Source organism: Cervus elaphus, chromosome 9 (assembly GCF_910594005.1).
Source record: "Cervus elaphus chromosome 9, mCerEla1.1, whole genome shotgun sequence".
In the NCBI taxonomy this organism is placed as follows: domain Eukaryota; kingdom Metazoa; phylum Chordata; class Mammalia; order Artiodactyla; family Cervidae; genus Cervus; species Cervus elaphus.
Window position 1 is genome coordinate 70,017,319 of NC_057823.1, and position 144,179 is coordinate 70,161,497.

The following is a 144,179-nucleotide window of genomic DNA, read 5'->3' on the forward strand; positions in this document are numbered from 1 at the left end:
CTTTGCACTACTTCTGTTTTCTTTCTGAACACTCACCAGAATTGCCTTTAACATCACATTTCTACCAACAGCCCCTTCAAGGCAATCTAGGTTGTTGTAGCATGGACCTCAAAGCTTATCCAGCTTTTACCTATTACCCAGTTTCAAAGTCATCTCTACAATTTTAGGCATTTGTTTTTGCATGACCCCACTTCTTGGTACCAAAATCTGTATTAGTCTTCGGAGCTTTGCACAATTGAATACCACTGACTGGGGGTGGTTTAAACAACAGAAATTAATTTCCTCAGTTTTGGAGGCTCAAAGTCCAAGATCAAGGTGTTGACAGGATTGTTTTCTGGTGAGACTTCTTTTCCTGGCTTCTAGACAGTTGTCTTATTGCTGTATTTTCACATGGCCTCTTCTCTGTGTGAGTATGCAGAGAGAGAAGCTCTGATCTTCCTCTTATGAAGACACTAATCCTATCCAATCAGGTATAGCCTCATTTAACCTTACTACGTCATTATAGGCCCTGTCTCCAAATAGAGTCACATTGGGGGTTAGGGCTTCATCATATGAATGGGGGTGGGGAGGATACAATTTAGTCCGAAACAGGGGCTCTAGCCCTAGAAACATGAGACTAGAATTCTAGACCCAGCTCTCTCCAACCAACTCTGTGACTCTGGGTAAGTCTTCTAGATACTTCTCCTTTCTGGGCCTGAGTTTCTGACCAATAGCCCAATAGTAATGGTCACCCCAGTCCATCTCACTCAGGACCTAGAAGTTATTGAGATAATGGTGGTGAAAGTGCTGTACGAGGTAAAAAATGCTAAAGTATCAAGTCTAACTCATTCTAGGGACAGTCTACTTGCAAAAGGCATCCAAGCTCCATACCTGAAATGTGCTCCCATTTCCTGACCCTCAGTTGATCAATATTTAATCAGCTGAGGTACCTGAAAATTGGGAAGTAGCTCATGAGAGAAAAAGTTTGGTGGTCTCTGCACTGACCAAAAAATGAGAAATTTCCCAATTCTGTCTCTCATCTACTCCCTTCCACACTTATATACAGAAACAAACATATACACATCAACTTTTAACCCCCCCATAAGACTTTCCATTTATTTATAAAGAATGTGTTTGTTATTTATAAAGAGTACTACATCTCTACATAATCTTTAAAATATTCATGCCATTTAACCTAGTAATTACATTTCTGGGAAACTAGCCTAAAAAAATAATCTGTGATTTATGGACTAGAATGTTAATAGTAGTGTTATTTATAATAGTGAAAATATTGGAAACAACCTAAATATCCAACTGTGAAGGGACAGTTAATAAATTATAGAATATTCATATGATGGGTTACTATGTGGCCACTTAAAATAGTGTTTGCAAAGAGTTTATGCTCTGATGTTAAGTGAAAAAAAACAATGTCCAAAATTACAAATGTAAGTATGATCTCAGCTATGTAAATAAAAAACTTTTTAAAAAGACTAGAAGGAAATGTGCCAAAATGGTAGTGGCAGTTACCTCTGGATGGTGAGACTATGGAAGGATGAAGGGTTTTATGTTTGGTTTGGTTTTGTTCATCATTTTTTGTTTGTCTGTTTTGCCTCTTCTATTTTCTACAATATTTATGTACTTACTGTGTAACTTTAGCAGTAGGGGTGGGTGGATAAATGGTAAACACGGGAAAGAAACACAAAAGGAATAATGGTTCATCTTGGTGTCTTGTGAAGAGAGTTTTGCATACTTGACCTCTATACACAAGCTTGACTCTCTCCTCTGATGTTAGGGAAACTGAGGCAGAGTGAGACTCACTAGTTCCAGATTTCAGGAGTCCAGGTGAACCAGGTCACTGTTCCTTTGAGCTACAGTGAAAGTATAATATCATAGTTAGAATGTGGCCATGCTTCCATGGCTTCAATCCCTTTTCTTTTCTTTACCAGCTGTGTGACCATAGGCAAATAAACTTTTCTGTGATTTTGTTGCCTCATCTATAAAAGATGCTAACAATGATAGTTCCTAAATGATAGAATTTTTGTGAGGCTGAAATGGGTGCTTAGACTAGTACCTCTCACATAGTAAGCAGTTAACACATGCTAATTTTAATTATTCTCATTCTACTGTTAATAATGTGGGGGTAGGGACCGTATTCATAATGTTTAGCTTGTGCTTTTAGTTGTATAACGTGTGAAGAATTTAATTACATACTGATTCCTTAATTATTATCAAAGATAATTATCATATTATGCTGTATTAATAATTGTCTTTTTCTTACCCCACATCCACTACATTATGAGTCCCTTGTGAACAGGAGCTGGACTTTTTCCTTCTCTCATCCACATTTGGAAGACAGACAATAAATGTTTAAGTAAATTATAAATTAAATGTGTGTGTTAGTTGCTCAGTTGTGTCTGACTCTGCAACCCCATGGACTGTAGCCCATCAGGCTCCTCTGTCCATGGAATTCTCCAGGCAAGAATACTGGAGTGGATTGCCATTCCCTTCTCCAATAAATTAAATAACTAATAATAATTCTTTTACTCTGGTTCAGGACAAACTTCCAAGATGCTCATGGAAGAATTGTCCTCATGGGCCCTTACTGTGAAAATAATGTTGGCCCTATGATAGCTTTCCTTTGTAAACCATTTCCCAGCAACTAGCTCTTTTTTTTTTAAGTTCAGTTTATTCTAGTATAATTTAATACATCAACATTCTCCATTTTTTTGTTTTTCGTACACATGGCTATTAGCTTTGACAAATGCATATAATCTAATAACCACTTCCACAATCAAGATCACACTCCTGTCTCCTGTCAGTTCTAACCTCTGGCAATCACTGATCTGTTTTATCCCCCTATGTGCATACATGCTAAGTTGTTTCAGTCATGTCCAACTCTTTGTGACCCTATGGACAAAGTAGCTAACCAGGCTCCTCTGTCCATGGGATTCTCCAGGCAAGAATACTAGAGTGGGTTGCCATGCCATCCTCCAGGGGATCTTCATGACCCAAGAATCGAACCCCCGTCTCTTATGTCTCCTGCATTGGCAGGTGGGTTCTTTACCACTAGTGCCACCTGGGAAGCCACGTCCCTATAGTGTTGCCTTTTCTAGAATGTTATATAAATGGAACCATACAGAATGCAGCCTTTGGAGTCTGGCTTCTGTCACTGAGCATAATGCATTTGAGATTCAGCCATAATGTTACACATGTTAGTACTTCTTTTTTTTTTTTTAAAGCCTCACTGCTTGTGAGATCTTAGTTTCCCAACCAGGTATTGAACCCTGGCCCATGACAGTGAAAGCTCCAAACAAGGTTTTCATCTCTAATTTTGAGTTTTTACCCACAGAAAATGCAAATATCCCCCTAACCTGTAGGAAACCCATAAAGTTCTCAGAATCACTTACTTAACCAACAGCATTTACTATATGCCTGGCCTTTGTGAGAATCTACCAAAACAAATATTTCTAAGATAAGGTCTCCACTATAAAGATTAGGGTAGGGGGAGGTAGGGGAAAGAGAGAAGGAGGTAGGAGCTGCCAGATAAAGGGCTAGTTATACACAGTAACCAATTATCTTGATGTGTGACTTGGGTCTCTTGATTTCCTACTACCGGGTAATGTCTCCAGGATTGTGGATAATAATAATAATAATAATCACTATCATGTATTAAGTACCTCAAATGGTGCCAAGCACAGTACCTATATTATCTCATGTAGTTCTTGTAACAGTCCCATGAGAGATTTTAGGTTAAACCATATGGTATTATTGATTTTGAAGGTCATAAAGAATCAAACTTTGGAAGTATAACATGGTTCCATGTAAAGTGTGCTCTGCTGGGCTTAGTTGCTCAGTTGTATCCAACTCTTTGTGACCCCATGGACTGTAGCCTGCCAGGCCCCTCTATTCATGGAATTCTCCAGGCAAGAACACTGGAGTGGGTTGCCAAGCCCTCGTCCAGGGGATCTTCCCAACCCAGGGCTCAAACCCAGGTCTCCTGCATTGCAGGATTCTTTACCAATGGAGCTATCAGGGAAGCCCACATATGCTACTTTGGTATTACAACAAAGGAGCAGGCTGAGTGAAAAGTTGCCTGAGGTGACTGTGGGATCTTCCATGCCCAAATGTTCAGGGCATCCTAGCTTCAAATTCCTGGCCAAACTGCCCACCCCCGACTTTTTTTGCTTCGCCTCCTTGTCTCTCTGCAAATGGGACTGATTTCAGGCCATTCTCAGGAGCACTTCCATCAGGGTAGTGCCCACACAGCCAGGAAAGAGGCATTGGCAGAAACAAGAATCTAAAAGAAAAGTTTCACTAGAATGTAAAAGAAGTATATTTTTTAATTAACAAATTTTATTATTTTATAGCAGATTTAGGTTCACCACAAAGTTTAACAGAAAGTAGAGAGAATTCCTTACACTTGCCAACTCACGTACAACCTTCCCCTTCTTCATCCCTGGTGAGCTTTCCTTGCTTTCATGTCTTCTCCATCTAAAAATTAATAAAGCTCCTCCCAATTTCTTTTCTTTTGGATAGTGTTAGAATAATATCTTTTTCTCTATCCTTTTAATTTATATATATGTATATACATACACACACACATATATATAGTGGGTTTTTGTATACATCTTGTCTTTTGAAACATTCTGATTATCTCTTTCTTAAAATTGGTCATTTATACCATTGACATTCCAAGTGGTTATTGATAAAGTTGGATTATTATCTATCATATTTGCTATTGTTTTCTATTTGATGCCTTTGTTCATTGCTCCTACTTTTATCTTCTACTCTTTTTCTGCCTTTGGTGGTTTTATTTGAACATAATATATGATTCCATACATCCACACTTGTATGGATGTGAGAGTTGGACTATAAAGAAAGCTGAGTGCTGAAGAGTTGATGCTTTTTTTTTTTTAGAATTGATACTTTTGAACTGTGGTGTTGGAGAAGACCCTTGAGAGTCCCTTGGACTGCAAGGAGATCCAATCAATCCCTCCTAAAGGAAATCAGTCCTAAATATTCATTGGAAGGACTGATGCTGAAGCTGAAGCTGCAATACTTCGGCCACCTGATGCGAAGAACTGACTCATTTGAAAAGACCCTGATGCTGGGAAAGATTGCAGGTGGGAGAAGAAGGGGACAACAGAGGATGAGATGGTTGGATGGCATCACCAGCTCAATGAACATGAGTTTGAGTAAACTCTGGGAGTTGGTGATGAACAGGGAGGCCTGGCGTGCTGCAGTCCATGGGGTCACAAAGAGTCGGACACAACTGAGTGACTGAACTGAACTGATATGATTCCATTTTCTCTCTTAGCATATCAGTTATCTTTTTTTTTTAATTTTTTTAGTGGTTGCTCTAGAGTTTGCCATACACATTTACAGCTAATTCAGGTCTACTTTCAAACAACACTATACCACTTCACAGGTAGCATGAGTACATTATAATAACAAAGTAATACTAACTCTTCCCTTGTATCACTGCTTTCATTCATTTCACTTACATGTAGTGCATATATATATATATATATATATATATATATATATATATATATATATAAAATGTATGTGTATAAACACACACAGTCAGTTCAGTTGCTTAGTCATGTCTGACTCTTTGCGACCTCATGGACTGCAGCACACCAGGCCTCCCTGTCCATCACCAACTCCTAGAGTTTACTCAAACTCATGTCCATCGACTTGGTGATGCCATCCAACCATCTCATTCTCTGTCATCCCCTTCTCCCACCTTCAACCTTTCCTAGCATCAAAGGGTCTTTTCAAATGAGTTAGCGCTTCGCATCACGTGGCCAAAGTATTGGAGTTTCAGCTTCAGCATCAGTCCTTCCAATGAATAATCAGGACTGATTTCCTTTAGGATGGACTGGTTGGATCTCCCTGCAGTCCAAGGAACTCTCAAGAGTCTTCTCCAACACCACAGTTCAAAAGCATCAATTCTCTGGCACTTAGCTTTCTTTATAGTCCAACTCTCACATCCATACATGACCATTGGAAAAACCATAGCCTTGACTAGATGGACCTTTGTTGGCAAAGTAATGTCTCTGCTTTTGAATATGCTGTCTAGGTTGGTCATAACTTTTTTTCCAAGGAGTAAGCGTCTTTTAATTTCATGGCTGCAATCACCATCTGCCGTGATTTTGGAGCCCCAAAACACAAAGTCTGCCACTGTTTCCACTGTCTCCCCATCTATTTCCCATGAAGTGATGGGACCAGATGCCATGATCTTAGTTTTCTGAATGTTGAACTTTAAGCCAACTTTTTCACTCTCCTCTTTCACTTTCATCAAGAGGTTTTTTAGTTCCTCTTCGCTTTTTGCCATAAGGGTGGTGTCATCTGCATATCTGAGGTTATTGATATTTCTCGTGGCAATCTTGATTCCAGCTTGTGCTTCTTTCAGCCCAGTGTTTCTCATGATGTACTCTGCACATAAGTTAAATAAGCAGGGTGGCAGTATACAGCCTTGACATACTCCTTTCCCTATTTGGAATGTTAGGTCCATGAATCAAGACAAATTGGAAGTAGTCAAACAGGAGATGGCAAGAGTGAACATAGACATTTCAGGAATCAGTGAACTAAAATGGCCTGGAGTGGGTGAATTTAACTCAGATGACCATTATATCTACTACTGTGGGCAGGAATCCCTTAGAAGAAATGGAATGGCCATCATAGTCAACAAAATGTCCAAAATGCAGTACTTGGATGCAATCTCAAAAACGACAGAATGATCTCTGTTCATTTCCAAGGGAAACCATTCAATAACATGGTTATCCAAGTCTATGCCCCAACCAGTAATGCTGAAGAAACTGAAGTTGAATGGTTCTATGAAGACCTACAAGACCTTCTAGAACTAACACCCAAAAAAAGATGTCCTTTTCATTCTAGGGGACTGCAATGCAAAAGTAGGAAGTCAAGAAACACCTGGAGTAACAGGCAAATTAGGCCTTGGAATACAGAATGAAGCAAGATAAAGGCTATTAGAGTTTTGCCAAGAGAACATACTGGTCATAGCAAACACCCTCTTCCAACAACACAAGAGAAGACTCTATACATGGACATCACCAGATGGTCAATACTGAAATCAGATTGATTATATTCTTTGCAGCCAAAGATGGAGATGCTCTATACAGTCAGCAAAAACAAGACCAGGAGCTGAGTGTGGCTCAGATCCTGAACTCTTTATTGCCAAATTCAGACTTAAATTGAAGAAAGTAGGGAAAACCACTAGACCGTTCAGGTATGACCTAAATCAAATCTCTTATGATTATACAGTGGAAGTGAGAAGTAGATTCAAGGGATTAAATCTGATAGACAGAGTGCCTGATGAACTATGGACAGAGGTTGGTGTCATTGTACAGAAGAGAGGGATCCAGACCATCCCCAAGAAAAAGAAAGGCAAAAAGGCAAAACAGTTGTCTGAGGAGGCTTTACAAATAGCTGTGAAAAGAAGAGAATCAAAAAGCAAAGGAAAAAAGCAAAGATACACACACACCCACACCCACACCCACCCACCCACCCACCCACCCACACACACACACACACATATGCTGATGTTGTTGATGTTTTGTTCTCAGATTATATTGATGCTGAAGCACGTTTGAGAGCCACTGTATTTGGATGTCACTGAAAGGAACTGTAATTCTCCTTTTGCCTCATTTCCAATTTTTGGATAATTTTTCTCAACAGTTATCAACATTACAACACCAGAACATTAAGGGTAGGCAGAACACTCTTTGACATAAATCATACCAATAATTTTTTTTGGATGTGTCTCCTAAGGCAAAAGAAATAAAAGCAAAAATGAACAAATGGTACCTAGTTAAACTTAAAAACTTTTGTACAAGAAAGGAAACCATCAACAAATGAAAACACAACCTATACCATGAGAGAAAATATTTGCAAGTGACATGGCCAATAAGGGGTTTATATCCAAAATACAAGCACTGCTCATACAACTCAACATCAAAAATACAACCTGGGCTTCTCGCCGAACGCTGCCAACATGGTGTTCAGGCGCTTCGTAGAGGCTGGCCAGGTGGCCTACGTCTCCTTTGGGCCTCATGCCGGGAAGTTGGTTGCGATTGTAGATGTTATTGATCAGAACAGGGCTTTGGTGGATGGACCTTGCACTCAAGTAAGGAGACAAGCTATGCCTTTCAAATGCATGCAGCCCACTGACTTCATCCTCAAGTTCCCACACAGTGCCCGCCAGAAGTATGTCCGGAAAGCCTGGGAGAAGGCAGATATCAATGCAAAGTGGGCAGCCAAAAGGTGGGCCAAGAAGATTGAAGCCAGAGAAAAGAAAGCCAAGATGACAGATTTTGATCATTACAAAGTCATGAAGGCAAGGAAAATGAGGAACAGACTAATCAAAATTGAAGTTAAGAAACTTCAAAAGGCAGCTCTCCTGAAAGCCTCTCCCAAGAAAGCCCTTGCTGCTAAGGGGGCAGTTGCAGCAGCTGCTGCCGCTGCCAAGGTTCCAGCGAAAAAGATCACCACTGGGGGTAAGAAGGCTCCAGCCCAGAAGGTTCCTGCCCAGAAAGCTGCAGGCCAGAAGGCCGCACCTCCTGCTAAAACTCGGAAGGGTCAGAAAGCTCCATCCCAGAAAGCACCTGCTCCAAAGGCATCTGGCAAGAAAGCATGAGTCCATAAGAGGCTATTCAAATCAGAATAAAGATTCTTTTTGAAAAAAAAAAAAAATACAACCTGGGACTTCCATGGTAATCAAGTGGTTAAGAATCCACCTGCCAATGGAGGGGACACAGGTTCAATTCCTGGTCCAGGAAGATTCCACATGTTGTGGAGCAAGGAAGCCCGTGTGCCACAAGTACTGAGCCGGCGCTCTAGAGCCAGTGAGCTACAACTATTGAAGCCTGCTTGTCTAGAGCCTGTGCTCTGCAACAAGAGAAGCCACCGCAATGAGAAGCCTGTGCTCCGCAATGCAGAGTAGCCCCTGATCTCCACAGTGCTCAGCAAGGAAGACCCAGCACAGCCATAAATAAATAAATAAAAAGAAATCAACAAGCCTTCCCGTCACTAATTTCCAGGAAGCTGAAAGGAGAATGATCTTGCCCAACATCTATACTAAGAGAGGGAAAAAAACATATCCCTTAAGAATTCAAAACAACAAACCAGTCCTTAGATTTACAACCTAAAGTCACCAAATCTGATAGGTATGAAGGAAAAAAAAAAACCAACCACACCTGATTTATAAATGGTCAGAAGACCTGAATGGACATTTTCCCAAAGAAGCATACAGATAGCCAAGAGGTACATGAAAAGATGCTCAGCATTGTTAATCGTCAGAGAAATGCAAATCAAAATTATAATCAGCTGTCATTCACACTGGTCAGAATAGCTATTATCAAAAAGAACACAAATGACAAATATTGGTGAGGATGTGAAGGAAATGGAACCATTGTCTACTGTTGATGAGAATGTACATTGGTGAAGCCACTGTGGAAAACAGTATGGAAGTCCCTAAAAAAACTAAAAACAGAACTACCATGTAATCCAGCAATTCCACTCTTCGGTATATATCCAAAGAAAACAAAACTAATTATTCTAAAAGATATATCTACCCCAATGTTCATAGCAGCGCTATTTACAATAGCTAAGATATGGACACAACCTAAGTGTCCATCAACAGATGAATGGATAAAGAAAATGTGGTATATACACAATGGAATACTATTCAGCCATAAAAATAATGAAAATTTCCCATTGTAACAACATGGATGGACTTGGAGGGTAATATGTTCAGTGAAATAAATCAGACAAAGAAAAATCCTGTATAATATCACTTACATGTGGAATCTAAAAAATTAAACTCGTGAATATAAAAAAACAGAAATGGGCTAACCAATGTAGAGAAAAATGGGGAGAGGGAAACAGGGGAGGACAAAATAGGAGTAAGGGATTAAGAGATACAAATTACAACATATAAACTAAGCTATAAGGCTATAGTGCACAATACAGGGAATATATCCAATATTTTATAATAACTATAAATTAAATATAACCTTTAAAAATTGTGATGCCATGTTGTATGCCTGAATCTTTATTCCATTTCAGAACAAACCTCTTTATATTAAAAAAAATCACTGATACACAAAGAGATGCGCCATAAAAAAATATTTTAAAATGTGGAGAAAGTGCTTAAGACTGTCCACTGGATGCAGGAAGGGGAGTGTTCTGTTAAGTCTTTTCATACTGTATATAATATTTAAGATTAATCTTGAAGAATCAGTAGATATTTTCCAGGTAGACAAAGTAGTTGTGAGTGAAGAATGTTTCAAGAAAAGAAAGTAATATTTGTAAAAGCACAGTGGTGTGAATAAGTCTTCACTAAAAAAAAAACATTCATTCAACCAACCTTCACTGAGTTCGCACTAACTGCTAGGCTCTGGACTAATAAGGGAACTGCAGGAGTTCAGACTGGCTGTCACGTCGGCAACCACAGTGGGGTAGAAATTCCGAACATAGTCTCTGGTGTCAGACTTGAGTTCAAATCTTGGCTCCCAGCTGTACAAACCTGGGTAAGTTATTCAGTTTCTGTGTGCCTTGGCTTCCTCATCCATCAATACTTGCAGAGAGCATACACAAGAAAATGTATGCATTTTGCCCAGTGCCTGTGTGTGATCACGTGTCACCCACCAGTGTCTTTCATGTTGTTCATTTGGTATAAATGAGTACATATTACTTCTAAGGGTATACAAAACAATAAACTTTGTGTAACAACAGTCCCAAAAAATCAGGAGCCTTTTTTCTAAGTCTTTGATCCTGGCTTCCCTTCAAAAATGAGGTTGGGCAGTAATCAGCCTAAATTCTCCCCTGGTCACATCATCCATTTATTTTAAAGGCATTTGATTTCCTATCCCAGGAAAAGATGGTCGAGACATAATGCAAACTTCTGAGGACAGGCATGAGCATAGCTGGTTAATCCTCTCTGATTAATTCAGACACCAAGGCTGACTTCACGGAAGTATGACCCAGGCAGTTACACAGGACCCCAGTCTCAAATGGTCCTCATACTTGGCTTAATACCTTGCTGTTGCTATCTTGAAGTTCTTAATAATTTTTGGACAAGAGAAACTGCATTCTCATTTTGTAGAAGGACCCACAAATCATGTGGCTGATTCTGCAGCCACCCCACACTTAATCTTAACCTTCTTATCACCAGATTGCTAAGGAGGATGGAAAGGTGATTTCAAGATCAGAGATTGCAGGGGAGAGGGTTTTCAGAAACTATCTGGTTCAGCAGACAAGGTAATTATTTAATTTTATAGTGAGAGCTACCAAGGTCCAGAAGGAAGGAATTGAATTCCTCAAGGTCATGGACAAATCCTGAAAGAGGAGCCAAATTGGAAATCTAAAGTGATGAGTCTGCAAGGCAGTGAATACTAACGCTGCCAGTGAGTTTATGTATCTGAGGTACCTCTGCATACCAATGAGAAAATGCCTGTTTGTCACTTAGCTCAGTCTACTTTGGGTTGATCTGATTGAAGGAGACGGAGGTAGATAAAATGGAAGGGTGGGAGTGTGATCTTTAAATTGATCAAGAAAATGCTATAAACAGACCCAGTTTAGGATAAGGGTTGGAAGGGAGGAAAACATTATATATGAACTCCATCACTGTATTTGTTATAAAGAGCAGACATCCACCTAACCCCCAAATGAATTGCAAAGGGCGAAGGTATTCAGGAAATGCCAACATACTGCCTGATTAAAAATGGCAATCAAGATTCAAGGAGGCACTTAATTTCAGCTGACCTCACTTAACTGGAAAATAGCCCGATTACTTGTAGGTCTCATTCTGGTTTTAGGTTAATAACTGCATACACTCAGTAAGAGAGTTGAGCCTCTGCAGCTGACTGAGTGGTAAGCTAAACTAGGAGATAGGCAAATAAGTCAGCTCCAGGTGGCCTTGCACCTGTTCACATCTGCTTATGGTTGGAGTAGGGTGGAGCCTCCTCTCCTGCCCATCTACCCCTGTAGAGACAGTCAAGGAACCAAGGCCTGAGAGTAGGACTCCATCCTCAGCCCCATTGTGTTTGGCTCATTGTCGGGTATGCGACCCTAATCTGGACCAGTGAGCATCCTCCCCAAGACTCTTGACAACCCTACCAGAAATTGCTTCCTTTTCTTCTGAGATGGTGACCAAAGTAAATTTGAGGATGTGGATAGTCCTTTTGCTACCATGTCTGGAAAGAACCTGTCTGAAAATTAAGTCAAATAGTGATAAGAGGCAGAAAAGGCAAGATGGGAGGTGGGGGAGGGGTGGGGCTAGCTAATAATATTTGAATCTGTGGACCAAGCCATGTCTGAGGTGAACCTTCCCCCAGAACTTCTCAATTACATGAGCCCAAATTTTCTTTTTTGCTTAAGCTTGTTTTAGTTAGAAGTCTGAAAGTGTCTGACTAACATAAAGGCCTTCTCCATCCCAGGCACTCTGTAAGGTGCTGGGATTATAATAGTGGACAAGACACATGTCATTTCTATCTTCGTGGTACTTAGAGTCCAGTGGGAGAATGGCAATAAGCAAGCAACTACACAAATAAATAAAACATAGTTATCAGACATTGGGGTTTGTAAACAAAAGCAGCTTAAAAAGAGGATAAGAAAGGAGGACTATGTAGACAGCATGGTTGAGAAAGGCTCTCAGTTGGGTGCTTTAAAGCTGAGAGTCAGCAATATGAGTGGCTTATGCATAAGAGCAGACATCCACCTAAACTCCAAATGAATTGCAAAGGGCGAAGGTAGTATGTTGGCATTTCCTGAATACCTTCGCCCTTTGCAATTCATTTGGGGTATAGATTGATATTGCCTCATTTTGTACATTATATAAATGGAATCACACAGGATGTGGTTTGTAGCTAGGGGAGGGGAGGGAATTATTGGGATGCCCTGGCTTCTTTTGCTTAACATTGTGTTCATCAGATTCTATTATGTTGTTCATGTGTTGTAGACTGTTCATTTTGTACAATATTCCATTACGGGGATGCACCACAAGTTATTTGTCTATTCTGAAATTTATAGACATTTGGATAGTTCCCAGGCTGAGACTGTTGTGAACATTCTTTTGGTCACTGTATATCTGCATTTATTTGGGGTATATGCTTAGGAGTGACATTGCTTGGCCCTTGAATGCTGGGTCAGAGTACATGATCTACTTTAGCAAATACTGCTAAACAGCTTAGCAAAATGAGTCTAACAATGTATTACACCCTCACCAGTTTTGTAATAGAATTTGGATGTTTTCAAATCCTCAATAAAACTTGATACTTCCCCTTTTAAACAACTGTAGTCATCCGGTAGTGGTATCGATTGTTTCAATTTTCACTTCCCTAATGATTAACAAGATTGAAACTTCTTCATAAGATTATTAGCCAATGGACATCCTCTTTTCTAAAGTCTATTCAAGTCTACTCTCCATTTTTTTACTGAGTAGTTGGTCTTTATCTTATTGGCTTACAGGGGTTCTATAAACATCTTGGTGACAACCCCCTGGTCAGATATATGAATGCAAATATCAGCTTCCACTTTACAAAATGTCTTTTCACTTACTTTTGATGAAAATAAATTCTTAATATACTATTAATATATCCAAATTAATCAATCCTTTTTATGCTTAGTACCTTTTGAATCCTATTCAAGAAACTGTCCTGCCCCAGGATCAGAAAAATGTTCTCCTATGTTCTCCTCTTAAAGTTTTACTGTTTTTATTTTACATTTAGATCTACAATTTATCCGAAGTTGACTTTGTTTATAGTGTGAAGTAGAGGTCCTGGAAATTTTTTCCATTTGGCCATGGCTCTCAAACTATGTAACAAGTTACCCTTGTGAACCACAGTAAATGCACACAGGTATCATGGGGTATTTCACATTTTTGAATGAAGCATAGTGACATCCATTGGGTATCACATAAACTATTAAGTTGAAGTAGTTCATAGTTTCAATATTGAATTGTACTATATTCTCTTCAATAACATCATATTTTTGTAAAACTGGGTTTTCAAAGTTCCTGTGACATAAAGGTGACACCAGTAGTGGTTTTCAATCAGATTCTAACACCTGATAAGGTCTGCAGTAGCAAACATTATGGTTGCTTGAAAGTAAAATAAAATATAATTTATGTACATTATGGTTGCTTGAAAGTAAAATAAAATATTGTTTTTCTTTTAATTTATGTACATTATATAAATACTAAGTTGCTTGGACCTAATTACTTAATACACAGAATTGTTAGGTAGATATATTTAGGTCTAGAGCTGCCATTAAAAAAAATGACTGAGACATTAAAGGTGCTATGTATCAAGAAAGTTTTGGGGACTTTCCTGGTGGTCTAGTGGTTAGGAATCTGCTTGCCAATGCAGGGGACACGGGTTCTATTTCTGATCCAGGAAGATCCCACATGCTGCAGAGCAACTAAACCCTTGTGCCATGACCACTGAAGCCCATGCCCATACTCTGCAACAAGCGAAGCCATGGCAGTGAGAAGCCTGTGCACACAACAACCTGTAGACCCAGCTCAGCACAACCAGAGAAAGCCTGCATGCAGCAACAGATACCCAGAGCAGCTCAAAATAAACAAACAAACAAATAAATAAAACTGGGGGCGAAAAGGAAGTTTTGGACCCTCACTGAGGCAGAGTATAGAGCAGTCCCATGATTCCCACCCTGGTGCTTACGTTCTTGTGTGATTCCCCTCTTCATGAGTATACACTGGACCTGTGACTTGCTTCCAACCATAGGATATGGCAAAGGTGATAAAATATATGTGATTATGTGTCTGTGATTATGGTACTTAAAACTGTAACACTAAACTTCAAAGGAGACCCTCTCTTTTTCTCTCTCACTTGTTGGCTTTGAAGAAGCAAGCTGCCATTTTGTGAACTCCATGCAGGGAAGCATGCAGCAATGAAGTGAGGGTAGCTTCAGGCCAACAGGCAGCAAAAAAATAGGCCCGCAGTTTGCTAACCTGCAAGAAATTGAATTCTGCCAATAACCACATGAGTTAGATTGTAGATCCTTCCCCTAGTTGAGCCTCTGATGAGACTGCAGCCCTAGACAACATCTTGATTGCAACTTTGTAAGAACCTGAAGCAGAGGAACTAGTTAAGCTATGTCTTAACACAAGTATTGTCCACAAAAACTTTAAGACAGTAAGTGTGTGTTGGGAATTTCCTGACAGTCCAGTGGTTAAGACTTGGAGTTTCCACTGCAGGGGTATGGGAACTGGTTGGGGAACTACGATCCCACATGTCATGTGGCACAGTCAAAAAGAAAAAGAAGTATGTATTGTGGTAAAGTACAAGTTTGCAGTAATATTGTTACATGGCAATAGGTAACTAATACACTCACTATGTGGATATCACATTGAACAGCCTCATTTAATGAAAACATCACTCTTTGCAGTGTCACCTCTGGCATAAATCAGACACAACTTTTTAAATAATAATGAAAAGATGAAACCACCCAAATTTCTAATAGATTTTTGATGAATAGATTATGATACATTTTATCCACTCGACAGAAAAATAGATGACCAATAAAAATCATGTGGGGAAATAGCTAATTACATGGAAAATTTTCACAATATATAACTGAGTGAAAAAATGAGTTATAAAATCATATGTTCTATTATATCCTAATTGTTTTACTTTGGCTGCATTGGGTCTTAATTGCAGCATGCAGGCTCTTTGTTCTGTTGCTCAGGTTCAGTAGTTGCCACACTCAGGGTTAGGTGTTCCTCGGCATGTGGGACCTTAGTTCCCTGACCAGGGATGAAACTCGCGTCCTCTGCATAGGAAGGCAGGACCACCAGGGAAGTCCCTGTATCTGCATTATAAAAATGGTGTTAAATTGCCTCTGAGAGAGGAAGGACCACAAGTGTTTAACAACCTTTTTGTGCATTTTTAAATTTTTCTACAGAGACATTGCCAAAAAATTTCCTACAAAGAGAAAAAATATACACAAATTTGTACATACCTATTATTTAATTAAAGTCCCTGCCTTGAGGAATTTATAGGTGATAGGAGGAGACAGCTGTAGAAAAACAAGAAAATATAAAGTTAGAGACTGTACATTAATGACCATTTAGAGACACAATTTGAACCCTCTTGACATAAAAGCTCTTGGGCTGTGATTGGCTTTGCTTGGGTTATATACCATTCTTGGACCAACTGCAATATTTAGAATATGGGGTTCTAGGGCAGGATCCAGAGAAGGCAATGGCACCCCACTCCAGTACTCTTGCCTTGAAAATCCCATGGACGGAGGAGCCTGGTAGGCTGCAGTCCATGGGGTCGCTAAGAGTCGGACACGACTGAGCGACTTCACTTTCACTTTTCACTTTCATGCATTGGAGAAGGAAATGGCAACCCACTCCAGTATCCTTGCCTGGAGAATCCCAGGGACGGGGGAGCCTGGTGGGCTGCCGTCTATGGGATCGCACAGAGTCGGACATGACTGAAGCGACTTAGCAGGAGCAGCAGGGCAGGATCATGAGTCTACTCTATGGACCTTGCCTGTCATCAGCACCACATGGAGAGTTGGGGAGAGGGGATCTTCTCAAAGGAAAAAGAGTGCCATGAACAGAAGAAGAAGAGGGATAAGAAAGGAGACAGTGAAAGACCAGACAAGAAGCAATCAGTTTCACTTGGAGGAACATGGCAAAGGCACAGATGAAGTGACACTTTAGCTGAGTGTTCAAAGGTGAGGAGGTGTTTTCAGGTATCTGGCGTCAAAAGGGTATCTGAGGAGGAGGAGGGAATGAGTGATATGAATAGTGGTAAAGGGAGCCAGAGAGACAGAGAGACCAGATGATCCAGAGGTGACTTCTGTATCAGCCTAAGGTGTTGAGCCTACATCCTGAGGATAATGGGGAGCCCCCAAAGAATTGAAGGCAAGGACCAAATGTGTCTGATCACCTTTGCTTACCTTGCAAGGTACAATACCCGATGGATAAGCAAGAACAGTAATAATATTTTCTGTCTCCTAAGCTGCCTTCATGAACTCTCCAGTGGCTGTGAGGAGGATACTTAGAGGAATCTTTTATGATAGCCTCCACTAAACCTGTATGTTTCCATGTTTTTGACTATGACCTTCAGTAAGAAATACCTTATACATCACAATTCAACTGGATTTCACTGAAATGTGTTTAAAATGAGCAAAACACTCCACTGCACCATCAGCTCCACAATGGCAGTGACCAAAACCTTATGACTCTTTTGATCATCACTATAGTGTCCATATTTGGCACAATGCTTTGACCTATGGTGGGCCCATATTCCTTATTACTAACTATGTGTTTACTGAATGAATGAATACATGGAAGGATCAGTTAGTGATTCAAAAAACACTGCAAACTACAAAGAGTTACACAGATGCAAACAATTGCTGTTAGCATCCAGCTAAAAGTTGGGTTTATGAGACTGCATGTCAGATCACCAGAGCAGGCAGCGGATGCTGAAGGAAGAGTAGAATTGGGATATAATGCCAACAGTCGGTGGTGCCCCATTCACCACATTGGAATGATTCATACTATTTCTAGAACCAGGGTCCCCCTCCACAGCCCCACTTCCTCTTTAACAGGCTATGAGTAATTTCAGTGGCATATGGAGACCATGATTCAGAGACTGAAGATGAGAGCCTTTGAAGATTTTCTCTCATCAAAGGTACAAGGTAGTCTTCTTCACTGACTAGGAACCTGGGTTTTAAAAGTCACTGCTTTAGATATTTGAAAGTACATTTGGCTCAGGAGGATCACCAGGGACCACTTAAGCCCATTATATCCTCCCTGCCTCTTGAAGCTTATTGATCAGTATTATTTGCAAGGCCCTTTCCTTGTGTTCTCTGTAACCAAAGTTTTCTAAGTGAAAAGCCAAGCCAAAGAAGCAAGTCTAAAAGGAGCAGATTGCCCAAATATTAGCAATACTAATGGGAGCTGAGAATTACTTCCTCCCAGCATCAGTATTCCTGCAAGGTTTAAGGATTAGGATCCCATTTGAAGAAGGGCTGGTCAGAAGAAATGATTTTCTGTCCTTTTCAAAGAGCCAGAAACCTTCCTGATGAACAAAGTCATCATTAAAGATCGTTAGTCTCAGGATTGCACTAATGATAGTTTAATAGCTATAGATGACTATGAGAGGGCTTCCCAGGTGGTGCTAGTGGTAAAGAACCTGCCTGCCAATGCAGATGTAAGAGACACAGGTTCGATCCCTGGGTGGGGAAGATCCCCTGGTGGAGGGCACAGAAATCCACTCCAATATTCTTGCCCAGAATCCCATGGACAGAGGTGCCACACAGACTACTGTCCATAGGGTCGCAAAGAGTTGGACATGACTGAAGTGACATAGCATGCACACACACACATATGACTGTGAGAATTTCCAATGTCAATCACATAGAAACTTTTTTCATTCAAAAAGTAAGCCAAACAGTAAAATGCTTGAAAGCTAAGTAAAGTTCAAAATGAAAGGACTTTAGGAACAAGACCGAGGTTGGATTCCAGTCTCTCCCCTGTGCCCTTTAAGTAATCACTTTGCACGAGTTAAAGAACATACCTCTCTACCTCAAATTTCTCAATTATAAAATTTCAAAGAAGACAAGGGTGTCCACTTTCACCACTATTATTCAACATAGTTCTGGAAGTCCTAGCTATAGTAATCAGAGAAGAAAAAGAAATAAAAGGAGTCCAGATCAGAAAGAAGAAGTAAAGCTCTCACTGCTTGCAGATGACATGATACTGTGCATAGAAAACCCTAAAGATAGTATCAGAAAATTACTAATCAGTGAATTTAGAAAAGTTGCAGGATACAAAATCAATACACAGAAATCACTTGCATTTCTATATACTAACAATGAAAAATCAGAAAAAGAAATTAAGGAATCAATCCCATTCACCACTGCAACAAAAATAAATATCTAGGAATAAACTTACCCAAGGAGACCAAAAAAGTGTACACAAAAAATCAAAAGACCCTAATGAAAGAAACTGTGGAAAATTCTGAAAGAGATGGGAATACCAGACCACCCGACCTGCCTCTTGAGAAACCTATATGCAGGTCAGGAAGCAACAGTTAGAACTGGACATGGAACAACAGACTGGTTCCAAATAGGAAAAGGAGTACATCAAGGCTATATATTGTCACCCTGCTTATCTAACTTATGTGCAGAGTACATCATGAGAAATGCTGGGCTGGAAAAAGCACAAGCTGGAATCAAGATTGCCACGAGAAATATCAATAACCTCAGATATGCAGATGACACTACCCTTAAGGCAGAAAGTGAAGAGGAACTAAAAAGCCTCTTGATGAAAGTGAAAGAGGAGAGTGAAAAAGTTGGCTTAAAGTTCAACATTCAGAAAACTAAGATCATGGCATCTGGTCCCATCACTTCATGGGAAATAGATGGGGAGACAGTGGAAACTGTGTCAGACTTTATTTTTTGGGGCTCCAAAATCACTGCAGATGGTGATTGCAGCCATGAAATTGAAAGACGCTTACTCCTTGGAAAGAAAGTTATGACCAACCTAGATAGCATATTAAAAAGCAGAGACATTACTTTGCAACAAAGGTCCATCTAGTCAAGGCTATGGTTTTTGCAGTGGTCGTGTATGGATGTGAGAGTTGGACTGTGAGGAAAGCTGAGCACTGAAGAATTGATGCTTTTGAACTGTGGCGTTGGAAAAGACTCTTGAGAGTCCCTTGGACTGCAAGGAGATCCAACGAGTCCATCCTAGGGGAGATCAGTCCTGGGTGTTCATTGGAAGGACTGATCTGAAGCTGAAACTCCAATACTTTGGCCACCTCATGCGAAGAGTTGACTCATTGGAAAAGACCCTGATGCTGGGAGGGATTGGGGGCAGGAGGAGAAGGGGACAACACAGGATGAGATGGCTGGATGGCATCACCGACTCGATGGACATGAGTTTGAGTAAACTCCGGGAGTTGGTGATGGACAGAGAGGCCAGGCGTGCTGCGATTCATGGGGTCACAAAGAGTCAGACACATGTGAATGACTGAACTGAACTGAACTGAATGAAAGAAATCAAAGAGGACATAAACAGATGAAGAGATATTCCATTTTCCTGGGTAGGAAGAATCAATATTGTGAAAATGACTATACTACCAAACTCAGTCTACAGATTCAATGTGATCCCTATCAAATTACCAATGACATTTTTCACAGAACTACAACAAAAAATTTCTCAATTCATATGGAAACACCAAAGACCCCAAATAGCCAAAGCAGTCTTGAGAAGAAGAATGGAGCTGGAGGAATCAACCTTCCTGACTTCAGATTATACTACAAAGCTACAGTCATTAAGACAATGGTACTGGCACAGAACAGAAAGATAGACTAATGGAACAAGACAGAGAGCCCAGAAATAAAGCCATGCACCTATGAGTACCTTATTTTTGACAAAGGAGGCAAGAATATACAATGGGCAAAGACAGCCTCTTCAATAAATGGTCCTGGGAAAACTGGACAGCTGCATGTAAAAGAATGCAGTTAGAACACTTCTTAACACCATACACAAAGATAAACTCAAAATGGATTAAAGACTTAAATGTAAGACCAGAAACTATAAAACTCTTAGAGGAAAACATAGGTAGAACACTTGATGACATAAATCAAAGCAAGATCCTCCATGACCCACCTCCTGCAGAAACGGAAATAAAAACCAAAGTAAATAAGTGAGACCTGATTAAACTTAAGGGCTTTTGCACAGCAAAGGAAACTATAAGCAAGGTGAAAAGACAGCCCTCAGAATGGGAGAAAAATATTAGCAAATGAAACAACTGACAAAGTATTAATTTCCAAAATATACAAGCAGCTCATACAACTCAATGCCAGAAAAACAAACAGTCCAATCAAAAAGTGGGGAAAAGACCTAAACAGACATTTCTCCAAAGAAGATATACAGATGGCTAACAAACACATGAAAAGATGCTCAACATCGCTCATTACTAGAGAAATGCAAATCAAAACTATCATGAGATATCACCTCACACCAGTCAGAATGGCCATCATCAAAATGTCTACAAATAATAAATGCTGGAGAGGGTATGGTGAAAAGGGAATGCTCTTGCACTGTTGGTGGGAAAGTAAATTGATACAGCCACTACAGAAGATGGTATGGAGATTCCTTAAAAAACTAGGAATAAAACCACCATATGACCCAGCAATCCCACTCCTAGGCATACACCCTGAGGAAACCAAAATTGAAAAAGACACATGTATCCCATTGTTCACTGCAGCACTATTTACAATAGCTACAACATGGAAGCACCCTAATGTCTATCGACAGATGAATGGATAAAGAAGTTGTGGTACATACACACAATGGAATATTACTCAGTCATAAAAAGAAATGCCTTTGAATCAGTTCTAATAAGGTGGATGAACCTAGAATCTATTATACAGAGTGAAGTAAGTCAGAAAGAGAAATAAATATCATATTCTAACACATATATACAGAATCTAGAAAAATGGTACTGAAGAATTTACTTACAGGGCAGCAATGGAGAAACAGACACAGAGAATAGACTTGTGAACATGGGGAGAGGGGAGGAGAGGGTGAGATGTGTAGAAAGAGTAACATGAAAACTTACATTACCAAATGTAAAATAGATAGCCAACGGGAATTTGCTGTATGGCTCAGGAAACTCAAACAGGTGCTCTGTATCGACCTAGAGGGGTGGGACAGGGAGGGAGATGGGAGGAAAGTTCAAAAGGGAGGGAACATATGTATACCTAATGGAAGATTCATGTTGAGGTTTGACAGAAAACAACAAAACTCTGTAAAGCAATTATCCTTTGATTAAAAAATCAATTAATTTAAAAAAATTTGTCAATTCATATGGAAACACCAAAGACCCCGAATAGCCAAAGCAGTCTTGAGAAAGAAGAATGGATCTGGAGGAATCAACCTTCCTGACTTCAGAGTACTTCAAAGGTACTCTGAGGATTAGAAAAAAAAAAAAAAAAGTGTGGAAAATAATTTAGTGCTATATCTGGCACATCATGTGTTAGATAAATAGTTGTGGTAGTAATGATGATAATGATGATGACAGTGGTAGTGGTGATAATCTTTATCATTTTGTTCTAACACAATATAAAGAAATACAAATTCAGGTTCATATTCAGAATCCAGTTGGAAAAATGAGTTGGACTCCCAAATAACCACAGTACCAAGCTGAATTCAAGAATAAGTACACATTCCTATCTTCTTGACTTTATACAAGCTGTTTCATCTTCTGGAAAAGATGTCTTGTACCATGTTCACCTCTTCAAATATGGTCTGACTTTGTTTCAAATGCTATTATTCTGTGGTACTCTTCTTGGTCACTGAAGTCAAGCAAGCTTTCCTGCAAGCCTCCTACCCTTCATTTGTGTGAGACTCCCCCTACAGCCTTTCAATAAGCCCTGCTTTCTATCTGAACTAATTTGAGTGAGTTTTTGCTTCTTGCAACTAAAAGAGCTTTGATCCAGATACTGCCATTGTGTACGGCTTTAGACATATTGAATGTGAGGGTGTTGGAAACACAATGGAGGATGCAATCAAGCCAGGTGGAGGGTGGGATGTGGGAGTCACAAGCTGATTATCAAAGGTGGTTCGGAACCCATGAGATCTCTAGAGAGGCAAAAAGAGATAAGAGAAAAGACTGGAAACATGACTGATTTCAAGAACTTAGATAAATTCTTGTCGTACTAAATGAAATCACACTATCACTCAATGTGGTAGTGGCCGGGAACTGCCTAGTACCAGGAGAGAATGTAAAGCAAACACAGCCTCCACCCTTCCAGAAATTACAGCTACATCTTCTACTGAATACAGATGAAGTGTAAAGATGACTATCTTGTGGTTCTTTATCTTATTTACAGGATCTTAAAACATGAAATAGAACCGGATAAGATCATACCAAGTAATATATTCAAAAGTGCTTCAGAAATGGAAACAGCTTTGTATATATAATTGATACTAGTTTTCACTCCATAGTTATGACCTACTGTGCCAGACAAATCATTTATACATATATATCAGGGGCAAATAATTTCTACATATTCTTTGAAGGGAAAAAAAAGTACCCTAGCAATAAACGCTCTTATCCCACTTTACAGAAGGAAACAGAGACGCAGAGAGGCTAAGTCTTGCTCTAAGGTCATGAGGCTGGTGAGTAGCAGAACTAGAAGTAAATGCACATTTGTGTTTAACAGAGTTTTGACAGAAGGGGGAAAAATTATCTTCTCAATAAATGGTACTGGAACAACTGGATATCTGTATGAAAAAAGGGAATGTTGACCTTTACCTCACATTGTATACAAAAATTACCTTGAAATAGATTATAGAGCCAAAATTAAAAGCTAAAACTACAAATTGCTAGAAGAGTCACAGAACATATTCACAACTGAGGGAGGCAAAGATTTCATGGACAGGACACAAAAGTATAAACGGCAGGAGAAAAAACTGACAAATTAGATTTCATTAAAAAAAAAACTTCTGCATTTTGAAAGATACCATTAAAAAATATAAACAGCAAGCCACAATCTAGAAGACAATATTTGCAGCGTAAATATCAGATAAAGGGCTTGTAACCAGAATATATAAAAAGAAGTAACTCAATCTTTTTAAATGGACAGAAGATTTGGATATACTCTTTATAAAACATGACATATGAATGGATAACAAGCACAGGAAAAGATGTTCAACATGACTGGTTATCAGGGAAATGCAAATTAAGACCACTGTGAGATACCACTTTTTACTCATTTTAGATTGACTAAATTAATTTTTTTATATGACCTTCCCAAAGTCCCTAACTATCCCTTCCCTCCCACCCCCCGCCCCTGCCCCCGCCAACCATAAGTTCATTTCCTGAGTCTGTGAGTCTCTTTCTGTTTGTAAATAAGTTCATTTGTATCATTTCTTTTTAGATTCCACGTATAAGGAATGACATATGATATTTCTCCTTCTCTGTCTGACTTCACTCAGTATGAAACTCTGACTGAGAATCATAGGAAGAATGACTTTTAAAATGACTGACAATACCAAGTGTTGTTGAGGATGTGAAGCACTGGAACTTTCAGATATTCCACTTTAGAAAACAGTTTGGCAGTTTCTTATTAAGTTAAACATATATTTATTCTATGACCCAGCAATTCCACTCCTAGGTATTTGCCCAAGAGAAATGAGTGCACACACTCACAAAAGATTTTTATATGAATGTGCACAGAAACTTCATCCATAATAACCAAACAACGCTAACTCAAAGGCTAAACAGATCATGGTACATCCATAGAACAGTATATTACTCAGCAACAAACAAAGAACTATTAATATATACAACAACATTGATGAATCTCACAAACTTTACGCTGAGTGAAGGAAGTTTGGGAGCAAAATACTACATTCCCTTTGGTTCAATGTATATGAGATCCTGAAAAAGGCAAAACTAAGCTGCAGCAGCAGAAGGTTGATCAGTGGTGGCCTGAGGTGGGGGGGTGGGGATCGCTTGGAAGGGGCAGGTAAGAATTTCCTGAGGTTAGAGAAGTGTTCTAAATCTTGATTGTGTGGTGGTGGTTATCGAGTGCACTGCTGCCGCTGCTGCTTGCTCTCTCAGTCGTGTCCGACTCTTGGCAACCCCATGGACTGCACAGCCCACCAGACTCCTCTGTCCATGGGATTCCCCAGGCAAGAATACTGGAGTGAGTTGCCATTTCTTTCTCTTGGGGACCTTCTCAACCCAGGGATCAAACTGCATCTCCTGTTTGGCAGGTGGATTCTTTAACACTGAGCCATCTGGGAAGCTCATATGGGTGCACACTTTAGTCAAAATTTATTGAGCTGTACATACACTTAATATGGGCACATATTACAATATGTAAATTATACCTCCAGAAATTTTTTAAAGAAATCTTGAAACGTGGTGAATTTTTCCACAGGCACTATAGCAGGAAGGGTAGACATATTGTGGAAGACAAGGAGCTGGCAAGGGCCAGAAACTTTCAGGGACTAATTTTGTTTACAAAATCGCTCTCCACTTTGACCTTTCACACTCCGAGAAGCTGCAGTCCCTCCTCAGGTCCCATCAGACATGGGACCTGATGGCTCAGGTCCCATCAGACATGGAGTGCTGAGCTGGTAGGAGCAGGACTGCCCACAGGACAACTATTAACATATGGAGAAGGGGGTCTGTTTTTTCTCTCAGCCCACTGAACCTAGGACAGATCATCTGACTTAATTCTGAGTTCTCCATAAAAGCCCTCATGGCCTCTCCCTTTCTCTGGCCTCACATTCCCACCTCACTTCTGTAGAGGGCTGTCTCTCTGGCTCTCACTTGGCAGCCAGAGACCCCTCACAGATCCTTGGGCAGCAAAGAGACGGTAATAGCCATCAGTTCTGAACCCTTTACCTTCTCCTTCAGGGAAGCCACAGGAAACACTGGATGGAATAAATCCTACCAGTCACAAGCATTCAGACAGCCTCATAAGTACTGTTCTTTTAAAAAGCTGGAAAGTTGGGTTGAGGAGTTTGGGGCTATTTTTAGCACCACACACTATAAAAAGGAAATGCCACTGATGATCTTAGATGGCTATATTTTTATATGGGATAATTCAAGCTTACTTCTTAGAGTTTCCAGTCATAAGAAATTCTTAATAAAAATATTACCTCAGGTCATACCCTCAAACTCAGCTTAACATTGCTGAAATCCATTGGGGCTATTCCAGTCAGGACTGACTGAGAGAACTAGGACTGCATTTTTAGCCCATTTTTATGGCTACTCCCTTCCGAGTTGCTCAAGTCTGTCCTACCAGAAGAAAACAACGAATTAATCAACCTATGTACAAATATTTATTTGTAGTAACCATGTGGAAGCAGCAAGGCAAATGAGTTTGTGTGCAAGCTCTTGTCAGTCTTACCCAAGCTTGGTCCCTGTGTGGCATTAGGCAAGTGGCTCAGCTGTTCTGAGTTTTCCCAATGAAATGGGTCATTGTGAACCCTAAGAGCTAATGCTTAATGTTTGGCACTTAGTAAATGTTCAGTAAATGTTGGTTCATTATTATTATGGGTTCAGTATGCCTCTTACCACAGGGACTGCAAAGTGTGGTTTTGCCTTTAGGAATTCTGTACCTTGTTTTGATACTCAAAACATACAGACAGCAGAATAATAAAAGAACAACAGAAGTAATGAGATCTCAGGGGTAGCTCAGCTGGTAAAGAATCCGCCTGCAATGCAGGAGACCCCGGTTCAATTCCTGGGTCGGGATGATTCCCCTGGAGAAGGGATAGGCTACCTACTTCTGTATTCTTGGGCTTCCCTGGTGGCTCAGATGGTAAAGAATCTGCCTGCAATGCACGAGACCTGGGTTTGACCCCGGGTTGGGAAGATACCCTGGAGAAAGGAATGGCTACTCACTCCAGTATTCTGGCCTAGGGAATGCCATGGACAGAGGAGCCTGGTAGGCTAGAGCTCATGGGGTCGCAAAGAGTCGGACACGACTGAATGACTTTCACTTTCACATTAGTGAAGGTCCTAAAAAACTTGCATTGTAGTCTTTCAGATACTGCTGGTCCCCTGCTTTGAGCTTTATTGGAGAGCAATTTGTCAGTGTGTATCAAAAGCCTTTAAAACATGTTCGTCCTTAATAAAGCAATCTGTCCAATTGTCTGGACACACAAATGAGGAGTGATATTGGAGGACCATGCCATTCCTGTATATAGACTAGATAACTTTAAGGTCTCTTAGAACTCCAAGAGCCTGGGGCATCTTTAAGAGAAAATATTAGTCTGACTTTGCAAAATCATAGGGGTTTGGGGTACCTAACTCCATGTATTCTGTTTAGCTAGGTTGTAACAGGTCACTAATTTCACAGAACCCGAGACAGGACTTGGGATTTACGGACATAGAAAATAGTCATGGCAGTTGTGTTTCCATTATATTTGCACCCATCACCTCTCATCCCAAGAGCAAGGAATTAATCTGCAGTTGTTGCCTGAACTTCTGCAACCTGAAACAATTTGAAAACTACAGCTGTTAGAGGCATAAACCTGATTCTGGTTTTGTCCTTGGTCCATGTCTCATGTTTCATGGGACTCACTAAAAACCATGCTTCTGGGGGTTGAGTCAGAGAAGGCGACTTCTCCGAATCATCATCCTTCTAGAAAACAGAAGTGCTGAGTGCTGATTCCTAAGAGAACTTCCCAGTGTGAAGTAGAGTCTGTCCGTGCCTTGGTTCAATGGAACCAAATTCCCAAGAGGGGTGTTGACATTCCTAAAGTCCTACGAAAAGTTCAGCTACCACCCAGCTTTGCCCACTGGCTAGCAGACATGGATACTATGGCAAACACCAGCATCTGACTGCCAGCAGTCTGGCTGTCTGGGGAAAGGGGCAGTCTGGAGGGCTTTAGTGCATCTCAAGTTAACCTCACTAATCTACCCTCACTTCCACAGAGAACAGCATACTGTATTCAGGGATCTCAGCAACAGCTGTGCCTTCCAAATCAAGACACTGTTCAGAAAGATGATCCAAATGTGGGTTATGTGTTTCAGCAGGATTTGGTGGGACTTTCCTACTCAAACGGTCTTTTGTGTGCTTCTCGAAGACAGGATATTGACTTCATGCATGGCTAAAGCATGATGGATGACTTGGAGTTCTCAATTTACATTTGGCTTGTGGTCAGAACTGAACTGTCAAAATTCATGGCTATCTGATGGACAGTGCCTTGCTTGTTCAGACTTGTTTCTGATGGAGTGAGTGGATGCTAGGGCTTTTGCTCCACCCAGGTTTGATAAGCTAAACATGGCTGGAACGTTAAAGTTCCTCTCGAGGCAGCAGAATTCAGTGTCTTGAATTGGCAGTCTCTTTTATCCTTTTTGTTTATTTTCAGCATCTTTACCCAATTCCAGATCTACCCTGACACCTGTCCATTTGCTACAAGGTGTGGTCCCACCCAGCATGAGGCAGCAGGAGTAGAGAGCCTTGGCTCAAGTCCCCTCTCTTTGCTCCTTAAAGTCACCTGCTTGGTCTTCTTGCTTTCTCAGTAAGATCCTTTGCAAGTGGGAAGTGCTTCTGTCTTCATCAGGGCTCTGGACTGTCTTTTCAGGCCAAGGGGAGTCAGAAGCTGACCTTCCCTACCTTGCCTGATACAGGTTTGCAAAATTATATGACAAGAGTTCAACACTCCCAGGCTGGTAGTGGGGTGGGGGTTACCCCTCCATTCTCCTACAAACCACAGTGGACAAGGTGAAAAACTGAGCTTTTAGAGATTCTAAAATGATTCAGATGTTTCGGTTCCCAACAAAACCTGTGGGGGAGACTTAGCTTGCCTATTGCACTGAACCCTTGACTAGGCCCAATGGCAAACAAGTTACCGCGTGGGAGGAGCTAAGTTCAGTATCCGTGGTGTCACAAGAAGTTATGAACCTAACAAAGAGCCCTGGGGAATGAGCACTCCTCTGAGCTGGCAGACCCTTCTCTCCACATGCTGAGTCTTTTCACTCAGTGTGATAAAGGTGCTGGGACTGAGATGTGTGGGCATGGCCTGAGAAGAAGGGAGGCCTGGGTTGGGGTAGAGAATGACTTCATTCTCCATCATGGAGCCCTGGTTCTATGTATAGCCTCTGTACTGCTCACTGGCATGGGCAACAGTAAACCCAAGTGAGAGCCACCTCAGTAGAATGGGACTTATTCTTAGATCAAAACTTTGTGGGGTTTTTGTGCTCTGGCCTAGTCAGAGTGTAACCAAAAGTGGGGTCCAGCTGCTCGTTGCTCAAAGGCCAATAAAGAGGCAAGGTTGGTGGAGAGGAAAGTTTGCTTTATTTTGGATGCCAGCAACCAGGGGAGAGTGGGCAGACTCTTGTTCAAAGGCTGACTCCTCCCCATTCCCCTGACAATCAATGGGCTAGAGCTTTTATAGACTGAGAGAAGCAGGCTACGTGTAGAAACAGTACAGTCAGCTTGACAGTCATCTTGAAATTGGTCATTGGTGGTCTGACCAGCATCATCTTGATTATTTTAAGTATAGCTTGTCTGGCCCATTTGTTCCCATTTCCTTGAGGCCAATTCTCAGAACTGTGGCAGCTTATGTCATGGTTATGATCTGGTCATAATGTAGTTAACTTCTCCCTTGTGGTGAGGGTTTCAGTATCTATAGGACAGCTCACAGGATATGACTCAGAATATTATATAGTCCTGAAGAAGGAACTGAGGCTTCCCTGATAGCTCAGTTGGTAAAGAATCCACCTGCAATACAGGAGACCCTGGTTCAATTCTTGGGTTGGGAAGATCTGCTGGAGAAGGGATAGGCTACCCACTCCAGTATCCTTGGGCTTCCCTTGTGGCTCAGCTGGTAGAGTCTGCCTGCAATTCAGGAGACCCCAGTTTGATCCCTGGGTTGGGAAGATCCCCTGGAGAAGGGAAAGGCCACCCACTCCAGTTTTCTGGCCTGAAGAATTCCATGGACTCTATAGTCCATGGGGTTTCAAAGAGTCAGACACGACTGAGTGACTTTCACTTTCACTTAAGAAGGAACTAAATGTCCTTGATTATGCTTAATGACTAAACTATTATTATTTGGTCTCCTTTGACTGTTTTCGTTTGTTTTGATTATTTTCCTTTGTTTTTTGCATTTTCTATGGAAAAGTCATTAAAATGACTGCTATGATTAAAACTTATTCTTTGGCTAAACTTTTTCCAAGAAAGCAGGCTGAGGACATGGGGTACAAGGACCATAGGGTCCTTGAAAGGCCCTTGAAAGGACCTTCATTTTAAGAGGAACCGAGAGCCTCTTAAAATTTTAACATCATGGAAACTTTTACAAGATCATACTTTTAAAGCTCTGGCACTGAATTTACTTACAGGAAGTCTATTCTAAAGAAAATAATTTGTTGTACTCTCAGTGTTGATAATCATAATACATGTCAGAAATGATTTCAATTCCAAAAGAAAGGGATTGGTTAAAGAGATTATACCTATACAAGTAAACCATTAAAAATGTATTCTAGATTAGCACTTCCTTATAGAAATATAACCCACCACCAAGAAGTTCAAACCTGATCAAACCTTGAGATCTAATCATCAATTTATAGAAAATTCAGAAGGCAGAGAAATATGTTAAATGACAGCAAGTCAATGCAATCAGGAGAATTCAGAATGTAAGTATTCTACACAAACCTAGTCTATTCTCCAACAAGAAAAAAAAAATACCAAATGGGAACATACAGAGAAAAAGACTTAGGATATATGTGAACCAAATGCAATGGGTAGACTTTCCTTGAATCCTGAATCCTTTCCTCAGATATACAATTTTTTTTTTTTTAAAAAAAAAGGTCATTATGAGACAACTGGAGAAGGTGAACACTGTGGGCATGTGATATTAATCAATGATCGCAATTTTGTTGTTTTTTTTAAGAGTCCCAATCTTTCAGTACTGAAATGTTTATGGATAAAATATAATATTTGCAATTTGTTTTTTAAAACTCCATGGCAGAGGAGAATAAGAATTACAGAATTGGTGATTATTGAATATGAGTGATAGGTGTAGAAAATTTACTATAGTATTTATGCTCTTTTATACAGTTTGAAAATTTTCATAATATTAACTTTATAAAAATGTTGTAGAGGAAATCTAGTATCATGGAAATGTTAATGGCATATTACATAAAAGAGGGGGTTGCATCTTAAGTCCCATTATGATCTCATTTTTATAACTATGTATATGTTGGAAAAGTCTGCAAAATTATATGAACCAAAATGACTGATAAACTATGATTAATTCTGAGTGACTGAATACAGTGATTTATACTTTTTAGTATGTTCACTGCTATACATTTTTGCAATAATCATTATTCTTACAAGCATAAAATAACAATGAATATATTTAAAATTAGAAAAAAACATTTCTAATTTTATATCTCAGGGGAACCTGATGTGCTGTACTGCAGTCTATGGGGTCACTAAGAGTTGAACACGACTGAGCGATTGAACAAGAAAAAAATATATGCATAATAAATTTGCACAGAAAAGTTATAGAAAGATAGTCCTAGGATTTAGAGCCGTCTTGTGTTTTCCTAATTCACTGAAAAGAGTAAAATTTGTTATAGAAAGAAATTTAGAACAAAGAAATGTCAGCTTTATCTTAGGGCACTGATTACCACCTTCAATGTGGAGTGGGGTGGTGGTGTTGCCCACACCACCAACAGGCAGTTCTCCATGACACCAGTTGTGTATCCTACAATGTAACTCAATTCTGACACCATCTACCTGAGGTAACATCAGATCCCACAGGTGAAGGGGTCAGTCTCACAAAAGTGTTTCCACCCTACTTCAGATGCCAGTCTTAAGCCAAGGTTACCACTTGTGCTTCTGACTGACCAGCTATGGACTGAAACTTTCCAGTTACCCTCTCCTAAGGTTCAGCCAATTTGCTAGAGTGGCTCACTGAACTCAGAGAAACATTCTACTTATCAGATTACCAGGTTATTATAAAATGATACATCAGGACCATCCAGATGAAGACATGCAACAAGGCAAGGTACGGGGGAAAGAGGATAGAACTCCCACATCCTCTCAAGGCATGCTACTCTCCAAGAAGCTCCATGTATTCACCAACCTGGAAGCTCTCTGAACATCATACTTTGGGGATTTTTTATGGAGGCTTTCTCACAGAGGCATGATAGATCAATAACTCCATTTTCAGCCCTTCTCACTTCTCAAGACAATCAGGGGTGGGGCTGAAAACTCCAAGCCTCTAATCCTGGCTTGGTCTTTCTGGTTGACCAGCCCTCACCCAGGAATCATCCAGGAACCCACACAGAGTCACGTTATCAGAGCAAAGATACTCCTATCACTTAGGAAACTACAAGGGTTTCAAGGAACCCTGTATCAGGAACCAGGGTCAAAGACCAACTACTAGACCAAAAGATATTCCTAGTGCTCTGATCACTTTGGAAACTCCAAGAGTTTTATAAGTTCTGTGCCAGAGACAAAAACAAAATCTATATTTTTGTTATAAATCATAATATTACAGACATTTCAAGAAAATGCTTGAATACGTCATAACTACCAATTTATGTATTCTATCTCTGTATGAGGTTGAACCATTCCCTGGTAGACTTGATTTCTGCTCTTGAATGGAGGACCTCCTTGATGTGGGACAAGTCAATTGCTCCTCACTGAGTCTCAGTTTCTTCAGCTTTAACTTATGTTTTTCATGTGCTCAAAGGAGAGGTCCAAGTATACTGAAAGGCTTTATACAAATATGAGGAGGTGGTAAGTGGCTGGTCCCCTCCTAACAATTATATCACCACATCTTAAGGAAAAAGAAAAGCTAAACACTGAGGGCAGGAGAACACTTCAGTAAGATAAAACTAATTTCTCTCCCAGTCATTTTTTCCAAGTTGGCCTCATGACAGTAACTTGGAGGTTTTAAGATGGATGTCCCAGAGACATGATAGAATGGGGAGGGGGTGCTGTGTGCTGTTGCTAAAAACACAAGAGGGGAACATCAAGACACAACTGCTGCTAATAATACGCCCCCAGCACTGTATATGGGCTTCCCAGGTGGCACAGTGGTAAAGAATCTGCCTGCCAATGCAGGAAACATGGGTTCAATCCCTGAGTCAGGAAGATCCCCTGAAGGAGGAAATGGTAATCCACTCCAGTATTCTTGCCTGGAAAATCCCATGGACAGAGAAGCCTGATGTGCTACAGTCCATTGGGTCATAAAGAATTGGACATGACTGATTGAGCATGCACAACACTGAGTATAGTCATTAATCCTCAACAATAATCCTATGAGACAATTATTATTTTATTGTTATTATTTAAGAAACAATTATTATTTTTATTGTTCAGAAAACTGAGGTTTCAAAGAGGTGAAGTTACTTGCCCAATGTAACATAGCTCCAAAGTGACAAACCCAGGCCTCTTCCTCAATTATGCCTGATCCCAAAATGGATAGAAATTCTTAAACACTAGTCTCTATGGCATCACTAGAGGTAAAAACTGTGCAATGTCAAAAGTATTCCCTGGGTTTCAAGATGTTAGATGGCTCCTTGCATCCCACAAAGGTGCCTTTTTATATGTCCCCATGTTTGTGCAGACTAATTTGCAAAATGTAGAAACCCACTACCACAGCGGATAAAAAAAAAAAAAGCTTGAACTAGCTAACTGGCTCAAGGAGCAGTGCAGGTGTGAGGTTGTACTCTGTAGTGAAGGGAACCAAAAACTGAGTGTGGGTTCTCTCTATATCATCCTGTCTCTACTTCCCTGTTGGCATCATGTGCTTCTACAAAAGATGGGCTTTACCCACCATGGCCATGGTGGCTCCACAGCTACATTCTTAGAGAAACACTTTCTACAAAAAAAGTAAAGTTGCTTTATCATGTCCACTTAGAAAAATGCTTGCATGAATACAAAGCTGTGAATACAGGGCTGTGTTTGTTATTCTATTGGCCATCATGTATTTATTTTTCTAGTTTCTAGAATATTTGTTCTCATTGGCTCTCAAGGAACTTAGAATATAGTAGGAGATATAAATAAAGGTGTCATATAAAGCAGGAACAACTAACTTAGTCTTTGAGGATTAGAGAAATCTTTCTGGAGTGGAAGTATTCTGAATGAGCTAGAATTTGGTCCAGCAGCATGTGATATAAAACACAAAATTACAGTGGATTAAACTAGCTAAAATTTACTTTTACCTCACATAAAAGCCTTGAGGAAAGTAATTCTGTGCTGGTATGGTGTTTTTACTTCTCTCTTGTTTTTCTACCAACCTCAGCATGAGGTCTCTGTGGTCCAAAATGGCTGCTCAGATTCCAGCCATCACTTGCATATTCCTGCCAGTAGAAAGGAAAAAGGGACAAAGAAAGGGCTAACCTCTCTGAGGGTATTTTATGGAAGTTGCACATGAAAGTTCCATTGACATAGTCAAGAACCTTAGGTACTTGACACCACACCTTGCTTCAAGAGATGAAACATAGCTAAAACTACAGGGTTCTATTACTTTAAAAGAAAAGAAAAGCAGTCATTAGGAGAAAATTGACAGATATCTAAACTGAGATATGAAGAATGATTAGCAATTAAAACAGGAGACTGCAAAAATTGTCCAGAAAGAGGTACTGTTGTGTTTCCTTTGTGGGAAGGGTCATAGTGCAGCACTTTTCTTTCCATGTGCTCTGTTCAACATCCTTTGCATTGTGACCTAAAGTCCAGTCTAGGAATGAGACTGCTTGCTTTAGCCATTCAATCCTCTGATGTAAAATGACCTCTAAAATGACATAAAAACCCAACATATCATTGAAATTATGGCTGCTCAGAGTACCACTTCCGTTAGTCTGTAAGAGTGCTCACTCTGAAATCTTATCATTGAACAATTACTAGGACAAATTACTGAAACCAATTTGGAAGAGACTGCAATCCTAACCCTTTCATGTGATTATGGCATATCTGTCTGAAGGAATATTATGCAAACATGAAAGGTTATCATTTATGAAGCTATACAGTATGAAAATCAGCTCATGATAAAATATTGAGGAAATGCAAATTTGTGTCTATGCAAAATTGTGTATGTGTTGTGATTACAATTGTGTGAAAATGTGTGTATATGGGCAAATATAGAAAGACCATCATAAAATAAAAACAATTATTGGATGGATCACAGATGTTTTCTTCTCTGAAAATTCCCTTTAGCACAGTTACATTGTTTTCATGGCAAAATTTTAAATGCCTTGCAAACTTTACACGGTGTCAAAGATAAGAGTGCTTAAGAATACCTTGAAGAGCTTATTAAAAATGAATATTCCCAGGTTCTAGCCAGAGAAATTCTGATTCTATAGATACAGGGAATGGCTGCATTTTTAACAAGGATCCCAGATTATTTTGTTGGAAGCAGCGTACTGACCACATTTGTAAAACACCATCATAGCTAGTATCTCAGGGATACTTTAAAAAACGATAGAGTTAGAATATTAGGTGTGCCCAAACAGCCCATATTTGCGTTGCATTGTACTAAGGACTCTGGCGGGTGCTTCCCTGCTGGCTTAGATGGTAAAGAATCTGCATGCAATGCAGGAGACCTGGGTTCAATCCCTGGGTCGGGATGATCCCCTGGAGAAGGGAGTGGCTACTCACTCCAGTATTATTGTCTGGAGAATTTCATGGACAGAGGAGCAAAAGGTCCTTACGTTGGGCAACATTGAAGGCAGGAGGAGAAGGGAACGACAGAAGATGAGACGGTTGGATGGCATCACCGACTCAATGGACATGAGTTTGAGCAAGCTCCGGGAGACGGTGAAGGACAGGGAAGCCTGGCGTGCTGCAGTCCATGGGGTCACCAAGAGTCGTACACAACTGAGCAACTGAGCAACAACAAAAGACTCTGGCCAATATTCCACTATCATTCTTGGGGAAATGGTAAAAACTTTAAAACTCCAAATTCACAAAAATGCTTTCACTCTCTGGTTTATAAAGTGAAATATCACTAAAAGGTACAGCTTTGATCATCTCTGTCTTCCTGTAAGGTTGAAGCTGTCTGATAAAAGCACCCCAGGTACTAATAGCTATGTGTCTCCAGTTCTCTTACAGGCTATATGCATCCTGGCACTTACCCCACACCTTTCGAATAGGCCTGACACAAGTTCAGCTATAATCTGCTTTTGTGAGTGAAGTTCAGTGATTTCAAACTCTACAACTGCATAGCACAACAGGCGTTAAGTGTAGATCTACATAGATCCAGATGATCCAATATTCACTTTAATCATTAGAATGATCAGCTTATCTCAATTTGCTCAGGAATTCCCTGGTTTTAGCACTGGTCCTAGATCCTCCCCTCCCCCCCAAACTTGCCCCTCAGTTCTGAGCAAACCAGGACCGTTGGTCATCCTATACATTTCCACTGCTGTGACCCAAGTGATTATGCACAACTTAAAAGAAAAGATCCTTTCCAGGAGAGGTTATCAGCCTCCATAGACTGTGTGCAACGTAATACAGGCGAAAACATAGCTTTTGGAAGCTCTTCCTTTGAAAAAACAATACATATAAGATGCTGTTCATAATTTTTTAGAAACAAAACATTTCCTGAAGTGGTTTCAGAGGAGCCAGAGGTATAAAAGTATACCAAACAGTTCTCCTCCTACATCTCCATCTCCCCACTTTTCCTGCAAGCATTCATCATTTAGTGAAAAGTTAACTAAGATTCCTATATGTTACGCATCAGAAAGATGCAGGGTTAGGTCAGGCAGTTAGAAGGAAGAAGGTAGAGATAAAGGGTGAATCTGTCTAGAGCATGTAGAACTTCTTATCAAGTAGAACTAGAAAGTAACTTTCTTACAAGAAAAGTAGTTTTATACTTGAAGCCCTTGGAACCTAAAATCCTTAACAGTTAAGATGATTCAGAACACTGGAAAAAGATGTTCCTCAGTAGAATCTATCCTAACACAGAGGCCAGATTTTTTCAGACTAACACTGTTCACCTCAAAATTATATCTCTTTAAGATACTGCAAGTTGTGCATAGAATCCCCAGAACTTCATTTTGAAATCAAATGATAAAAGTTCCAAACTAGTACTTTCAGAAGTACTTGTATTTTTGGCTCAGAAATAATCCTTCTGACAGCTGGTTTTCACTGTGAAAAGTATACTTATATGGGAATTTAATACATTTGTCCACTTGAAGCTTTGGATGCAGTATCAACTTTCATTAAAAAGCCAGTTTAGTGGACAATCGAAATTTAAAACAACTCTAAGTTTCAGCTCTTCAACCTTTTAAGACCATCAGATACTTAATGCAGAAAACAGTTTAATGAGCCACAACCTTCTTTCAGTAAAGGACTTAAGGATTTTTCCAGTTTATGCAGAAAACCAAATTGGAAGCCAGCAATTGAAAACTGAAGCAACCAACTATAAGTAGCATTTTCTAGAGTGGATTCTGTTAGTAGACATTATGTTAAAAAAAAACAAATAGAAAAAAGTATACTCAAGCTAAGGTAGAAAAGCACAAAATAAACTGAGGTCAACAGATTTCTTCATGGCAAGATTTTTGAGAAGCAGGCAGGGGCTACTCTCTAGTTGTGATGCATGGGCTTCTCACTGCAGTGGCTTCTCTGTGGCAGAGAACGAGCTCTAGGTGTGCAGGCTTCAGTAGGTTGGTGTATGGGCTTGGTTGCTCCATGGCATGTGGGATCCTCCTGGACCAGGATCGAACCAGTGCCCCTTGCATTGCACAGTGGATTCTTAACCTCTCGAACACCAGAGAAGCCCCTCCAATTTATAATAGGAATGAACAAGGCATCGAAATCTATTAGAATGCGCTTGTGGTTTCCAGCTTAAGAGAATTTCACTCTGACAACTTGGAGAGGCAAATGAATTCATTCCAGAGGCAGCACTCCATTTAGTCTAGAGGGTCTCTAGTCAGAGCTAACAATGGTTTGAAGAGTTATAAATGAACAGCTGTGGGCATTTGTATCTAGACATGCTTAACTGCTACTGGATATTGTTTCACCTAAGAGATACCCATATTTCCCAGCCCAAATTATACTGTAGATCTATAAACCATCTGACTGACTTCTGTTCCCAGCATTAAGGAAGAGGAGGGAGAAGATTAAAAAGGGTTGCCGTGACTCAACAGTCATTAAAATGAAGATTGAGGGGTTAGAATTTGCAGTGCAGGACTAGCCTACAGACAGACAGTTTGGAAATACTGAACCACGCTCTATATTATTCCACTGCCTTACAAAGGCATTCCCTCAACCAATTTATAATAACAAGTTCTGTTGGAAATACTGTCCCACACCTCTCAGAATGGCTATCACCAAAAAGTCTACAAATAACAAATGTTAGCACAGATGTGCAGAAAAGGAAACCCTAGTCAGGTGGCGCTAGTGGTAAAGAACCCGCCTACCAATGCAGGAGACATAAGAAATGCGGGTTCGATTCCTGGGTCGGGGAGATCCCCTGGAGAAGGAAATGGCAACCTACTCCAGTATTCTTGCCTGGAGAATCCCATGGACAGAGAAACCTGGTAGGCTACAATCCATGGGGTCACAAAGAGTCAGACACGACTGAAAGCAATTTAGCACATACTACACTATTGGTAGAAATGTAAACTGGTAAAGCCACTGTGGAAAACAGTATGAAGGTTCCTCAAAAAACTAAATATAGAGGCACCATATGACCCAGCAATTCCACTCCTGGGTATGTACCCAAAGAGGATGAAAACATTAATTTGAAAAGAAACATGTACCCCAACGTTCACAGCAACATTATTTACAATAGCCAAGATACGGATGCAACCTAAGTGTCTATCAATACATGAATGGATAAGGATACACAAGCACACACAAAGTGGAATATTACTCAGCCATAAAAAAGGAATGAAATTTAGCCATTTGCAACAACATGGATGGAGTTGGAGAGTATTATGCTTTTTTTTTTTTGGCTGTGCCATGCAGCATGCAGGATCTTAGTTCCCTGATCAGGGATCAAATCCATGCCCCCTGTAGTGGAAGCCCACAGTCCTAACTACTGGAGTGTCAGGTAATTCCTTACTATGCTTAATGAAATTAGTCAAATAGAGAAAGATAAATACTGTATGTTTTCACTTACATGAGGGATCTAAAATATAAAACAAATGAATATAGCAAAACAGAAGCAGATTCATAAATATTGAGAACAAACTAGTGCTTACCAGTAAGAAGAAGGATTGGCAGAGGGGCAAAATAGGGATGGAGGTCAAGAGGTACAAACTACCATGTATAAAATAAGCTACTGGATATAGTGTACAGAACAAAGAATATACCCAGTATTTTATAATAACTTTAAATGGAGTATAATCTATAAAAACACTGAATCACTATGTTGTACATCTAATACTAATTAGTATAATATTGTAAATGAGCTATACTTCAGTAAAAAAGAGTAAGTTACTCTAAACCCAGTTAGATATCTAAGGTGTTATTAAAATGAGATGGAACAAAATGGCTCAAACTCACATACAATGGTGTAGACATCTGTCAGGTATAGACATTAAATGTGCTGTAGTTCCAACATGAAGTTACATGTTCATTCTCTACCAAGAAATTCAAGTTTTGGTCTTTAACCACATTCACATAACACTGCACAGAGTAATAATGAATATAAAATATGAAAATAAAAATTTTATTGGGAAAAGGAAATGCTATATACAATAAATCTATGGTTGATGAAATATATTACACATTAACAGCCTTTGCTTAAGGGACAAATACAGGGTTAGTAAAGGAAGAAGTCGGAAGCTTAAAACAGGTTTCCATACACAACTTCCAAGCAGTTTTAAGTAAAAAAAAAATCTCAATTTGCATAAATCATACAGATCATTGAGGGAAAGGTGTATTGGTTTGTGGTTACATCTGATCATCAATTCACTTTGTGTCTTGTATTAATATATCTTTTCTACCCTGATCCCAACTCTGGTAGTTCTGATCCAGTTCTAATATGTTTCTCTCTGTTCATAAATGGGTATTTACCAAGAGGTCACACTGCAAACAGAATTCTTTTGCTCATTGTGAATTAAACAAATCCCACATGCTCTTAAATAAACTCTATGGTTTTAAAGACAACTGCCTGAACCAAATTTGGAAGAGCTCTTCCATTGAGGGGAGTGCTTAAGTCATAGGACAATTTTTAAAGAGTCTGGAAACGGCATCAGAATATGTGCACACCATCTTCGCTGATGCAGCTTCAAGTAAGCTAATAGGATCTGTACGATTCTAGAGACTATTAAGTAAAAATAAAGATATGCATGTGGTATGGACACCATTCTCATCTGAAAAACACTCGTCTGGCTTATTTCTATCCCCTAAACAGAAAACATCCAACAAGAACAATTTTCTCTACGTTTATTTAATTATAACACAAGTAGAACAATGCACACCAAATGGAAATATATCCAAAAAAGATGATGAAAATGTTTAGGAACAGAAATGACTAATTTAGCTGAAGGAATTACTCAGGTTCCATTAAAACACATTTGCAACTTATAATTGGTTATTAGTGTAAATTAAATTTAGTAACTGAGTCCCAATTTACTACTAAAAGTTATCAAAATATTTTCAAAATGTTACACAAAAACTGAAATATCCATAAGTATTACATTAACACCAAACAAAAAAAATCATATAAAGAAAAGTAAAGGCGTCCTGAGATAAACTACAAATCACACTTATGACAGATTATACACTCCCTTTCCTCTCACATATAATTGTAAGGATTTGGTATTTTGCACATTCCAAGATAAAGTAATGATAATATATGCTGATGCAAATTTCAGCCATAAAAATAAACTACTTCATATCTTAAATATTCCTATGATGAAACATCAGACTCCAGTTTCACTAATCAAAACTTTATGAAGGCATAAATTACATTTGGTTTTGACTCCTCAAATCATGGCTGAAAACTCTCAGCAAAGCATTCTAGGCTTTTTTTTCTCACACCAAGTGACCCAGAATATATTTTAAGAAATGTTTATTTTCTGTGCATATTTGTTTTAAAATTATAAATTCCTGAGCACTTTTTCTTCTTCCTCCTCATCACTGTCAGTGACATTGACTTGCTGGATACTAGAGGGAGTTGATGTCGGAGCTGTGAAGACATTCTCCAAGGCTCCAATGTCCAGCTGAGGCATGGGATTTAAGTATTCTTCCCCACTGTGGCTATGACTGTTATAGCAAGAAGTCCCATCCATGTTCTCACAACTTCGAGAATCTTCGCTGTGAGCGCGTTCATCTGGGTAGTCTCTAAAAGGATAGTCTCTATTTAAAGCTGAAAACATAGCCTCGTGTTTTTGGTACCTGTCTTCATAATAACCAAGGCATTCTGGCATTGAACTTGGAAAATTTCCATAGCCAAAGGGAGGCCGACTGTAAGGGCACGTGCTGTAGCAGAAAGACAAAAAAGGAATTATATCATACATTGCCCACATGTTGTCTTGTGTGCAGATTAACTGAGCAAGTTTAACTACATCATCTTTGGAGCCTACAGAGCTCCCAAGGTTAACTTTTTGCAACCACTTCATGTATTCATCCACATGTTGCCTAGTCCTAACATGAAATAATTGGCAAAGTAAGCTTGTAACTATATCTCTCATCAGCCTCAGACTTCTTATCTTTTGGTAGCCTGGATAAAAGAAAAATTATTAACAGTTATCAGATCCTTTCTCTCACAATGCTTTATGCCATGTAAGGTTTTAGAAATGCAGGCACCTGTTGTGCTTGCTTAAAAACTGACACTTGGTAAGCAGTGTAACAATTGTTCTTACTACTATCTGAAACAAACCTTATGCTGGGGGAAATGCGAAACTGCTTGAAACCAAGAATTCTTGGGGGTGGAGGGAGGGCACTCAGAGGATAACAATTTAACTTTTAAATTCACATTCAGTAATGAATTATATTAAAAACACTCTTAATACTAGAATGACTTAGAACTGATATTAAACTAATTTTTCAGACTGTTTCTCAAAAAATAAAAATTTGGAGAATGGGGATATGAAGAATTGAAAAGATTATTTTGCTGTTTTACAAACCAAAGGTTATTCTTTTAAGCAAATCTAAAATTCTGCCATTCGATTTTACTTGTCAATGTTTTTTAAAAAGTATTACTCTCCACTTCAAAGGCACAAAACAGGAATCATAGGAAGATATACAGAAAAGTCTATCCAAAATTTGCCTGGACTCATGGACTCCATCTAGTGACAGATAAGCATAATTCGTGCCATAGTGTCTGACTGTGACATCATGGACTATATATATAGCCCACCAGGCTCCTCTCTCCACATATTCTCCAGGCAAGGATACCGGAGTGGGCTGCCATTTCCTCCTCCAGGAGTGACAGATAATATAAGTATAATTACCATGCTCATTAACAAAGCCCAAGACAAGCTGGGTATTTCATTTCATGCTCCCACTTCTCTTTTAAAGGTTAACTTTGTTTCCTTCCCTTTAAAAATGTAAGTACAACTAATAGACTACAATCTCAAATTCTTTGGAAATACAGGGTTTCTTCAGTGGTGGTGTTTTAACCCAAATCTTCAAGTGCTAGAGACTTTACCCAGGATCAATATTACAAATATGAAGCATAGCTTCTGAAATGTTTCACATTTCCATTCCTACTACCATATCCTCATTCAGGCATTTTAATTTAATATATATGTACTGAATGCATAGCACTGGAAGTTATTAATACTATGACTTAGCTCCTTAGTTCTTCCACCTTTATGTCTCTCCATCTGTTGGATTCCACAAATACTTCATATTCCACAAATATTCCACAAAGTTCAGTCCCTCAGTCGTGTCTGACTCTTTGCAACCCCATGGACTACAGCACGCCAGGCCTCCCTGTGAATCACTAACTCCCAGAGTTTACTCAAACTCATGTCCATTGAGACGGTGGTGCCATCCAACCATCTCATCCTTTGTTGTCCCCTTCTCCTCCCGCCTTCATTCTTTCCCAGTATCAGAGTCTTTTCAAATGAGTCAGTTCTTCGCATCAGGTAGCCAAAGTATTGGAGTTTCAGCTTCAGCATCAGTCCTTCCAATGAATAATCAGGACTGATTTCCTTTAGGATGGACTGGTTGGACCTTCTTGCTGTCTAAGAGACTCTCAAGAGTCTTCTCCAACACCACAGTTCAAAAGCATCAATTCTTTGGCACTCAGCTTTCTTTATAGTCCAAGTCTCACATACATACATGACTACTGGAAAAACTATAGCTTTGACTAGACGGACCTTTGTTGGCAAAGTAATGTCTCTGCTTTTGAATATGCTGTCTAGGTTGGTCATAACTTTTCTTCCAAGTAAGCGTCTTTTAATTTCATGGCTGCAGTTACCATCTGCAGTGATTTTGGAGCCCAAGAAAAAAAAGTCTGTCACTGTTTTCACTGCTTCCCCATCTATTTCCCATGAAGTGATGGGACCGGATGCCATGATCTTAGTTTTCTGAATGTTGAGTTTTTTTTTGTTTTTTTTTTTTGAATGTTGAGTTTTAAGCCAACTTTTTCACTCTTCTCTTTCCCTTTCATCAAGAAGCTCTTTAGTTCTTCTTTGCTTTCTGCCATAATGGTGGTATCTGCATATTTGAGGTTATTGATATTTCTCCCGGCAATCTTGATTCCAGCTTGTGCTTCATCCAGCCTAGCATTTCTCATGATGTACTCTGCATATAAGTCAAATGAGCAGGGTGACAATATACAGCCTTGACGTACTACTTTCCAGATTTGGAACCAGTTTGTTGTTCCATGTCCCGTTTTAATTGTGGCTTCTTGACCTGCATACAGATTTCTCAGAAGGCAGGTCAGGTGGTCTGGTATTCTCATCTCTTAAAGAATTTTCCACAGTTTGTTATGATCCACACTGTTAAAGGCTTTGGGGTAGTCAATAAAGCAGAAGTAGACATTTTTCTGGAACTTTCTTGCTTTTTCAATGATCCAACGATGTTGACAATTTGATCTCTGGTTCCTCTGCCTTTTCTAAATCCAACTTGAACATCTGGAAGTTCATGGTTCACGAACTGTGAAGCCTGGCTTGGAGAATTTCTAGCATTACTTTGCTAGCGTGTGAGATGAGTGCAACTGTGTGGTAGTTTGAGCATTCTTTGGCATTGTCATTCTTTGGGACTGGAATGAAAACTGACCTTTTCCAGCCCTGTGGCCATTACTGAGTTTTCCAAATTTGCTAGTATATTGAGTGTAGCACTCTCACAGCATCATCTTTTAAGATTTGAAATAGCTCAACTGCAATTCCATCACCTCTGCTAGCTTTGTTTATAGTGATGCTTCCTAAGGCCCACTTGACTTCAAATTTCAGGTGAGTGAGAGTGATCACAGCATTGTGATTATCTGGGTCATGAAAATCTTTTTTGTATAGTTCTTGTGTATTCTTGACACCTCTTCTTAATATCTTCTGCTTCTGTTAGGTCCATACCATTTCTATCCTTTATTGTCTCCATCTTTGCATGAAAAGTTCCCTTGGTATCTCTAATTTTCTTGAAGAGATCTCTAGTCTTTCCCATTCTATTGTTTTCCTTTATTTCTTTGCATTGATCACTGAGGAAGGCTTTATCTCTCCTTGCTATTCTTTGGAACTCTGCATTCAAATGGGTATATCTTTCCTTTTCTCCTTTGCTTTTCCCTTCTCTTCTTTTCATATCTATTTGTAAGGCCTCATCAGACAACCATTTTGCCTTTTTGCATTTCTTTTTCTTAAGGATGGTCTTGATGACTGCCTCCTGCACATGTCACGAACCTCTGGGCTTCCCTTGTGGCACAGACAGTAAAGAATCTTTCCACAATGCAGGATACCCAGGTTCAATCCCTGGGTCAGGAAGATCCCCTGGAGAAAGAAATGGCAACCCACTCCAGTTTCCTTGCCTGGAGAATTTCATGGACAGAGGAGTCTGACAGGCTACAGTCTATGGGGGTCTCAAAGAATCAGACACAACTGAACAACTAACAAATACTACAAGGGGGAACTCAAATCAACTTCCTCCACAAAGTCTTCTTCTCTTCAGCTAGAAACAATTCACCAACTAACTAGTCTTTCAGGACTCAGTATAGGCAAGACACCAAATCACAAGATTTAGTAATTAAAAAAAATCTAAAATCCAAGTAGTATATACTTGATATGTGCTAAAGTGTGCTGTAATGCAAACATCACATGGCTATATTGGTGTGGTAAAACAAGTTAGTATTATATCTGGAGAACAAAGACAAGAATAATCCTAAAAGGTTACATAGATGAAAATGAATAACTGCAGAAGTGTCTGCATCATGGTGTAGTGGGAAAAGCACTACCATAGTGATAACTCAGTGTTGTTTAAATTTGCAATTCCCTAATGATACATGATGTGGAGCATCTTTTCTATGCTTGTCATCTTTTTATGTTCTCTGCTGAGGTACCTGATGAGGTCTTTTGTCCATTTTTAATTGGGTTGTTCATTTTCTTATTATTGAGTTTTCAGAGTTCTTTGTATATTTAGATAACAGTCCTTTATCAGATATATCTTTCAGAAATATTTTCTCCTAGTCTGTGGCTTGTCCCCTCATCCTATTGATAACACATTTTTTGACACTAAGTATTAATAGCATTGTGGAATTTGAAGCAAAGAATTGTGAGTCCTCTATCTTTGTTTTCCTTTTTTAAGATGGTTTTTTACTATTCCAGATCCCTTAAAATTCCATATAAATTTCAGAATCAGCTTTTCCATTTCTGCAAAAAAGTAATTGGGATTTTGAAAAGGATTGTATTGATTTTGCAAATCCTTTCGGGAAGTATTGTCCTCTTAATAATAAGTCTGTCAATGCATATACATGAATACCTTCCCATTTACTTCAGTTTATTTCAGTGTTTTAAGGATTTCAGTTTACAAGTTTTGTACTTCCTTGGTGAGATTTATTCCTCTATATTTTACTCTTTTTGATGCTACTATAAAAAGTAATTGCATTCTCAATTTCTTTTCTGGTTTGCTTACTGCTAGTGTACAAAAATACAACTGAATTTTGTAAATTGATCTTACCCCCTGAAACTTTGCTGAATTCATTCATTCACTCTAATAAATTTTTGTGTATTTTTTAGGACTTTCTATTTATAAGATTATCCATATATAGGATCATGTGTGAAAAGAGGTAATTTTGAATTAATGTCTTTAATTTGAATGTTTTTTTTTTCTTGCCTAATTGTTCTGGCTGGAACTTCCAGTACCACGTTGAACAGCAGTGGTAAAAGCAGACATCCTTATCTTGTTCCCCAAATTATAGAGGAAAGCTTTGGGCCTTCATCATTGAGTATAATGTTAATTGTCGGTTTTTTGATAAATATCTTTTATCATATAGAAGAACTTCTATTCCTATTTTGCTGAGTAAGTTTTGAAATCAGGAATTAATTTTTATCATGAAAAGGTGTTGGATTTTCAGTCTAACGCTCTCCTAACTGAGCTATTCCGGCTAGCTGAAAAGGTGTTGGATTTTATCAGATGCTTTTTCAGCACCAATTGAGATGATCGGGTGGTTTTGCTCATTCATTGTTCTAATGAAGTGTATTGAATATGACACTGATTGATTTTCTGATATTAAACCACACTTAGAATTCTTGAGGGAAATCCCACTTGGTCATGGCATATAATCCTTTTAATACACTGCTGGATTTAGCTTACTAGTATTTTGTTGGTCATATGTTTATATTCAAAAGGCATTTTGACCTGCAATATTCTTTCTTGTGATGTCTTTTCCTGGCTTTGGTAACAGAGTAATGCTGGCCTTAGAATCATTCCCTTCTATATATTTTGGAGGACTATGAGCATGATTAGTGTTAATTCTTCTTTAAAACTTTAGTAGAATTCACCAGTGAAGATATCTAGTCCAGGGTTTTTCTTTGTTGGGAGGTTTTTAATTACTGATTCAATCTCTTGATATATTCAATCTCTTGATATATTTGGTCAAGACTTATTTCTTGATAAGTCTGGTTCAGATTTTCTATCTCTTCTTGAGGCAGTTTTGGTAATTCATGTGCTTGTCCATTTCATCTAGGTCATCTAACTTGGTGTACAATTATTATATAATTATTATCCTATAATCATTTTTATTTCTATGAGATCAGGATAATGTACCTGATTTCATTTCTATAGATTTTATTACTATAGATTTAGTAACTTATGTTTTCTCTCTTTTTTTCTTAGCTTAGCTATAAAAGTTTGTCAATATTGTTATCATTTCTTTGGGTATGTTCTGTTTTCATTCATCTCAATGTATTTCCTAATTTTCCTTATGATGTCTTATATGACCAATTGGCTGTTTAAGAGTGTGCTGTTTAATTTCCAATATTTGTCAATTTTCCAGTTTTTCTTTCTGTTATTGATGACTAGTTTCATTCCATCATAGCTGGAAAAGAAACTCTGTATGGTTTCAAACTTTAAAAAATTTCTGAGACTCGTTTTGTGATCTAACATATGGCATATCCTACAGAATATACCATTTTCACTTGTTAAGAATCTATAGCCTCTTGTTGGGTGCAGACCATATATATCTGTTAAATCTAGTTGATTCATAGAGTCTTCTATTTCCTTTTTGCCCTTCATCCATTTTTAGATGAATGATCTTCCATTATTATATAAAGTATTCATAGCTAACATCATACCCAATGGTTAATAGTTTAAAGTTTTTCCTCTAAAATCAGGAACAAAACATGGATGCCTACTTTTCATACTTTTTATTCAACATAGTACCAAAAGCCCTAGCCTGGGCAGTTAGGTAAGTAAAAGAAATACAAAGAATTCATATTGGAAACAAGGAAGTAAGACTGTCTCTATCTGCAAATGGCATAATAATTAATATATCAAGGAAACCCTAAAAACTCAACCAAAAAAAAAAAAAAAACAAACACCTGTTAGAATTAATTAGTGAACTCAGTAAAGCTGCAGGATACAAAATCAATATGCAAAAATCAGTGGCATTCCTATACACTAACAACAGCCCAGAAAAAGAAATTAAGAAAATCAAGCCCATTTACAATTGCAACAAAAAGAATAAAATACCTAGAAATAAATTTAACCAAGGGTGTGAAAGACGTATACACTGAAAACTATAACACGCTGATGAAAAAAATTGGAAAAAGCACAAATAAATGAAAAATTATTCTGTGCTCATGAATTAGAAAAAATAATATTGTTCAAATGTCTGTATTATCCAAAGCAATCTACAGATTCAATGAAATAACCTATTAAAATCCAGTGGCATTTTTCACAGAAATAGAACAAATCATCCCAATTTTTTTGTGGAAACACAAAAGACAGTAAATAGTCAAAACAATCTTGAGAAAGAAGAACAAAGCTAGAGGCATTACAATCTCTGATTTCAAACTGTAGTAACCGAAATAGTATGTACTGGCATAAAAATAAATGCATAAGCTCAACAGAGCAGAAAAGAGAGCTATAAATAAACCCATGCCTACATGGCTAATTAATTCATAGCTATTAATTAACAAAAGTAGACAATGGGGAAAAGACAGTAACTTCAATAAATGGTGTTGGAAAATTAAGACAGCCAAATGCAAAAGAATGAATTCTCTACCTTATATCATACACAAAACTCAAGGCCTGGAGCCTTAAAACTCCTAGAAGAAAATATAGGCAATAAGCTCCTGACATTGAATTGGCGATGCTTTTTTGGATTTAACAGCAAAGGCAACAAAAGCAAAAATTAACAAATAGACTACATCAAACTGAAAAGCTTTCATACTAAAAGGAAGCCCATCAACAAAATGAAAAGACAACCTACCAAATGAGAGAAAACATTTGCAAACCATACAAAACATCTGATACAAAATTAATATCCAAAATATATAAAGAATTTATATAACTCAATAGCAAAAAAAACCCCAAACAAACCTCATTTAAAAATGGGCAGAGGATCTAAATAGACAATTTTTTTTTTCCCACAGAGAAGTCATATAGGTAGCCAACAGGTCCAAGAAAAGGTGCTCAATATCACTATTATCAGGGAAATACAAATTAACACCACAATGCTATCAGGAAATGCTGCCATTTGCCACAAAATGGATGGACCTTGAGGACATTATGCTAAGTGAAGTAAGTCAGAGAAAGACAAAAACCATTTGGTCTCACTTATAAGAGGAATCTAAAAACAAAAACCAAACAAACAAAAAAACCCATCTCATAGATAGAGAACAGTTGGGTGGTTGCCACAGATTGGGAGTGAGAGGTGAGCAAGATGGATAAAGGTGGTTCCATTAGGCAAACTTTTTATTTAAAGAGTAAGTAAGCCCTCGGGATGTTATGTAGAGCATAGTGACTACAGTTAATAATACTGAATTGTATTTTTGAAAGTTTCCAAGTGATTAAATCTTAAAATTCTCATCACAAGGAAAAAAAAATTTACATTGTACACCTGAAACTAATATGTCAATTATATCTCAATAAAAAAATAAAATAAAGTAGTAAGTCTTGAACAATTATTACATAACTGTATTTTTCCCTTCAATCCTGTCAAATTTTGCTTCATATATTTTAGAGTACTATTATCGTATATGTATTAATTATAATTGCTATATCTTTTTAATGTTTTAAAGTAAATATATGGGAATTCCCTGGTGACCTAGCGCTTAGGTTTCCAGGTTTTCACTGCTGTGGCCTGGGTTCAATACCTGGTCAAGGAACTGAGACCTTGCATAACCAAAATAAAGAGATAAACAAAATATGTAATGACTTTGTCTCTTGTAACAATTTTTGATGTAAAGTTTATTTTGTTTAATATTATTGTAACCATCTCAGCTCTCTTTTGGTTACTATTTGCCTGGACTATCTGTTCCTGTTTTTTCACTTTCAACCTATTTGTGTCATTGGTCTAAAGTGAGTCTCTTTGTGGGAATTCCTTGGCGGTCCAGTGGTTAGGATTCCGCACATTCACTACAGGGTGCACAGGCTCAATTTCTGGTCAGGGAACTAAGATTCCACATGCCACATGGTGTGGCCAAAAACAAAAAAAGTTAAAATCTGCTCCGTGAATACCATATTTATTTAGCGTATGTGATGCCGAAGTGAGCACTACCATGTTTATTTAAATAAACAAAGTGAGTTTCTTACAGATAAGATTTTTTTCCCCAATTTCTTCTAGGCTTTTACAGTCTGTCTTCTGTTTCTCCTGTCTGTTGTCCCTTAACACAGGCAGCAATGGATAGTATACACCTTTCAATATTTTCCACAGACACAAGGCTGGGAGCCCTAAGGAAGTTCTTCAGTTCAGTTCAGTTGCTCAGTCGTGTCCAACTCTTTGCGACCCCATGAATCGCAGCACGCCAGGCCTCCTTGTCCATCACCAACTACCTGAGTTTACTCAAACTCATGCCCATCGAGTTGGTGATGCCATCCAGCCATCTCATCCTGTCATCCCCTTCTCCTCCTGCCCCCAATCCCTCCCAGCATCAGGGTCTTTCCCAATGAGTCAACTCTTCCCGTGAGGTGGCCAAAGTATTGGAGTTTAAGCTTCAGCATCAGTCCTTCCAATGAACACCCAGGACTGATCTCCCCTAGGATGGACTGGTTGGATCTCCTTGCAGTCCAAGGGACTCTCAAGAGTCTTCTCCAACACCATAGTTCAAAACCATCAATTCTTTGGTGCTCAGCTTTCTTCACAGTCCAACTCTCACATCCATACATGACCACTGGAAAAACCACAGCCTTGACTAGACGGACCTTTGTTGGCAGAGTAATGTCTCTGCTTTTTAATATGCTATCTAGGTTGGTCAAAACTTTCTTTCCAAGGAGTAAGCGTCTTTCAATTTCATGGCTACAATCACCATCTGCAGTGATTTTGGAGCCCAAAAAAATAAAGTCTGACACTGCTTCCACTGTTTTCCCATCTATTTCCCATGAGGTGATGGGACCAGATGCCATGATCTTAGTTTTCTGAATGTTGAGCTTTAAGCCAACTTTTTCACTCTCCTCTTTCACCTTCAAGAGGCTCTTTAGTTCTGCTTCACTTTCTGCCATAAGGGTGATGCCAAATTGTCATCTGCATATCTGAGCTTATTGATAGTTCTCCTGGCAATCTTGATTCCAGCTTGTGCTTCTTCCAACCCAGCGTTTCTCATGATGTACTCTGCATATAAGTTAAATAAGCAGGGTGACAATATATAGCCTTGACATACTCCTTTTCCTATTTGGAACCAGTCTGTTGGTCCATGTCCAGTTCTAACTGTTGCTTCCTGACCTGCATATAGGTTTCTCAAGAGGCAGGTCAGGTGGTCTGGTATGCCCATCTCTTTCAGAATTTTCCACAGTTTATTGCGATCCACACAGTCAAAGACTTTGGCATAGTCAATAAAGCAGAAATAGATGTTTTTCTGGAACTCTCTTGCTTTTTCGATGATCCAGTGGATGTTGGCAATTTGATCTCTGGTTCCTCTGCCTTTTCTAAAACCAGCTTGAACATCTGGAAGTTCACGGTTCACGTACTGCTGAAGCCTGGCTTGGAGAATTTTGAGCATTACTTTACAAGCACGTGAGATGAGTGCAATTGTGCAGTAGTTAGAGCATTCTTTGGGTTTGCTTTTCTTTGGGATTGGAATGAAACTAATGTTTTCCAGTCCTGTGGCCACTGCTGCGTTTTCCAAATTTGCTGGCATATTGAGTGCAGCACTTTCATAGCATCATCTTTTAGGATTTGAAATAGCTCAACTGGAATTCCATCACCTCCACTAGCTTTGTTCGCAGTGATGCTTTCTAAGGCCCACTTGACTTCACATTCCAGGATGTCTGGCTCTAGGTGAGTGATCACACCATCGTGATTATCTGGGTCATGAAGATCTTTTTTGAATAGTTCTTCTGTGTATTCTTGCCACCTCTTCTTAATATCTTCTGCTTCTGTTAGGTCCATACTATTTCTGTCCTTTATTGAGCCCATCTTTGCATGAAATGTTCCCTTGGTATCTCTAATTTTCTTGAAGAGACCTCTAGTCTTTCCCATTCTGTTGTTTTCCTCTATTTCTTTTTTTTTTTTTTTTAATTTTTTTATTAGTTGGAGGCTAATTACTTCACAACATTTCAGTGGGTTTTGTCATACATTGATATGAATCAGCCATAGATTTACACTTATTCCCTGTTTTCCTCTATTTCTTTGCATTGATCGCTGAGGACGGCTTTCTTATCTCTCCTTGCTATTCTTTGTAACTCTTAGGAGAGTTCTTAGAGGAACTCTAACGGAGTTCTTAGGAGAGTCAAATTAAGGTGCCCCCTGAGCCAGCTCTTCAGGAAGTCACCAGACAGGTCAAAAAGCACAATCACAACACTCTCTTTAAGAACAAGGTCTGTGTTGCCTCCTCTAATAGCAACAAGTCACACGAGGAACATGAGTCACCATCTCCTTGTTATCACTGAACAGGATAAACAGGGATGGTTGTGGCAAAAATGCCACAATGCTATCTTAGCAAAATTTAGCAGCTTTCTTCATTAAACACCTCTTCAGATGATTCTGACACTGTTTTTGCCAATGTAATTACTGCTTCAGTGAAGAGGTAGATTCTTAGAGATCCCCATCCTGCAACTCTGTGACATTCTACCTCAACGGTATTTCATGCTTTTCAAAGTTTTGATTTATACTGTTACATTTATTCCAAAGGTTTTTAAACTCTTCATTTTATTGTAAATGGAATTGTTTTCTCAATTTCATTTTCTGTTTATTCATTGCTACTGTATAGAAATATAATTCTTTTATATATATATATATAGAGAGAGAGAGAGAGGTCTTATGTCCTGATAACTTGCTGAATTCTTGTGTTGCTTGTAATAGCTTTTCTGTGGATTCCTCAAGATTTCTTGTATATAAGACTGTGTAATACATAAATACAATTTTACTTCTTTTACAATCTAGATACTTTCTAGATACCTTTTATACCTTTTCTTTATCATGTCTAATTGTCCTAGGCTAGTGAGAATGAAAATCACTCAGTCATGTCTGACTCTTTGCAAACCCATGGACTATACAGTCCATGGAATTCTCCAGGCCAAAATACTGGAGTGGGTAGCCTTTCCCTTCGCCAGGGGACCTTCCCAACCCAGGGATCGAACATAGGTCTCCTGCGTTGCAGGCAGATTCTTTACCATCTGAGCCACAGGGGAAGTCCAGCTGTCCAAGTCTAAACCAGTGACAAAAATGTACATCTGTGTCCTATTCTTAATAATAACTGGATCTTGCTGATCCCCAGTCTCTGCCATTAAGTATAATGTTAGGTGTTTCTTGTTGCCTGTGAAGGCTACTCCATTGCTTCTAAGGGATTCTTGCCCACAGTAGTAGATATAATGGTCATCTGAGTTAAATTCACCCATTCCAGTCCATTTTAGTTCACCAATTCCTAAAGTGTCAATGTTCACTCTTGCCACCTCCTGTGATTACTTCCAAATTGCCTTGATTCATGGACCAATGAACTCCAGGTTCCTAGGCAATATTGCTCCTTACAGCATTAGACTTTACTTCCATCACCAGTCACATCCACAACCAGGTGCTGTTTTCTCATTGGCTCCATATCTTCATTTATTCTGCAGTTATTTCTCTACTGATCTCCTGTAGCACACTGGGCACCTGCCGACCTGAGGAGTTCATCTTTCAGTGTCCTACCATTTTGCCTTTCCATGCTGTTCATGGGGTTCTCAAGGCAAGAATCAGTTCAGTTCAGTTTGGTCACTCAGTTGTGTCTAACCCTTTGCAACCCCATGGACTGCACCACGCCAGGCCTTCCTGTCCATCACCAACTCCCAGAGTTTGCTCAAACTCATTCCATTGAGGGGGTGATGCCATCCATCCACCTCATCCTCTGTCGTCTCCTTCTCCTCCCACCTTCAATCTTTCCCAGAATCAGAGTCTTTTCGAAGGAGTCAGTTTTTTGCATCAGGTGGCCAGAGTATTGGAGCTTCAGCATCAGTTCTTCCAGTGAATATTCAGGACTGATTTCCTTTAGGATGGACTGGTTGTATCTCCTTGCTGTTCAAGGGACTCTCAAGAGTCTTTGCCAACACCACAGTTCAAAACATCAATTCTTTGGCACTCAGCTTTCTTTACAGTCCAACTCTCACATCCATACAAGACTACTGGAAAAACCATAGCTTTGACTGGAGGGACCTTTGTTGGCAAAGTAATGTCTCTACTTTTTAATATGCTGTCTAGGTTGGTAATAGCTTTTCTTCCAAAGAGCAAGCAAGAAATTAGAAATTTCTTCTAATTTCATGGCTGCAGTCACCATCTGCAGTGATTATGGAGCCCAAGAATAAAAAGTCTGTCACTGTTTCCACTGTTTCCCCATCTATTTGCCATGAAGTGATGAGACTGGATACCATGATCTTAGCTTTCTGAATGTTGAGTTTTAAGCCAATTTTTTCACTCTCCTCTTTCACCTTCATCAAGAGGCTCTTTAGTTCTTCTTCGCTTTCTGCCATAAGGGTGGTGTCATCTGCATATCTGAGGTTATTGATATTTCTCCTGGCAATATTGATTCCAGCTTGTGCTTCATGCAGCCCATCGTTTCTCAAGATGTACTCTGCATATAAGTTAAATAAGCAGAGTGACAATATACAGCTTTGATGTACTCCTTACACTATTTGGAACCAGTCTGTTGTTCCATGTCAAGTTCTAACTGTTGCTTCCTGACCTGCACACAGAGTTCTCAAGAGTAAGGTAGTCTGGTATTCCCATAGCTTTAAGAATTTTCCAGTTTGCTGTGATCCACACAGTCAAAGGCTTTAGCGTAGTCAATAAAACAGAAGCAGATGTTTTTCTGGAACTCTCTTGCTTTTTCAATGCTCCAACCTATGTTGGCAATTTGATCTCCGGCCCCTCTGTGTTTTCTAAATCCAGCTTGAATATCTGGAAGTTCACGGTTCACATACTGTTGAAGCCTGGCCTGGAGAATTCTGTGCATTACTTTACTAGTGTGTGAGATGAGTGCAATTGTGTGGTAGTTAGAGCATTCTTTGGCATTGCCTCTCTTTGGGATTGGAATGAAAACTGACCTTTTCCAGTCCTGTGGCCACTGCTTCGTTTTCCAAATTTGCTGGCATATTGAGTGTAGCACTCTCACAGCATCATCTTTTAGGATTTGAAACAGCTCAACTGGAATTCCATCACCTCTGCTAGCTTTGTTCATAGTGATGCTTCCTAAGGCCCACCTTACTTCAAATTTCAGGTGAGTGAGAGTGATCACAGCATTGTGATTATCTGGGTCATGAAGATCTTTTTTGTATAGTTCTTCTGTGTATTCTTGTCACGTCTTCTTAAAATCTTCTGCTTCTGTTAGGTCCATACCATTTCTGTCTTTTATTGTCCCCACCTTTGCATGAAAAGTTCCCTTGGTATCTCTAATTTTCTTGAAGAGATCTCTAGTATTTCCCATTATATTGTTTTGCTCTGTTTCTTTGCATTGATCACTGAGGAAGGCTTTCTTATCTCTCCTTGCTATTCTTTGGAACTCTGCATTCAAATGGGTATATTTTCTATTTCTCCTTTGCCTTTCCCTTCTCTTCTTTTCATATCTATTTGTAAGGCCTCGTCAGACAACCATTTTGCTTTTTTGCTTTTCTTTTTCTTGGAGGCGGTCTTAATCCCTGTCTCCTATACAATGCCACGAACCTCTGTCCATAGTTCTTCAGGCACTCAGTCTATCAGATCTAATCCCTTGAATCTATTTCTCACTTCCACTGTGTAATTGTAAGGGATTTGATTTAGGTCATACCTGAACAGTCTAGTGGTTTTCCCTACTTTTTTCAATTTAAGTCTGAATTTGGCAATAAGGAGTTCATGATCTGAGCCACAGTCAGCTTCTAGTCTTGTTTTTGCTGACTGTATAGAGCATCTCCATCTTTGGCTGCAAAGAATATCATCAGTCTGATTTTGGTATTGACCATCTGGTGATGTCCATGTGTAGTCTTCTCGTGTTGTTGGAAGAGGGTGTTTGCTATGACCAGTGTGTTCTCTTGGCAAAACTCTATTAGCCTTTGCCTTGCTTCATTCTGTACTCCAAGGCCAAATTTCCCTGTTACTTCAAGTATTTCTTGACTTCCTACTTTTGCGTTCCAGTCGCCTAGAATGAAAAGGACATCTTTTTTTGGGTGTTAGTTCTAGAAGGTCTTCCAAGTCTTCATAGAACCATTCAACTTCACCTTCTTCAGCATTACTGGTCAAGGCATAGCCTTGGATTACTGTGATATTGAATGGATATTTGCCTTACAAATAGCTGAGATATTGGGTACTCTGGCTATCTAATGTGACAAACTGACTCCTTCAAAAAGACCCTGATGCTGGGAAAGATTGAAGGTGGGAGGAGAAGGGGGCAACAGAGGATGAGATTGTTGGATGGCATCACTGACTCAATGGACATGAGTTTGAGTAAACTCTGGGAGTTGGTGATGGACAGGGAAGCCTGGTGCACTGCAGCCCATGAGGTTGCAAAGAGTCAGACACAACTGAGTGATTGAACTGAACTAGGTGTTTTTTGGTTGTTTTTAACTAGTTGAGGAAGCTTCCCTATATTCCTAGCTTGCTGGAATATTTCATGTTCAACATGAAGTCGTGTTCATTCTTGTCAAATGCTTTTTCTGGGTCTGCCGAAGATGGTGTAGTTTTGTTCCTGATTCTAATTCATATGGTATATATGTTAATCAATTTTCAAATCTCTTGATTTTCAAACAACTCACAATCCTGGAATAAATCTAAGTTGTTTATGGTGTATAATCCTCTTGTTATTCTGCTGAATTCAGTTTGCTAGTATTTTGTTGAGGATTTTTGTCTCTCAAAGAGATACTGACCTGTAGTTTTTCCTTCTTGTGTTGTCTTTCTCTGATTTTTGCTATCATAGCAATACTGACCTCATGGACTGAGACCCTTCTATTTTTTGAAAGAGTTTGTCTATAAAGTGTTTACTGTAGATAACATGTATTAAGGTCTTGATTTTTATCCAATTATACAGTATATGCCTTTTGATTATTTAATCATTAACATTTAATGTGATTTATGTATGCCACTTTAGTTTTTGTTTTCTATGTGTCTCATATTTTCCTTTTTGCCTTCTATTCCTTCTTTACTGCATGAAGTAAATATTCACCATTGTAACTTTTTATTTCCTTTAATAACTTTTCCACTATTTCCTTAGTGGTTGCTCTAGCATTTATCATATACATCTTACCTTACAGAATCAACTTCAGATTTTTACTAACTTAATTCCAAGAAATATAGAATGTTGCTTGCATATAGCTATTCCTTCTTCTTCCTTTTTGTACTATTACTGTTATATAAATTAAAGCTATATGTGTTCTAAAACCAGCAATATATTGGTATGATTATTACTTTATATAATTTTGTGCCTATTAAATAAACTTAGAGAAAGGAAAGCAAGTATATATTCTGAAGTTTCTTTTTTTTTCACTTTTATTTATTTTCTTAAGTTTTGGCTGCATCTCACAGCATGCAGGATCTTAGTTCCCCAATCAGGAACTGAACTCAAGCCTCCTGCAGTAGAAGTATGGAGTCCTAACCATTGGATTGTCAGGGAAGTCCCTGAAGTTTGTTATATTCACCTTCTCATGCATTACTGATGGTTCTCTTAATTTGTTCCTGTGGATTCAAGTTACAATCTGCTATCATTTCCTTAGTCCAAAACAACTTTGTCTCCATCTAACTCCTTCTGTTTTTATTATCAAATATATTACATTTCTATATATTATGGTCCCCAAAATTATTATTTGCATATTGCTTTATATAATTGCTTTTAAAACCAGTCAAAAGAAGATTCATAATGCCTTTATGCTGTCTTTATAGTATTTTTATTAACTTTTATTAGAATATAGTTGATTTACAATGTTGTTTGTATATTATAGCTAGTTTCTTCTATATAGGAAAGTGAAACAGTTATACATATATGTATATATGTATATATATATATATCTACTCCATTTTAGGTTTCCAATACTATCTTTTGTAACTGTATTTTTACCTTTACTGGGGCTCTTCGGTATTTTGTTTGTTTTTATCCCAGCTACCATTAAAGATCATTTACTTTCAGCCTGAAGAACTCCCTTTAGTATTTCTCATAATGCAAATGTGCTAGCAATCTCAGTTTTGGATTATCTGATAAATGTCTTTACCTTGGCTTCATTTTTGAAAAATGGCTTCACTAAATATAAGATTTTTAGTTGACTGGGGTTTTTCTTCAGTACTTCAAATATATATTCTGGCCTCCATTGCTTTTGATGGAAAGTCAGGTGTTAATTTTATTGGGGTTTCCCTGTACATGATATGAGTGTCTATCTGCCTGTCTCTCTCACTTTCTCTTTGACTTCAAATTTCACTATGATGTGGCCCTCTGTGGATCTCTTGGCTTTTAGACAATTCATAATTCATTACATTTCTTAAATGTATAACATTTTTCATCAAATATGAGAAGTCTTCAGCTATTATATCTTCAAATACTTTCTGCTTTTCCTCTCCTTCTTTACGATACTTTTATATATACATTGGTGCACTTAATGATGACAGTTCTGATGCTCTGTTCATTTTTCTTCATTCTTTTTTCTCTCTATTCTTCAGGTTGTATAATCACTACCAGTCTACTTTCAAGGTTTCTGATTCATTCTCATGTCAGTTCAAGTTTACTTCTGAGCCCCTCTAGTGAAGTTTTCATTTTGGTTATTGTGCTTTTCAATTCCAGAACTTCCATTTGGTTCTTTTTATAATTTCTATGCCTTTAATGATAGTATTTGTGAAGAGACATCATCATCACAACTTCTTTACTTCATTAAAAATGGTTTCAATTGTTTGAATATAATTATCGTCTTGGAAGCCTATGTTAAATTTGAGATACGAGCCCTACCACTGGTAGCTTCTGTTGCTTATTTTTCTCCTCCATGTATGAATGGCGCTTTCCTTTTCTTTGCATGTCACAATTTTTGGTTGAAAACAGGACATTTTCAGTAACTTGGGAGCAATAACTTTCAGGAACTTGGGACAATAACTCTCTTTCACTTTTCCAGGTCTAGTGTTTTGGTTTTTGCTTGTTTTTTGTTGACTTGAAATTTTAGTGAAGTATATTTCCTCTGCAGTGTAAACCCTGAGTGTCACTTCTTAGAGGGCACCGATTTGGACATGAATACAGTCACCCTAGGATGATAATGGTTTTAGCAGGAATTTTTTTCTTTTTGTGTTAAGCTCTTTGACTCATTTGCCATTACATACAGCTTGAGGATTACACTCATTGCTGGCTGATTGCTCCAAGGTTTCAACATGTCTTGGGGGCAGAGATTATTCCACAGTCTGACCCAATTAAATTCAGACAGGGGTCAATTTTGAGAAGTCTCTGAGGTTTGTTCTGACTGCAGGAGGGTTCTTAGCATTTCTTTCCCTAGTTTTTTGGTGTACTAGCTGGCATACAGTTATATTCTTAGCCTTAGTTCCCAGATCAGGAATCAAACCCTTACCCCCTGCAGTGGAAGCCCAGAATCTTAAACAGTGGACCCTCAGGGAAGTCCCTAGCTTCTTAGTCTGGATTAAGTGATGCCTCTTTTATTTGCTTACCACCAGAATCTCCTTGTTTTCAAGAATGTCCTTAAGTATGAACTTCCCCACACTGTTTCAGAAAAGTCAAATTCCTTTTGGAGAGAGTTTCTGAGCTCTCTATTCTTATGGCAAAATTTCTGGTTTTCTTCTGCCAGCATAGAACATCTCTTCTAAAAGTGACCTGGATCAAGGATGCTCAGAGTCACAGCACTCTCTGTTTGTCATCCTTAAGAGTTGAGCAGTTATCCTGTTAGTAGGTGCTGAGCAAAGGAAAGGAACCCCCAACCTCTTGGTCACATTCACCATGAATTTAACCTCTTTATCTAAGAGCTGAAGAGGATGAGAAATGCTACATCTCTCTGTAAGATACTGTATCGCTTGATTAGGAGCCGAGGGGAGAGAAAGCTATCTTCTTGTCCACTCAGAGTTGGATTCCATCAAGTTAACTGAGGATGGGAGTAAGGGATAGTATTTTTCACGGCCCAAGTGTCATAGACTCTTGCTCTTCTTACCAAGTTTTAGGATGTATTCTTGAATAAATGTTTCCTTATCTGCTATATGCCCTTAGGACACTTCCCAGGGAATTTAAGTGGTTGGTCTTTAAAAATAGTTTTTACCAGTTATGTTTGTTTGCTTGGGAGTAGGTTCACAGAACTCATGCTGCCATTTCAGAAATGAAACTCCCTCTCTCTCATACTTGTAATCGTACTATTTCTATTAATATCCTCAATCTTTGCTTTGGATATAGTTAGCTACTTGAAAACAGTAACTTTGATCACTTCAAGTCTTGATTTTAAGAATTTTTAGATAAACCACAGCAACACTTAGTCTAGATCTAGCTAAAACAAGACTCTCCAAGTAGTCAATATCCCATCAAGGTTTTCTAATCTGTTTGGTGAGAAAAAGAAATATTCCCAGCCTGGTGTGCACTGCTGTCTCTGATTTGTTGGACAGTTTTTTCACCAGTCTTGGGTAATATTCCTCACAAGCATCAGCTGATCAGCATTTAGCTGAATACTCAAAAAGGAACCTATGCAGAGATCCAGAATTCTTGCACTGTGTAACCTTCTTCTCTCGTATACTCTATCCCAAGAATTCTAGCTGACTTGGTTTCACTGGACTCTCGGTTCTATCTCCTCAACTCAGCAAGTCTACAAGGATCTCCTTGTGTTTCTCCTTCCTGTTTCCATGGTTTCCATATGTTGCTCCTTCCTGTTTCCATGTCTCCTTCCATGGTTTCCAGGCCAGTAAGCAGGGGAGATTTCAAGGCTTACCTCATTTATTTTCTCTCTCTCAGGGATCTTCATATTCATTGCTGATAAACAGTGTCTTGAAAACCATATATTTTGCCTTTTTTTTTTAAATAATTTCAGATGAGGGTAGATTCAGCCCTAATCTTGGCTGGTACAGAAGTCCTCTTTAATTATTTGAAATATGGTTTTTAGTCTCTTCCTGATATTCAGTTCTGAAATCTGAAATCAGTTCTGAAATTCAGAAAGAGATGGGAATACCAGACCACCTGATCTGCCTCTTGAGAAACCTGTATGCAGATGAGGAAGCAACAGTTAGAACTGGACATGAAACAACAGAGTGGTTCCAAAGAGGAAAAGGAGTACGTCAAGGCTGTATATTGTCACCCTGCTTATTTAACTTATATGCAGAGTACATCATGAGAATCGCTAGGCTGGAGGAAGCACAAGCTGGAATCAAGATTGCTGGGAGAAATATCAATAACGTCAGATATGCAGATGACACCACCCTTATGGCAGAAAGTGAAGAACTAAAGAGCCTCTTGAAGAAAGTGAAAGAGGAGAGTTAAAAAGTTGGCTTAAAGTTCAACATTCAGAAAACTAAGATCATGGTATCTGGTCCCATCACTTCATGGCAAATAGAGGGGGAAACAGTGGCTGACTTTATTTTTCTGGGCTCCACAATCATTGCAGATGGTGACTGCAGCCATGAAATTAAAAGATGCTTACTCCTTGGAAGGAAAGTTATGACCAACCTAGATAGCATATTCAAAAGCAGAAACATTACTTTGCAAACAAAGGTCCATCTAGTCAGGCTATGTTTTTTCCAGTGGTCATGTATGGATGTGAGAGTTGGAATATAAAGAAAGCTGAGCACCGAAGAATTGATGCTTTTGAACTGTGGTGTTGGAGATTAGTGAGAGTCCCTTGGACTGCAAGGAGATCCAACCAGTCCATCCTAAAGGAGATCAGTCCTGGGTGTTCATTGGAAGGACAATGTTGAAGCTTAAACTCCAATACTTTGGCCACCTGATGTGAAGAGCTGACTCATTTGGAAAGACCCTGATGTGGGAAAGACTGAGGGCAGGGGGAGAAGGGGACGACAGAGGATAAGATGGCTGGATGGCATCACTGCCTCAATGGACATGGGTGAGTGGACTCCAGGAGTTGGTGATGGACAGGGAAGCCTGGTGTGCTGTGGTTCATGGCGTCGCAAAGAGTCGGACACGACTGAGCAACTGAACTGAACTGAACTGATATTCAGTTATTTCAGATTCTTGGGTATTAATCTTATTATTTGTAGCATGTACTGACTCTTGCTCTTAATGAATCCTTTCCTTGTGTTCTATATGCTAAAGCTCACCTTTAATAATTATTCTCTCCCTTTGGACATTCCTAAGTGGCTTGAATGATTGAGTTATCTCCTTTAGAATAGCTGTCCCAGGTAAGTCATCCCAGAACTAATTTGTGTGTTAGTTTATCAAGTGGATAGGGTGATTTTAGAGTCTCAATCAGTGTGCAGTGTAATCTGGAATTTTTAGTTCTAACAGAAGGCCTTTTTCCATATATAGCCCTGGATAAAAACAAGTTTCCTTTGTGCTTTGTCTGGATCAGTGATAAAAAATCTTCTATTCCTTTATCAAGGTTGAGAGGCCATTCTAAGGTCTTAGCTTTATGAAGGGGCATCCCTGGTGGTTCAGATGGTAAAGAATCCACCTGCAATGCGGGAGACCTGGGTTCTATCCCTGGTTTGGGAAGACCCCCTGGAGGAGGGCATGACAATCCACTCCAGTATTCTTGCCTGGAGAATCCCCATGGACAGAGGAGTCTGGTGGGCTACAGTCCATAGGGTCACACAGAGTCAGACATGACTGAAGTGACAAAGCAGCAGCAACAGCAGCTTTATGAAGAGGTTTTAGTTTCACCTCCTCACCTTGAGAAGAGTCAAGACCTCATTTCCTTTCCTTATGTAGGCGTTAAAACCCAAGTTTATAAATGCTGAGACTATTTCTGAATCTGCAAACTATCCCCGGGACCACTGTACAAGTTTTCAGCTTATTGGTCATTTTGACAAAGGAGGATTTATTTTCCTTTCTTGTGATTTCAGCTAGGTATTAAATTTTTCATATTTAAATTCAACATTTATAATAGTTATAGCAGAAGGTATTCCATATAAGCTGAATCTATCTTGTTTTGGAACTATAAATTCTATCCTCCAAAAGGATTAGGCAAAATATTGTATATGTATGTAGATGTACATTATAGTAGGAAATAGCTCCAAACCTCAATCAAATTCTTTAACAGGTCTATAAGCCAAACAAGGATGAAGGATAATTGCTTTGTAACTTTTGATCTGTCTATATTTGATCAGTATTTCTAAGTGCCTCTCTGTTTCATAAAATGATTCCTTAATTAAACTGCCTAAGCTTAAGTTTTTACTCTAGATACACAGGGCAAAATATAAAATATGTATATTTGGTATATATTTACCAAATATATATATCAAATGTCATTATAATTATGGTATTGGAATGGCTGAATAATTCCATAGGTAATTTGATTAGATTAGGGAAGAAATATCTTTTTTTTTTTTTAAGAAATACCTTTATAGAAGATTCTGTTATTAGTTGGGAGAAAAGCCAATAGAAAAATTGAGAAAGAATCAATTAATTCTGTTATTTAGCCAGACTGGATTTTACTGAAGTATATTATCTAAACAAACATAAATAAGATTACCCATATCCTTGAGGAAATTACCATCACACACATTACAGGTAGAAGTTACAAAGGAAATTAGACAATACTATAAGGCTGGTCTTGTTTTGGAAAACTATATTCAGCCTAATGTTTATAGCTGACATACTTCTTCGACATTTTTACATGAAATAAAATTCAGTATAATACTACTGACTCACTTCATTTAGTTCATCTAATAGCATTATTATTAATTAGCAATAATACCATTCAAGATGGGGATATACTTTTCCAGAGTTTCTTTTCAAAATGTTCTTTAAGTTATCAATGGTTTGTAAATTAACAGCCAAATCCTGTAAGTCTTGTCATAAGTCAGGAAGATAAATTTCCTATGATTTTATTTATTGTATAAAAAAAAATTTCCTGCCCAAAAGTCTACTTGAATACACTACTTTTCCATTCAAAAATACAGGATGCATTTTCCATGTGATTCTCTTCTAGCAACTAACAGCTACCAAGCAAGAAAAGCCATCATATTGAGAAGCCTTAGTGATACAGTGAAAAAAAAAAAAAAAAAAAAAACGCAATTAAAAATCAGACAGCAAATCTAAGTTTGACTACTGGCTCTGCCGTTTACCAGTTGTGTGACTTTAACAAAGCTATTTATCTAACAGCTGATCTGTTTCTTTATCTGAAAAAGTAAAGGGATAATTATGCCAAAAACAAAGGATTGCTGTGAGAATTATAGATAACAATACCAAGTTCTCAAAATGCTAAAAAGAAAAAACAATAACAACTAGAGTAAGACAGTGCTATACAACCTATTCTAGATGCCTCTTCTTTTCCTTCAATGTAAGTACTGTTCAAGTCTTTCTTGTACTACAAAATGAATTATGTAACAAAGATAAAATTTCACCAATTTTAGTTTGTGAACCTCAAGGTTCTAACTAAGGCTGATCTTTTCAAACCTACTCATTTATTAAATTCTAGCTATGTCCTTAGCACTTTTCTCATACTTTAAAAAAAAAAAAACACACTGTAAAATTCTCTAAAATTCCTATAAAATCTCAGACCCTAACAGATAGCAATGAGAAGAGATTATCAACCCCTAGCCTTAGGAGTCTCTTAAAGTTTGATTTCTTGAACTAAAAGACTTCTGAAAGCTGTTAAAGAAGAGCCCATTGGAAAACAAAACAAACCACAAACAGCAGTATCTCCCTTTCTCCTAATCTGATCCCCTATTTTCAGTTTTAGTTCTGTACTAAAGACTTGAAAGCAAGCAATTCCACTATGAATTGAAGCAACATAACATATACTGCAAAACTTCTTTGAGGCTTTGGTACACCCAAGTAGGGAGTAGTTTTACTTTCTAAACAAGTAACAATAAAAGATGGGTATTAAACATTCTCAACAGAAACCATCTCTGTTTATACATTTAAGAGCAACTGAAAAGTAGAGGCTAGTGCCACTCTCTCAAAATGCTTTCAAAGTTAAATTCTATCACTCCAAAATGAAAAGTTACAAATTTGTTTCCCTTAGATACATCCCTGTGAAAATAATTTCTTTTACTGGTAATTTACCTAAGAAACTTTTTGGTTTATTAACAAGGGTCCTGAGAGGATAAAATAACTTTGGACAAGTCATTTAACCTCTTAGGCCAGTGCTCTCTATATTCTTGCTATTCAAAGTATTCCACAAACCACAGAATTGACATCACTTGGGAGCTCGTTAGTAATGCAGAATATCCAGCTTACTGTAACCCTGTATAGGAACCTACTGTAACCCAGACCTACTGACTCAGAATCTGTATTTTATTAAGATCACATGTGATTTATATACATATAAAAGTTTCAGAACCACACTTACTATTCAGTAAGGGGGTGGGACTAAACGATCTTAAGGTCACTTATAACTGATGATTTTTTTCAAGAGAAAAATCAGATCTGACAACACTGGAGCCTGTATTCTCGTGTGGCAACAGTAGGCGGGAACTCGGTAGCAACTGCCCCATAAGATGGGGCATGCACTCTCCTTGGCTCCCCAAGTCCTTATCCAGCCCCTCCATGTACTCATGTCAACTGGTTGGCCCCTATCTAGCCACTGAACTAAATTAGATACCAAACAGGATTGAGGAAGTTCCTTTTTCAGTAAATAAGAGAGGCTTTCAGGGGTAAAAATTCATTAACTATGAATGAATAGTTTTAGGTGAAAGGGGAAAGGAAATAAACTGTTCATTTACCTTGATGGGAAGTAGTGAGGTCCAGGTAGAAAGTAAGGGTGATGAAAAGAGAATCGCGGTGGTGTCCCAAACAATGCAGCTGGATGGCCAAGGGGTGGGGGCTGGTAGACGTGTGAGTGTGGAATAGGAGCCTGGGAAATTGGAGTACTTCTGGGACAAGTGGAAACGCTGGGATACTCCTTGGGAGGTTGGATGGTTGAGGTTGCAAATCTGGAATGGGCAGGACTTGCACTAGTCGGAATCCTGTTGGTGCTCTCCAGAGAAACAGGAGTGGGTCTCTTCACAGAGCAATTGACTCCAGAATGCAGCCGATGAGTGTCCACTTGGGAGGGCCCAGCAAAGCGCTGGGGTGGGAGTGCTGGGCGGAGGGGCAGACTTGGAGCCTGGACAGCCACCTGGGCAGTACTGGAGACGCTGGGCTGGAAAAGCGTGATGGGGCTTGGACGCTGGACTGCAGGTGTGGGCAGCTGGATGGTCGGTGGAGAGTCACCTTCAGAAATAAAAACAGCATAGGTCAGGCATGAATTGAGTCACTTTCTATTTTTCCTTTTTTCAGCGGAACTTAATGAACTGTATAACCAGAAGCTTCCACTAATCATCTTACCTAAGAACATCACCACTCTATGTATTTCATAACATCCTGAACAAACTGAAGCCATCTTGTTCATTTATTTTACATTCTTGTCTCTCTTTCCCACCGAGATTCTAAATGCCCTTTTCTGTTTTGCTCATTACTGTATCCCCAGGGCTCAAAATTCTGCCTGGCACAGAATAGGTCCTTAAAAAAATATTTTTTGGATGAATAAACAAATGAATAAAATGTCTGAGTGAAAGACAAATACAAATGCTGGTATGTATATATAAATATTTCTAAAAGAAATAATATGAAACTATTGATAGTGGTTCCTTTTAAAAAGATGGTCATCTGGAAGAGGAGACAGGGCCATGGGAAGGCAGACTTTCATTTTATACCTATTGGGACTATTTGAATTTTCTACTCTCTAAATATGTCAATTTTATGTATTAATAGATGTTTCATCATAACAGTATGGGTCATTTTTTAAATTTTTATACTCTATGATAAACTAAATTATGAATGACATTTTTAATTGAAAAAAACTAAAGAAACCATCAGTAAAATTATTTTGCTTTATTGCATCCAATGTGAATACATAAGGAAATTCCCCAAAGAGACTATGGCTTGCCATAGGTCAGCAATTTGTGACAAATAGGAAGGAATATTATTGCAGCATGGCAAGATAGAGATAGTAGAATTTTTAGAGGCAATTAAAATAATCATGTATTTTATTTTTTTGATCCTGAAGAAGGACTGCTGAGTTACTAAGTTACTCAAAAGACACATTTAGCCTAAATTTAACTAAACGTCTCCAAAGAAATACAGAGAGAAACCAAAGTAATAGATTCATGATTGAGTTTATTTCAGTGCAGTTACGTCTCTTAATATAGAAGATGCAGTCCAAGAACAGACTCTATGGTTAGAAATGTTTCTGTCAGAGGCCAAAAGGATTGTCAATCTTCTCTCAGTCTTGGCCAGGTAACATGTTCCTCTCCTTCCTTCTCTCTAGGTAAGTCAAATAACAATCACCCTTAAACCTGGAGGTAGGGAATGAAGAGATATATCCATCTGCTTCAAGATGGCCTCTGACCCAGTGAAACAGAGGCAACACAGTGTACAGATAAAGCTGTCATGATTTTCAGTTAATGGGGTTAAATGGACTAGCCCTCCCATATGTGAGGCACAGGCTTTAGGTCTTTCTGATGCATAAAGTAATCTCCCTCTTCATGTTCCCTCAGAAACTATAAATCTATCACATATTATAAAAGTAGTGTAAATCTGCAGGTCTGCCACCCTTACCACAATCACAAAACTGGGAACTCAAGAGCAGGAATAGTTTAATTCATAGTAGTAGCCCCATTATCTGGCACAGAACCTGGTTAATAACAGTTAAGAAAGGTATGTATAACTAGATGAAAGAAAAAACAAACAAGCTTACAGCTGACAGAACCTCTATCTCTGATCTTGTACAAAAAAATCTCCTCCTCTAAATACATATTACACCAGGCTGACTTGTAAAATCTCGCAAAGTTTTATTCACTGAATTATCACTGCACTCAAGACATCTGCTCCTAAAATCTACCTCTGATGCAGATTTCTTTTCCTATGCAGTATGAAGTTAAGTAAGCAGTGTTGTCTACCACTTCTGAGACTGGCCCATAAAAAAAACTCTCATGCACAATCCTCCAAGCTCTTAGTCCTCAAAAAAGAAATATGCTCTTTTTAGGCAAAGGAAACAAAAAATTATAGGAGCTGTAGTTACTTCAGTTACTGAAGAAGAAAGGGACTCAATCTTTTAGCTGATATCAAATGTCCTTTTCTACCAAAGATATTTTTTATAAAATAAAGGGAACCAGTGAAGCATAAGGTGATAAAATCATGCACTCATTTACTTAAACATTTACCAAGCAACTAACATTTTGACCTGAAGTAAAAAATCAGATACATAGAAAGTTATATGGAAGTATAATAAAGATGTCCTAAATGTCAAAATTCAGGTTGCTATACCAGGAGGTTAATGCCTACAACACCTAATCATCACTGATAAACTCAGTGAATAGGGAAGACTTGTGGAAAGGGCAGAGATCTAATACATCACACTGTAGATAAGGTATGGAAAAGACTATCCAGTCACTTGGTTTCTCTCCTACTAGCACACAGCTAGGTTGCATTTTCCAGCCTGCCTTGCAGTTAGGAGCGGTCATGTGGTTCAAGCTAACCGATGAAGTAAGTGTTGTATACCACTTCTGAGACTGGACCATAAAAAACTCTCATGTACAATCCTCCATGTTCTTTTCCCTCTGCAAGTTCATGCACACTTGGATACTACATATCAAAGACGGAAAAGCCATAGGGTAGAAGAAACCTGTGTCTATGAATCCCTTGGAAGAAAGTCAGAGATATTTATTTTGGACTTTACATGCATAAACATGTAAACCTTGATTCTGTTTAAACCATTATGTTTAGGAGACTGTTGAAGCAGCTAGCATTATCTAATTGTAACATGAGGTAAAGAGCAGAATTTTAGATCTATAGTACACTATGATAAGAACAAAAGAAAAAAATTAGTTATTAATAGCTGTCCATAGTTTCGGCAAATCCCTCTCACCCATTCCTAAAGAAGACTCCACTACCTGTGCTGAATGTGGGATGTAACCAGGCTTTTGTTGTGTGAATGGGATGAACAGAAAGGAGTAGGGAATGGCAGAAACTGAGGACAGATCAAATTTCTCTACAAGAAAAAGCTGTATAGCAGTAGAAAGAAGGATAGGAAGACCAGCATATGGCTAAGAAGAGAGAAACAGAAAAAGGAGGAGAGAGAGAGAGAAATAGGGTAAGAGTCAGAGACATAGGGACAGAGATGGAAAACGGAGACTTGGGAAGAACAGTTAAATAACTGCTAAGGACAGTGGGGCTTTGGGGAGAGAAATGGTAAAGAGGAGCCCTAAGAAGACTTAGTATAATTTGAGCCATATGATTCCTCCTCCTTTGCTCCACAAGAAAACCCACAATAATGAGCTACATCACTTTTCAAGGATCTGCAAGCCATATCTTTGTTTCTTCTGAACATAAAACTTTGTAAGAACTGATCTTAAGACAAGGACAAGATAAGATTGTTTTTGGATTACAAAAATATTAGAATGTTGGAGGTTTTTTGTTTCATTTCTGTTAAAAAAGAAGAGATGGGTAAACCAAAATGATATTATATGTCTATGACCAAAAAATTAAAATAGTAGTAAACATTTTTAAAGTCAAAATTTAGAGAAAATGTATGAATTCAGAAGAGTAAAAGATATTAACTGAGTTTAGATGTAATAAGGAAAATTCATTTCAGGTTGCAGTAATAAAATGTAAAGAATGAAATAATCTCACCAGAAAATTCATAAATATATAAAACTAACATCTGAAAGCCAGCCTAAAATAAACATAGCTTCTACCAGATTTCTAGAAGCTTTTAAAAAATTAAACGTGATCAATTTAATAGAAGAATTATACAAGAAAGATCTTAATGACCCAGATAACCACGATGGTGTGATAACTCACCTAGAGCCAGACATCCTGGAATGCAAAGTCAAGTGGGCCTCAGGAAGCATCACTACAAACAAAGCTAGTGGAGGTGATGGAATTCCAGTTGAGATATTTCAAATCCTAAAAGATGATGCTGTGAAAGTGCTGCACTCAATATGCCAGCAAATCTGGAAAACTCAGCAGTGGCCATAGGACTGGAAAAGGTCAGTTTTCAGTCCAATTCCAAAGAATGTTCAAACTGCCGCACAAATGCACTCATATCACACGCTAGTGAAGTAATGCTCAAAATTCTCCAAGCCAGGCTTCAACAGTACACGAGCCAAGAACTTCCAGATGTTCAAGCTGGATTTAGCAAAGGCAACGGAACCAGAGATCAAATTGCCAACATCTGTTGGATTATACAAAAAGCAAGAGAGTTCCAGAAAAACATCTACTTCTGCTTTAATGACTACGCCAAAGCCTTCGACTGTGGATCACAACAAACTGTAGAAAATTCTTAAAGTGATAGGAATGCCAGACCACTTTACCTGCCCCCTGCAAAACCTGTATGCAGGTCAAGAAAAAGTCAGAACCAGACTTGTAATGGACTGGTTCCAAATTGGGAAAGAAATATGTAAAGGCTGTATATTGTCATCTTGATTATTTAACTTATATGCAGAGAACATCATGCAAAATGCCAGGCTGGATGAAGCACAAGCTGGAATCAAGATTGCTGGGAGAAATATCAATAACCTCAGATATGCAGAAAACACCACACTTATGGCAGAAAGTGAAGAGGAACTAAAAAGAGTCTCTTGATGAAAGTGAAAGAGGAGTGAAAAAGTTGGCTTAAAACTCAACTTGCAAAAAACTAAGATCAAGGCATCCGATTCCATCACTTCATGGCAAATAGATGGGGAAACTATAAAAACAGTGAGAGACTTTATTTTCTTGGGCTCCAAAATCACTGCAGATGGTGACACAGCCATGAAATTAAAAGATGCTTGCTCCTTGGAAGAAAAGTTATGACCAACCTAGACAGCATATTCAAAAGCAGAGACATTACTTTGCCAACAAAGGTCCATCTAGTCAAAGGTATGGTTTTTCCAGTAGTCATGTTATGGATATGCAAGTTGGACCATAAAGAAAGCTGAGCACCGAAGAATAGATGCTTTTGAACGTGGTGTTGGAGAAGATTCTTGAGAGTCCTTTGGACTGCAAAGAGATCAAACTAGTCAATCTGAAAGGAAATCAGTACTGAATATTCACTGGAAGGACTGATGCTGAAGCTCCAATACTTTGGCCACCTGACGCGAAGAGCTGATTCATTTGAAAAGATGCTGATGCTGGGAAAGATTGAAGGTGGGAGGAGAAGGGGACGACAGAGGACGAGATGCTTGGATGGCATTACCGACTCGATGGACATGAGTTTGAGCAAGCTCCGGGAGTTGGTGATGGGCAGGGAAGCCTGGCATGCTTCAGTCCATGGGGTCGCAAAGAGTTGGACATGACTGAGCAACTGAACCAAACTGAATTTAATATAAAATTAAAGTGCTGGCATAAATGGCATCAAAGACATTTGATAAAAGGAAGTATCTAAAAAGTATTCTGGACTATTAAGCTGTAAGTACTTTCAGAAACTGGAAACAGGAGATAAGCTCAATATGTGGGATTAAACATGAGAGACAAAATTAGATTTTTGGAACTACAAATACTGGCTAGGAAAATAAGACTGGTAGGGATAACTAAAATAAAAAGTTTATAGAAGAACGAAGGTTATTTTATATGATAATGTTAAAAACCCAGAAGGAAAAAAATGTGCCTTAAAAATCAAAAAGTTGTTACGGCTAACTGACCAAATCAAAGTGAAAGTGAAGTCGTCCAGCCATGTCTGACTCTTCGTGGCCCCATGGGCGGTAGCCTGCCAGGCTCCTTGTCCACGGGATTTTCCAGGAAAGAATACTGGAGTGGTTTGCCATTTCCTTCTCCAGGGGATCCTCCTGACCCAGAGTTTGAACCCAGGTCTCCCACATTGCAGGCAGACTCTTTACCGTCTGAGCCACCAGGGAAGCTTGACCAACTTAAAGAGTACCCACAAAAAGGAAAGATGTTTTTTTTAAATGAAGAGCTCGTCCAAATCTGTAAAAAATAAGCCAAAGTGTGTAAGTGAGATGCAAGTAAAAATTAGACAGTTTAAAAGGAAATTGAAGAAATTACATCTGTGGGACCTTAAAATCAATAGTAAGTGACTTTTTAAATACTTTTACAGAAAGAAGAGACTCAATGGAATCAATGGGAGAGTCATTATGGTATAAAAGTCAACTGAAAGAACAGAGAGACTCAAAACCCACTTCCTACTAAAGAAGACCTTAAGAAGATATCTGAACCTAATTCATTTTCGCAGCAGATAGTTTAAAAATATTATATCAAATGCAGTATAATGGCAAGTTCACATAATGTTCTAATCCAAATTGATAAAATGAATATATGAGATCTTAGGTGGCATTAACCTACGAGCTTTAAAGAAACTCAAAAGTTAGAACTGAGAAAATATTGGATGAAGTAGATACAAATGGTCTGCCAAAAATGTTAATCCAAAGCATTTTTGGAAAGTCAACATAATACCAGGTTATCAGAAGTAGTGAACTTGTTTTTGCAAGTAGTAAAGCAGACATTACTTTGCCAACAAAGGTCCATCTGGTCAAGGCTATGGTTTTTCCGGTGGTCATGAATGGATGTGAGAGTTGGACTGTGAAGAAAGCTGAGCGCGGAAAAATTGATGCTGTGGTGTTGGAGAAGACTCTTGAGAGTCCCTTGGACTGCAAGGAGATCAATCCTGGGTGTTCATTGGAAGGACTGATGCTGAAGCTGCAACTCCAGTACTTTGGCCACCTCATGTGAAGAGTTGACTCATTGGAAAAGACCCTGATGCTGGGAGGGATTGGGGGCAGGAGGAGAAGGGGACGACAGAGGATGAGATGGCTCGATGGCATCACCGACTTGATGGGCAAGAGTTTGAGTAAACTCTGGGAGTTGGTGATAGACAGGGAGGCTTGGAGTGCTGCGATTCACGGGGTCACAAAGAGTCGGACACGATGAGCGACTGAACTGAACTGATTATCATGTAACTGTATATATACCTGGGGAAAGAATTCCAAAATTTTATATGTAAAAGATAATGATCTTTTTATAATTTGAGGTACAAGAAACAAATCTTTACTGATACTACCTAAGAAGAAATAAGAGAAATTTAAAAAGAAAAAAGCCAACAAAAAAATACCTAGATTTGATTACTTTGTATATGGTTCTAAAAGGCTTCCTATTTTGCTTTTCATACTTACATAAAACTTCATGAATGTAAGAGCTCTACCACTGTTTCCCCAAACCTTTGCTCAGAATTGCATAAAGTTAATATATTGTATTAAAATGTCAGCTGCCTCAAGTTAAGAACATTGATAAATGTGTTTCTGAGAGGAGAAAACATACAGCATTTATTTAACTGTGGATAGAATGACATGGAAGAAAAGCCTTAAAAAAAGGTGTAAAGAGAAGAAACATAGATGATAAAAGCGTAAATCATAAATAACATAACATTACCCAAAGTAAGTTTTTTTTTTTAAAAAAAGCATAATTAAACCCAGTTTGAATGTAGAATTAAAAGAGATACTACAAAATAGCAAAGGTACTGGGAGAGGAACAGGGTGATAGATCAGCTTTCTTTGCCTGGAGTCTGGATACTCTTGATGTGGCCTTGTTGGTATTTATGACTATGATACACAGGAAAAAAAAAACTGAAAATGCCTAAGTTCCTAATAAGTCAATTTTAAAACTGGAAAGAACAGCAGTTTTAGGACAAGTGATAGTAAGCAGGGAATGTACAAAGCTCTGCCTAAGAGATGACTAAAATAGGCTCTGGAAGAACAAACTAATGATGGATAGCCCTATAAAAGTTCTTAAGATATTAAATTCTCAATTTGGGGTTCTTAAAAGCAAAAAACAGGAATGTTGTAAAGAACTGATAATAGAGGAGGAATTTTAGGGAAAGACAATATAATGAACCAAATAGCTGGTAGAAGATAGATTACTTACATTGCTTTTCTAGAGCAGCAAAAAAAAAAAAAGGTCTTAACAGGTCAGTCACCATTATTAAATTCCAGGACAGGATGCCTCATACCTCATCGGCAAGATATTCTTTTATGCTAACACTAAAAACACATTCCTATTTCCCACTGAATTACTTCAGTCATTTCCTGCATTATCTGCATAATCTATGGACTCATCCTGATTTGCTTAAGAGGTCTGACATGGAATATTTACTAGTCTGGCAAACCAAGGACTTTGATGTCTACTGAAATTTTTCCTTCTCTGATTTAATGTTTTCACTTTCTCACTTTTTGATTTTTTTTCTTAATATTGTTGTTTAAACTCTTAAGCTATAAGAAGCAAAATTTCAAGTTAAAATTATCACATAAGCCATTACAAAAATTATAATCTACAACAAAACCAACTCACCAACTGGATGAGTGATGGTGTTCTGTAGGCTGGGAATTACCACAGAGTAGGTAGGTGAGCGATAAGGATAAATTGTTGTTGGATTTGTAGAGATGATATTCTGTGTGGTACCAGAAAATACATTGGAAACGCTTAGAGGGAAGCGTTTTCGCTTCCCTGGACGAGGTTGATAAACCCAACCTAGAGAAGAAGATTAACCATTTTTAATTTGAACCTACAAATCCTATTTAGCCTTTAAATAGTTCTTTTCACATTAAAAGTCCAAAACACTTCTAAGTCTTAGTTGTCTAAAGTACCTTTTCCACTTCTATGATACTATTTCTGTGCATTTCAGCATATCTATCCATATGGCTCCTAGCTAGTGGCCAATGTTGTTAACTAATAATTCAAAGGAAGACCAAAAGCAAATGTCTTTTCTCCAAAGACACATAATGAATTTACAGTAAAATCAACATTAAAGGCACCGAGTCTAATTCCAAAGTTTTTCTTCTACCTATTTAAAAAAAATGCCCCAGTAAAACGCTATTTGTCTCCTCCCATTTTTTTACTTTCTGTAAGATACAATTATCTATGTTTTACAATGAAGCGGCTACTAATGACCAGTCACCATTTTTATGCCTTCTTTAGGAAAAGTCACTCTCTTAGACTTGGCAGTCTCCAAATCCACAAACCACCCAATTTCCTTCTAAACTCAGAAAAATGGAATTACGGCAGTTGTTGCCACTGTACAAGCAAGAGAATCACTGGTCCCCTGGAACCACTACTCTGACCATTCCCAGGTGAATCTCTCTGCTATTACTTTAGGAAAAAAATTATTTTCCCTCCAAGCACAATGTGTTGGTCATACCAACACATATTAAGCTTTTACCAAGCTTAATAACAATGTCCTCACTGCTGGGGAGAAAGTCAGAATTTATTTGAAACTATATCATGATGAGGATAAATTTATCAGGCAGGAGGCAGGACTAGATTCTTATAACCATATAATATTAAAATGGAGCTTGGTGCTAATGCCTGCAGTGTGTGCTGCATATTTTTTCTGTTGCTACGATCTGAAGACTTCATTTTCTAATATATTTGAAATATCATAGCATAGAACTCTGGATCTTCACCTTCATTAAATTTATATTTTTAAATTAAATCAAAACCACTGTAAAACTGTATATCCCCAGGTTTGCATTATTGGCAAATGTAAGACCAGATCAGGTTTGCATTAGTTGGCAAATATGAGACCAGATACTGTTCTACTTTGTTCCGTTTAAGAAAACTTATGTCCAGTATCAATTCAATCATTACTATAATATTAGCCATAATTTTCTCTATTGTACATATCAGACCATAAGAAAATTACATTTTGTCTTTCAATCTCATCCTAACCTATTCTTTACCTAAATAAATAAATTTAAAAGAAATTAGAAAGAGGCTTTGTTCATTTCATTTGATTACCAGGAAATTCCTCTCTGTGCTTTTCTTTAATCTTTTGTGCTTCATCATAATAGGGTTTCTTTTGTTCTTCACTAAGTTTGTTCCATTCTAACCCGAGCTGGACACTGATTTCTGCATTGTTGGCTGCTGGGTTAGCTTTGGCTAGTGCTGGCCGGTGGATCCTTGCCCAAACCATAAATGCATTCATGGGTCGCTTCACATGACCATTTCTGTCCTTACTGAAGGGAGTATCTGGTATTCCTACATGACAAAAATTAAAAGACTAAATTAATGTGCCATGCATACACACACAATTTTAAAGTGAAGTGCACCTCCAACTATATTCACTTTTTAAATATATGGAGAAAATATTCACTTCAATATAGCCAAAGAACTGCCAGTATTCCAGAATTCCTCATAACCCTTGAACTCAGCATTCTAAACTGTGGTTTAGAATGATTGTTCTTTTCATCAGAAAGAATATTATTATTGAAGACACTGTAAAATGTTGGCTTATTACTTCCTTGAATTATAGTAATGCCTCTAACAACAATTAACATTTGGCTTATTTCCTATTAAAAATATTCTATTAATGGGGAACAGGAACTATAACTTATTCATGTCTATAATTCTAGCACTAGGTGGGTGTACCCTAAAAGTTTAAAGGAATTCACTTATATGCCGCTGGAGTGACCATTCAAGCAAAAATACTTATAATATTATAGTGTTAGTTATATTTCATTATTAAAGTGAAGCACCTGCCAAGGTGGGTCATTAACACTAGTCCCATGTCCTGGGAAAAAAGAGGAAAATAATAAACGTGACTTTTTGAAAGTCACAGGGGCAACTGAAATTACAATAAAGGAAGCTGTTTAAAGTCACATTTCTTATATAATTCATCAAAAGCCACTGTATACAAATTTCATATATTGTTTCTCTTTATCTTAAGGTTACTTGACATATAAGATTTTAAAATGCACAAACGATGAAACAAGTATTATAAAGAAAGCTTTCCCTTTCTCTCCTTTAGAAAATGAAAACAAAGTTTAAAAATTACTAAAGGTGAAAAGCAAGAGGGTGGGGAGGGAAGACTCAATAAAGAAAATAAGAACAAATACAGTAAATATAAAATTAGTGAAAATATAAAGTGAAGATTAATATGAATTTCCACATTTACTGGCATAATATTCTGTCTGAACTAAATCTTAAAGTAAGAATTTTCTAGCTATGTATTTGGAAATAATGGATAAAAATAAGATACCTACTTGTAATTGTTACTACTATAATTATGGTCCTTTATTTGAAAACTTCTACTTTCATTTTCCGAATTTCTGTAAGTCCTTAGCTTTTAGAATACTGTTATAATTAATTATGTAGTCTTATCTCCTAGAAAATGCTTACTCTTCATTTTTAAAAAAGATAAATCATTTCTAAATCCATTATAAACTTCCCTATTTTTTCTTAAACATTTTTTATTAATACACGTAAAAATACTGAGCTACTATAATACATTTTAAAATGTTGATTATCTGCAATATAAACTGAGAATGTTGTATTTACCTAGAAAGACTATTTCTATTTTTGTGTATAAGCATTAGTCACACCTAAATCTCATTTAATGGGCCTTTAAAAAAATAGGTTATTTTTAATGTTTGGGAATCTTGAACGTGTTAGTGTATTTTACTGGCATATGTACAAGTCAGAAGTGATACGTGTGCAGACTTTGCCCTGAATCCATGATTTTATTTTTCTAGCTTAAGGCTTCTCAACAGCTGATATGTCAGCTATGGGGCAATAGACAAAGTCTGATAACCAGATTGATTCCCCTGCCGTCTAATACCTGCATCTGAGGGTAGCACCGTGAGCGGGACATCTTTGGTTTCAATTTTTACAGAAGGCTCCAATAAGGACTGCATTTTAATAGGCACTGGTGTCAACGGGACCTTGGTCAATCGTATCAGCTCTGAAGGTGGAGGTCCCTGAAACTGGATCCGGGCCCCGGGGGGTACGGTGTGAAGAGTCAAAGGGATCCTGAGGTCTTGCTGATGTGGCCCAAAGGCACTGGACGGCTGGGTCAGGATGACATCCTTGCTGCCATGGGCCAGACCATTGGACGCGGGCTCTGTACTGAGCCTGCAGTCCTCTCGAAGTCTCTCAGGCGCCTCCGTTTTGATGACTCCTTCTCTGAGGACTGCCAGGCTTTTGCCTTCTCCGCCTTTTGCTGCGTAGCTCACTATCTCCTCCGCCTCCAACTTGCCCTTCTCGTCCCCTCGGCGGCTGTTGAGGGGCCCGGAGCCTTCTGCCTTCACTGTCCTGGAGGTTTTCGGGCACGCCTCGACGGCCCTCCGAGGCCCAGCCAACAGATCCAAGCCGGATCCCGGCTCCTGCTTCTCCACCTTAACGTGCAACGCTCGGGGCTGCAACGGGTGCAACTCAGGCCTGCAGGGGACGCCCTCAGACGCGGGGGGCGGCGGCGGCAGCAGGAGCAGCTCGGGCCTCAGCTGCAGCAGCCGCGCCTGCGCGGGAGAGGTGGCGGCGCCTTCCTCCCGGGCCTGAGGCAGTGGGGGCCCGGGTGGCAGCAGTAACATCTGCTCCGGTTTCACCTGCAGCAGCCGTCGTGCCCCTGGCTGTACGCCTGACGCCGAGGCTTCCCCACACGACGAGGCGACGGTCGCAATGGCGGCCGCGCACGGGGTGGGCGGCGACGGACAGGGCTCCGCGGCCGCTGCCCGGAAGGAGGCGCCCTCGACGGGCAGCGGGGGCGGAGCAGGGCGCAGCGGGCGCGGCGGGGTCGCCCGCGGCAGTTGGCGCTGCTGAGGCGGCTGCTCCGGCCTGGCTCTCTCCATGGGGGGAGGGGGACGCCCCGGCCTGGTCCCAGGACGGATTGTGAGCTCAGCCGTTTGTTGGCGACCTTCCCCCTCCCCCTTTCAGTTAGGACCCTTCCAAGGTCTTTGCTACCCAGAACCCTACGCGGTTCAAAAAGCAGTCTTTAGTCTTGGCCTCGCCCAATCACAAGCGTCCTGGTATCCCGGCCCGCCAATCACAGGGGTGTTCTCCGGCCCCTCCTGCCCTCCGCGCTCCTCTCGTGCTGAGCCCTCGAATCACTCTTGATGGCCTGGGCCACGACACGTGCTGCCCATTTTCCCCGTCTGACTCTCCCTCTCTTCCGGAGTTCTCTTCCAGCCGTTGTCCTTAGTTACCCCTCCCCCGCCCAGAGCTCCCGACAATGGCGTTGCCCGGAAACAGAGCTGTTCGAAGCCACTGACCTCCAGAGGGTAAAGTCTCGTGAGTCATTTACTAGAGCTGGAGATCCCGGCCGTGTATACGCAGTTTGAGCTTCCGGGATAACCCATGGATCCAGACCCTCATGGGGGACTTGGATTTATGCCACGGGAAAGGCAAATTTTGCAACGTCTCAATAACCTTATTACTTAATCTTGCAGGGGAGAGTGTTGGACTTAACCATTAGTGCTAGACTTTACATTAATCACCACTCCTGTGGGCAAAAATACACCACTCATACTTGCAAAACACATCCCAAATTCTTCCACCTCTTTCGGTTTTTCCCATTACTCCGTTCTGATCTTACATCATCTTTTTCACCTGGATACTGCTGTAGCTGTATATGGTAAATAGTTTTCTTGCTTTTTGTTTTGGTACCACTACACTCCAGTTGCCAAGAATCTCTGAAAAATACAAATCTAGTCCTCTCATAACCTGCTCTGCCCCCACCTCCAAAAATCTTCTCAGGACTCTCCACAGGTCAGACAATAAAGGTTTAATATTCTTAGCAGAATCCATAAGGCCTCAGATGGCTTGGGCTCTAGTTGTCCTACTTAACCACTCTAGCCCCAGCTTTAGCTACTGCTACCTCTCATCATTTCTCCTACTTCAGAGATGTTTGAATATGCCCTCAGTTGTGTTTTTCCCTTGTGTCTCCTTAACGTCTCCTGGCATTTCAAATAGTTCAACTAGCACTTCTTCAAAGACATGTTCTCTAACTCGGAAAATCAGGTCAAATCCCCTTTATGGCCTCATATCTCTATCACTTCTTTTAAAGCTCTTACCACAATTTGTAATTTTGTATCTGTTTGTCGTTATTGTCCTGCCTCCCCCACTTTGCTTTACAGCAAGCCCCGTTTGTCTGTAAGTCCAGCAGAGGTACCCTAGGTACTCAACTATACATAAAACAAAAATAAAACATTTTTAATCTTATAGTAGTGTACATTGAAAAGTATGGTAGAACAGTGTAAAGATTGGCATACAGGGACTGGTATCAAGGGAATAAACAAGAAAGGTGGGAAATTGTAGAACTGCAGTATTGTCAGCAATAGGAGACAAAGGGTAAGCTGCAGTTTCACTTGTGCCTTCCGTGATTGGACATGCAAAAACACGTTTGCATCTTTTAAATTTTGCAACTTGAAGGTTGGTGTGTAGGGGACTCGTTTTCTCCTTGAGGATAGACTGTGTTTTGTTCATTTCTGAATTGCCAACGCCAGTTATGGAGCCTGGTGTATAGTAGACATTCAATAAATACTTGCTGAATGAATAAGGACTGCCATAGTCTAATAATAATTACTATCTATATTAGGGGCTTACTTTTATCTAGGCATTGGTTCAAGTTCTTTGCGTTCTTATGCCTCTCCTTTAACTAGAATTGTGTTTGTTTCCATTAAATATCACCAAGAAAAAGAAAGAAATCTTGTATTAACATTTGTTACATTTCTAAGTGATGTCCTAACTAAAAGCTATAGATTTATCTTGAAGCAGATAATTATTTTGCCACCAGGACAAGTTAGCTCTCAAAGAAGACCTGAACCCAGCTCTCTTTCTAATACCCTGTCGTCAAATGTGGCAAATAGGAGTTGTTCCAACTGGAAGGTAGGTAACAGCAGTGGTTCTCAAACTTTTATCTCAGGAATTTTTTTTTTTTTTAATCTCAGGAATCTTTTATGTCCACAAAAATGAAGATTCTAAAGAGCTTTTATTTATGTGGTTTTATTTATCAATATTTGCCATATTATAAATAAAAACTGGAGGACTTAAAAAGTTATCAATTCAAGTATCAATAATAAACCCATTACATATTAACATAACACATTTTCATGATAAAACTATGCCCCCCCCCCCCAAATTAGAAGAATGGAATTGTGACTCTAATGTCTAACTTAGGTTTTTAAAAAAAGTTGGATTCTCATGGCTGCTTCTGCATTCAGTTTGTTGTGATTCAGGTCATACAGGCTCTAGATAGCTTCATTATACACTCATGAATGTATGAAGTAAAAAAGGCAAATATTGTCTTAAGAATTATTGTGAAAGTAGTGTTAACCTAGCAGGAGCTCTGAAAGAGTCAGTCCCTGAACCACTCTTTGACCAAGCTAGTTGCACAGTCGTGTCAGGCTCTTTATAATCCCATGGACTGTTGCCTGTCCACCTCCTCTGTCCATGGGATTCTCCAGGCAAGAATACTGGAGTGGGTTGCCATTTCCTTCGATGGGGTATCTTGCCGACCCAAGGATTGAACCCACATCTCCTGCATTGCAGGCAGACTCTACCAGCTGAGCTACTAGGGCAACTTTGCACTTTGAGAACCGCTGACGAAACAAAGGCTAATGAAAGAGGCAGAGAAATAAATCATGTTAGGTTTTGTGCAAGACTAGTTCATATATCGGAGAAGGCAATGGCACCCGACTCCAGTACTCTTGCCTGGGAAATCCCATGGATGGAGGAGCCTGGTAGGCTGCCGTCCATGGGGTTGCTATGAGTCGGACACGACTGAGCGACTTCACTTTCACTTTTCAGTTTCATGCATTGGAGAAGGAAATGGCAACCCACTCCAGTGTTCTTGCCTGGAGAATCCCAGGGACGGGGGAGCCTGGTGGGCTGCCGTCTATGGGGTCGCACAGAGTCGGACACGACTGCAGTGACTTAGCAGCAGCAGCAGCAGTTCATATATTCCAGTCTGAATTAGTGATTTAAAGCAAGTGATCTGACAGTCCTCTGTGACAGCAGTGCAAACGGTATCTGCTCCCATCTTCAACCCCAGACAACCACATATATGCTTTCTGTGTCTATAATTTTGTGTTTTCTAGAAATTTTATATAAATGGAATCACATAATATGTAGGCATATATGTCTGGCTTTTTTAACATAGCATGATGTTTTTGAGGTTCATCCAAATATAATGTATCAATAGTTCTTTATTTTGTTATAGCATGGTATTCCATAGTGTGGAAATACCAAATTATACAGGGATGTTTTGTTTAGGATGTTTCCCATTCATTTTGTTTATCCATTGACTGGTTGAGGAGCATTTGGATTATTTTTAGGTTTTGGCTGCTATGAATATGATGTCCATTCATGTACAAATATTTGTGGGGACATAGATTTGCATCTCACTTGGGTAGGCACCCAGAAGCAGAATTGCTAGGTTATGTGGTAAGTTTATGCATAACATTTTACAAAACTGCCAAACTGCCTTGCAAAATGTGTCATTTTAAATTCCCACTCATACCATATGAGGGTCCCGGTTTCTTTACCTCTTCTCCAATATTTGGTATTGACAGGGTAATAGGCAGGAAGGCCAGGCGTCTCCAAACAGAGGAAATAGGCTGCAAGTGTCTCTTAAAATTCTATTTTGCTATGAAGACACCTGGTTCCACCAGAACTTAACTTTTCTCAAACCTTGAGCTAACCAATGCATTTTTCTTATGGAAATAGTTTTCTTACACTATGTTAATGTAACTATGAATCTGCTTTGGAATTTGCCTTTCTTCAAAATGGTTTCACCTAAGCCTAACTTTTTTCCTTTTCTCAAACCTTGGGCTGATAATAGCTCAACAAACCAGTGCTCTTATCAATTGTTTTATGGCTGGGGGATGACACACCTCGTGCCATCCTATCTCAAAAATGCATGTTGTGGGAGAGGGGCCTGGTGAAACTCCCTCAGCCTTGAGGTGTCTCTCTTATCTGATTAATAACTTTCTAACAGACATAAAACAGCTTGCTAAAACTAGCAGGGGTGGGGGGGCACTCTCCATCCTCCTTCTGATGTCTATGTCAGAAGCTTTCTCTGTCCCTTTTTCACTTTATACAACTCTGCTACACAAAAACTCTTGAGTGATCAAGCCTGGTCCCTGGTCCCGAAGCTGAATCTTCTTCAGAGATCACGAATCCCACACCGTTCACCATAAGCTATCAGTATCAAAAGCCTTTTAAATTTTGTCATTCTATGTAGTATATATAGAATATATTATAGTTATAAAATGTAATAGTAAATAGTTGTATTTTAAAACTGTATTTCCACACTGAATAATACTGTTGAGCATCTCTTCATATCCATCTTCATACATATTCATGTATCTTCATTACCTAGTTCTGTTAAAGTTTCTTTTGCCAGTTATTTAGTTTGTGTTGGTTTTCTTTTTTACTTTTAAGGATTCTTAATATATTCTGAATATAAGTTCTTTATTAGATTTTGCAACTATTTTCTTCCAGTCTGTAGCTTCTTTTCATTCTTAGTAATCTTTCCAAAAGCAACATTTTTACCTTTAATGTAGTCCAGTATATCAGTATGCCATTATTTGTATTTAAGAAATCTTTGCCTAGCCTAAGATTACAAAGATTTTTCTCTTGTGACTTTCTCTAGAAGGGTTTTAGTTTTAGCTCTTACATTTAGCACTGTGATCCATTTCAAGTTAATTTTTCTGTGAAGAAAGAATCTAGGTACTTACCTAACACCATACAGTTGTTTCAGTACCATTTGTGGAAAAGACTATTCTTTTCCCATTGAATTACTTTAGTACTTTTGCTGAAATTTAATTGACAGCATATGCATGGCTTCATCTCTGAACTCTGTTTTATTCCTCTGACCAATGTCTGTCTTTAGGCTAGTACTACATTCTCCTGATTACAAATCTTTATGGTAAAAAAAAAATCTTTATGGTAAATGTGGGGATTAGGTCATATAAGTTCTCAAACTCAGTTCTTTTTCAAAATCATATTGGCTAGTCTTGGTTCTTTGGGTTTTCATATAAATTTTAGAGTCAGCTTATCAATTTTTACCAAAAACAAGCATGGTGATGCATGTAGCCTGCACTGGATCTATAGGTGAATTTTGGAAAAATGGTCCATCATGGTCAACGAAAGAGTCTGATATGCAGTACTTGGATGCAATCTCAAAAACAACAGAATGATCTCTGTTCATTTCCAAGGCAAACCATTCAATATCATGGTAATCCAAGCCTATGCCCCAACCAGTAACGCTGAAGAAGCTGAAGTTGAACAGTTCTATGAACACCTAAAACACCTTTTAGAACTAACACCCAAAAAAGATGTCCTTTTCATTATAGGGGACTGCAATGCAAAAGTAGGAAGTCAAGAAATACCTGGAGTAACAGGTAAATTTGGCCTTGGAGTACAGAATGAAGCAGGGCAAAGGCTAATAGAGTTTTGACAAGACAACACACTGGTCATAGCAAACACCCTCTTCCAACAACACAAGAGAAGACTCTACACATGGACATCACCAAATGGTCAACACTGAAATCAGATTGATTACATTCTTTGCAGCCAAAGATGGAGAAGCTCTATACAGTCAGCAAAAACAAGATCAGGAACTGACTGTGGCTCAGATCATGAACTCCTTATTGCCAAATTCAGACTTATATTGAAGAAAGTAGGGAAAAATACTAGACCATTCAGGTATGACCTAAAGCAAATCCCTTATGATTATACAGTGGAAGTGAGAAATAGATTTAAGGGACAAGATCTGATAGAGTGCCTGAAGAACTATGGATGGAGGTTTGTGACATTATACAGGAGATAGGGATCAAGACCATCCCCATGGGAAAAAAAATGCAAAAAAGCAAACTGGATGTCTGAGGAGGGCTTACAGATAGCTGTGAAAAGAAGAGAAGCGGAAAGCAAAGGAGAAAAGGAAAGATTTTCCCATTTGAATGCAGAGTTCCAAAGAATAGCAAGGAGAGATAAGAAAGCCGTCCTCAGAGATCAGTGCAAAGAAATAGAGGAAAACAACAGAATGGGAAAGACTAGAGATCTCTTCAAGAAAATTAGAGATACCAAGGGAACTTTTCATGCAAAGATGGGCTCGATAAAGGACAGAAATGGTATGGACCTAACAGATGCAGAAGATATTAAGAAGAGGTGGCAAGAATACACAGAAGAACTGTACAAAAAAGATTTTCATGACATGACCCAGATAATCATGATGGTGTGATCACTCACCTAGAGCCAGACATCCTAGAATGTGAAGTCAAGTGGGCCTTAGAAAGCATCACTAAGAACAAAGCTAGTGGATGTGATGGAATTCCAGTTGAACTATTTCAAATGCTGAAAGATGATACTGTTAAAGTGCTACAGTCAATATGCCAGCAAATTTGGAAAATGCAGCAGTGGCCACAGGACTGGAAAAGGTCAGTTTTCATTCCAATTCCAAAGAAAGGCAAACCCAAAGAATGTTCAAACTACTGCACAATTGCACTTATCTCACATGCTAATAAAGTAATGCTTAAAATTCTCCAAGCCAGGCTTCGGCAATCTGTGAACCATGAACTTCCAGATGTTCAAGCTGAATTTAGAAAAGGCAGAGGAACCAGAGATCAAATTGCCAACATCCACTGGATCATCGAAAAAGCAAGAGAGTTCCAGAAAAAACATCTATTTCTGCTTTATTGACTAAGCCAAAGCCTTTGACTGTGTGGATCACAATAAACTGTGGAAAATTCTGAAAGAGATGGGAATACCAGACCGCCTGACCTGCCTCTTGAGAAACCTATATGCAGGTCAGGAAGCAACAGTTAGAACTGGACATGGACCAACAGACTGGTTCCAAATAGGAAAAGGAGTACGTCAAGGCTGTATATTGTCACCCTGCTTACTTATATGCAGAGTGCATCATGAGAAACGCTGGGTTGGAAGAAGCACAAGCTGGAATCAAGATTGCCGGGAGAAATATCAATAACCTCAGATATGCAGATGACACCACACTTAAAGCAGAAAGTGAAGAGGAACGAAAGCCTCTTGATGAAAGTGAAAGAGGAGAGTGAAAAAGTTGGCTTAAAGCTCAACATTCAGAAAACTAAGATCATGGCATCTGGTCCCATCACTTCTTGGCAAATAGATGGGGAAACAGTGGAAACAGTGTCAGACTTTATTTTGGGGGGCTCCAAAATCACTGCAGATGGTGATTGCAGCCATGAAATTGAAAGACACTTACTCCTTGGAAGGAAAGTTTTGACCAACCTAGATAGCATATTAAAAAGCAGAGACATTACTTTGCCAGCAAAGGTCCGTCTAGTCAAGTCTATGGTTTCTCCAGTGGTCATGTATGGATGTGAGAGTTGGACTGTGAAGAAAGATGAGTGCCGAAGAATTGATGCTTTTGAACTATGGTGTTGGAGAAGACTCTTGAGAGTCCTTTGGACTGCAAGGAGATCCAACCAGTCCATCCTAGGGGAGATCAGTCCTGGGTGTTCATTGGAAGGACTGATGCTGAATCTGAAACTACAATACTTTGGCCACCTCATGGGAAGAGTTGACTCATTGGAAAAGACCCCGATGCTGGGAGGGATTGGGGGCAGGAGGAGAAGGGGATGACAGAGGATGAGATGGCTGCATGGCATCACCAACTTGATGGGCATGAGTTTGAGTAAACTCCGGGAGTTGGTGATGGACAGGGAGGCCTGGTGTGCTGCAATTCATGGGGTCGCAAAGAGTCGGACATGACTGAGTGACTGAACTGAACTGTACTGAAGCAATATAGGGAGATAGTGAAGGTCAGGGAATCCTGGCATGCAGTCGCAGAGAGTTGGACATGACTTGGTGACTGAACAAACAACAAAGCAATATTGAGTCTTCAATTTGCAGACATGGGATATATGTCCGTTTGTTTCAGTCTTTAATTTTTCTTGACAGTGTTGTATAATATTTGTGTACAGCTCTGCCCTATTTTGTTAAATTCGTTCTTCAGTTCAGTTCAGTTTAGTTCAGTCACTGAGTTGTGTCTGACCCTTTGCAACCCCATGGACTGCAGCACGCCAGGCCTCTCTGTCCATCACCAACTCCCGGAGCCCACTCAAACTCATGTCCTTCACATTGGTGATGCCATCCAACCATCTCATCCTCTGTCGTCCTCTTCTCCTCCCACCTTCAATCTTTCCCAGCATCAGGGACTTTTCCAATGAGTCAAGTCTTTGCATTAGGTGGCCAAATTATTAAATACTTTAATTTTGATGCTGGTATGAATGTAATTGTTTTCTTAATTTCGTTTCTAGTTGGTTATATACTGATTGTATATTCGTTGCATTATTGCACTGGCTAGATGCTCTGGTGCAGCTTGGAATATAAGTGGACTTCCTTGCTTTGTACCCAGTGTCAGGGGGAAAGCAGTGTCTTTTATCTTTAAGCATGATGTTAGTTGTAGATTTTATCTAGCTGTTATCAAATTTAAGAAGTTTCTTTCTCTCCCTAGTTTATTGAGAGCTTTTTCATGAAGATTTTCTGCATTTTATCAAATGCTTTTTCTTTTTATAATCACATCTAAGAATGGTTTGACTTCTCGTGTATTATAAATATTGATATTTTATCAACAGCTTTTCCTACACCTTTTGAGATTATCCTATTCCCCTTTAATCCAAGTCAGCAACATTTTCCAGAAAAGCCTATATAGTAAATATTTTTGGTTTTGTGAGCAATATATCTTTGTTGCAGCCAATCAACTCTGCTCTTGTAGAATGAAAGCAATTATAGACCACGTGTAGATGAGCCGGCATGATTGTTTTCCAACAAAACTTTATTAACAAAAACAAAAGCCATGCCAGATTTGGGCTTTGAGCTGTGGTATGCAGACTTGTGCTTTATTCTGTTACTACTATATGTGTTACATTAGTTGATATTAAGATGTTAAACTAGCCTGCATTCAGTTCAGCTCAGTTCAGTCACTCAGTCGTGTCCGACTCTTTGCGACCCCATGAACCGCGGCACACCAGGCCTCCCTGTCCATCACCAACTCCCGGAGTTTACTCAAACTCATGTCCATCGAATCAGTGATACCATGCAGCCATCTCATCCTCTGTCGTCCGCTTCTCCTCCTGCCCCCAATCCCTCCCAGCATCGGGGTCTTTTCCAATGAGTCAACTCTTCCTGTGAGGTAGCCAAAGTATTGTAGTTTCAGATTCAGCATCAGTCCTTCCAATGAACACCCAGGACTGATCTCCCCTAGGATGGACTGGTTGGATCTCCTTGCAGTCCAAAGGACTCTCAAGAGTCTTCTCCAACACCATAGTTCAAAAGCATCAATTCTTCGGCACTCATCTTTCTTCACAGTCCAACTCTCACATCCATACATGACCACTGGAAAAACCATAGCCTTGACTAGACAGACCTTTGCTGGCAAAGTAATGTCTCTGCTTTTTAATATGCTATCTAGGTTGGTCAAAACTTTCCTTCCAAGGAGTAAGTGTCTTTCAATTTCATGGCTGCAATCACCATCTGCAGTGATTTTAGAGCCCCCCAAAATAAAGTCTGACACTGTTTCCACTGTTTCCCCATCTATTTGCCAAGAAGTGATGGGACCAGATGCCATGATCTTAGTTTTCTGAATGTTGAGCTTTAAGCCAACTTTTTCACTCTCCTCTTTCACTTTTATCAAGAGGCTTTTTAGTTCCTCTTCACTTTCTGCCTTAAGGGTGGTGTCATCTGCATATCTGAGGTTATTGGTATTTCTCCCGGCAATCTTGATTCCAGCTTGTGCTTCTTCCTGCATTACTGATACCCTTACTTGGCCATAATGTATAATCTTTTTTTTATATACATTATTGGATACAATTGCTATTCTTCATTACTTTGCCAACAAAGGTCCCTCTAGTCAATGCTATGGTTTTTCCAGTAGTCATGTAAGGATGTGAGAGTTGAACTATAAAGAAAGTGAAGTGAAGTGAAGCTTGCTCAGTCATGTCCGACTCTTTGCAACTCCATGGACCATATAGTCCATGGAATTCTCCAGGCCAGAATGCTAGTGTGGGTAGCCTTTCCCTTCTCCAGGGGATCTTCCCAGCCCAGGGTTCAAACCCAGGTCTCCCACATTGCATGTGGATTCTTTACCAATTGAGCCACCAGGGAAGCCCAAGTGCCAAGAAAGCTGAGTGCCAAAGAATTGATGCTCAGAGGTTAAAGTATCTGCCTGCAGTGTGGGAGACCCAGGTTCGATCCCTGGGTCGGGAAGATCCCCTGGAGAAAGAAATGGCAACCCACTCCAGTATTCTCGCCTGGAGAATCCCATGGATGAAGCAGCCTGGTAGGCTATAGTCCACGGGGTCTCAAAGAGTCGGACATGACTGAGCGACTTCACTTCACTTTCACAATTGATTCTTTTGAACTGTGGTGTTGGAGAAGACTCTTGAGAGTCCCTCGGACTGCAAGGAGATCCAACCAGTCCATCCTAAAGGATATCAGTCCTGGGTGTTTATTGGAAGGACTGATGTTGAAGCTGAAACTCCAATACTTTGGCCACCTGATGCAAAGAGCTGACTCATTGGAAAAGACCCTGATGCTGGGAGGGATTCAGGGCAGGAGGAGAAGGGGACGACAGAGGATGAGATGGTTGGATGGTATCACCGACTCAATGGACATGAGTTTGAGGAAACTCCGGGAGTTGGTGATGGACAGGGAGGCCTGTCGTGCTGCAGTCCGTGTGGTTGCAAAGAGTCAGACATGACTTGAGCAACTGAACAGAACTGATCTAAGAATTTTAGCATTTATATTCATAATGTATTGGTTTGTAATTTTCTTGTTATAACTTTGAAGTTTTGGTATCTGGGTAAAATGAGCTGGAAAATGTTCCATTCACTTCTAGTTTTGAAAGAGGTTGTGTTGGATTGGTATTATCAATCCCTTCAATGTTGATAGAATTCATCAGTGAAGCCATTTGGGCCTGGGTTTTTCTTTGTAGGAAGATATTTTAGTAACCCAATTAAATAATTTAATGTCTTTTCTTGACTTAGGTCTTTTCATATTTTATATTTTTTCTTGAGTCAATTTGATAATCTTTGTCTGTGAATTTGTCCATTTCAGCTCAATTGTCAAATCATTGGCATAATATTTCTTTATAATATTTTAAATTTCTGTAGGATTCAGGATGTTTCCATTTTCATTCCTAATTTTGATAACCTGTATATCTTTCCTCTTTTTTATTGGTCATTTTACTAAAATTTTGTCAATTCCATATATCTTTTTGAAGAACTAACCATCAGTTTGACTGATTTTTCTCTATTGTTTTGCTGAGTTTTTTTTTTTTTTTCCTTTTAATTTCTGCTATAGTCTCTATTACTTCACTCAATTTACTTTGGGTCTTATTTGCTCTTATTTTTCTAATTTCTTAACATGAAAGCTTAGCTAATTCATTTATTAAAGTTGTTGTTTTAAATCTTATTTCCTTTTTAATAGAAGCATTTAAAGCTATGTTTCCCTCTATGCGCTGCTCTACCTGCTTTCCAGGTAATGATATTTTCTAATATGATTTCTTGTTTGCCCTATGATTGATTTAGAAGCATAATGTTTAATTTCCAAATATTGGGAGATGTTCCAAATTTCCTTCTGCTTTTTATTTCTAATTAATTCTGCTGTGGTCAAAGGACATTCTTTATATGGTTTCAATTCTTAAATTATGATTTCAATCTTTATATTGTGACTTGTTCTATCACCTTGCATATGATCTATTATATAGAATGTTTCATGTGTGCTTAAGAAGAATGTATATTCTACTGTTGTTAAGTGGAGCATTCTAGCTGTTTAATAGTATTCATGTATTCTATATGCTTTCTGGTTTGCTTCTTGTCATACCTATTAGTATTATCAATTATTGAGAGAGAAATACTGAAGTATTCAACTTTAGTTACTGAATGGTCTTTTTCTCCTTTAATTTTGTCAAATTTTGCTTCACATATTTTGGGGCTCTCTTGTTAGTTTCCAGTATATTTGTAATTGTATCTTTTTTATGAATTGACACTTTTGTCATTATGAAATGTCCCTCTCTGTCTCTAGTAGATATTTTTGAAATTAAAATCCATTTTAGTATAAACTCTCCAGCTTTCTGTTTGCTTGGTATACCTTTTCCCATCCTATTACATTTGATATATTGTATTTTAAGCAAAGTATTTCTCCTGTAAACAGAATATGCTTTTTAATCCCATCTGATTGTTCTGCCTATTAATTAGAGTTTTTAGTCCAGTACAATTTAATGTAATTATTGATATGCTTAGAGTTGTGTTTATCATTTTGGAATTTGTTTTTTATGTACTTTTCTTATTTGGTTTCTCCTATACTGCTTTCCTTTGGTTGTACAAATATGTTTTAGTTTACCATTTTAACAACTCTGAGGTTTAGTGTGTTTCTATGAGAGTATATGTGTGCATACACACATGCATCCTCTTTGGATTACAGTGTTCACCTTTAACCTATCACAGTCTTCTAGAGTCTTCCTATATGGACCTAATTCTGATAAAAATACCACATTTCACTAGTAGAGCTCCATCCCCTCCTTCCTTTATGATATTACTAATATATATAAATATTAAGGCTATATATGTTATAAACCAAATGATAGAGTAATATATTTATTGCCTTAAACAAGCTTGTATTTTTCAAAGAAAATGAGAGAAGAGAAAAATTATGTAGTATTTTATATTTACCCACACATTTACTATTTCCCATGTTCTTCTTTCCTTCCCACAGGTTCAAGTTATTCTCAAGCATCCTTTCCTTTAGTATTTTTTGGAAGACAGATCTGCTCACAAAAACTTCTATCACTTTTGTTTATCTGCAAATGTCTTTATTTCACCTTTATCTTTGCAGGCTAGTTTAACTGGGTGTAGAACTCATGGCTGACTTTTCTTTTTTCTTTCATCACTTTGAGTATGTCATTCCACTACCCTTTTGTTTCTGAGAAGTCAGCCAGTAATTAAACTTTTGTTTTCTCTTTACATAATGAGTCATTTTTCTTTTGTAGCTGTCACAATTTTCCCTTTGTTTTTGGATTTCAGGAGTTTCACTATAATAAACATAGATGTGCTTCTCTTTATTTTTATCCTCGGAATTTGTTAAGTTTCTTGGATCATCTGTTTTGTTTTCTCTTAAATCAAATTTGGAAAAGTTTTAGTCATTATTTCTTCATGTATATTTTTCTACCCATTCACTTTCTCTTCTCCTTTGGGGACTCCGATTAACACATGTTGGGACCCTTATCATTATCTTGTCTCTGATACTCTGTTCACTTTTCTTCAGTACTTTTTATCTGTAATCTTTGGATTGGATCATTTCTGTTGATCCAGTCTAATCTTCAAGCTTGCTGATTCTTTCTTTGACATCTCAATTCTACTATTGAGCTATCTAGTGAAATTTTCATTTTAATTGAAGTACATTTTAATTCTAGAATTTCACATTTTAATAACTTATGTTTATTAAAATTTCCTACTTGTTTGTTATCATATGTTCTTTAATTCTTTGAACATATTCTTAATAGCTTCTTTGCACTTTTTCCTGCTAAATCCAATATCTAAACCCATTTACAGTTTCTATTCACAGAAAGCTATCTTTTGATTTGCTAATGGGTCCAATAGACTCTTGTTCTCTTCTCTCATCTCTCATGCAAGGGTATCAATAATAATTGTCAAATAACATAAGATATTAATTTCATTAGTTTGTTCCTTGACAGTTTATATAAGGCACAGTAGAAAGTGTTGTTTACTTATTTAGGTAATGATGTAAATCTGCCAGTAGTAATTTCCATCAGATTCCTTGAGGTGTGCAGAACTTCACAGTGTGACCTTATTTGGAAACAGGGTCTTTGGAGATGTAATTACGTAAGAAATGAGATGAAATCATACTGAATTTGTCCAATGACTAGTGTCATTAGAAGAGGAGAGGATACAGAGAAGATGATATAAAGATTGAGGCAGAGATTGAAGGGACGCATTTACAAGCCAAGAAATGCTAAGGATTGTTGAGAGCCATCAGTAGCTAGGAAGAGGCATTGAACAGATTTCCCTTCAGAGCTTCCAGAAGGAATCAGTCCTGATTTTAAAGTGCTAGTCTCCAGAACTGTGAAAGAATAAATATCTGTTGTTTTTAAGCCACTTAGTTTGTGATACTGTGTTACAACAGTCCTTGGAGACTAATTCATACCCTTTTCTTAGTAGAGGATTTGTAACAGGGAGTTCTGGGATTATTTCTTTTCTATGACTGCTAACATCCATTGATTAAGGCCCAGAGGAGAAATTCAGTTCACTGATTGATTTATTCATTCAACAAATATTTGCTGAACCCCCTAGAATCTGCTTAGTTCTGTGCTAGGCACTAGGAATATAACAGAGAATAAGGCAAGCGATTCCTCTTTCCATACACAATTTACCTTTTTAAAAGAAATTTTAAATTCACACCAAAGCTGTCCAACATCACAAAAGTGTACCCAAAGAAGGTTACTTAAAATGAAACCAATAAAACAATGTTATGGACTGAATGTCTGAGGCTTCCCAAACTTCTCTACTGAAGTCCTACCCCGCAGTGTGCCTGTGTTTAAGGTGGGATCTCTAAGGAAGTAATTAAGGTTTAATGATGTCATAATCGTGGGTTCCTAAACTGATAAGATCAGTATCTTTATGAGAAGAGGTATGGAGAGCTCTCTCCATTCCCCTGCTCACCTCAAGAACACACTGAGGAACACACTATGTCTTATGTGGACATAGTGAGATGACCATCTGCAAGGCAGGAAGAGAGCTCTCACCAGGAACCAGCTCTAGTGGATCTTAATCTGGGACTTTCAGCCTCCATAACTGTGAGAAAATAAATGTCTGTTGTTTAAGCAGCCCAGCTTGTGGTGTTTTGTTAGCACAGCCCAAGCAGATTAGTACAAACAGGAATCAAATATCCATGGTAATTAGTGGAATGAGGTATTTTTATCCTTAAAAAATTATGAAATGAGTTTGATTAAACTTATCTTTTAGAAATCTTAAATTATAGGTGCCACTACATGCTAATTGTTAGAACAAAGAGAATGAACTGAGTGCTAACTGTTTATGGGGGAAAATAGACTTTTGGGGGGTGGAGGCTTTCATTCAGTGCAGAAAATTGAGTTAATTATTTTCCACAGATCCAGCAGATTATTATTTTTGGTTTGTGCGAGACCCTATATTAGTTTCCTATTGCTGTTGCAGCAAGTCAATCACCATTATCTTACTCCAGAATATTTTCATCATCTCAAAAGTAAACCTCAAACCCATTAGTAGTTACTCCCCATTCTCTTTTTCCCAGGCCCTAAAAACCACCGATCTACTTTCTGACCTTATGAAGTACAATTTTAAAAAGATCTTACCCTTGTCATTATAGGTAAGTCTAGTCTGGTTCTGAACTCTTGAGTTCTGCATACTGTGAATCAAGCACGTTTTAACTTCTCCATTCCTCTAATGATGGACTCCTAGGATGCCTCTACTGAGCTCCCTCCACAAGCAGCTTTGTTGTGGATATGCCCCCATAAACCTGTACAGCAGAGGCTCTGCAGATATACCCAGAAGTGGCATTGCTGTATTCTAGGGATGCACATACAACTCTTCACTAACTATTGCTTTCCAAGGTGGCCATTTCATTCCACTTCAGACTCCCGACAGCAGTACATGAGGATTTCCTTTTTACAACTTCCTTACCAACACTTGGTTTTGTTCAATAAATTTTGCCCATCTTATCCGTGTATAGAAACATCCAACTGTTCTTTTAATTTGCACTTCTCTGATCCTTAGATAGGTTGAGCATCTCTTCATAAACTTTTTAGTCTTTCAACTTTGCCCATTAAAGACGTTCAGTTAAAACCCTCTGCCACTTTATTATTGTATTTTACACTTTTTCCTTGTTGATTTGCAGGAGTTCCTTATTTATTACAGATATTCAAATACTGCAAATACCTTGTTCTTATCTGTGACTCATCTCATCTCTTCATTTGTCTCTGACATCCTCTGTTGAACAGAAATCCTTAATTTAACACAGTTGCATCCATTATTTTTTACCTTATATTTTATGCGTTTAGGTCTTGTTTAAGAAATACTTTTCCAGCTCAAATGTCTCAAAGAAATTCTCTTATATTTTCTTCCAGTAGTTGTATAATTTTACCTTTTATATTTAAGCCTATAATCTTTATGGCATTTTATGTGATATAAAAATAGGTATCCAAGTTAATTTCATATAGTAATCTAGTTATACTGACACCATCTATTGGTTCATGTTTTCTCTCCCTGTATCAAGTAGCCCTATGAAGAGATCACATGGAGAGGGCTAAAGCTTCTTGCCAACAGTCATGTAAGTGAATCATAGTTGAAGTAGATTCTCTAGCCCCAAACAATCCTTCAGATGACTAGACACCCTGCTCACATCTTAATTACAACCTCATGAAAGACTGTGAGCTGAAAGAACCCAGCGAATCTACTGAATTCCTGACTTACAGAAACTATTTGAGATAATAAATATATATTATAGTTTTAGGCCACTAAGTTTTGGGATAGTTTGTAACACAGCAAAGAATAACTAATACAGTTTTAATACTGAATAAAGAGTAAGTAGAGCTCTTTGGTCTCTATCATATGGTGCCCTGCAGTTTTTGTTTCATCGCTATCAGAAGAATCAAAGTAGGTGATGACTTTTCAGTTTCAATGTTCCTAAAATAAAAATGTAAGATAGTTAATAAATGAAAAAGATGGAAAAAGAGAGAAAGAAGCTGAGGAAGGAACAAATATTTAAGACCCCTTACAGTGCCTACTATGTCCTTTATTATCTTATTTTAATCAAAAGAGCATTTAGTCAGCTGGCAAAAATGTGGTTGTTGCATTTATATTCAACCTCCTACCACATAAACTGGCTGTTGGCCAAAATGAGGAGATAAGAACACTGTTGGCTTTGGCTTGGCTGAAGCCATAGATCACAAAAAGGAATGAAGCAGATTTGGAAAATACTGTGAGGGAAATGCACGTGTTGACAGAAATGGAAGTAAAAATAATATTTATTAAACACTTGCAATATGTTTTACTTTTTTGTTGAAGGAACACTAAAATTTCCTTTTCCTTTCCTTTTTTATTTTAGGAACATCAAAACTGAAAATCCATCACTTACTTTGATTCTTCTGATAGCAATGAAACAGAAATTGCAGGGCAACATATGATAGAGACCCTAACCCTAAATTGTTAGGGTAAGGACTTTGTCTTAATCAGTTCCTAGCACCTTCTATAATTTATGATTTAGAATAGTTGCTTAAGAAGTATGCAGTGAACAAATAATAAATAAATGAATGGATAAATCTATAAATCAACGTGATGATGTTATTAGGAGATAGTGTAGAAAATGGTTAAGAGCATAATGTCAGGTATTACATTTCTGGCTTCCAATCCTAGCTATACCACTTATTAGCTATGTGACCTTGGGCAAGTCACTTTATCTCTTTAAGGCTGTTTCCTCAGCTATGAAATGTGTATAATAACAGTATATACCTAAAAGAACTGTTGTGTGGATATTAAATATTCTGTAAAAAGAGCTCAATATATAATTTCACAGCTAACAAATACTAAGGTATTAGCTATTATTATTAGAGAAAAATAGGAAAGAGCCAGCAATGATTCCAAATTTTTAAGCCTGGTTAACTGGGAAAATAAAGATAAGTTGAGCCAAAATTCACTGTGAAAATGAAAAAGATGATGCTCATCTTCAGACATGGGTAAAACAAAGCCTAAATATAGTTAGAGAGTAAAGGTATTTTGGATATAGAGAGAGTTACTCTGTTTAGACTCTGATTTAATTGCAGTTACTCATCCTGAAATTCTATAATCACAGAATTGTACTTTTAAATATAGTAATTTAAAGAGGATATCTACCAGATTGCATCTATAATGAGTCAAATCTAAGGAGGTAATAGTTTCTGAGATTCTGCCTGAAAATGTGTCCTCAAGTATTATCTTCAAAAACAAAATATTACAGAGAGAAAAGATTTCCTTAAATGGTGTAAATTCATGCAGTGTCAGTATGTGATGTGGTTCAGTCTCTAAAATCCCTTGAATCTTCTTCCCAAGTTGATTATTTCTTCACAGAAACAGAAGAAAACTATGCTGGAAATATTTAGAGGGAAAATTATGTGTATTAGTGTTCAACCACTTTTGTTCCCCAACTAGTCAGAACCAGTAATGAAAGTTAAGCATGTGGGTGGTGTATGGCTAAGAGCAAAGTAGGAAGACCCTGAGCTCGCCTCCTGCTATGGGCACACTAAAGTTACAATTATCTATGAGAGCAAATATCTATGAGAATGACATGAAGGCTAGCAGAAAATGTTTGCCACAACTAAAAATATGAAGAAGGAACCAAAATGAGATGGGTAGGAGGGGTGGAGTTGCAGTAGAGTGAAGACCCATAACCGTGGGATGGGTGATCCACAAATGGGAGGAAATAACTATTACAAGATTCTCCCCAAGGAGCAAGGAATCTGAGGCCCACATCAGTCTCTCCAACACAGGGTTTCTGCACCAGGAAGATGAGAACCCAGAGTGTCTCACTTTGAAGGCCAGTAGGGCTTGCATATTAAAGCATGTTAAAAAGCAGAGGCATTCCTTTGCCAACAAAGGTCTGTCTAGTCAAAGCTATGTTTTTTTCAGTAGTCATGTAAGGATGTGAGAGTTGGACTGTGAAGAAAGCTGAGTGCTGAAGAATTGATGCTTTTGAACTGTGGTGTTGGAGAAGACTCTTGAGGGTCCCTTGGACAGTTAGGAGATCCAACCAGTCCATCCTAAAGGAAATCAGTCCTGAATATTCATTGGAAGGACTGATGCTGAAGCTGAAACTCCAATACTTTGGCCACCTGATGCAAAGAACTGACTCATTAACCTGAGTTAATGAAAAGACCCTGATGCTGGTAAAGATTGAAGGCTGGAGGAGAAGGGGATGACAGAGGATGAGATGGGTGGATGGAATTACTGACTCAATGGACATGAGTTTGAGTAAACTCCAGGAGCTGGTGGTGGACAGGGAGGCCTGGCGTGCTGCCGCCCATGGAATCACAAAGAGTTGGACACAACTGAGCAATTGAACTGAACTGAACTGAAGGGCTTGCATACAGGAGAGCCAGAGGGCTGTAGGAAATAGATGTTCTGCTCTTAAAGAGTGCACACAAAATTTCTCATGCTCAGAATCCCATTACAGGGACAGCAGTTTTAAAAGGAAACGTGGTCAGACCCACTTGCTGATCTTGGCAAATCTCGCAAAGGGGCAAGAGGCAGCTAAGACTCCCCCTACAGACAGTTACTGGTGGCAACCAATTTTGGGAATTTGTTCTGCCACAAGGACACTGGTGCTGGAAAGCACCATTTTGGAACTTCATGCTAGTCTATTAGCACCAGGAATTACCTGCCCACAAGCAGGCCAGCACCAGCTCGGTGCCCCAGGGTCCCGCAGCTGACCACTTTGGGGCCTGACCCTGCCCACCAATAAATCAGCAGCCACCTCATGAAGCAGGACCTGAGAGCCAGCCAGGATCGGGGCCACTCCCACTACAAAAAGGACCCATGCAGCCCACGTAGGGGCACCCCCAGAGCATATAGCTCTGCTGATCAGAGGGGAATGTACTGTTGGGCCCTCCAGGACATCTATTACATAGGGTCACTTTTCCAAGATCAGGAAACATAACCAGCTTACCTAATACATGGAAATAAACAGAGAATTGGGCAAAATCAGTATACCCTTAATGAATTAAGACATCTAGAAACCTAATTTCATAAATAAAAAAAGAACTTATTGGCTTAATCTCTCAACAGATAGTTATTGATTGCTTCCCATGTGCCAGATACTGTTCTAGGCAAGGGGGATACAGCTTTGAAAAATATTAAACAAGGTTGATGATTTTCTGGAACTTAAAAGAGTCTAGGAGTATCACTATCTCCAGGCATGGTGCTCAACGTCATCAGACATTTTTTCTTCATCTCTTGGATTTTTTCACTTTGTGTTGGCTAATTTGGAGGGAGGAGGGACTCTTCCTACTTGAAGCTACATGGCCACCAGTGCAGCAACTCTAATAGGAAGAGAGTCTCATTTTCACAGTCATTCTAACACAGTGCCAGTCTGTCTCATTGACCTGACTTGGTCAAGGCACATATCTGTGAGCCTGATTAGCCAGATCTCAGTTATTAGTGAGGCCACCACAAGCGTTTGTGCTTGTTGTTATTCATTGCAAAGAAAACAAGCAGAAGCTGAGGTTGTAGGGCATACTTAACACAGTTTTGCCTGATACACAGCTATATCTCCTGGAAAAGAGCGCATTTTTCTAATTCACACCGTGACACTACAGTGGTTTTAGTCAAGTGCTCACCCAGGAGCAAAAGTGGAATAGGGTTATCCCCATGCAAGCCAAATGGTCTGAGGGTGGGGAAAGGAAAGTTGGGGTGCCTTTGCCAAAAGAGAGTAAAAGGGATGCTGAGTATGCAAAAACAGCAGCAATCCACTTCATTCCTTTAAAACATAGAAAGGCAGGGTGGTAGAGTGGAGAAGACCTGGGCTTGGCATCAAAAGGACTGGGTTCTAATTCTGGCTTTGGAAGTCATGGGATATTAGGCATATCACTTAACCAATTCCCATAGAGTTTGTTTCCTTTCTTATGAAATGGTGAAGTGAAGTGAAAGTCACTCAGTCATGTCCAGCTGTTTGGGATCCCATGAACTATACAGTCCATGGAATTCTCCAGGCCAGAATACTGGAATGGGTAGCCTTTCCCTTCTCCAGGGGATCTTCCCAACCCAGGGATCGAACCTAGGTCTCCCGCATTGCAGGCGGATTCTTTACCAGCTGAGCCACCAGGGAAACCCAGGCCGGAATACTGGAGTGGGTAGCCTATCCATTCCCCAGCAGATCTTTCCAACCCAGGAATCAAACCAGGGTTTCTGTGTTGCAAGTGGATTCTTTACCAACTGAGCTACCAGGGAAGCCCTTATGAAATGGAGAGGATTATTTTTCTTCCTCCCCCTCAGACTCATTAAAAGGAAAAATGAGATAATAAATGAGAGTATGGTTTGGGAATTCTAAGTTTTTTACACCTGGGAGGTATTATTATTTTTTCTATTTTCCCAGTCAGTACCTTGTGCAGTGCCCTTACACATTGAAGGTTCCCATTAAGTATTTATTAATTGGCTGATTGATGATATTGAAACTCACATCACTCCACGTACTTTTCTAAAACTTTATACAGGCAGAATGTTTTGGTGAACCATTCATTCAACAACTCTAGAAACATACAGAGCAAGCAGTCTTTTGATCTCATTTTTCAGACCTCAGTTTAAGTGCTACTTCCTCAGGGAAAATGTCATGGTTCATCCCCAGTCCCCCAATCAGGGCAGGGCCCCCAACCTGTTTTCACAATGCTTAATACAATTCTAGTTTAACAGTTACTCGTGAAACTCATGTTTAATATCTGTCTCCATCATTGGCCGTGAACTCCATCATGCGGGTTGTTGTTGTGTTGTTTAGTCACTAAGTCGTGTCTGACTATTTTGCAACTCCAAGGACTGTAGCCTGCCAGGCTCCTTTGTCCATGGGATTACCCAGGCAAGAATAGTGGAGTGGGTTGCCATTTCCTTCTCCAGGGGATCTTCCCAACCCAGGGATCAAACCCATGTCTCTTGCATTGGCAGGCAGAGTGTTTACCACTGAGCTAACCAGGGAAGCCTCCATTGTGCAGGTAACATGGCTATATTGTTCACTGTTGCATCCTATTGTGCATGGTACATAGCAGGAAATTAAGAAATATTTGTTCAATGAATGAGTAAATTTGTGAGAGTGGAACAAGATCAAGTGGACTATGAAACATACATTTAACTTCCCCTTTCTGTTCTAATATTTTTTTCAAGCCCTCCAGTGACCACATTGTGGAACCTCTACTAAGAAGAGAAAGAATGAGTAGTTGACTAAACCTATCTCTTTAAGGACACACAGTCAATGACTATTCAGAAATGAAATCCATTCATTCTGACTTATGCAAGCTACATCTCAAAAACTCAGAATAAATGTATTACAGCAATTATAAGGCCTGTAATCATTAATTTACTCTGGAGTAATATTCTAAATCTTACGCTGTGTATGTCCTGATATGTCCTAATGCTTCTCTCTGCCTCCAAACTATGTCAGAACCAAGCAGTTCATTCCTGGAAGAATATACGTAACTCCCAGCCAGAAATTTGATTAGAGTGGTTCAGAGCAGGGAAGGAGACTTAAGAGCCAAATTATTCCTCCTTAGCCAGCTCCACCCTAAATTTCATTTACATAATGCAGCTCTTAGTACAAATGAAATAAGTCAGCATCAGGAAAGACAAACTGAAATATGGCTTCCACACCAAAGACAACTTTTCTTCTGTCAGTCTTATTGAGTAAGTGATCTTCTAAGTAATAGAATGTCTTAAAAAATAGACATCAGTGTCCAGTTAGCTCATAAATCTCTGTTGTGTGCAGAATTTAACTTCTAATTTTGTAAAATACACATAAACAAAAAATTTACCATTTCAACCATTTGTAAGTGTACAGTTCAGTAGTGCTAAGTACATTCACATTGTTGTGCACCCAGTCCCCAGAACTCTTCATCTCACAAAACAAAAATTCTATCCCCAGTAAACAACTCCCTTCCCCCAACCGCCCCTGCCCCCTAGCAGCCATCATTCTGTGTTCTGTCTCTATGAACTTGCCTTCTCTAAGTACTTCATTAAATTTCCAGAATCATACAGTATTTGTCTTTTTGTGAGAAGTGTCCCCTTCCTCAAAGCCCCAAAGCAGGCCAGGTCTCTTAGTTGAAAGGGCTTGGAGTGGGAGGCCCAAGGCCTGCTCTTTCACTCTGCTTGCTCTCCAACAACCTGAAGTCGAGGTGGGAGACACAGTCTGGCTCTGAGATGCTCTGCATCACTCCCCTGTTTTCAAGGTTTGATTCCCATCGAGGGCTGGATTGGGGTATGGACACAGCAGGTGCATTCTGTGTAACTGGCCTGGTGATGGAAAGTCCTCTCTTCCTGGGTTGGCTGAAATGGTGCCTGGGGCCATTTTAGCACCAGCCAGATCCTCCAAGGATTCCTTGAAGAGGAGCAGCCATAGCTCCTTTTGGCCCTTCTCCCTCTATCTCCAAGTCTTCTCCAGGAGGGGTGACTTTACTTGCCCAGGAGCCTCAGAGGCAACTACTGGCTCCTGCCTCCCACCAACCTCTGACAGCCTTCTCCTGGGACTGAAAATGAATGATCTTTTCCAGGCCCCAAAGGCTGAAGGGGACCATAGTGAGGCATCCCCATCCTTTCCTCAGGTACCCCACATTACCGCTCCTTCTCGTCTTGCTGCTCCAGAAACCTCCAAGTGGTTTGATATTTCAGATCCACTTGTTTATCACTAAAGTGAAATTGTTTAAATCCACTTGTTTATGGCAAAGACAAAAAACAAAGTTTATTTTTTTAAAGATATAAAGCAGTTTTTCTATAAGAATGAAGTAAAGTTGTGTCAGGATGTCATTATCTCATCTGTTGTGATCAAGAAACAGTCAATAGCTCAGCTGCTGAGGGGCCCCACTTGGGACTTATTAATAAAAATAGACTAAAAAGCAACTATTGTGAGGAAAAATACAGACAGTAAGTACCTAGAGTTTGTGAGGATTGTCCAAGAGTTTCCACCTGGGCATGGTGAATCTTCACTGACCTAAACAATTCTCTGAAGACCCTGGGGCATTATGTTCCTGCTGGGGTAAAAGTGACTCTAACCACAGTGGTGAAAGTTGTGCAGCAACCTCACAAGACCACTTTGCCCCTCACACTGGGCTTCATTCCCTCACAACATACTCTATCATCAGGGCACTTCTTACTTTCCTTTAGCTACCAGCTAGACATCAGCCTGTGGTTGGCTAAGCCAACTCTTGAGAACCAACCTCATAGGAAAGATGCACTTCAACTGAATTTGGACTTTATTTCTCCTATCTCCCCTTGCCTGGAACAACAGTGTAATCAATCTATCATTTACAGTAGGTTATTTCTTTATTGGCTTATTAAGAGACACATCCTGTATGCTATTGGCTTGTGAAATTATAATTCTCAGTAAACCTATAGTAGATAAAAATTAGCAACAATTTCAGTCTCGAGCATAATGTGCCTCAAAGACATCTCTATCTCTGTGTCCATCTTTCTCTCAATATCTCTTCCTGAATGGGTACACAAGAAATTGGTAACAGTAATTGCTTAAAGTATGGAGTTAGGGGTCAGTGAGAGATTTACTTTTCACTATTTATCTTTTTATATTGTTTGAATAGTATTTTCTTAGGGTATATATATGCAATGAATTCCAAAACGCTTTATAAATCATACAGCATTCTACAATTATTAGGGTTTTACTGTTACTAGTATTTACTAAAGCTTCCCAGGTGACACTAGTGGTAAAGAACCCGCCTGCCAATGCAGGAGACATAAGAGACACAAGGGTTCCTCCCATCCCTGGGTTGGGAAGATTTCCCTGGAGGAAGCCATGGCAACCTACTCCAGTATTCTTGCCTGGAGCATCCCATGGACAGAGGAGCCTGGTAGGCTATAGTCTATAGGGTCACAAGGAGTTGGACAGGACTGAAGCAACTTGGCATGCTGGCAAGCACCAGCAACAACATCTCAAACATTTAGTCTTTGTGAAAATTTGAATGAGTTAACTTAGTACTACATATGTTAGAATATGAGGCCTTTTTTTTCTTTTTAAAGTCACTCTTTGGCATATTTAACGACGTTGGAAAAATACTCAAGGTGAAAAATATAAAAATTGTACAGGTGTCTGATTCTAATTTTGTGTGTTCCCCGTGTAAACATAATATATAAAGAGACTGGAAAGAACCATCCACAATGCTTTGGTGGGGAGAAGGGAGACATCGTGTTAATTTTCCTAATTATATTTTCCAATATATACCACATTTTTTACAGCAAATTAACAAATGCTATTTGGAAAGAAAAAATCACAATTAAACCTTAAAACTTGGCCAGAAATGAATTTTTTTAAATTTCGTGAGAATGACTTGTTGCAGACCGGGAGGACACATGGCAGCAATCAGGAATAGTACTAAGGGCAGACTGGAACCCTCTTTCCAGGCCCGGAAGTCCATTACAAACTACAAGGAGAGGCAAGCGAGATGCTGGCCTCCACTACGGCTAGAGCGACCACGAAAACACACAGGAACTTCCGGGGCGGAGCTCTCTGTTCCTTTCCCTTCCTTGGGGGAAATGTGGGCTGCTGGCACATTGAAAGTTCGCGATTGCTTGGCTGGTACTTCCGTCACTCTGAGACGGTGCTTGAAATTGGGAGCGACTATGGCAAAGAGCAAATTCGAGTACGTGCGGGACTTCGAGGCTGACGACACATGCCTGCCCCACTGCTGGGTGGTGGTACGGCTGGACGGCAGGAATTTCCATCGGTGAGCGAGCTCGGCCCGGGGCTGCGTGCTTCGCAGGCGTTTCCGGTGACCCGGCCCCTCGGTAGCAGCCCGCAGCTGTGGTTACCGTGGTAACGCGGCAGCCAATGACTGCGCAGCTTTTAAGTATCACCCTATGTGCTGTCTACAACTGGCTTGAACGCGAGTAGTCCGGATATTTAAAAGTGAGACAGGGTGCTCCCCTGGTGAGGAGCTGGCCTGAGGTGTCCATTGGCAAGGCTGTAGTGGAAGAAGTCACTCTTGGCGCATTATTTCAGCTCTTCAACCGATGGCCAAACTGGTTGTTAGGTATCTTTGAGGGCTTACTGTTCAGCGGCCTGTTTAGGGCTTGCTGTGGGCAACGCTATACAGAGTATATTCTTGTTTCATTATAAGTAACAGAGCACATGGACTGGATTCAGAGGGAAAAAGTCAGAAAAAACAAAGTAACAGAAAGATGGGAATTTCTTTAAAAATGCTACTTTGGTAATGATTACTGTAGTTAAAATTTATTGAGCAGTCCAAGGAGCATAGTTATGTTTGTTACCTCCCTCTAACTTTCAGGACAATCCTATGAAGTAAATTTATCCCGATTTCACAGAAAAGGGAGTGGAGGATTAGTATATATGTTCTTTTTTCTCAGTTGATCAGAGCTAAAAAAACAAACAAACAAACAAACAAAACCTGGAGTTCTTAACGAAATGGGTTGGGTTGTGGCTCCTGGAATGTTTGGACTCACAGCACTATTACAGTGTCTTCCTGTATGAACAGCCTGTTTAATCTGTGGTATTACTGACAAGATCTCTTGCAGCCATGCCGTTTTCCCTTTTCTTTTTCCCATATGAAGGTTTGCTGAGAAACACAGCTTTATAAAACCTAATGACAGCCGTGCTCTTCATCTAATGACCAAATGTGCCCAAACTGTAATGAACGAACTGGAGGATATTGTGATTGCATATGGACAGAGTGATGAGTACAGCTTTGTGTTCAAGCGAAAAAGCAATTGGTTTAAAAGAAGAGCCAGGTAATTCTGTGGCCTAGCTCCTTCAGAAAATTTCCTACAGGCATCTGGCTTCTGCTTGGGCTTCCCTGGTGGCTCAGCTGGTAAAGAATCTGTCTGCAATGCGGGATACCTGGGTTCGATCCCTGGGTTGGGAAGATCCCCTGGAGAAGGGGAAGGCTAACACTCCAGTATTCTGGCCTGGAGAATTCCTTGGACTATATAGTCTGTGAGGTCGCAAAGAGTCGGACAGGACTGAGTGTCTTTCATTTTCACTTTCAGGTTTTAATCATAAACTTGCAGACTGTAGTATTTGCAACTGCAGAGTGTGTGTGTGTGTATGTCTATATATGTATATGTACACACACGCACACACATCGATACGCTGATAATATGTATAGAAGTTTAGACTGTTGTACTTCCATCTTATGTGGGCATTCTGTATGCTTCTTTATTCTTTTTCTTCCATTTCACATCACCTTAGCTTCTAAACTGAACATTAAAACTAGAAACAGAAACTAAACTTTTAAGTAAGGAGGATCTCAGTACAAATTAGACAAATCTCATATTTAATTTGGCAGTATGTTGAAACTTTCACAGAAAACAGGTCATGTAATGAATTGGTGTGTTTTTAAAACAGTGGTTCCCCCTCCTCCCAAGACCTGAAGAAAATCCTCTTGAACCGTCAATTCACATCACATCCTATAGAAAAACATTTGATAATAGTAAACTACTTTATAGGACTAGAAAGAGAGGCAGGCTGCATTTTAAATATATAACTGAAATATTAAAATAGTTTTTCTTGACTCAATTTATATTATCTCTTGGCTCTCCAGACAGTTTGTGTTATCACTGTGTTGCACCCACATACCCTGTCATGGTGTTGAATTAATATCATGTATTTTCTCTTTTCTTGCTCCACCCAACCTGCCTTCTGCAAGTAAGTTTATGACTCACGTGGTTTCCCAGTTTGCCTCCAGCTATGTGTTTTATTGGCGGGATTATTTTGAGGACCAGCCACTTCTGTATCCCCCAGGCTTTGATGGAAGAGTCGTGGTGTATCCTAGCAACCAGACTCTAAAGGACTATCTCAGCTGGCGGCAAGCAGATTGTAAGTGAAACCAAATAAACAGATGTATTGATGGTTACATCACTAATTCGTTATATTAGAGGTGATGCTCTGAAATAAGTTTTGGTTCATGTGTATTTTGTTTGGAATGCAGTATTTCAGGTTTTTAAAATTAGTTGAAAATATTTGAAAAATTGAGTATTTTATTTAAATATTCCTTATTTTTAGCTTTTTTTTTTTAATTAGAAGATCTGGCAATACTAAGTCTGTATTTCCACTTAGCATTGGTCAGACCCTGTATAGTGACTTCTGCCTTTATACACACAGACACATACGCACACACGTGCATACACATGTGCGTGTACACAGGAGCCAGTGTGCCTCAGCCTCTACTTCTCTGTTGTTCCTCTGGTCACCTACTCTGCTTTCCACACTTAGGTTCATGCTGGCTTTAGTGGGTATTTGAGTTGTGACCCTGCCTTACATGATGAAATATTTGTGAGACTTTTACTCATTTGATGTGTCTTGATTTTTCCAGAAGAATTGGAAAAGAGGTGGGAATAATACAAATCAAATAACTTTGAAAGTATTCCTAAGCTTAATGCACAAGTTAACAGACTTGTGTGGAGCACAGCTGAAACAACAGGATAAAACTGTTAGAAAATAGGTTTTTTTTTTCTGCTTCACTGCTTCCCTGTATATTCCCTGTGTGTGACTTTCGGCAGGCAACTAAATGTTTCTGAGGTCTCTCTACTTTAAAGAGGAGAGAAATTGGGCTCCAGTACTCTTTGAAGGGTGAATATTAAAAAATGATTGTATATCCCTACACAGTGTTACTCTGTTTTCCTTACAGGTCACATCAATAATCTTTATAATACAGTGTTCTGGGCACTTGTGCAGCAGTCTGGCTTAACACCATTACAAGCCCAAGAGAGATTACAGGTATATTGATCTTACTGCATTAAGACTTCAGGGCAGACAGTTTTTGATCTCTCGTGACATTTTGCCTTCTTTTTAAGCTCTTAAGTTTTTACAGCTTTGTTTTGAAAAGATACAAAGATCACAGTAGTAGCAGGTCTTCTGCTTGCTTGCTTTGTGACTGTGGGTAAGTTGTTAACCCCTCCCTGAGCCTCAGTGTCCTCTGCTGGAAAATGGAATGAATGGCTCTACACTCCCCACATGGTAATGCTTGACTGGAGCTGCATATTGGCTGCCCTGTCTACAGGGCACATGGCTCGTCTTTTCTGTCAGCCCCACCTGGCTGCTTCATCATTGTCATTCCCTGCTGGGGACCTGGAGTTTGGGGTTAGGACTCTTGTGTATCAACAAGACTTCAGACTCCGGGGAGTCAAATAATTGTACTCAGATGTTTTTGTTTAATTTTACCTCTCTGCCTTAGTTTTTCATAGGTAAAATGTGGAAAATAACAGTTCCTACCTTACAGGTTTATAGTGAGAATTTTAAGTGGCATGAGGCATGTAAAACACACATAGACTAGTGCAAAGCACACTGTAAGTAACTAGTAAATACTTTGATTATTAGATGCTATTTTATTATTAGATGATACTTGCAGGTAAACTGTGAAATGAGATGATGTGTTGTAATAACTCCTAATACAATGCCTGGTACATTATAATGACTCAGTAAATGGTTGTCATTATTAACAACAGTGATAAAGATGTGTAGCAATAATAGGAAGACTGGTAGATGTAGCCAGAGTTTGGAAGCACTGAATTTAGATTTTGATTGTTATTCTTAAGTATAAGAGCACCACTGGCCTTGGAAAATTTACATAATCTTTCTAAGCTTCTGAGCTCTCATCTCTAAAATGGAGATGGTTATGAGGGTCAAATAAAATATACAAACTATCCAGTACACAATCAGTACTCTTAACTGTTAGTGCCTCTCTCTCCATCACAATAGTGATTGGTGAAGCCAGTTACTTGCTACAGAAGAGAACTTTATGGATTTTTGTATTTAAATAAGATTGGAACTGCTCTTAAAATTCACTGATACCTATAATGTTTGATGAAATGCTTCCACTTCTTGATTTGTTGCTAGAAGTTTAGATAAGAGAGTGGAATGGTTAGGTGGGGCTAGGGGAGAGAAGAGACCTACAAAGCTTTTTATATTTGTTTTTATTTCTTCAGGGAACTCTTGCAGCAGACAAGAATGAGATTTTATTTTCTGAATTCAACATCAACTACAATAATGAGCCACTGATGTATAGGAAGGGGACTGTGTTGATATGGCAGAAGGTAATGCTGTTATGTCTAAGGGAAAACGAACGTCAGAAAGAAAGCCTGTGCCCAGCCCACACTTTGTCTTTCCTGCTGCCCGTGTGCTGATGTGACTCCAGTCACTCGCACAGATTAGACCCTTTCCAAAACGAGATGCTATAGATTATTATTATGGATAATGGCTTTGTCAGTTCATCAGTCAAGTTTGTGATCTGATACTCCCCCCTTCTATAAGTAGAATTGCAGAATTTTAGAATTTATTTTTTTGTGTCATAAACTCTCCCCAAATAAAATCAAACCCCTTTAACAGGTACAGTGCCGATAAGAGAATTTTTGCATTCAAAGAACATTTTTAAAAAATCCCACACTGGACCATTAAATGGCCCACCCATCCCATGAGAACTATAATTTGAGGAACTGATGTTGTATGTGAAGGTTCTTTCCCTTACAGAATGTTCAAGAAATTCTCTAGACAGTCATAGTTAACTTAATATTCTGTCTCCTTTCATCTAAATCCTTAATTCTACCAATATTTTCTCTCTGATCCAGCTCCTGGGCATAATGATGTCTCTAAATTTATTTCCTTCTGTCTATAAAGTATTTTTTTCTGAAATGAATGTTTTTAAGTATTACGGGAGTAAGAATCCTAAGAGCTCAGGATCTCACTGGCAACTTCAGCTCTTTTATTAGTATTTTTAAAGTATTTGTTCTTTGGACTCGCAGGTGGGAAAGCAGAAATATCTTTAATTCTATGGTTATTGCTAACAAGGAACATAGAGTCCCTCTGTGTTCCTAAGATCTCCTCTCAAAATAGAACAGCATAACTGTTTAAAAAGTATTTTTAGTTGTAAAGAAATTCAGGTATGGTAAGATATGTATCTGCCTGAAAATATATATTTGTCAGAGGTATTGGGTTGGCTAAAAGTTTATTTGGGTTTTTCGAAAAACCCAAATGAATGTTTTGGCCAACCAAATATATAGCTCACTTCTCCGTCTTCGATGTCCCAAAGCTACTCTCTAGTTAACAATGTCAATATATTAACTTTACCTATAGGTGGAGGAAATCACAACAAAAGAAGTTAAGCTGCCAGCAGAAATGGAAGGAAAAAAGATGGCGGTGACCCGGACCAGGAATGTGGTGGTGCCCTTACACTGCAATATCATTGGGGATGCTTTCTGGAAGGAACATCCAGAGATCCTAGATGAAGACAGCTGACCCTTTGCTTTTCAGTCCTGGCGTGCTTAACCATCTCGGCCCCCAAGTCTCCTGACTTTTGGTGGCCTTAGCATCTGTGCCATGCAGGTGTCCCGGGAGTGACATGACTCTGGTTGGGAGGGGAGCGGAGAGAAAAGGGTTGGATGTGGGTGGTATATCTTATTCTGCTTTAAGTGGAACACCTTTTTTGCAGTGTTGAAACATGGTTCCTTTGGTAGAAGTGCATTTTTTTTAAAAAATTGCGGTACTATTTTTATAAAGCGAGAACTATGTTATGCCTTGTAGGTGAATCATTTTTAGATTGTGGCATGGGTCTTACAAAACCCTGTCAAGCTTTTTTCACCTCTTCTAGAAGATGAGCCCAAACTTCACTGTCGCCGGCTTGTGCTTTACCACAGAATCCAGTGACCTCGGTAATCTCACCTTTCCCACCCACCTAATTGCATTCATCTTTGGCAGACCTGGAGCTAGTATAGATTGATGCCTTCCCAGTGCCTCTGAATGCAGGAACACCAGGGCAAACTCAGGGCTTTGTGCCATTATCCAAGTTGGCAACCTGGGCTGAACTAACGAGTTGTAGCTTCGGTATCCTTGCATAAATATTGCGTGGACTGATTTTGTGGAGTTGTCAGCATGATCCTCATCATCTCACCAGGGGCAGTGATCACAAGGCTGCTTACTCTGTCTCAGGAGAAAGAGAGTTACATATCTTTATGGGAGAAGAAAAACGTGAGAATGAATGAGCCAGGAGGAGGATACTCTCTGTCGTCTTAGCACTTCAGTTTTGAAAGTCACCTTCTTGTTGGACTTCCTGAAAAAGATTCTCAGGTAGCCTCTGTATAATGAAACAATGACATTTGACTTGGAGAGCAGAGGGACCAACACTCATCTTTGGGTCACAGGCAGTAGAGGAGCCCTAATGGTTCTACCTGCTGATGGGGAGTTGGGTGAGGAGCCACAGGAACTGCATGTTGCTCGTGGCCTCCGAAGTGAGGAGGCAGTGGGGATAGGCGGTAGAGAACTCACATTTCCTTTTATATTCATTCCATATTTTAGAGGAAAAAGATGAATTTGGCTCTGTAAAGAATTAATTAAAAGCCCACATCACAGTGCCTGGTCTCACACTGTAGAATTTACAGCCAAGAAAATGTATTTTTGAAAGAGCGATGGCTGGTCTCATCTCACTAATTGACACCCCATCTGTTGATGCCTTTTTTCCCCTCCCTGTTCTCACTCCACAGGAATTGGAGACATGGCTTACAGTTGGTAATTGATAAAATTTCTTTGAGAAGAAAAAAAAATAAAGGTTTCAACTTCCTTGGCCTAAATTTTCAGTTATTTTTTTCATACAAATGCAGTATATGAGTCCAACTTTCATGTGTGAACGTCCTTACATAAGCCAGGCTCACATCCCTTCATCACAGTGGTGGTTCACAGACTTCTGGATGCAAAAATTTACTTGAAATGCTCGTTTAAAAATGCCAGTTCCAAGCTCTCTCCCCATGAAGAGTTTGGGATTCAAAGACTTTTGATGGGTGTGGTCAACATGCCACACTTTGGGTAACTAGTCTATACCAAAACCTAGACTTGTACATCTAGGTACACTGTGACAGGCCAAGTAAGGCAATAACAGTGTAGCTCTTGATTGGCAAACATAACGGTAAATAAATTACAGCATTCTATATCAAAACAAGTATAGATAAGTAGGTGTTTGTACAAATTTTTTAGACGCCACCCAAGAAAGTTTTGTGTTTTCTGTTGGTGTTATGTGATACTACAAAGGTATCACTTGATTTTGTTAGAAGATAGGAGGACATGTGCTTGCTGGTTGAGTTGCCAGCAGTTTGCAGGAGTGAGCTTTGTCTTGGGGAGGGTGGTTTTGAGCAAAGGAATATCCTGGGTTTAATATTTACACTGTAATCATACCTATTGAATTAAGTAATGCTGTCAGAAGCAGTGTTGGATAGGACTTCCCTGGCTGTCCAGTGGTTAAGACTGGGTTCCCAGTGCAGAGGGCATGTGTTTGATCTTGCATGCCACATGGCCTGCCCCCTCCCCGCCCGCCCCCAAGTACTGTTGGCTGGTTTGTCATCTTTATTTTGCAGTATGTCTTTATTCTAAAGTATATGTCACAGTTTTATATTAATTTTCATCCTCTCATAAGAGACTAGTATTTTCTTGGGCTTCCTTTCCAAAGCTTAAGGAAATTTTAATAAAATATACACGGAAGCCACTAGTATAGAATTTATGCCAGTGGATTGCCCTTTGGGAGAGGTGACAGGAAAGTGATTCGTGTGACCTCTAGGTGACTGGAGACATCTTGGTTCTACTGGTTGAGGGCCTTTGATGTAGACTACTACTACTATTATTTTAACATCAAGAAACAAGATTCTGCTAAACAGAGGCTCTAAAGTACAGCCAGGTTTTATAAATAGCCATCCCAGTTGTGGGATCCTCCTTTCCTCCAGGTGCTTAGCAATACTTAGAAGAACAGTGATGGTGAATTTTCTTTAATACTAGCATCTTTCTGGTGTATGTGTAAATTTCTTTTTGCCTAGGTGTAAGAAATGAAGTACTAGGGTCCACTCATCATCCTTCACTTTCATTGTACACTTAATGTTAACATTCGTAGAGCATTTATTACACCCCATATGCATATCTTTCGCTCTTCAGACAGTTTCTTGAAACCGTTTCTAGCAGAGGCAGACACGACTGAGCGACTGAACTGAACTGATCATATCTCAAAAGAGAATGTAAAGCTCAGAGAAGCTAAATAGTTGGAGCCCAGGCGTCTGAACTCCAGTGATGCTCAGCATAAGAACAAATTGGGACATTCCTTGCCCTCTTCCTGGGCGTCCCTGATAGCTCAGTTGGTAAAGAATCCGCCTACAATGCAGGAGACCCCCGTTGGATTCCTGGGTTGGGAAGATCCGCTGTTGAAGGGATAGGCTACCCACTCCAGCACTCTTGGGTTTCCCTTGTGGCTCAGCTGGTAAAGAATCTGCCCACAATACGGGAGACCTGGGTTCGATCCCTGGGTTGGGAAGATCCTCTGGAGAAGGGAAAGGCTACCTACTCCAGTATTCTGGCCTGGAGAATTCAGTCCGTGGGGTCACAAAGAGTCGGTCGCGACGCAGCGACCTTCACTTTCACTTTGCCCTCTTGCCACTGTTTCCCGCCAGCTCAAGCTACTAGTAGACCATAATTCCAGAGAACCGAGAAACACCTGGGGAGCTTGTCAAGCTGACGGTCCCGGGCTCCATCCCCAGGGAATCTGGACTATCAGCAAACATCTAAAGTGATAATGATATTGATGGGAAAACGTGCGTTAACGCAAATGAACCTCTTCCCCCGAACGCTGATGCGCTCCGAGCCCCGGGCGAATAGCTGCCGCGCACCACACCCCTGGCGGCGCAGAGCGCAGGCAGACGCTGCCCCCTGGCGGCCGCCCCAGCGCAGTGAGACCTTGCGCCGCGGCTGCGCAGTGACGCCCTCTGGCGGCCCCGCTCCTTCTTCCCATCGGCCTCGGCTTGCGGGCCTTTCAAACATGGAGGAGCGGGAGCAGGGGGCGAGGTCGGCTCGCACTGGGAGCCCCGCGCGCCCGCCCAGCCCGCGCCTGGATGTCAGCTCTGACAGCTTCGACCCGCTGCTGGCCCTGTATGCGCCCCGCCTGCCTCCCATTCCCTACCCCAACGCGCCCTGCTTCAACAACGTGGCCGAGTACGAGAGCTTCCTCAGGACCGGGTTACGGAGCGGCGGGCGCGGGCGGGCGCGGGGCGCGGCCGCTGGCTCAGGGGGCCCCGCTGCGGCCGCCGGGCCCTCGGGCAGGACTCGCCGCCGCCCGGACGCCCCCGCCCCGGACCCCGAGCGCATCCAGCGCCTCCGCCGCCTCATGGTGACCAAAGAGGAAGGGGACGAGGCCGCCGACGCGCGGCGGCGGGGTCCGGGTCGGAGCAGGAAGGCGCCGCGCAACGTGCTCACGAGAATGCCCTGTGAGTCCCGCGGGCGGGGCGGGGGCCGGGCCGGCTGTCCGGAAGGCGGCGGCCCTGCAGGCGTGTGCCGGGTGACAGCCGCTCGGCGCGGACCTGTGTGTGTATCAGGGGGAGGGTCTTGGTGAAGGCTGAAGAGATAACCAGCCACCGTGGGGAGGTCAGCTTGAGGAATTGACGGTCTGTATGGGCAGTGAGCGAAGAGTCGCAAGGCTCTAGAGGTAATAAGTAGCCACGGGTAGGGTCTGCTTGGATAACATGCGTAAAGGTGATGGGGGCCACAGAAGTGGCCACAGAGGTGATGAGGAACCTGCTGAAATCGGTCTGCAGGAGTGACTGGGGGCTGGGGTGTGCCCGGGGGATTCTGGAGAGGTGGTGAGCCTGGAAACGGGACATCATGGGGAGGATTTGCAGAGGTGATGAAGTCTTGGGGCCACGCATGGTGAGAGGAGGGAGGGCACAGCCAGTATTAGGGGAGGGAGAGTGGTTTGGTCAGTGAGATTTGTGGGTGATGGGACGCAGTATGAGGAAATTGTTCAGATAGCACAGGGGATATAATCTCATGACCTCTGCACATTAAGTGACAGCTTCGTTCTCAGTGCTGTAAGCAGAAAGGGCTGCAGGGTCTTGACATACATATGTTCACAGGAATGCAGCAGGCGCAGAAGGCCACTAAAGGGCAGACACTTTTACAGCCTCTCTGCCGCTGAGTGCAGGGACTCTTGTCTGTCAGGCTCCTATTACCATATGCACAGGTTATTTTGAGTTCTGAAGGTGTAAATGGCACGAGGGGATTTCTTGCAGCCTCCTAATAGTTCCTTAGAGTAAAGCTGTAAATAGCAGAGATTGCTAACGTGTGAATTAGGTCTTGTATAAACGGAATAGAAACAGCCCAGGGTCATATCTTCGTCATCTGGCAAGCAGTTCTGACATCTGCCCCATGAACACAATGACCTACTTAGCCATTCAGAGCATCTGTATCCTGATAGCTAAATTGTGGCTTTATTAAATCACTGCCTTTGGAATGGAGGGTTTTGCTAAGTAAAGGAATATTTTGTTTCTTTCCTAGAAGTGTGTTAAGAGAGCAACATCCTGAAAAGCTGAGTGCTGTTAGCGGTGCCTTTATGATTATAGTGCCAGAGCATCACCGCCTAAGCTAGGGTTTACTCCAGTTTGCTTGCCCAGCAGTGACACAGATTATGCATGTGCCTAAATTAAGAGCAGTTTGGGGGAGCTTATTTTGCCCATAGTTTTTGCCACTATCAGATCTTTGAAATGCCCTCCAAGTCTCAGTTTGTGACATTTATTTCCATTTTGCCAATTATTGCTTTGCTGCCAAGATTTTCAAGACAAAAGAAGTATTTCTATGTGGTGAGTGGTTTTGGCTTTACCGGTGGAGTACTTTGCCATATTATTAGGATGAAAGAGTGTGAAAGCCAGCTTTATCAACTTTCCACAATTAAATGTATGCCTGGAATCAAAGTCTCAAAATGTGCTCTAGGCACTGAAAATTTTAACCCCACCACTAGAAACATGGTAGAGATGAGTAGATATCACAAAAAATTGATGATCTTCAGGAAGCAAAAAAAAGTATAGAAGCAGGGGTGAGGATTAGATTTTTTCCACAAAAGAATTCATATAGAAGTCAGCTTTAGGTCTTGGGGTTAAGGAAGGGCATGCTTGACGATAACAGTAATTATTTAAAAATAAGGCTGTTGAGCATGTAATAGATGCTAAATAAGCATATAATATATGCTAAATTACATATAGCAAAATTCACTCCTCAGGTGAGTAAAAAGGTTATGAATTCATCATCACAATCAAGGTACAAATCAGGGAGTTCCCCAGTGACCTAGTGGTTAAGATGCTGCACTTCCAATGCAGGGGATGCAGGTTCAAACCCTGATCAGGGAACTAAGATCTCACATGCTGTGTGGCAAAAAAAAAATAAAATAACATGTAAAGTTAAACTTACCATAGGGCCTGGCCCATACTGAGGGCTCAGTAATTGGTGATAATATTGGTGACAGTGATGCTGCTGCTGCTGTTGATGTGAAGGAGGGGAGCTTGGAGACTCTTGAAGTGAACCAATAGTATGATGAGGCTCTGGACTGTATTGTTGGTTGTGGAAATAGAAAAGAAAGGTCAGGTGTTAGTTATTGAGAATCTCTTGTCTGGACTTAGTATTGGCTATAGGAAGGGAAAAATAAAAGAGTGGGGTTAAAAATGACCTGGATTTGGAAGGCTGTGGCCCAAGGGTAATGGCAGTGGAGAGCGGGATTTGGAAGAATAACTTCTTCAAAGATAAGGCATAAATATAGTTTTAGAAGCCTGGCTCATATCCATTTGGAGTTTGTCACAAATACTACTGAGAAGAGATTCAGAATGTGCCTTGTGATTCTGAGTGTGGAACTTTTATATCTCTTGGGATTTTGCTCTGATAGGTGATGCCAGTGTTGTATTTTTGATCACATGAGAGAAATATTCCCTGGAGTTATACCTTGTTAAATCTTTGGAAGAAAAAAAAATCAAAAAGGGTACAGATATGAAGGTTGAAAACCTGAGTTTACCATTTGTTTAATTAGAACAAGAGATTTTTGTTAAGGTACATGCTTGTCCTTTCTCCCTGATTTGGGGGTGTGTGGGGAGTAATGCCCCTGTTTTCTTCCAAGTTAGAAAAAGAGTGGCCTTTCTAGCCTTTGTGGAACATATGTGTATAGTGGGAAAGAGGAGTGAATGTGGAAGGCAAGTAGAGTAATCTAGGCATTGTGACCAGTTTCTAAGAAATTTAATTATAGGAACTTATTCATTACATGAAACTAGAAGTTACCTAGTCTAACCTCATTTTATGAATGGGGAAACTTGGACTTGTAGAGAAAAAGCTGCTAACCAAGTTCATACAACTAGTTATAATGACCTAAATGTTGTTTACAGTGCTTGATTTGACACCATCTATAACACATATCCAGATGTGTGTGTATATATATACATACTTTAGTATGTCAGAGGTTCAGAGAATTTTAAAATATGGCTAGAGGAGGGATGGATGGTGAAGGTCAGGCCAAGGTTCTCATGTTCCTTTCCAAGGCCACTGTTTCTGACACTCTGCCTTCTTGCTGAATCTTCAATCTGACAAGCTCCTATTTCTCATCTACAAAGTCACTTAATCCAAGAGTATCTTCTTTTATTAACTTATCCCTGCCATTATTTATAAGCCAGTCCATGAGTGAGGGGTAAGGAGGTTAAGAGTAACCACCTTAGGTATCCAAATTGAAGTACAAGACACTTGTTCTCTTTTATGCTTATACTAAAAATAAGACAGAGATATTTTTCTTTGTTTACTATCAATGACAATAACTTCCAAAGAACTGTGCCTTTCAGACTTGAGGGGAAGAGCGAGATTGTGTAAATGTGAGTGTGTGTGTGTGTGTGTGTGTGCATGCATGTGCAGTTTTCTTTAGGGAGGTTTTATGTAGTACAGTCACCATACTGTGATGGCTAAATTAACATGAAATAATAAAAATAAAACTCAGCCTTGCTTTCAAGCTCTGAAAAAAAAAAAAAGAATCCATCATAATAAAGGCTGCAGTTTATAGTCCCAGCATTCCTCACATGAATTGTTATATCTCTTTTCGTATGATGCTTATCAGCAATTTCATAGGAGTCAGCTACTCAGCAGGTGCCTTTACATCAGTGAGGCCTGGAACATAACCAGGCCTCTTCCTCCTCATGTGAAGATGATGTTCACTGAAAACGCTAGTGGCCTAAGAGCACAAGCTTCTGCGTGATGTAGCTTAGACCGAGAGGGCCAAAAAGCCATTCTGTCTTAGACGATTGCATGTGTTTCAGGGCGGATGAGTCACACGGTCCATTTCCCTTAAACCTATGACCAAAGTTCTTGGTTCTTTAGAAGGCTCAGGCTGGGTATGCAGTTCGTGAGATTTATCCTGAAAAAGGTTGTTATACAAGCAGAGAACTGAGAAGAATCTAGCTGCTGATGTGCACATTTAGTATAGTGTTTTTTTGCCCCCAAAAGTTTTTAAATGATGCTGCCTCTTAGAATCAGAGACATCATAGAAATAGGATATGGAGGTGGTGAGACATTTGGATGGTAGCGACGCGGGGGGTTTACGCATGTTCCGGGGGTTTTGTCTCATTTCAGTGCACATTGCCTACCCCTGACGTGCTGCCCCCGGGCCTTCCTGCTCCTGTGGTGTGGTTGCCAGAGCCATGCCCTGTTGCCTTGTGTTGCTGGAGATGGCTGGGTGGTCTTGGTTGTTAGTTCTGGGAATGAGAGCGGGTATTCATTCTGTGCTGACGGTTCTTCTTGTTTCAGTGCACGAAGGCAGCCCTCTGGGTGAACTCCATCGTTGTATCCGGGAGGGGGTGAAGGTGAATGTTCACATCCGCACTTTCAAGGGACTTCGGGGCGTCTGTACCGGCTTCCTCGTTGCATTTGACAAGTTCTGGAATATGGTAATTAAGTCTTCCTCAAGGAACTGGAGCACCTCCTAAGGATTAAATCTTTTATATATCTCAAGGACTTTATTCAGCGAAACCTCCAGAATAACTTCCCAGAAGCCCTAGAATCTTTGAACTCGCTAGGACAACAACAAAAAAGTTATTTTTATTGTTTTCCCTAAAGGCAGTGGCTTTCACCTGGGATGATTTTACCTATGCCTCCTTCCCAGGGATACTTGGCAATGTCATTTTCTGATTGTCACGACTGTGGGATGGAGTACCACCGGCATCTGGTGGGTAGAGGCCAGGGCTGCTGCTGCGCACCCTACAGTCCACAGAATACCGTGCCCACGACAGAGAATTATCTGGTCCAGAATGTTACTATTGCCAGGGTTGAGAAATCTAGCCTTAAGGAATAACTACTTATTACATCTTTTAGTAATTTTATATTGATTTCTTACCGGTTATTTTTCATTCGTTTAAAAATATTTATTGACTTTCTACTTTGGCTGGGCACATTGCTAGGTACAGAAATTTCAGGAAGGAACTTAAACTACAACTTTTGGAAAGATAGGTGAGGATAGAGGGGAAGCAGCCATATTAATAAGCCAGACACTCTGCACGGTGTTTGCTTATGGAGGAGTGTACCATGCGTCCTCAGTCCTCTAGAGGCTCACTGTCTATTCACGAGACATTTGGAAGAGAAAAAGGACACAGAGCACAACTCCGATACGAGACAGTTCAAATAGGGGCCACCAGGGCTTTCTAGTGATTCTTTCCATATGATCTTCCATTGCCAGTTTTTCTTCTCTTTGTGCTTTATCTTCATCTGTGCATGCCCCTTGATTACAGTAGTAGTTGCTAATACTTATTAAGCACTTGCTGTATGCCAGATCCTGTACAAAGGACTTTATATATAATAACTCAGTAAATGAGTTGTAAGTCTATCACTGTTCTATTTCACAAATGAAGTAACTGAGGCTAGTGATTTTGGAAGGTTGGTCCCAAATCACACTCTTAGCAAGTGAAAGGGACTGTAACGTTATCTTTTCTGGCTTCTGAGACCGTGTTCTAAACTGTATGGAGTCATAAAACTTGGATTCAAATCCTAGCTTAACGTTTGGTAGCTGTGTAACTCTAGGCAAAGTAATTTCTCTGAGCCTCAGTTTTCTCATTTCTAAAATGTAGGGGGGAAAATGTTTTATTATTGTAAGTTTGCCTTTGAAGGGAAAGATTTAAGAGAATATATTTGACAGTGGTGGCAATAACAATACTGTCAGCTTATGTTTGTAAGATTTTTCTCACTTTTCAAAGTAATTTCTCATACATGGTCTCATTTGATTCTAATGGCTGTCCTGTAAGGTTGATCTTTCATCAACAAGAATTCACCAGCATTTCTGTGTATTACCTTGGTTAGTCGCTTCATTGCTGTCATAAGGCACAGAGACCGAAAAGGGAAAATCAGGAGTAGTGTTTCTTAAAGAGTGGTCTGAGGCTGTCCTGCATCAAAATCATGGGGTTTCTGGTTAAAACAGAAAGTTCCCAGGCATACAGAATCAGAATATCTTGGAGAATAGCCTTAGATTTATATTTTGCCACATTATTGACAGGAGGATTTTTGCAGAAACTTAATGCCTGTGGTGTTAATACATCTCTGGTCAGTAATGTGTTAATAAGCTTCCTAGATTATTCATGCTCCCTGAAATTTAAGAGCCTCTACTCTGAGTTTGCGATGGCCCCTTACCATAGGAGAAACCCATCTTACATGGTTGTAACAGCTTGGTGTTCCTATTCAGAGGGGACCATGTATTACCATTTGTTCCTGCCCAAGAGCTGAGTCACCTGTTAAGTTTAGTCTGGTATAATTAGATGGTATTCTGCCTTTTAAATTTTTTCCTGAAAGCTATAAAAATAATATTTTGAATGATACCATATTTTTCCTTCCTTTGGTCTCTTTTTCTCTAGGCACTTACTGATGTGGATGAGACCTACCGAAAACCTGTTCTAGGCAAAGCATATGAACGGGATTCTTCATTGACTCTCACCAGGGTAAGCAGTTTCCCCTGACTTTGAGTACCCAGTGTGTTTTCAAGCTAAGGAATTAAGATCACTGAGCCTAGGGATCAGGGTTTCCCAGCAGTAAAGCCCTATTGCTGTCAACCAGGCATGCTTGGACCAAGATCCTCATTAGTCTGTTCTCATGCATCCAGTGAGCAAAAAATGAGTCTGTATTTCTTACTCGCATATTGTTTGAGCAACAAGTTACCTCATCAGGTCTGAATGTCTTTCAGTTTTATACCATAGAAAAAGTGGGTACCTTTTCTCTTGACATACTTACTGATTTATCTGAGTTATGGCTAGAAATAGAAAATTTGTTACTAACTTTTTTAAAATTGCAAAGCAAACAGTCTACAGAGCATGATTAAGGAATCTAGTCTTTCTTTTGTATATCGAAAAAAAGAGATGTTGAAAACTGAAGAGAAGGCTAATACTTGTCGTTGCTTTCCTTGCAGCTCTTTGATCGACTAAAACTGCAAGATTCCTCCAAGAAGGAAACAGATTCTAAGTCTGCAGTTGAAGACTCCACTCTCTCCAGATACTCCCAGACATCCACATGGAAGGTGGCCTCGGTGTGGGGAAGAGGAGACACCGACCGGAGTTCACGCAGGCGTTCCCGCTCTGTCCCTTCTTCCCTGCAGGCGTCTGCAAGGGAGGAGTCCAGGTCAGAGCTGTCAGGGAGGACTACACGGACAGAAGGGTCCAGTGCGGGGGGTACCTTTTCCAGGGCTACCACCCTTTCCAGGGGCCAGTCCCGTAAGAAAAAGAGAAAGCCCAAAGTGGATTACCAGCAGGTTTTCACTCGACATATAAATCAGATTTTCATTCGAGGCGAGAACGTCCTGCTGGTTCATCTTGCACAGTGACTGGCTCAACCTCACTTGAGCTTTGGTTTTAGAAATACAATGCATGAATTGCTGCTATGCTGTATCCTAGTATCCCAGTGTAACTCTGAGTTGGAGTGATCCCTCTGGTCCAGCATGTGCAGAGCATAGAGCCAGGCTCGGGCCCTCTGGGAGATGAGGTCCTGAAGGGAAAACAGGGCTTGAGAGGGTGGTGGGTGTGTGCATTAATATCACAGCAAAAGCTGTACAGAGCATGGTATATGCATCTGATTTGGTATTAGGGTCTACTGCATACACTCAAACCAAATATAAGATCTTGAATTGGGGAGCATGGTATGAATTGAATTAACTTCACAGACACTATAGCATGGCGAAGGAGAAAGCCTCCTCAGGGAGAATGATCTCATTTCTAGAAGCTAGTGCCCTGAGTACTCATGAATTTGTATCTAAGAGTAGCAGTATAAATCACCCCGAGCCCTGCATCCGCACCTTGTAACTAACCTTTAAGTTTCTCTCTTTTTTTTTGTTTTTTTTTTGTTTTTGTTTTTGTTTTTTTAAGTTTCTCTCTTGAGCGAGGAATGTACTTTGCTATCTCTTAATATCTGTAAGATATAAGAAGGCTACGCATTTATGTAAGACTGAAATCTGGGTGGGTGGCATGCTCCAATGAATGATGTGTCTTCATCCTGCTCCATGTTATGGGAAGAAATAGGGGACCTTGTTGTTGGTTTTCCTCTTGCCAGAGGGAGTTTCTGCAGATGGTGTACCAGGTGGGACTGTAAGATGCTCTTGTCCTTCTCTTCTTTCACTTCTGTGGCATGGTGCTAGTGCATGTACCTGCATATTGCTCCTCTGTGTATAGTGTGACCTGTCCTGTGAGCTTTATAGCAGGAGGCTGTGACCTTCATGACTGGCTGCAAAGAGTTCTGCATGAACTGAAGCATACACACACATCATGTGGCTGAGAGTACCCTTTCTGGGCAGGGCTGGCCCTGTCCTGAGTATCTTTCAGGATGGTTTTCCATGAAACCGGGGTGGAGTTTTATTCCCTTGTGTCAGGCCAAAGAGGTTCTCACAAAGTACAACAGTGGTGTCTCTAAGGGACAGGTTACTCAGCCCGACTTGAGTAACCGAACACCAGACCACCTGCTACTGTTTCTACTTGAATTATATGCTTTTTCAATCACCAGTGCAAAATAGGCTATATCTCGACACAGACTGTTAGGCAATATTGACCTTTTGTTTTGTTAGTTTATGTTAGGTTTTATTTTAGATATCTTACATTCAAAGTGAGAATGAGAAATAGCTCACTAGTTAAAATGTTTGAAAAGAAAAACTTCCTCTGCTGTATTTGTTGTGTAGCTTAAATGAGCCTTCTGAGAAGCAGGTGAGTCATGCTCAGAGAGTTGGGCTGGGACTCCTGGGCCTTCATCTGGCTGGGCCTCTGGCTCTTCATGGAGTGAGAGGAGAGCAGAGTAACCCCTCTGTGCCTCAGGTTTTCCCCACCAGACACCTACCTCACAGGGGTACTGAGGAAAAGACTCTGGGGAAGGCGTTTTACAGTCTTTTAACATATGTAAGTGCCATGAGTAATCTTTACTCACTCTGTTTCATAGCTTGCTAGAAGTTCACTGTCTCATGAGCAGAGTAGGTGCTATATAATATAAGAACGTAATCTCTGTAGGTGTTAACAGTTATGATCTTCTTGTCATCAGAAGGCAGTGACATCTTCAGGAACTACTTTCCATGTTCCATTCCTTTCTCCTAAGGGACAATGGAAGTTCTCAGAAGAATATCTTTAGTGAAAGAAAAGTAACAATTTTTTTGCTGCTCTCCCACATCCCAGCCCCCACCCTTTTCTGGTTGTGATGAGGGGGAATTCCCCTGCACTTTTTGGGGGGTTTATATGCCAGCACTGAAGGAAGGATGTGAATCTAAAAATAGCACATCCTTGAAAGGGAATCTGTGGAAGTTGTTTTATTTGATTTTGTTTCAAAGTGGGTTTTAAATATACTCTTTAGAACCAGATGAGATGCACTAAACATTTAGAGAGGTTCTAGTTTACACATGCAAGTGAACACTTATCTTTGGACACTGCCAGTCTGAATCTTTTTAAGTAGTATGTTCTAAAATCAGTCATCTTGTTAATCATCAGGCACCCCACCTTTACCGGTCTCCCCTATTTGACTGTCCCCATCTGTCTGTCTGTCATGTCCCTCAGCTAGAAGCTGTAATAGTTAACTAGATGTTCGCAATAAAGGAGAAATTTGGAATCAAATGGAATATAATCAGTTTCCATTCATTGTAGTGCCTGATTAAATCTAACCTAATTTTAAACACATGCTTATTTCCTTGTTTGCATATGATTTTCATGTATCCATGTAACGATTGATTTACTGCTTTTCTGCCCAACAATTATGGCTCTAAAAATTATTTTTAAACCTGTGTGCCATCTGTCTTGCATGCCCATACCCCCCCCTGCCCGCCCCCCCCCCCCCCGCCATTTATTGGTTTGGACAGTGATTCTGGGATGAGTACTGTCTAGTAAATGTGATGTTTTGTACAAAACATGATTATCATTATTTTAGAGAAGTAAATTTTTTAAATTATTGCCTTTTCTTTATTACTGGAGAAATTTTTCAAAACGAAGGAAAAATAATTCTAAAAATGTGTATGCTGCTCAAAAATGTGATCATCTAGGACATTTTTAACAAATTGCTATGGAAATAACTGAAGTCTTCCTCAGGAGAAGGCAAGGAAAGAAAAAGGGGAAGTAACAGCCAGAACGGTAGATTTCTGGAGGCCCCCCATCAGCTCACCAAGGGGGCCCTAAACAGCCGATATACACCACAACTGGCTTCTAGTATTCTCCAGGGATTTGAGATTGAGTCTCTAGTTCTTATTTTTTTTAAACATTGAACTGAAGTTCTTCAGAGTAATCTCTAGACAAGGGTTCCTGTTTTCAGGGCAGACCTATGAACTTGTTGAGCTCTTCTCAGGGGTATCCAAGTTTGTTAGAAAGTAACACGGGACTGAGAGATGGAAGGTGTGGCTTCACCCCCAGGACGATTTCATGGGTCATTATTTGTACACAGAGGTGGTTCTACTGCTTCACCACTAGGAGAGGCTGCACTTTAGGTTGTTTGTGCTGGTATTTAGGAAGTATTCCTGCTTTCTTTCAGAGACCAGTTATGATAGAGGTGGGCTGTTTGTGAGATGGTTAGCTAGAGTTGTCAGTGGCAGGTGGCCTTAGAACAGTTGATTCCTCCTTCTGCATGGTGCATGTCAAGTCAGAAAACCTAGAAGCTGTTAACATTAAAGTCAAGATGCATAGGAGTCCTTGCTAGAGTCGTTAGTGAATGAAGAAGGGCTTTACCTATCCTCATGGTGAAAAGGTCCAGGGGTACCTTTAGAGATTATCAGCCCCAGCCTCAGAAGCCTTATACAAACCTAGGTGTACTGCTTGTACCCCTTGAGAAAGAACCTAACTTGATGCAGAATGGATATTTGTATTTCTATTTGTACTATTTTCATAGCAGCAGACATGGGCAAAATCATGAAATAGAACCTGTTCTGTAAATTAGTTTTTAAAATTTTCTCTTATTTTTGCCTTTAGGAACAAATTTAAATTATTCAAAGACAGCTAGCTGTCACTGGTGCTGCCCCAAAGCTTTCTAATCCTTTATATATTTTTATGAATGAAATGGTTGCTGTGGGAAGACCAAGATTCATCTAAGAGTGTCATGGTATAAACAGAATGGTTTGCAGTTGTTTGAATTTTACTTTTACTATGCCAGATATAGAATGCAGTCGACCCCTTTTCAGTAGCTTCTGTTCATCAGCTTGTGTATTTCTGGGTAGCAACTCCCAGAAGGCTTTTCTTAGTGTTTGTGAAGAAAGAAAATCTCATCCAGGCCTGTGTTGCAAAGGTGGGTGGTCTGTCATTACTTCCCAGCAAATTGAGTTGATGGATTTAAGATAAGCCTTTGGGGTTCCTCCATCGTTTCCTGGGCTTTGAGGAAGGGGTGGGCCTCCTTTACTCATGGTGTTTTGAGTGTGTTTCAAATGTTTGTAAGTTCTCTTGCACTCCTCTAATAAAAATGAAAGCTGTCTGTCAAGACATGGCTTTGGATGGTTTGGAGATCTAGGAGGAAAAAAAGAAGTACACCTGAGACCTTCAGTTGGTCTTTTATTTATTTAGAATAAAAAGTAGTTTGATAAGCTACCAGAGCTAGTGCTTCTTTAGAAACATTCTCTGAAGAGATAGGAACTGTCCCACAGGAAAGCTATAAAAGCTATTCCCAGTACATTGCAATTGCTTTTGATTTTTAATCCTTTGGAGCAAATGTCTGATGTTATGTTTTTAGAGCTGTGGGGGGAAAATGTTCTTTAAAAAAAATTTAGGGGTGTTACTGAAACAATGACTGGCTGAATTATGTGTGAGCTAAGCTCTAGGGCAGCTGTCCAGTTCTTTTTCTGTTGTCCCGACAGTAAAGCAGATAGTAAGCGATGTCTTGAAAAGTGATTTGCTTATTCCATCCTGACATCTAAAGGCATTAGCCTCCTATTTGGCAGCCCTGGGGAAACCCCTCCACACCATGACTTATTACCTTGTTTTTTAGACAAGGCTAAACCTGGATGACTCTGTGTATTAATAGTTTCACTCTTCATATACCAGCTGCTACAAGAAAAACCATGACTTTTAATCTTGTCTTGAAATTACTCCTCATTGTTAAATTCACCTAAACCCTTCCTGTGTATGAAGGGTTGCTGCTAGTAATGTCAGTTTGCAATGTTCTGCTTTCGGTATTTGTCATACGGGAGTCTGGAAACTGTAATAAATATGATTGTCTTAATAAACTGGCTGCTTTGTCTCTGCTAATTGAGGAAGGATAGGTGGAGAGGAGGCGGCAGGGGAGTCTGTTACCCATGAAGACACCCATCTAGAAAGTTAACACGTCACAAGCCTTCTGCAGTCTCGTTGTAACCTTGTGCCTTTTCTTTAGCAAAGTACACATATCTAGATCATTATCCTCCAAGTTTATTTGAAGTTCACACTTAGAAAAGGAATTTGGCCCACCTTTGTGAATTCTCTTCTCTAAGCCCCAAGCAATGGTCATTGCCCTGTGAATTTATCCTACCTAATAGCTCACTGGTGTTAATCCACTCTCTTCACGACCTGCTGAGATCACCATTGACTCAGCTCACCTTGGAGGATTTTACCACATCTCGCTGACTGACACACTTCCAGGAATATCTGAATTTGCCACCGGCTCCTCTGTGCACATACAGGAAGTTGATCTGCCCAGAGATTTGCCACATTGATTACTTGACATCCTCTGTGTGCTTCTAGCCCTGAGTCACCTGAATAAGATGGACAAACAAAAATGACATTGATTCTTAGAGGGGGGAACCTCAAGGTAACTGTCAAGACCCAATTCCCTGCTTTCAAAGGATCCGTTAAGTTGGGCACAGTTGACATACAGGAAGTTTGTAGCCATCACAGTGGAGAAAAGAGAGGCAAGACCCACATGCTCCAGTTCTGGCACTTGCTTGTTTTACATCTCAAAGACTTGTGATTAAATAAAAATGTCCTCATTAGTCAGAATAAAGTCAGAAGAGTCTGCTAGCTTGACCTACAAAATGCACAGTGATGGTTAAATATTGGCAGGGAGTGGAGGCCCGTGGAATGAGATTTATCATCTGTTACTCTCCTCTTGCTTTCTGGATAGGAGTAGAGAAACAAGTGCTTTGTCCAGCCCCGTTTTCCCCTTGGACAGGAGTGAAGGGTATGTCAGTCTGCTCAGTTACCACTAGATGGCAGTAGCTTAAAGAGAACTGCTGAAGTGTAGATTCGCAGAAGGACCTGAGGCTCCGGATCTCCAGCTACTGCTACCATTTATTGTTAAACACTCACCAGTCTGAACCGAGATAATCAAGGAAAAGCAAACTGTAATCAACCCAAGTGGCAATACAACCGTCTCTTACCACTGCTGAGTTTCCATAATTGAAGCTAAGGAAGCCTGACAGCAGCCATCAACCAGTGAAAGTGCCTAACGAAGAGAGAAGCGGCAGAGTGTCCACGATTTTAGGGAGTCTGTTGATATTCTCACATGGTGGAGTTCCTCATTTCTTCTCAAGACTGCTGTCAACTCCACCTGGCCCCTTCCCGCCTTCTGGCGGGAGACTACTTCAGGAAAACTGACTTGATCCCCCTATTTCTCAGCTGCTGTCTCGCTTTTGGAAACAATTCACTTTCTCCCAGTGTTAATGCCTGATGCTCCTTTATGAGAGAGGTTGCATTTCTCTTGTGACTCCACAACCAGAATAAAACCTCCAGACCAAGGCTGCAAGCCAGGAAAATTTCTAATAGACACAGAAAAGTGTGGTGTTTTAGGCTGTGCACTGGGAGCAGGAGAGATAGGTGGGAAGTGCTGGTAAATCTCCCAGCGCTTCACATCAGGGCCTTCGAAAGACCACCTTCTCTCTCCATCAAGGAATAATTTCCAAGCAGCCTATGGTGAAGAGGAATATACAAATGCCAAACCTATTACATACATTACCTTGTTCAGATAAAACCACAGCAAGGGGGAGATTTTATCCCCAATATGTGTGTGAGGGAACTGGAACAGGTTAAATAAGTTACCAACATCTCCCCTGGTAATAAATGGCAAATTTGGGATCTGTCTCTCTGACTCTTAAGTTTGTTGCTAGCCAGTTGTACCTTAAACATATCAAATTTCTCAGGCATTGAATAGGAAGCTTTGAGGACAAGTGGAGTTAATCCCCTTAGATTAATCAGAAACCAGAGAGCTGATTTAAACTAGAGCTTTTTGGTTTTTCACATGTCTAGTTCCTTTTGCCCAGTTCTTTGGCTGAAAGTGGACATGTCCATGGGGCTTCGTGGCTCCCAGAACGGACTGTGGCGGTGGGCACCCCCAGGGAGTGGTCCAGCTGTGGTAAGGGTGGCTGCCAAATGAGGACCATGTGGTATTTCATTTCACCCACCAGTTGGTTTGGCCCTGGAAGTGCCAAAGGTTTTTATCAACCTTGTTAAAAAGAAGGTGGGGCAGCTAGTGATCTTTCCCAAGTCCTCAGAACGCATGTAGAAAGCCTGCCACCCCTTTCTTTCCAGTGTTCTCCAAAACCTGGTAAGAATGCTTTCTGTAGGTCTTGACTTATTCATCTTATTAAAACAAAACAAAAAACCCCAAAACTTTTCTCAGTGCTAAACTCTGGATGTGCTAAAGCAGGAGAAAAGGATTAGCTGAAGGCCTATAGTCTTCCTAGAAAGATTGGCAAGCTGTCTTGTAAAATTTCCCTTCAACTGGATGATTTGTTAAGTTTCCAGAATATGACAATCCTAGAAGGAGCCCTTATCTTAGATGCTCACTAGTGGTTTTTAAACCTCAGTTTCCTCATCTCTAAAATAGGGATAATACCACCTATCTTACAGGGTTGGTGACAAAGTGCTCAGCCCAGACAGCAAGTTTTAATGTCATTTATGCTATGATAAGCTTGCTGTGTGATGCTTAGCTGCTTTCTTCACTTCCCTGTGCTTGTGTTTCTCGTCCTGAGACCAGGCAAACAAGTGGATGCAGCACAATGCTGTCATCCTTTTTTCCCTAGCACACAGACCTTGAAAGATTGTTCCCAGGCTTCCTGAGTTCTCGGCACCTCCTCAGTGGTTTCTCCCTAGATTAAAACTTGAGTATGTCATCAACTTCTTCACTGCTGGGAGAGTGTTGTGCTCCCCCAGGAATGACATTAGGCTCCATGGGACATTCATTAGTTGGGGTTACAAGAGGACCACAGGGCACTGGAATGGTAATTTCCTACATGAGACCCCAGTGACCCAGAGGGAGCTAGCTCAGCTGGTCTGAGCATGTGGTTAATGAGGGAAGGGTCATGGTTTCACTCCTGTGTGGGCCAATTAGTGTCACGTGGAGAAGCACACTCCTGGGGCCCCAGGCAGCAGCTTTACACGGTGGCACTGGTCTCCAAGATGACTGTGTGGCCATCATCGCTATCAGAATCCCAACCCAAAACATACATCTTCCTTATTATTGCATAGCCCATGGTTTCCAAGACTTGGGTCATTTGCAGAGCATCTCCATGATTTTTCCGCTATCCCAAGCAGACCACTGTATTTTTATTTATTTGATGTTTTTCTACACATTGCCTCACTTTTTTAGCTAACACTTAAAAGGAAGCCGTGCGTTACTACCATCAATGCAAATTAGGGAAATTTGCTTTAAATTGAAAGTACACATAAAAATAAATAGGCAGTAATTGAAATTACACTGTTTATCTTCAGATTATAGGCAAAGACCTCCTGAGCCACAAGTGATCGATATCCTCCCATGTGTTAATAAATGCATGGATATAAACTGCATGTCTTACATAATAAACATATTGTTCTGTAATAAAATGGCCAAGTCAGCAAAAACAACATTCTCAAGCAATTGCTTCCATGGGAAAAGTTGGTATCAGTGACTAGGGAGTTTCACACTTGAAGTGATGAAATTATTCTTGCAGGAATTTCAGCACCAAAGGTCTTTCTAATAGTCTTTCTAATAGCCATAAATGTGTAACTATAAAATCTATAGTCTGAACCAATCTGGGGTTTAATTTATATCCAGCTCTTGCGCAAAGTCATGGCTTTTGTTCACACTCTCCACTGGCACTATCATGAACACCGTGCTTCTTACACATCCTTATCATTATCACCCGTTTTATGATAAACAAAGCACAAACGTGCAAAGCAGATGTCTTGACTGCACAACATCTTTCTTCCCCTCCAGTCATGAGCCAGTGCACGCTGATCTCCCCAGTCAGCCAGTTCCTTATGGAGATCAAGATGTAACCAGTAGTGGCGCTGGTAATAAAAATGTATTCCTTAATTAATTGAGCATGTTACATCCAATCCAGTTATGAAAATGTGCACTGGAGGACAAATACACATAAAAGGACACACAGCAACACACATGGGCCTCTTCAGGGTTGAGAGGGAGCCTGGCCACTTCCATTATTTGAGGCTCCCAATGCATTTAAAAAGTAAAGAAATATCAAAGAGTTGTAAATGTGTACATTTGTAAACTTTGGGTTGAATGATGGACAGCTTCCAGTCCTCTCTGGACCTGTGAGAGGGAGCATAGCCTCATCGGGAGAGGACCCCAGTCTGTGTGTGAGTTCTTTGAGTGTGAAGTCCCAAGTCCCTGCCCCAAGGTCCGGAGATGAGCCCCACCAGGAAAATTATCTCATACAAAGATCTGGATTCAAATATACCATAAGGCAGAGCATAACATTTTAGCCACGTGGAAACATGAAGCTATCAGGGACACGGAAGTTTTGGAGAGTGAATAGCTTTTTCTTTCTTATGTCTTTCTTATGTCTTCATTACTTTGTGGATTCTTGCTGTGACCACTTGTGTTACTTCAGTGTCATTTGGGTCTTCCCACTTGGGTAGGTTTCTCATCATCCTTAGCCCTGAATTAGTACCAAAAGGGCCAGACCATTTTATAAGTGCCAGAAGACTTACTTAGATATGTTGTTGTTTAGTCACTCAGTCGTGTCTGACTCTTTGTGACCGCATGGACTGCAGCATACCAGGCTTTCCTGTCCTTCACCATCTCCCAGAGTTTGCTTAAACTCATGTCCATTGAGTCGGTGATGCCATCCAACCATCTCATCCTTGTTGTCCCCTTCTCCTCCTACCTTCAATCTTGCCCTGCATCAAGGTCTCTTCTAATGAGTCAGCTCTTCGCATCAGGTGGCCAAAGTATTGGAGCTTCAGCTTCAACATCAGTCCTTCCAATGAATATTCATGACTAATTTCCTTTATAGTTGACTGGTTTGATCTCCTTGCAGTCCAAGGGACTCTCAAGAGTCTTCTCCAACACCACAGTTCAAAAGCATCAATTCTTTTGCAGTCAGCCTTCTTAATGGCCCAACTCTTACATCCATACATGACTACTGGAAAAACTTAGATTAGAAAATCAAAACATAAGAAATGGGAATGCAGTATATCAGCTTTCTTCCACTGTATGTGGATCCACTGACTACTTAACCACAAGAACTGCTTTGAATGACTGCACATGCACGTACACACACACACACACAGAGACTCACAGTAAAGAGAAAGCAGACGCCTCCATGCCAGGAACATCTATAAAGTTCTCATTGCATGATTTTTGCCGGATCAGTAAGACTTTGTGACTGGGGAGTGTTACATGAAATAGTGTGAAAATAGTATTTCCTTAAGACTGATCTATTAGGATTCCGTTTGTATGGCCTTGTTCTAAGACTGATGCTTACTTTATGCTCATTGTTTCTGAGGGCAGAAAGCAATTAGTTCATTTGAAACTCCATGTGATGCATCTGAGGCCTATGGTCTCTTTCCTACCCTCGCCCGGTCCAGTTGTCTCAGCAAGGTATTCCACTCCTCCTCCCCATCCCCAGAGTTCATCTGAACACAACTGTTGCTCCATAAAAAGTATTTTGGCAGAAGCTGCTCTGCCCTGGGCTGACTGACTAAGAGTCATCTGTCCTGACTGGCTCACAACTATTTTATTTTTAGAAAATTATATATATGGAGAGAGAGAGTCACATTAATATACCCTTAAATATTAATATATGTGTCATTTTAATAGAGACCAACATTATGACACCAAACCAAGAGTCAAATAGAGATTCCAACTCCGAAATGGTTGGGAGAAGCTGTTTTAAACCCTCTCATGGCAGAGGAAGCACAGAGAAGGATTCTGAATGTTTACTTCTGGATCCACCATCCATATTATTCCTTCCAGGATATGACCCTCAGTGATCATACTTCAAATCTAGGCTCTCTTGCCTTAAGTGAGTATTCAAAACTGAATGCTAACTCTTTATTTTGAAAAAATTTCAGCAAGGGCCTAGAAGATCTATCTCAGGTCACAGATCTTACCAGGAAGTAACATGCCTGGGGACTTTCTGCACAGGACTGCCCAAATGGTAAGCTGTGGCATCTTGACTCATAATTTGAGGCCTTCTCAGTTCTTGGAACCTGTGGGCCAGTCACTTCCAGCCACAAGCATCAGTGGTTCCATCAGGTGGCTGAATGGAAAAAGGTACAAAGGTGTGGCCCATGGCTATGTGAACATCAAATCTGACAGGCCCAGTGACATCTGGATTGTTATGCTCCCCGTCAAGGAGCTGAATGCAGCAGCTCAGAGGTGGCTTCACATCTCAAAAAAGCCAGTGGTATCCGTTTGCCACTGCCCATCATGAGGACAAAGGCATAGGTTAGCTACTAGAAAGAGTTGGTGTTCCAGGTGTCCCAGATGCCAGCACCAACTACATTACTTGAAGGGCTCCCTGAAAAATGAACAAACATGTGGGGCTCCAGATTCAAAATTCATTTCAAGGTGGTGACCACAGAGCATTCAACCAAGCACGAGGGCCTTCTAAGTGTGGGGCCCCATGCAGGGGCACAGGTTGCACGTGAAGCGAGCCCTGGAGGAAGTGCGGCGCAGGCCAAGGTGGAGACAGCTGGGCGTTCCACAGCAGTGCGGAGGGGGCGGGGCCTTCCCGGCAGGCACAGCGCTGCCTCGTCTTCACACGTGTTGGATTCTTTCTTCTGTTGGTAGCTGACGTGGCCTTTCAGTGGTATCGCAGCTAGCTGTGCTTAGTAACTATTCTAACTTTGCGTGACTGGTGTACAAATTAAAGCATTATCATTATTTTAAAATACTTTGAGAAAGTTCCTAAAGATTTTAAATTCATTCACACAATCTCAGGGAATTTCGACAGTGCAATTGTCAATGTAAGGGAAAAAACTGTTCGATTCTTTAAATATGACTCAAATGTTGTAAAAAATTTTTGGAAGGGTTTCAAAAAGTTTTTTACTTTCATTTATATCACCTGTGTGAACAAAGTTTATTGTTAGTGATGACTACCAAGAATTTGAAGAGACCATGATTAGAAAGTCTTGATTAAATTAAAGTCTTCATCAGGAATTGCTATTTCAAGCATAAAATCTGATATTAAAAAAACTATATTCATAAAAAGCAAATGCAAAATTTTCATTAAAAATTAAAGAGATTATTTTTTAGAAATTTCACACAAATTCAGTATTTAATATCTTCCCTAAATTTTGAATTTTATTTTCTTATAATTATATAATAAAAAGAGTAATGAAGGCTTTTGCCAAGTCCCATAGAGATGCTCAAGTCCCTCCACATTTACCCTAGGGTGTGCTTTAAAATATTATCATTTCCCTATGTGTGCTATGAAGCAAAAAAATGGGAGAAGGGGCAATCTAGCCAGCAGTTCTCCCAAGGAGTCTGAAGCAAGTCATTTGCTTTTGCCCACTGGTGGTAATAGAGGCTATGAGGATTGACTTTAAAAGTCAGGGCATGAAACAGGATCCACACATAGTGACAACCAACAGTAATTCATAGAGCTGTTGAAGACATGAGACACTGCATGTCAGGTGCTCAGGATAGAGCCCGGAACATAGGAAATACTCAGTGAATGGCATTTACTCTTACCTGGCACCTTAGATAACTAGTAAGTTGACAAATTCTGTTGACTTTGTATCTACAATGCCTTAGCTCTGTTCTTTGTTGTTATTGTACAGTTGCTAAGTCATGTCTGACTCTGTGACCTCATGGACTGCAGCATACCAGGCTTCCCTGCCTTTCACTATCTCTCAGAGTTTGCTCAAACTCATGTCCATTGAATCGGTGATGCCATCCAACCATCTCATACTCTGTCTCGACTTTCCCCTCCTGCCCTCAATCTTCCCCATAATCAGGATCTTTTCCAGTGAATCAACTCTTCGCATCAGGTGGCCAAAGTATTGGAGCTTCACTATCAGTCCTTCCAATGAATATTCAAGTTTGATTTCCTTTAGGATTGACTGCTTTGATCTCCTTGCTATCCAAAGGCCTCTAAGGAATCTTCTCTAGCACCACAGTTTGAAAGCATCAGTTCTTCTGTGCTCAACCTTCCTTATGGTCCAACTGTCACATCCATACATGGCTACTGGAAAACCAAAGCTTTTACTAGATGGACATTTGTTGGCAAAGTGATGTCTCAGCTTTTGAATATACTGTCTAGGTTTGTCATAGTTTTTCTATCAAGGAGCAAGCATCTTTTAATTTTATGGGTGCAGTAACCATCTGCAGTGATTTTGCAGCCCAAGAAAATAAAATCTGTCACTGTTTCCATTTTTCCCCATCTATTTTCCATGAAGCGATGGGACCAGATGTCATGATCTTCATTTTTTGAATGTTGAGTTTTAAGTTAGCCTTTTCTCTTTCTTGTTTCACCTTCATCAAGAGATTCTTTAGTTCCTCTTTGCTTTCTGTCATTAGGGTGGTATCACCTGCGTATCTGAGGTTGTCGATATTTCACATGGCAATCTTGATTCCAGCTTGTGAGTCATCCAGCCTGGCATTTCTCATGATGTATTCTGCGTCTAAGTTAAATAAGTGAGGTGATAATATACAGCCTTGATGTACTCCTTTCCCAATTCTGAACCAGTCTGTTCCATATCCAGTTCTAACTGTTGATTCTTGACCTGCATACACGTTTCTCAGGAGGCAGGTAAGGTGGTCTGGTATTCCCATCTTTTGAAGAATTTTCCACAGTTTGTTGTGATCCACACAGTCGAGGGCTTTAGTGTAGTCAATGAAGCAGAAGTAGATGTTTTTCTGGAATTCTTTTGCTTTTTCTGTGATCCAACAAACGTGGCAATTTGATCTCTGCTTTTTCTAAATCCAGCTTGTAGATCTGGAAGTTCTTGGTTCATGTACTGTTGAAACCTAGCTTGAAGGATTTTGAGCATTACCTTGCTAGCATGTGAAATGAGCTAAATAATTGTAGGGTAGTTTGAACATTCTTTGGCATTGCCCTTTTTGGGAGTTGGAATGAAAACTGACCTTTTCCAATACTCCAAAACCTTCCAGCACTTCCAAAACTCCAATTGTTGAGTTTTCCAAATTTGCTGGCATATTGAGTGCATCACTCTAACAGCATCATCTTTTAGGATTTGAAATAGCTCAGCTGGAATTCTGTCACCTCCACTAGCTTTGTTTGTAGTAGTGCTTCCTAAGGTCCACTTGACTTCACACTCCAGGATGTCTGGCCTGGGTGACTTTACTTTCCATTTCTCTTGTTCCACAGTACCATGTTCAGCATTTTATCACTGCTCATCTGACAGTTGTATTTGCCTCTTAATTTGTGTTTTAGCTTCCATCGTCTTCATTTTTGAACCCTCTGGTTCAATTAAGACACTTTAAGCAGCAAGTAACAGAATATCCAACTCAAGTGTGTTCTTCCATATATTCAGTTCAGTTCAGTCGCTCAGTCGTGTCCAACTCTTTGTGACCCCATGAACTGCAGCACGCCAGGCCTCCCTGTCCATCACCAACTCCCGGAGTCCACCCAAACCCATGTCCATCGAGTTGGTGATACCATCCAAGCATCTCATACTCTGTCGTCCCCTTCTCTTCCTGCCCTCTATCTTTCCCAACATCAGGGTCTTTTTAAATTAGTCAGCTCTTTGCATCAGGTAGCCAAAGTGCTGGAGTCTCAGCTTCAACATCAGTCCTTCCAATGAACACCCAGGACTGATCTCCTTTAGGATGGACTGGTTGGATCTCCTTGCAGTCCATTTTTAAGATGTCCAAAGTTTCCAGAGTCGGTTCAGCAATTCAACAATATCAGGCCTCAGTTTTAGGGAATGTTTTCATGTGTGTGTGTGGCTTTGTTTATTTTATCTTTCCCCTCATGGTCTCAGTTTGGCTGCTATAGCTCCAAGTAGCACCACTACTCATGCTAACATCCTAAAGCATTGTGTACCTCCTTATCCATGGTGGAAATTTCTTCCAGAAAGGCTCTTCAAGTTCCTCAGAACACATCTACCTTAAACCAATCATAGGCAAAGGGCAATGGGATTGCAACAATTGGTTTAGATTTCTCATCATTTATCCCTAGGCGTTGGCCTGCTTTCCTTGAGCATAGTACTAGTCCCATACTCAAACAGAACTGGGATTCCGATAGCCAGGAAGGAATGGCAGCTGTTGAGTAAATAACCAGCATTTTCAGCCAGTCCTTCCTACGTGCCTCTGGCAGGTTCATCAGGGATTTCCTGCTTGAACAAGAGCTCCCAGCAGGCCATTTGCCTGGAATTAAGTCTTTGGTCCCTAATCTAGCTGCTGAGGTCAAATGTTACTAGCAAAATGTCCTTGGAGCATCCTATACTTTTTCTTCATAACTCCTTATCACCTATTGTAATTAAACATGAATTTAGGGAAGTTTTTGACTAGTATCTCTGCCCAACTAACTCTAGAATATAAATGCTATTAGGACCAGATGTGTTTTGCTTACCCTTATACTCAATACCTAGCAATTCTTGGACAATTCATTCTTGAGTGAATGAATGCCTATACCTGTCAAAGGGGAGCAAGCAATTTCAACAGCTAGATATTTAGTCTAGCAAAAACAGGTTTCTACCTAGCTATCAAAAGAGGTTGAAAGAATTTGGTACCTCAGCATCACCAACATTTTGTTAAAGGACTAATTGCCAAGCCCCTTGTGCACGTGGGACCATTAGTAATTCTGTAGCTATGCAAATTAAAACAGTGATGTATGATTTATAGCTTTAATAACATTCTGAAGGCTCTTAAATTTTAATCACTTGCAACATCCTTTTTAATATTCAATTACTTTATTAACTAATTAGGTCACTTGCTGAAAAAGCACATAAGGCTTGTGCTATTTTAATATCAGCTGAGCCTCACAAAATACCTTTGAAATGGTGCAAATGGTTTATTTATTTTAAACAGATCATTAAGATGCTATAATTAATAAACCAATTATGAAAAAAGGCCTGATAGTGATAGATGCACAAGTACGATAGCACTGTCCAATGGATTAGTCATTTTTATCCACATACATCAAGGGGCTAAACTTAAATGAAAACCCACTGTAAAAAGTGCCTTCCTAAATAATTAACGTGTGCAATGACTGATAACTGTATCACGGCAAACCTGACTTGAGGCTTGTTCGTTACACAAACCTGTAATGTGTACTTTGGTTTCATCTAATGACACTTGTGATGGAAAATCCATGGCACGCTAAGCTCGGTGTTTCTTGATTACTTACAAGGGCTTAATTTGCAGATGGAGCTGGGCATTTCACGACTTATCAGTGCTTTGGAGTGAGCTGAGCCTCCCAGAGGAGAATCAGGAGACACATGCAGGTTTGGCGGCATCCCTGGGTATTGATTTCTCAGCACCGTGTTAAGGTCTTCAAAGCAAACAGTGTGAACAAAGAAAGCTGAGGCCATGCCTGTGGGGGTTTTTCACCCAGTATTCTCAAAGGAGACCATGGATCATAGCTCTAAGCCTGCTTGTCAAAGGCACAGAGATGTTGGGGCTATGGCTGACGATAGGTAGGAAGCAGCTTGGAGGCTTGGAATCAAGTTTTATTTCTAGGATCAGGGTGAGGCAAAAGGAACCAGTTCCTTGGACTGGTTTGGGAAAGAATGCTGGCAAATCCTAGAGACCAGGTGATCTTTCTGACTTGTTGTTTAGTCACTAAGTCGTATCCAACTCTTTGTGACCCCATGGACTGTGGCACGGCAGGCTCCCCTGTCCTCGACTATCTCCCAAAATTTGTCCAAATTCATGTCCATTGAGTCGGTGATGCCATCTAGCCATCTCATCCTCTGTCACCTCCTTCTCCTTTTGCCTTCAATCTTTCCCAGCATCAGGGTCTTTTTCCAGCTTACAGCAATATAAAAATAAAACCACAATAACCATCGTGTACTGAGTCTTTCTATATACTTTTTAAACACTGTTGATTGCCTGTATCATCTGTTGGATATTTCAGGGTATTTGTTGAGTCAACATTTATTTACCAAGCACCTCCTGGGACCAGGCGCTGTTCTCGGCACTGGAGATCTTGGGATGAACTGGATAGACAAGTCCCTTGCTTTCATGGTGCTCGCATTCTATTAGGGAAGAGGAACAAAAATCACACAGCACAAGGAAATAAAGTATAAACAGCCACTTTACCCAATGCAAAGTGCTAGTGAAAAGGCCAACCAGAAGATGGGAGATAGTAATGGCAGTGACTGAGGCAGCTTCTTGTGACTGATGCGTCAGGGAAGGCCTCTCTGGCAAATGGACGGGAGGGTCTTGGCCAACAGAGTTTGTTCCCTCTCCTCCCCCACCAACTCCCACTCCCAGTTTCACCAGTTGTTAAGGACAGTGGGACATGGCACTATTATGCTGCCGTCATTAGCATCGCCATTCTTTTTGCAGGTTCAGACTCTTTTTTGCAGTCAGACCCCAATATGAACTTGTGTGTATTTTATTGTTAGTGTATATGTTGGTAGGTGAAAACTAGAGAGAGAGATATTTCTCTTCCCTTATGTCTTCCTGCCAATGTCATGCTCTGCAAATGGTTACAGCTATGTTTTATGTATTTCCAGCCTGTTTTAGCACCTACATGATGTGTTGATGAAACTTTAAAATATTCATAAATTTCCACATTGTCCCATGAATGCTAAATTCTTTGGGAAGAGCAACATAGCCCAAACAATGATGTGGGTGCGGCTCAAATACATGGAGGAAGTATCATCCTGCCTGGGGCCCTAAGGGAAGACCTCAAAAAGAACCCCTATAATCTCTGTCCATTATAAATCTAAACAGTGTTCTAGCAAAGTGGGATCTTAGCTTGTGAACCACTGGGCCTTTTTAAAAAATGTATATATCCATGATGACCAATATGTACCTGACTCCCAGCACCAGCTCAATTTATCTCTTAGAGGTATGTTGAGAACATAATTTTTGAGTAAGATAAGAAAAAGTTTAACATAAGCAGACCCCTATATTAGTGAATAATCACTTTGGTGGGTGAAGTTCTGTTGGAGTCAAATGAGACTTTATTCTTTCCCTTTTCCAACCCACAAATGGATGCTAATCATGAATATAAGTGAAAGGAGAAAACTAGTGATACTCTGTGTCAAGGAAGAGAAGCGTTGTGAATTTTGCAATGAACTTGGACAAGAAAAAGCCAGTTCTGTATCTCTTTCTTGTCCTTCAAGGAGACTAGAAAGTCTTTTCAGAAGTCTTCACAAAGTTTCTATTTTACATTCTCATTGATTTCTCTACCTATCACATGGTTCAAAATAATTTTTTAAATTTTTGTTCCATTTAATCACTAGTATTGTAACAGCACTATAATCTGTATGTCATCGCAAATGTCTATTTCTGCCACATTGAGTATTAATAGATCTTTTCTAAGAAAATGGATTACTATAAATTATTTTATAGAAAGATTAACTCTGAGTTATAGATGAATACTAGGAAGATTTGGGAACCCAGTCCATTTGTGGCTTAGGTCTTCTTTCTTTTTTGAAATTTGGAGCTGGAGCAAGATGGTTGCATTTTGAGATCTCCAAAGGACTGTATCAGGGCTTCCCTGGTAACTCAGTGCAATGCAAGAGACCCTGGTTCGATTCCTGGGTTGGGAAAGATCCCCTGGAGAAGGGATAGGCTACCCACTCCAGTATTCTTGGGTTTGCCTTGTGGCTCAGCTGGTAAAGAATCCACATGCAATGTGGGAGAGCTGGGTTAGATTCCTGGGTTGGGAAGATCCCCTGGAGAAGGGAAAGGCTACCCTCTCCAGTATTCTGGCCTGGAGACTATATATAGTCCATGGGGTGGCAAAAAGTCAGACATGACTGAGTGACTTTCACTTTCACTTTTCAAGGACTGTAAGAAATAGCCTATGATCCTTCCCATGTGAGGACTGCCTCTTGGACACACATGTTTATTCAAGGGTGGTGTCTTCAGGGTTTTCTACCCTCTTGCACTCAGGGATAGATAGGGGAGAGAGCAAGCGTGCCTAGAGCAAACAGGTCACAAACACACCAGTAGTGCAAGTCTTAGTCTTAACACCCCCTTTATCACATTTGGTAGTAATCACACTTTTTTGATTGAACATCCTATTCATAAATGGTGTTTAGTGTCCCACCCCCAAATATGTACAATTATAAAATAGACATCTGCTCTATTGTCAGTCTACATATTAGTCATTAGTAAAATTATTTTTCTATATTTTAGACATGATAAATACAAATAGATACTCCATTCTTGTCATGCCTCACGGATCCTCTGGCATTAACCTGGGCCTGTGTGAATTTACCTTTGAAGATCACTGCTCTGAACAATTGAGGTAACTTGAGGTAAATGAATAAGAGTTCTTGAAGACATGTGCCTTATGTTGATGGGGAAGAGATCCACTGCTAGGAGCACCTTAAGAGCATTTTGGGCTTTTCTTGCATGAGAATCTGGATGGAAAATGCGTTAAATAGGACACTCTGGCCTTTGACCTTCCCTGGAGTTTCTCTTGGGATCAGTGATCAAAGCTTTGAAAAGAGATGTGCAGTTATTTCATATGCCAATGTCTCCTCAAGTTCTGCCCCACTCATATTACCATTATAATTTTTGCCTTGTCAAAGTACCATGGTATTGTTATTTTAGCAATAGTTGTGTTTAAATTTTCTCATTTTCACTTAAATTCAAAAAGATATTTTATATCACTATCATAAATGGGAAGTCAACTTCGCTTGCCATAAATAGTGAGAAATTAAAAAAAGAAAAAAAAAGCATGTAATTATTAAAAGTTTTCAAAACCACAATGAGATATCACCTCACACCTATAAGAATGGCTATTACCAAAAAGATATGAGACAACAAGTGTTGTCGATGATATGGAGAAAAGGGAACCCTCTTGCACCATTGGTGGGAACGTAAATTGGTATAGCCACTATGGAAAAGAGTATGCAGGTTCCTCAGAAAATTAAGAATAGAACTACTGTACAGAATTCTACTTCTGGTTTATATCCAAAGGAAATGAAAACAGGATATAAAAGAGATAGCTGCACTCCCAAGTACGCTGCAATATTATTTACAGTAGCCAAGATATGGAAACAGCCTAAGTGTCTGTCAATGGATAAGTGGATAAAGATATGGAATATATGTACAACAGAATATTATTCATCCATAAGAAAGATGGAAATCTTGCCATTGGTGGAAGCATGGATGGAGCATAAGGGCATTATGCTAAGTGAAATAAGTCAGACAGAGGAAGACAAATACTGCGTTATCACTTGTAGTGGAATAAAAAAAAGTCAAACTCATACAAACAAAAAGTAGAAAAGTGGCTGAGAGGTGAGAGAAATAGGGAAAGATTTGTAAAAGAGTACAAACTTTTGCTTGTAAGATGAATAAGTTCTGAGGATATGATGTAAAACATGGTGACTGCAGTTTATAACTGAAGTTGCTTACACAATACTGAAGTATCATATAACTGAAGCTGCTTACATAGTAAAACTTAAATGGTCTCATCCAAAAAAAAAGTATATGAGGTGATAGATGTGTTAACGAAGTAGGTGGGGGAATCCTTTCACAATGTAAACATGTATCGATCAAATTGTTACAGCGAACATGTTAAATATTATACAGTTTTGTCAATTATACCTCAATAAACCTCTGTTACCTTTTATTACCTCAATAAAGCTGGGGGAAAAGCCTTTAAAAATGTCCCTTCCCCCTAAAGAATAACGAATTTCCACATGCTACCCAAAATCACCAAACCAACCCAAACAAACAGAAAATCCAAAGCACCACGTGTTGGGAAGTATTGCCTTAATCTATTTAAAAATTAACTGTGAGGGCTTCCCTGGTGGTACAGAGTGCCTGAAGAACTATGGAAGGAATTTCATAACATTGTACAGGAGGCAGTGATCAAAACGATCCCTAAGAAAAAGAACTGCAAAAAAGGCAAAATGGGTTAGCTGAGGAGGCCTTACAAATAGCTGAGAAAAGTAGACAAGCAAGAGGCAAAGGAGAAAAGGAAAGATATACCCATCTGAATGCAGAGTTCTAAAGAATAGCACGGAAAGATAAGAAAGCCTTCCTAAGGCTTTCAATGCAAAGAAATAGAGGAAAACAATAGAATGGGAAAGACTAGAGAGCTCTTCAATAAAATTAGAGATACCAAGGGAACATTTCATGCAAAGATGGGCACAATGAAGGACAGAAATGGTATGGATCTAACAGAAGCAGAATATATTGAAAAGAGGTGGCAAGAATAAACAGAAGAACTATACAAAAAAGATCTTAAAGACCTAGATAACCACGATGGTGTGATCACTCACCTGGAGCCAGACATCTTGGAGTGCAAAATTAAGTGGGCCTTAGGAAGCATCACTATGAACAAAGCTAGTGAAGGTGATGGAATTCCAGTTGAGCTACTTCAAATCCTAAAAGATAATGCTGTTACAGTGCTGCACTCAATATGCCAGCAAATTTAGAAAACTCAGCAGTGGCCACAGAACTGGAAAAGGTCAGTTTTCATTCCAATCCCAAAGAAGGGTAATACCAAAGAATGCCCAAACTGCCACACAATTGCACTCATTTCACATGCTAGCAAAGTAATGCTCAAAATTCTCCAAGCGAGGATTCAACAGTACGTGAACCAAGAATGTCGAGATGTTACAGCTGGATTTAGAAAAGTCAGAGGAACCAGAGATCAAATTGCCAACACCTGTTGGATCATAGAAAAAGCAAGAGAATTCCAGAAAAACATCTACTTCAGCTTCATTGACTACCCTAAAGCCTTTGACTGTGTGGATCACAATAAACTGTTGAAAATTCTGAAAGAGATGGGAATACCAAACCATCTTACCCATCTCCTGTGAAACCTGTATGCAGGTCAAGATGCAACACTTAGAACCGGACATGGAACAACAGACTGGTTCAAAATTGAGAAATGAGTTAAGAATTACATCAAGGCTGCATATTTTCACCCTGTTTATTTTACTTATATGCAGAGTACACCATGCAAAATTCTGGACTGGATGAAGCACAAGCTGGAATCAAGGTTGCCGGGAGAAACATCAATAACCTCAGATATGCAGATGACATCACCCTTAGACAGAAAGCAAAGAGGAACTAAAGAGCCTCTTGATGAAAGTGAAAGAGAAAAGTGAAAAACTGGTTTAAAATTAACATTCAAAAAACTAAGATCATGGCATCTGGTTCCATCACTTCATGGCAGATGGGGAAAAAATGGAAACAGTGACAGAGTTTTTTTCTTGGGCTCCAGAATCACTGCAGATAATGACTATAGCCATGCAATTAAAAGATGCTTCTTCCTTAGAAAGAAAGCTGTGTCTCATGCATCCAACCTGGGCTGGTGATCTGTTTCACCCTTGATAGTATACTTGTTTCAGTGCTGTTCTCTCTGGTGCACTGGGAAGACCCAGAGGGACGGGATGGGGAGGGAGGCAGGAGGGGGTATCGGGATGGGGAACACATGTAAAACCATGGCTGATTCATGTCAATGTATGGCAAAAACCACTACAATATTGTAAAGTAATTAAACTCCAACTAATAAAAATAAATGAAAAAAAAAAGAAAGAAAGCTATGACCAACCTAGACAGTACATTAAACAGCAGAGACATTACTTTGCTGACAAAGGTCCATTTAGTCAAAGCTTGGTTTTTCCAGTAGTCATGTATGGATGAGACAGTTGGACCATAAAGAAGGCTGACTGCCAAAGAATTGATGCTTTTGAACTGTGGTGTTGGAGAAGATCCTTGAGAGTCCCTTGGACTGCAAAGAGATCAAACCAGTCAATCCTAGAGGAAAGCAACCCTGAATATTCATTGGAATGACTGTTGCTGAAGCTGAAGCTCCAATACTTTGGCCACCTGATGTGAAGAGCTGACTCATTAGAAAAGACCCTGATGCTGGGGAGGATTGAAGGCAGGAGGAGAAGGGGACAACAGAGGATGAGATGGCTGAATGGCATCACTGACTCAATGGACATGAATTTGAGCAAGCTCCAGGAGATGGTGAAGGACAGGGAATCCTGGCATGCAGCAGTCCATGGGGTTGCAAGGAGTCAGACACGACTGAGCAGCTGAACACAACAACGGTGGATAAGAATCTGCCTGCCAGTGTAGCAGACACAGGTTCCATCCCCGGTCTGGGAAGATCCCACACGCCACAGAGCATCTAAAGCCCGTGAGCCACAGCTGCTGAAACCTGTGTGCCAGGAGCCTGTGGTCCACAGCAAGAGAAGGCCATGCACCGCAGTGAAGGGCAGTCCCCACTCATTGCAACTAGAGAAAGCCTGCACAGCGACGAAAACCCAGTGCAACCAAGAATAAATAAATAATTTTTTTAAAAAAACAATATATTAAAAAAAAAAAACCAATATATTTTGTAGACGTACCTTTAATTGGTTTTGCTGGCTCTCTTGACATATGTAATCATGCAACATATTATATCCTGAGCTCCATGAGATGTTTTCCTCTTCCGTTTGGAAGCTGTGAACTGTGCAGGGTGTAGCACTGTGTGTGCTGGGGTTCTCAGGCTCCTTCTAGCTCTGCCACTGATTGCTGTGCTGCGTGCCACAGGCCCTCGTTTCCCCAGTCATCCCCTGACCTGAGTCACTGAGA

At 39.9% G+C, this 144,179-nt stretch overlaps 4 protein-coding genes across 7 annotated transcripts; 3 read left to right on the top strand and 1 right to left on the bottom strand.

Annotated features, from left to right (window-relative positions):
- The first annotated feature begins 7,972 nt into the window (after window positions 1-7,972).
- On the top strand, window positions 7,973-8,697 carry LOC122700499 (60S ribosomal protein L14-like). Its single transcript, XM_043913413.1, has one exon. It carries the CDS (start codon window positions 8,000-8,002, stop codon window positions 8,639-8,641), a length of 642 nt encoding a protein of 213 aa, XP_043769348.1. The 5' UTR covers window positions 7,973-7,999; the 3' UTR covers window positions 8,642-8,697.
- Window positions 8,698-40,369: 31,672 nt separating this feature from the next.
- On the bottom strand, window positions 40,370-78,456 carry SOX30 (SRY-box transcription factor 30). Of its 2 annotated transcripts, XM_043914038.1 has the most exons (5): window positions 77,125-78,456; window positions 75,306-75,545; window positions 73,860-74,039; window positions 65,264-65,753; window positions 40,370-40,917 (listed from the first exon to the last, which is right to left on the bottom strand). In XM_043914038.1, the coding sequence occupies exons 1-5, from the start codon at window positions 78,128-78,130 to the stop codon at window positions 40,536-40,538; spliced, it is 2,298 nt and encodes a 765-aa protein (XP_043769973.1). In that variant the 5' UTR covers window positions 78,131-78,456; the 3' UTR covers window positions 40,370-40,535. The 2 variants fall into 2 exon arrangements, with proteins under 2 accessions (XP_043769973.1, XP_043769974.1); XM_043914039.1 differs by lacking the exon at window positions 65,264-65,753 and having other exon boundaries at window positions 40,799-40,917.
- Window positions 78,457-103,553: 25,097 nt separating this feature from the next.
- On the top strand, window positions 103,554-110,616 carry THG1L (tRNA-histidine guanylyltransferase 1 like). 3 transcript variants are annotated; one of them, XM_043913414.1, is made up of 6 exons: window positions 103,554-103,773; window positions 104,618-104,794; window positions 105,712-105,881; window positions 106,693-106,781; window positions 107,990-108,097; window positions 109,134-110,616. In XM_043913414.1, the coding sequence occupies exons 1-6, from the start codon at window positions 103,583-103,585 to the stop codon at window positions 109,293-109,295; spliced, it is 897 nt and encodes a 298-aa protein (XP_043769349.1). In that variant the 5' UTR covers window positions 103,554-103,582; the 3' UTR covers window positions 109,296-110,616. The 3 variants fall into 3 exon arrangements, with proteins under 3 accessions (XP_043769349.1, XP_043769350.1, XP_043769351.1); XM_043913415.1 differs by lacking the exon at window positions 103,554-103,773 and having other exon boundaries at window positions 104,667-104,794; window positions 105,716-105,881; XM_043913416.1 differs by lacking the exon at window positions 103,554-103,773 and having other exon boundaries at window positions 104,728-104,794; window positions 105,807-105,881.
- Window positions 110,617-112,792: 2,176 nt separating this feature from the next.
- LSM11 (LSM11, U7 small nuclear RNA associated) lies at window positions 112,793-121,156 on the top strand. Its single transcript, XM_043913417.1, has 4 exons — window positions 112,793-113,287; window positions 117,621-117,760; window positions 119,711-119,794; window positions 120,259-121,156. Exons 1-4 carry the CDS (start codon window positions 112,843-112,845, stop codon window positions 120,667-120,669), a joined length of 1,080 nt encoding a protein of 359 aa, XP_043769352.1. The 5' UTR covers window positions 112,793-112,842; the 3' UTR covers window positions 120,670-121,156.
- Window positions 121,157-144,179: the final 23,023 nt, after the last annotated feature.

Coding starts and splice junctions, on each gene's coding strand:
- LOC122700499 (XM_043913413.1), top strand. CDS start 8,000: ATGGTGTTCAGGCGCTTCGTAGAGGCTGGCCAGGTGGCCTACGTCTCC.
- SOX30 (XM_043914038.1), bottom strand. CDS start 78,130: ATGGAGAGAGCCAGGCCGGAGCAGCCGCCTCAGCAGCGCCAACTGCCG. Junction 74,040..75,305: donor GCACAGAGAGGAATTTCCTG/GTAATCAAATGA, acceptor CTTCTTCTCTAG/GTTGGGTTTATCAACCTCGT. Junction 65,754..73,859: donor CACCATCACTCATCCAGTTG/GTGAGTTGGTTT, acceptor TTATTTCTGAAG/GTGACTCTCCACCGACCATC.
- THG1L (XM_043913414.1), top strand. CDS start 103,583: ATGTGGGCTGCTGGCACATTGAAAGTTCGCGATTGCTTGGCTGGTACT. Junction 103,774..104,617: donor GACGGCAGGAATTTCCATCG/GTGAGCGAGCTC, acceptor TCCCATATGAAG/GTTTGCTGAGAAACACAGCT. Junction 104,795..105,711: donor TGGTTTAAAAGAAGAGCCAG/GTAATTCTGTGG, acceptor GCCTTCTGCAAG/TAAGTTTATGACTCACGTGG.
- LSM11 (XM_043913417.1), top strand. CDS start 112,843: ATGGAGGAGCGGGAGCAGGGGGCGAGGTCGGCTCGCACTGGGAGCCCC. Junction 117,761..119,710: donor TTGACAAGTTCTGGAATATG/GTAATTAAGTCT, acceptor CTTTTTCTCTAG/GCACTTACTGATGTGGATGA. Junction 119,795..120,258: donor CTTCATTGACTCTCACCAGG/GTAAGCAGTTTC, acceptor CTTTCCTTGCAG/CTCTTTGATCGACTAAAACT.